The 144,179-nt window shown below is 43.2% G+C and overlaps 1 protein-coding gene and 2 long non-coding RNA genes across 5 annotated transcripts; all 3 read left to right on the forward strand.

The window, feature by feature from the left end:
• The first annotated feature begins 2,779 nt into the window (after positions 1–2,779).
• Positions 2,780–25,863, forward strand: GJD2 (gap junction protein delta 2). Of its 3 annotated transcripts, XM_064148114.1 has the most exons (6): positions 2,780–2,846; positions 12,253–12,334; positions 19,784–19,843; positions 20,166–20,390; positions 20,579–21,092; positions 21,668–25,863. In XM_064148114.1, exons 5-6 carry the CDS (start codon positions 21,022–21,024, stop codon positions 22,509–22,511), a joined length of 915 nt encoding a protein of 304 aa, XP_064004184.1. In that variant the 5' UTR covers positions 2,780–2,846; positions 12,253–12,334; positions 19,784–19,843; positions 20,166–20,390; positions 20,579–21,021; the 3' UTR covers positions 22,512–25,863. The 3 variants fall into 3 exon arrangements, with proteins under 3 accessions (XP_064004184.1, XP_064004162.1, XP_064004171.1); XM_064148092.1 differs by having other exon boundaries at positions 20,166–21,092; XM_064148101.1 differs by lacking the exon at positions 20,166–20,390.
• Positions 25,864–52,320: 26,457 nt separating this feature from the next.
• LOC135180775 (uncharacterized) lies at positions 52,321–54,031 on the forward strand. The gene is made up of 3 exons (XR_010304557.1): positions 52,321–52,510; positions 53,237–53,290; positions 53,420–54,031. It is a non-coding gene; the product is annotated as an uncharacterized LOC135180775 (long non-coding RNA).
• Positions 54,032–59,146: 5,115 nt separating this feature from the next.
• Positions 59,147–118,558, forward strand: LOC135180781 (uncharacterized). Its single transcript, XR_010304559.1, has 3 exons — positions 59,147–59,353; positions 59,465–59,675; positions 117,491–118,558. It is a non-coding gene; the product is annotated as an uncharacterized LOC135180781 (long non-coding RNA).
• Positions 118,559–144,179: the final 25,621 nt, after the last annotated feature.

Below are 144,179 nucleotides of genomic sequence, written 5' to 3' on the forward strand. Positions count from 1 at the left end.
GGCCTTTACATCTTTATAACCATGAATACCGTCGCCCCTCAGGCTCCTCCACTCCAGCTCAAGAGCCTCAGCTCCCTCAGGCTCTCCTCATAAGCGAGAAGTTCCATTCCCTGCATCATTTTTGTGGCTCTGCCCAAGAGTCCCAGCTCCCTCAGGCTCTCCTCATAAGCGAGAAGTTCCATTCCCTGCATCATTTTTGTGGCTCTGCCCAAGAGTCCCAGCTCCCTCAGGCTCTCCTCATAAGCGAGAGGTTCCATTCCCTGCATCATTTTTGTGGCTCTGCCCAAGAGTCCCAGCTCCCTCAGGCTCTCCTCATAAGCGAGAAGTTCCATTCCCTGCATCATTTTTGTGGCTCTGCCCAAGAGTCCCAGCTCCCTCAGGCTCTCCTCATAAGCGAGAGGTTCCATTCCCTGCATCATTTTTGTGGCTCTGCCCAAGAGTCCCAGCTCCCTCAGGCTCTCCTCATAAGCGAGAGGTTCCATTCCCTTCATCATTTTTGTGGCTCTGCTCAAGAGTCCCAGCTCCCTCAGGCTCTCCTCATAAGCGAGAGGTTCCATTCCCTTCATCATTTTTGTGGCTCTGGGCTGGACTCTGTCAAGCAGTTCCCTGAGGTCATTCTTGAACGGAGGAGCCCAGAACTAGACACAATATTCTAGATGTGGCCTCACTGGGGTAGAGCAGATGAGGAGTAGAACCTCTCTCAACCTACTAACCACAGCCTAATCGACCCCAGAATGGCATTGGCCTTCCTGGCCACAAGAGCTCACTGCTGGCTCGTGGTCAACCTCCCATTCACTAGGACCCCCAGATCTTTTTCCCCTTCCAACAGGTTAGTCCCCAACCTATTCACTGGTGACTGGGGTTGTTCTTTCCCAGACTGCTTTCCTTGTAGATCAATGAGCATGTCAGCACTTAAAGGTATGGGATTGTGAGCAGAACAGAAAGCCTGTGATACCTACATTCTGTATGTGCTGAGAGTCTGGAAATCCAGTGATTCTGCTTTGAAAGATGGACTGTTTTTGAAACAGGAAATGAGGAGATGTTTCAGAAGTCACTTGTCAGGCCTGCAAGGCTCCTTTGGAAAAATTGGTAGGACAGTCATTATAAATTTGATAGAGTTGTCTACTTTGCACTAATCTTCTCTAAAAGGGCTGTTTTAGCCAACGTTAAAAAAGTCAGCCTTAGGCAAAGCACTAATATGAAAATTTTTAGCTTGAATAATTGAATTCTGTAGAGTGATAATTTTTTAATGTAGAGTAAGAGCATTTTATACTTTAAAACATTAGGTGATTCTAAATATATCTGACAGTCAGATTAATCTACAATAACAACCCAACAATAGGAAAACAAATAAAGAGAGGAGAACCTCTTTGCTCTTTGGATAAACTGAATGCAAGGCCCAGGCAGAGCCTGATGCTTTCTTCCAGTCTCACCCTGAAGCATCCTGTGACAGAAGCTTCTGTCATTATCAAGACACAAGAAAAAGGAAAAATAATATAATTTATAAAATTGAGTGATTAGTAAATTTTGCTCCTTACACTCAAGAAAGAAGAAATTAGTGAAATTAATATAGCACTTTTGCATTCTTTCTAGAGGATGACCATAGTTGCTGAAAACTTAGCAGGGAAAAGTATTCATTACTGTAAATTTTATTATGCTGAGCTGGAACATCTCTGCTATGAGTAGAGGCTGAAGGAGCTGGGGTTGGTCAGCCTGGAGAAAACTCTGAGGGGTCCTTAAAGCTGCCTTCTAATACATGAAGGGATCCTACAGGAGGCTGTAGAGGGGCTTTTGTGTTTCTAGCAATAGAATCAACCAGGTTGGAAGATACCTGCAAGATCATCCAGTCCAACCTATCCATCCAGCAGGTGGTGAGACTCTAGAATAGGTTGCCTTCTCCCTGTGAGTGTTCAAGGACAGATTGGATGAGGCCTTGAGCAGAGAGTGTAGTTGAGAGGCATCACTGGCCATGGAGGGGAAGCTGGAGTCGATCTCTGAGGTCACTTCCAAAGTAAGCCCTCCTATGATAATTAAAGGGTGGATATAATTTGTGATTAAATTCTATGAATTTTAGTTTTCAATTGTCCCATGTGAGTGATATTGGAAGAAATTATCTTGGCACACATGAGCAAAAATTAATATGCGTGGTGGCAATCCTTTTTTTGGTTTGTTTTTTTTTCATCCTAAGAAAATAGTTCATAAAACAGAAGATATCTGAGGTGTACCAATCTTAGAAGATATTAATTCTATTTTGGAAAAGTATTTTAACCAGATTTTATATATATATATATATATATATATATATATATATATATGCAGAGGAAAAAATGGATGTGCATTAGCATAAAGCTTTATTGACGTAACATGTAGATGATGTAGTAAGCCTGTGTAGACTTACTACCAGGTAGCAAGGCAGTAAGAAAGAGTTTAAAGACTGTTCTGAGTCTGTAAGCCCCTGAGGTTTACATCACTAGGAAGGCTATTGTCAATGATAAAGAGGACTACAAGAGCTTTCTTTCCAAAGAGTTTCAAATCTCACTGTGGCTTCTGGACATGCAAAAAGGCATTGATCAAAGAGAAACCCATCAAAGAGCTTCTGGTTGTTAGGGTCTTCTACAGAGAGTGGAAATGGGTGGCCACAGCAGCAGCAGCTGCTGCTGCTCACACTCTGAGTGCCTCCCCAACTCTCTGCAAATCGGTGTGTCCACTGCAGCTGAGATGGGAAAGCAAGCAGGTGATAAATCTAGCTTTAATTCGTTCTAAGGAAGAAAGAGTTAGCAAGGCACATATTGCTGTGCCAGGTCAGGAGCATCCTGAAGCTTGGGGATATAATATCTGCCATTAAGGTAAAAATACAAGTTTAGAGAATTAAAGCCAGATCCTCATGTTTATGTAATAGGTGAATTTGGACATTGAGTTTAATGTTAAGTCTTCTTGCTGTTGTTTTAATTATATAAGTTATTTTCGGGACACAGATTATTGTCTTCAAAAGCTGTCTCTATTTGATTAAAAAAAACCCAAAACCAAACCACAACCAACAAACAAAGCCAAACAGAATAAGGAACATTAATCTTAAGCACAAAAATTATATAAATTGTGTGTTGGTTTTTTGTGTTGGTGCTGTTGATTTTGGTTTTCTGGTGATTTTTTAGATATTCTTGCTTACTAAAAATGTTTTAGAGGTAGCAATTTGTGTATGTGTGTGTGCTTACAATGATTCTCTGGTGAGACAGTGGGTAGAATAATTCTTGTAGAAACAGGCATCTTTGGAGATGAGGTGGTAAGGAAAAAGTGAGGTTTACTTTGTTAGCATGAATTATGTCTCAAATTTAGCACCTAAACTAGGAGATCCTTCCTTGTCAAGAAACACCACCCACAAGGAAACGTTTTTTTTTGCTTCCACCAGTTAAATCAAGGTCATTCTGTGTCTGTAACTTTCCTTTGAGAAAAGATTTAAGGGAATGAACTCCTTCTCAGTCTTCTGTCACAACTCAACACAAAACACCTTTCTTGTGCTAAGTTTCTCATTTCTATTATTTTGGTGATTTGAGCAACCAATTATCCAAATTAATATGATTAAGCAATTGAGTTACTAATTTAGCAGTGGTGATGAATTCAACTTCATTACCATGTTGTTTCATTCACAATTTAAATACTGAACTCATAGCAGACAGCCTGTTTGGAGATGTAGGAATGTGGTTGTGAAAAATACAATCTGTGGGTTTATTCTTACAAATGTGGCGCAATTTGTTTGATGCATAATTAAAAAGCCCCTTCTATATTTTCAGGAATGATCATGGAGCAGGTATTTAATGTATTTTATAGCTTTCTAAATACCATAAACCATAATGAGATACAACAGCATTCCCAGATGTATTCTCAGATTATAATGTAGTGTATTGCAAAACCGGAAAGTTAATATGTGACAAAACCTTTAATCAAAGAGTCATAGGACCACAGAATGGCATAGGTTGGAAGAGACTTTAGAGATCATCTGCTCTGACATCCCCTCCATGGGCAGGGATACCTCTCAACTAGACTCAGCTGCTCAAGGCCTCATCCAGCCTGGCCTTAAATACTTTCAGGGAGGAGACATCCACAGCCTCCCTGGGCAGCCTATTACAGAGTCTCATCACCCTTGTACTGAAGATCTTCTTCCTAGGATCAAGTCTAACCCTGATCTTCCTCAACTTCAAATCATTCCTTCTTGTCCTATTGCTAGATGCCCTTCTGAAAGTCCCTCTGCAGCCTTGCAGTAGGATCCTTTCAAGTACTGGAAGGCAGCTATCAGATGCCCCCAGGAGTCTTCTCTTTTCTGTGCTTAACAACCTCAGCTCCCATAGCCTATCCTCATAGCAGAGCTGCTCTAGCCCTTGGATCATCTTTGTGGCCCTCTGAACCCACCCCAACAGTTCTTTGTCCCTCTTACGATGAGGACACCAGAGCTGGATGCAGTATTCGAGGTGGGTTTCCACAAGAGCAGACTAGTGGGTCAGAATCCTTTCTGTTGCCCTGCTGGCCACACTCTTGATGCAGCCCAGCACACAATTTTCCTTCTGGGCTGCATGAGTGCACTGCCAATTCATAGTAAGTTCTCATCAATCAACATCCCCAAGTCTCTTTCTTCCGAGCTACTCTCAGCCCACTCTGCACCCAGCCTGGGTTTATGCCTTTGTATGTGATGGATGGTTTGACAGAACGTGGTCTTAGGCTTTCCTTAGTCTTCCTGGTGTGGAAATGATTGTAGATTTAATTTTTAATTGAATTGGAGCTCTCTTGTGAAGCTCAGCACTGTGTGGCAGCCCGACAAACCGCAGTAATGCGGTAGCTTTTGATCTCTTGCCCATATGTTTTGGCACCTATATCGAAAGGACTTTGAAAGAGTCTTATGTGGAACTGATATCTTGACTGCACATAAGGAAATGAGTGATTGTATTTTTGCTGGTGATAGTCTCTCTCAAATTTGGAACTGGGTTCTCCAAAGTGTTTGCTGGAATAACATTTATATACATATATATTTATGCATATGTGTGTGTATACACATAGTAAAGTATATCATAGAATGGTTTAGGGTGGAAAGGACTTAGGAGATTATCTGCCCCCGCTATGGGCAGGGACACCTCTCAGCTAGACTTGGCTGCTCAAGGCCTCATCCAACCTGGCCTTGAAGTCCCCAAGGAGGAGGCAGCCACAGCCTCCCTGGGCAGCCTATTCCAGAGTCTCAACCTACTCTCTCTCAGCTTCAAAGCATTCCTTCTTGTCCTATTGCTAGACATCCATATGAAAAGTCCCTCTGCAGTCGTCCTGTAGGATCCCTTCAGACATTGGAAGGCAGCTCTAATGTCTTCCTGGAGTTTACTCCAGTACTTGAGCAACCCCAGTTCCCTCAACCTATCCTCACAGCAGATATGTCTGCATGTATATGCATACAAATACCTTCCCTATGTATTCTCCTTAATTTTGCAATGGAAGGGCAGCCTTGGGTTGGTTACAGATTTCAAACACCACATCTGTATCATGTAACATATGAGTCCACCTTGTCCCCCCACAAAATTAGCATTGTTGAAATTGAAAGGACAGGTACTTCATGTCAGAAACATCAGAGAGATACGTGGCTAAGGCACAGCTGTGTGTATTTTGTAGCCTGGATCCTGAGACAGAAGTTAGTTCTTTATTTTAGTTTTTTGGGGGTTTGGGGTTTTTTTGTTTGCTCAAGGGCAAAACTCTGGACTTTAGAGAAAAGATCAGAACTGAAATGCTTTTAGTGACCACGTGGAATACTCTTTCCTCCTTATAATGTGTAGTCAAAGTGCCACAGAGGTTTGCTCTTCAGATGTAGCCTGAAGACATCACAAGCTGCTGAAAGTGTAAGAAAAAGTGCCCGAGGGCATGTACAGAGTAAGTTTGCAATGTCTGGTGTCACATTCTGTATTTAATGGCTACTGCAGTAATCCTCCTGTAGACTTTTCCTTTCTGATCAATCACATCAGTCGTTGTCATCAACAGGGTGGACAAATCTTTCTCTGCTCTTTTACTTCAACTGAGACCATGACTTCTTCCCACTGTACTGACACCTAACGAAAGAGGAAACTACCTCCCGACTTCATTGTTGTAAACAAACAGCACATGAAATGATCAGGAATAGTAACCTGCAGGCTGTTCTATCTCCCAAATGGTTTCTTTGCTCATTCTGCTATTGTACAAAGCAAACATTGCCATTTCAAATGCTGAAAAGGCTTATTTATTTTGTAAGTAATAATACAGAGGTGGTGACTCTGCAATCTCCAAATAGGGTTGTGTGGTGACACAGAGAGAGTGGGTGCTATTAAAAGCTTGACATTTATCACTCACAGTGTTTAAATTTATCGTGGTATTTGTGGCATTTGACAATCTAAGTATAGAGAATGCCACAAATACCACAAAACAGATAAATATTGCTGTGAAAACCCCAAGAAACTGCCGGTGGATCTTTGCTAAGCCTGCAGTGCTCTGTTCTGTAAATACATTGCAGGAGCTGCTAGGTGGAAATTTCTTGGTATAGAAAAGGACAAAAATGTTTGTAACGCTTTATGATAGGCTGAGGGAGATGGAGTTGTTCAGCCTAGAGGACACTCTGGGAGGACCTTAGAGCTGCCTTCCACTACCTGGGGGAATCCCACAGGAAGGCTGCAGAGGGACTTTTCATAAGGGTGTCTAGTGAACGGACAAGGAGGATTGGGTTGAAGCTGAGGGAGAGTAGATTTCAACTGGATCTTAGGAAGCAGTTCTTCAGTAGGAGGGTGGTGAGACTCTGGAATAGGCTGTCCAGGGAGGTTGTGGATGCCTCCTTCTTGAGAGTGTTCAAGGCCAGGCTGGATGAGGCCTTGAGCAGCTGAGTCTAGTTGAGAGGTGTCCCTGGTCATGGAGTGGAGGTTGGACCAGATGATCTCTAAGGTCCTTTCCACCCTAAGCCATTCTGTGATTCTATGATTCTTTTTCTTGTCTAGTTAGTCTAAAAGGCCTTCTGCATAGGAAATATTTCTGCATGTCTCTCTGTAGCATCCAGAGCAATGGAGACCATATCAGACTTTGAGTGTCTTAGAGTTTATTAGCTTTAAACTAAATCATAGCATATCATTCACACAGATCAAATGGAGTCTGTCCAGTGCAAGAAGTTTAGGAAATTTCTTCCTTGGAAAACATGCCAGGTATCTTGTGACAACCCCTGTGCAAATATTGTTGGAAAAAAAGAGAATTTCAAGCAGGAAGTCATTCTCTAGGAGCTCTACAGCTTCATTTAAATCTTGAAGGACAAAATGAATATAATGAATAACATTGTGCACTTAAGAGACACAGAAAAAACATAGAATCATTGAACGGTTTGGGTTGGAAGGGACCGCCAAAGGTCATCTAGTCCGAGCCCTGTGCAGTCAGCAGGGACCAACTAGATCAGGTTACTCAAAGCTTTGTCATGCCTGACCTTGAACATGGCCAAGGATGGGGCCTCAATCACCAACCTGGGCAACCTGTTCAAGCGTTCCACCACCTTCATGGTAAAGCACTTGTTCCATGATTTTTCTCTGCAGGTAAGCCATGAAGATAACAAAGTGCGTAATGGAACTGTTTTTAATTCACATAATAAATCAGGTTTAATGGTGGTAGAGATGGTAAAGGCTTTGTCTTTGAACAAATGCAGCCATATCTGTGACCAAGATCTTCATCTCTGGTGATAGTGCAACTGATTCCTTAACAAGACTCTACTCTTGTTGGACAACTCTAAGCCAAGAGTTAGACTATTTCCCTGCCAAGGACTAATTGATACTGACTATTTGATTAGCTTTTAAGATTTTTGACTGCATCCGGTTACAGCAGATGGCACTGAAGAGTGTAGAATTAAATTCTTAGGCTATGGACAAAACTCATGTGTTAAAAGTCCTGCTGCAGGTCTTTGACAGGAACTCTTCACATGTATTTTGCATTCTCATGAATTTCCCAGCTCTTTCCACAAGCACAGTCTGCCTGACATGAACAGTGGAGGGATGGATGATAAGGAAAGAAGCTACCATATATGACTTCAGTCATTTCAGTAATGATTTAAAATTTGCCCAAATCACAGGAAAGTTCACCTCTGTAAAAATCTCTGGAAAGGTGGAATGTATTTTGCTTCAGTGAGTATCATTTTGGAAGACCAGAACTTCAGCTATAACTTGAATGTATGCCAAAACTGCTGCATTGAGTTGTAAGGGCCAAATTCTCAGGTCAGATAAATGAGAACACTGCTCTTGTTTTGAAGCCAGTGATGCTAGGAGGACTGTATAAAGTAGGAGAAGATATGTCTCTTTTCTTTAACAGTTGTTTTTTTTTTCCTTCCCATGCTATAAATCTCCAGTGCTTGTTTCTAATTAACCATTTAATGCAGGGTCTGAAAGGAGTCAAGTGGAGACACTCTCTAAACTTGGCTTTGTGAAAGGGTGCTTAATGAGGTGTACAGAAGGGCTGTGGTTAGGAGCTTGAGAGAGGTTCTCCTCCCCCTATACTTTGCCCTGGTGAGGCCACATCTCGAATATCGTGTCCAGTTCTGGCCTCCTCAGTTCAAGAAGGACCTCAGGGAACTATTTGAAAGAGTCTGGTGCAGTGCCACAAAGAATGATGAAGGAAGTGGAATATCTTCCTTATGAGGAAAGCCTGAGGGAGCTGGGGTTCTTGAGCTTGGAGAAGAGGAGACTGAGGGCTGCTCTCATTTATGTTTATAAATATGTAAAGGGTGAGTGCTAAGAGCTTGGAGCCAGGGTCTGCCCAGTGATGTCCCATGACAGGACAAGGGGCAGTGGGTGGAAGCTGAGGCATAGGAAGTTCTATCAATTTTTTTTTTTTCCCTGTGAGGATGCCAGAGCATTGGAACAGGCTACCTAGGGTGGCTGTGGAGTCTCCCTCTCTGGAGATATTCCAGCCCTGCCTGGATGTGTTCCTGTGTGATCTGGTCTAGGTGATCCTGCTCTGGCAGGGGAGTTGGACTGGATGAGCTTTCAAAATCCCTTCCAGCCCCTAATATTCTGTGAGTTCTCAAACTATATATCTTGGTCTAGATCCTAGCATGATCTGCTGCAGGTGTTGAGAGCTAACTTAAGTTCTGCTGTGTGCACTTTTTGAGTTTATCATGTTCACCAAAATGATGGGAGGGTTATGTGTTAACTGCACACTTCTGAATATAGTTCTTGATTTCTGAGAAAAATTATTTTCATAATAATATCAAACATAAGAAATCCTTTTATGTTCTCTGAAGTTAGAATACCATGCCATGCAGTCTTACAAACCCACTTGTAATTTGAGTCATGTATTGCTTTAATTTTGTCTTTTCTACCTGTATTGTGATTTAGATCTTCTATTTGTAGGTTCACTTAATTAAAAATGAAAATATTTTAACAAGCTCTGCGTGGCCACTCTAGCAGTGCACTTGATTTATTCCAAATGTGTCTGTCCTACCATCTATGAGAGCAATCACCACTGTCCTATGACACAGGTGTATGCCGCAGGCCAGTTACCATGGGTAATAGGGTAAGAGAAGGGGAGAAAGCTTGATACAAGTTCCAGTTTATTACACCCAAGCATGGGCTTATATACTTTCTATCAGAAGGCTACATAACAGGGTTACAAATTATGTTAGACTCTAATTGGTTACATACATTTGGGTTAGAACTACGTTAGGATTACACGCTAATTGCTAGGATACATTAGTTACTTATTTCTTATCTTCTAACAAGGCACAATAACTTTTCTTAGCAAAGTTATATTATCTTAGTCCTTCAGAGGCTATGTCAACTTAGAAGCATAGAATCAAGCAGGTTGGAAGAGACCTCCAAGATCATCCAGTCCAACCTATCCCCCAGCCCTAGCCAATCAACTACACTGTGGCACTAAGTGCCTCATCTAGTCTTTTGTTGAACACCTCCAGGGACGGTGCCTCCACCACCTCCCTGGGCAGCCCATTCCAATGGCAATCACTCTCTCTGGGAAGAACTTCCTCCTAACATCCAGCCTATACTTTCCCCGGCACAACTTGAGGCTGTGTGCCCATGTTCTGTTAATCCTAAGGAGACAGTTATGGCATCTAGGTAAGAAAACAGGCACCAAATTGTACCAAGCTGTGAAGGCCATAAAAAAATTAGATTAGATTCAAGGCCTCTTGTTTTACAAACCACATTTCTTTCAGAGGCACTTTGATCCTACACTTTCACCCAGCTCAGCAGCCTGCTTTCAAGCCCACAGCTTGTGCTTCAGCATACCAAATTCAGACATTTCTATAGAGTCACATGTAACATTACTATACCCAACTGGTGTATTTATGGATTCATAGAATGGTTTAGGTTGGAAGGGACCTTAGAGGTTATCTAAGTTCCAACCTCCCTGCCGTGGGCAGGAACACCTCTCATTAGACCAGAGTACTTAAGGCCTCATCCAACCAGGCCTTGAACATCTCCAGGAAGGAGCCATTCATGACCTTCATGAGTAATCTGTTCCATATTGGTGCTTACTAGCTCTGGAAAGATTGTTTTTCTCTTCTGCCAGAAAAAAGAACAACGAAAAATCTTTTATGCAATTATTTTGATATATATTGCTCTGAGCCACTTTCCCAGGGAAAAGAGAAAACAATATTCTGCTTTACACTATGCTTGGTTTTTGTTTTTTTTTTCCCCAAAGCCTTCTCAAAAACTGAAGAAATCCATGTTATTAGCAAAGGCTAATCAAGGAGGAGAGACCTATAAAAGGCGAAACTCCATCCCTTTTCTCTGCTTAAGGATATTATTGTCATGGCACCGGTAGGAGGCTTGCCACCCAATTTCCTTTAGCTTGCTGGTCACATTGTCTTTTGCAGTGAAATACGCTGTATTAAGTACATTTTCCACTCAAGAGCAACTCTGCCTACATGGTGTGTGTGACTCATCCACCTGTCTCATTGGTAATCTTTGGGTTAATTGATCTGTTTGAGCTCATGTTTTCTCTCATGCCTTGTTTGTCTTTATGGCAGTCATATTTGGATTTCACACATTCATTTGTTGCTATACACAGTGCCTGCAAGCCAAAGAAACGAGTTGCACTGACATTTCAGGTAGCATGACTCTGGACCTTGATAAAGAGCTAGTGCAATTAAACTAAATATGCTTCACAAATATTTATTAAAGCCTTGTGGAGACTTGACTATCATGCTTTTTTTCTCTCCTCCTCTGTGCTACCCTTCCTGTAAACCTCTTCTTTTCTATAACAGAACTTCTGCCCCAAAGCAGATCCTTTTAATCAAAGAAATGTATGAAATAATGAAATGTATTGAACACCACTAATGAAATAAATCAGATCAATAATTTATCCATGCCTTTTTGACGTGCTACTTATTTACACATATGTTTTTAAACAGGTAGTAGGATGTCCCTGCTGAATGCAGGTAGATTGAACTAGATGACCTTTGGACATCCTTTCCACCCCAGACCATTCTTTGATTCTATAATGCATGGTGAAATCAGGGCTGGAAAGCTACTAGGCTTTTATTCCTCAACTTCAGAAGAGGTCTGGTTTTGAGGAAACACTGGAGAACAGCATCTCAACATGAAGCCTTGAAAATCCTCTCTGCAAATGCGCTCTGTGCAACTTTCATCTATTTTAGCCATGCAAAAAATCTTCATTAAATCTAGATCTTAGGGGTCCTGGTTCTTCTGTTTAGCTGATTCACTGTAATCAGTTCTTCCTGTTAGGCAGATTTAACCTGCCAGGGGTGAGAAGAGTCCTCTGTAGACTCATAAGTTTCCACCAACAAGTCTGTATTCCATCTTGACTCTGTGCTGAAGAAGAAAAATCTGGATAGGGAAAGGGAAGTTTTCTGTCCTGTGTCAGGAGACGTGACCTCCTCATTAATTTCAACACAGCCTGAGTGCATCTGCCCCGAGGAATTTCTGTCCAAAATGGTGATATTTTGGAGGGGGTGACTGAAGAAAATAAAATTCTCTACTACTTTTATAGACAAGTAGAGATCTGCAGGTACATAGGCTTGTGTCATGTACAGATGGATACAGCAACAGATACATACAAATGCAAGAGATGTTTCAAAACCTGAAAAAAAACAAACCAAAAAACAACAGAAAATGTAGATAAAACACAGAGTAGTAGTTGAAGTAAAACTTAGTGACTGATGAAAAATAGCAGGTGATTAAAAATGTATGCATAAAATATTTGCTCATCTGCTGCTTAGTGCAAATGTATGACAGTGTTCTCATTCTCTTGTAGCCTTTGAAGTTCAACAGATAAGCGTTTTACATGGCAGACTCTACGTTTCAAGGTGTGTTTCAGATGCTCAGCCTGGCAGGAGGTGGGTAATTGAGACTTTCATTTTCCTTTGATCCTAAGCTTGGTGTAGAGTTAGGCAAGCACTAGTGGGAAAGGTACCCAGGGATGATCCAAGGCACTGTTTAGCGCTGTTAGTGCAAACCAGTCTACTGATATCCGCCCCGCAAGCCTCCTGATAATGTCAGAAAGAAGACGTGGATAAGGTAAAGAAAGTTACATCTTTGCACTCTACTTTACAGAATCACAGAATGTTAGGGATCAGAAGAGACCTCCAGAGATTGAGTCAAACCCCACCACCCCTCAAAGCAGGATCACTTGGGGCAGGTCACACAGAAATGCATCCATGTGGATTTTGAAAGTTTTCAGAGAAGTAAACTCTGCAGCCTCTCTGGGCAGCCTGTTCAGTGCTCCAGCACCCTCTCTTTCCCACCCAGCACCCTCACTTTCCCACTCACCAGGGCAGACACAGCTTTAGATTCTGAAAATCATGGAGGATGATACCATAAAACATTGATTATTGTTTTTTTTCCTTCCCTATAAATAATTCATTGTTTGGTTATGTTTCTTATGGGAAAGCAGTCCTCACATTTTTTTTAAACATGAACGTGTGAAAGAGGCAGAATTTGTGAATCTAAACCACAAAATAAATGTCTGATTAGAATGAGGACATATTTGCATAGGATGTGTATAAACCAATGAACCCTTCAGCAAATCTGACCCTATGTGAGAAATTATGTGGGTTTCACTGTTATCTAGTACTTCCAGTACCATAGCAACATTAGACATAAGGCTGATGTGTCTTTTTTTTTTCTTAAAGACAGAAAGAGACCTTGTGTAACTGTAGGTGAATCATTTGATTTATCTTTTTTTTCTCTTGTTGTGTCACAAATCCTTTCCTGCAGCCTAGTCAAATGTACAACATCTCTAAGAGACACTGGGAAATATGAATGGAATCACAGCTTAGGCCTTTTGATTCACAGAAAAAAAACCCTGATATTCCAGATTTGCTTTTGCTCCATTTTGGAACAGAAGCATTACAGAAATTTAACTAAATGTTCATCCTGGAAAACTTTTTGTTTAGGAAGGTTTAACAAATGGTGTTCTGAAAACAAAGCATGCTCCACAGCACCCAGCAGATGCTGTTTGCTGTAACAGTTGTGGAACTCTCAAAAATGCCAGTTTAAATCATCACTCGTGAAACTCCAGATATGCATTGATTGGGAAGGGGCTGAGAAACTATTCTGCCTCTAGGAATCACTATTTGCTGGTGAACCTCTGCAGACCTATAGAGTAGACTAACGATTTGAGACTAACAAATTGACACTTCTGAATGTTTGCAAGATTTAAATTCACTTGAAGACTATTTTTATTTAATTAAAAAGAAATATTCCATGATTTCTACAGAATGACTCTATAATCTTGATTCACACACACTAATGGCTCTGAAAAGAAAACTCAGTAGCACTTTCCTGCAGTCATACCTGGGGCAAACTCTAAAATCACATTGAATTTCTATATATTCTCCCCGGACAGGCCATTTGTAGCACCTTTATAATCTTATGGAAGAGGATTCTTAGAGAACTGGAGTTCCTATGGAATCCTCTATTAAGTATCATTTCATATTTATTTTTTCCTATGGATTTCTCTATTAAGTATTATTATTTTTTCCTATAGATTCCTCTGTTTAATATTATTTCATATTTCCCTTTTCCTCTGACTTTATTATATAGTATTTATTTTTTTTCCTATGGAATTATCTAGTAAGTATTATTTCATATTTCTTTTTTCCTAGGGATTTCTCCATTAAACTTTATTTCATATTTATTTTTTCCTAGGTATTTCTCTGTTAAATGTTGTTTCATATTTTTTCCTATAGATTTACCTGTTAAATATTAGTTCATATTTCTTTTTGCAGCCTGTCATGCAAAATAAATACTAATCACAACACATGCACAAATACATGTATTTCCACACATATGTGTGCACACATACCTTCATATATCTGTAATGCATTTAATGTCAAATATGTTTCACACACTTTTATTGAAGCTGTAGAATCTTTGCTCTTCTCATTGCATTCACTGATAGACTTTACTTTCAAATTCATCATTTGACTGCCATAGTTATTTTAAGGGATTGTTCAGCCTGGCTTCTGAAGGGATGCTTTAATGTAATGTGGATTCCCCTTTGAGACTGCTGAGATGAGGAGGGAGAGGATGAGAGTGAGGAGCACCAGGAACACTGAACACATATGGTGGTGTAACAGTCAAAACAAAGGAAATCAGCTGTGCTGTAAATCACATCACTGAACTGCAAGCAGCTGGGACTGTAGAGGTTCAGCACTTGGACGAAGACAAATGTAGACAAGGCAAAGCAAAACAGTAGGTCTGAAAAGGGAAGCTTGATGTAATGCATTCATACTGAAATACTGCAGCATGATTTATCCTTTTTCTCTCTCTCTCTTTTTTTTTTTTTCCTCCCCCCTCTGTGGAATAAAAGAGGCATCAAAATGCTGCTTGGAGTTCCCGCAGAGATGACTCCTATACTATTAGAATAGAAAAGATATAGAATCACAGACTGGCAGAGGTCAGAAGAGATTTGTCAATATCATAGAGTCCAACTCCCCCAGCCAGAGCAGGACCACCTAAAGCAGATCATGTAGGAACATGTCTAGACAGGCACAGAAATTATCGATCAAATAGGATCTATCTGACCATATTTTTTGATGGTTTGGATTTTCTGAAGCACTCATTAACTTCTCCATACCACAATGTAAGTTAATAATATGTAGTACTATAATTACATCTACTTGAGTTTATTCTGATTACAAAAAGAGGAAAATAAGGTTTGCCAAACTGAATCTCACCAACATTGGTTCTGGCATAGTGGCTCTTTGATTTGCTCTACTCATTTAAGCTTTATCACATGTATCTTTGAAAGTATAGACTCTATAAAATCACAATAATTTATCAGTGAAATAGCATTTTAATCCTATATTTAATTTATTGTTATGTTGGTACATAGCATATTTCTTTGTGTTGTTACAATGTGTACTAAGTCTGATTATGTGGGATCCTTCATACTCCAAGGTATTTTTTGAAAGCTCTGCTTTTAGAGAATGTGACTTTAAAGTACACTGTAATTGGAGTTGCATAACATTTGCTCAAAAATTTATGCTTAGAATCATAGAATGGTCTGGGTTAGAAGGGACCTCCAAAGGTTGTCTCGTCCAACCCCCTGTGCAGTCAGCAGAAACATCCTCCACTAGATCAGGTTGCCCAGCGCCCTGTCAAGCCTCACCTTGAATATCTGCATGGATGGGGCCTCAACTATCTCTCTGGATGAGCTGTTCTAATGTTCCACTTGTTTCTAACATCCAACCTAAATCTCCTTTTGTTTCAAACCATTGTCCCTCATCGTGTCTCTCCATCCTTCCTGTAACCCCCTTCAGGTACTGTTATTAGGTGTCCCTGGAGCCTTCACTTCTCCAGGCCAAACAATCTCAGCTCCCTAAACCTGTCCTCGTAGTGGAGGTGTTCCAGCCCCCTGATCATCACAGTCCACAATGCTGTGTTACTGGATATTTTAACACAGTGTGAGTGATCTTTTGAGACTTGTGAAAGGCAGGAGGGAAAACCAAGAGACTGGCAGCAGGTGATTTGGCCCCTGGAATACTTCTTTTATATTTCTTTCCAAAGCCTGTCAATTTGTAGGGATTTGATTCAGTGAAGTTCTCCTTCTAGCTGCAGCCTATCTGCAAATGAATCAGAGCTTACTGGCAGGAGTTTGCAAGAAGTGCAGACCCTCCTGTACTGGGAGCTGTATAGATGCTAGAACAATGTGCAATTCCTATTCACTATGTAGGCCCAAATTACTTCCAAGTATTAATTCATCTAGGAGATGGTCTTCCTGACAAGACATTGAGGAAACTTGAGAGATTTTGTCTGTCAGGAAATAAAATATTCTGTAACTAGAAAAGTGTGATGCTGAAATTTTGTTTTATAGTTGACAGGCATTTTAAAGTCTCTTAACTCAGAATATTGAGGAATATTTGCTGCATACCTGCCCTCTTCATGAATATTTCTCATACTGGCCCTCCTAGCAAGAATAGTTATGGAACAACATGACGTACTAGCACTCATTTTAAAAGCTTGTGAATATTCATGGATTTATTCTTTCTTTACTGACAACATTCATGGATTTTCTAAAGAATTTTTCGTTTATAGCTATCTTCAGTTGTAGATGTGGAGCCCTGGTGCAGAAGTCAGTCTTAATATGATTATTAGGATAACTGAGTGCTTTGTCTGTTCATGCATTACAGAAAGACCTGAATTCTGTGCACCTGACACCGTCCTATTTTCAAGTGTGTGTAAAAGCAGATTGTGTCCCATCCTTACAACAAGTAACACTAGTGGTTGCCCTGCTGTTGGCAGCTTGGGCACAAACATTGCTGATTAAATATGAAGAGTGTGCTACACATTTCTTTACAGCAAAAGCACTTCTTGAAATAGTTCTTTCTCTTAGGTAGGCCTGAGGTCATTAGTACAGCCAGACCTTGTACCTTTTGGGAAGTCTCTGCTTTTCTGTGGTGTGAAAGGCTGGAGTTGTCTTTGAAAGGATTTTCGTTTGAGAATCAAAAGCACAGAGAAGTATTTCTTATTAAGATGGACAGAGCAGCTGACTGCAGCTAGGATTGCACTCACACAGTGGGGGCAGAATGTATGCAGAAACACTCCTTTTAATGAGGACCCAAGTGTAGGTGGAAGCAGATGACCTAGATGATTTTATGAATAAAAGATATAATCTGATGCAATCATTTCATTAATACACACATGGCAGCAAATGAAAACAGAGCACAGCAGATGGCTCTGAGAGGTCTTAAAAAGGCATTTTCATTTTATAGCTAATGACTTAGATTTCATGGACTACACCAAATACTAGCAGAGAGGAAGCTCTTCTCATATCTGTCTTCCAAAGAAATCTCTACCACTTTAGGAAAGTGATGCTGAAAAAATGTCTGTTTTGTAACTTTAGCTAGAAAATGCCATCACAAAGCAGATGTCACAGAAACTTCTAAAAGAAAACCTCCTTATTTTCTTCAGTAATAACTCATACTTTTCAATTAAAAGCTTTTTGTTTGCTCCCAGTTTTCTACACTGAGTGAAAGCAGTGGTCAGCAATACAATAAGGAAATGCAGTTATTTGTTGTGCGGTTTTGGTGTTCAAGTAGGATGTTTATTTATTTGCTACAATCCAGTGGCAACAACTGGAGGTCATCAAGGTACTGAAAGTATGTGGCTTTATTTTAAGATAAAATCTTTGGAATAGATTTAGGATTAGTATAAAACTTTAAAAGAAAGCAGTACATTGAAAGGCTTGTGCAAGATCTGGACTATATTTTTACATTAGTAAACCTAATAACAAAGCAGGGGAATGCTGTTTTTAGCACACTGCCTGACAGCAGGTATGGCACTGCCATGTGGCTTCTTCATCCATATCTAGTTATGCCATCCATGTCCAGACGGCAGGCAAGCTGACAGGAGAGCTAAACATGCCATCTCTGCTTCTAGTCTGATCCACTCTTCACTTGAGGGCTATGCAGCCTATGACATCCGATGGCTCTCCCCAGCCCTTCACAAAGCCAGATCAGGGCAAAGGGGATGGAGTTCTTAGAGTGAATCAGGCCTACAGCTTCTTAGAGACAGATTAACGTCTGTTTGGTATCAGACTGAGGACACACACAGTCTTGTTCTTCAGACTTACTACAAGGTTAGCGTAGTCTATAGTATTTTATCAGGAACTAACATTGCACCAGCAGCATCTTTGAATGTGCAGGCTCTGAAGTTTTCTTTTTGCAAAGCTTCTTTCAGCTCCAAATAGGAACAGCAGAGTTCATACTAAATTTTGTCTGAAGAGGAACACACTCTTTTTAGATGCACAGCAAACAAAAATACACTCTCCCACTCAAAAACCTGTGCATGGAGTGGGAAGCTGACTTTGTTTGCTTCACATGCAACTAACAAAAATACTGAGTAAGACAGGCTTGGTCCTGTGCCAACTGGTATTGCTGCTTCTTTAGGAGATGGCTATCTGTAAGGTAGGGGACCTAACGCTTTGCTAATCCTGAGTGCTTGTGAATGAAATGTAGGCATGGTTTCCCAACACGAATGCCATACACTGTGCAATATAAATCCACAGCATTCTTGGCAGCCTGCTGCTCTGCAAATCCTGACTTTGCCATAGGCTGAAGCATTCAGGGAAATGGTGTAAAACCATTTAGAAGCTGAAATTCTTTCTTGCAATCATGAGTAGACATAGTCTGAGCACTCTGTGACTTACACTATTTGTCAGGTGAACCCACGGACGGGTTGCTGTTATGTGTGTAACAGACATTGGGAATGAAAACAATTACATTCTTCACACACCTTTCACTGTTAACACAAAACACTCAGAGAATTGAACATTGGTTCTCCTTATTCCTATTTGGACAATGTCAGGCCTCAAATGAAGGACAGCAGTTCATAGTTCCAGAAATTTTACATATAAGTTTGAGATATATCAAATTCCTCTGAGTTTTCCAGGCACTTAGAACATGTTAGCATCATGAAAGAGACTCCCAAACTGAAATGATTTTTTCCCTTCAAACTCACAAATGTCTGAAACTCAGTAAACTTTTGGAAGTCTAAGGCATGTGAATATTGTTTGGGTTAGGTTACTGTTAAAAGAACAGAGTTCAGCTATTGTGCAATGAGATGCATGTCCTGAAAGAGCAGGCCTGAATCCATATAATTTTATGCCACATTTAAAACAAAAGTAATTTCATAGCTATGCTTTATGATGGACAGTGGCACTGAGTGCACCCTGAGCAAGTTTGCTGATGACACCAAGCTGTGTGGTGCAGCAGACAATGCTGGAGGGAAGGGATGCCACCCAGAGGGACCTGGACAGGCTGGAGAATTGAATTGAATCAAATTGTTCTTCACAGACTCCTGATAGGGAGAGAAGAAAAATCTACCAGTGTCTGTGCAAACAGAGATGTACTCCCTGATCTTCTCTTATTTGATACTTAATTCAATGACCTGAGGATCCAGTCAGGCAGCTGATCAAGTATCATGTGAATCGGAGACCATCTGCACACTCCAAATGAAAAGACAACAAACCTTGAGGTGTCTAAACCACACAGACCTCCTCTACAAAGATGAGACACGGTCCCATCTATTCAGGAAGCATTTAACACCATTAATACCACATGAAACTGGTGCATGAGAGAGCTGCAAAGAACACAAAGGACTTTAGGATGGCCTGAGCAGTTCTGCTTTGCAAAGAGACTGATTTTACTGAGTTATGATCAGACTGGCCAGATTTTTTCTTAAGTTATTAATGAGGCTAGTTGAGCAAAAGCACTGCAGATATGAAGCAATACTTGATCTTTTTGGAAATAAACAGAATGTGTTTTATGTTTCTGCACCAGGGAATGGCCAGTTCCAGTAGGTGCCAATGCTTCCTGTGGAATTGTTCAGCAGTGTCTCAGGTACAGTTTCTAAAGGTATCTGTAGCATAAAAAGATTTTGAACATAATGCACTAAAATATACGGACTGATTACAATGCAGGGATTTATTCACGATACTTTGTTCTTGTGCTGTTTAGAGATGCTCCGTGTGAAGATTTGATGTTTTTCCTAGCATAAATCCAGTCTCAGTGTAGGAATTCTCTGATATGACAGGATAATATCTTTAATTTTTCCTTAGTGATTATTATCTCTGTAATCAGGGGAGAACAAAGATGCAGTTTTCAGTCCAGCATCTCCCAAGGGTAAGCAGTTGTAACAGGTGAGGTTACTGCTGTACGACAGGGTTGTTGTGTGCGCGGCAGAAGGGGGCCGGTCTCTGACAGAGAGGCAAAGCCCAGCAGCCCTCGGAAATCGTCGCGGCAGCCGGGCGGCCTTCTCTGGAGGGGTCACGGTGTCATAGGCACGCCTTTGACCATCTTTTCAAACCACCGTCAGGGGGGCAGAGTGCGTTCCCCCCACCCCGAGTTGCTCCGGCGGGGCAGGCCGGGCCGCGGCAGGCTTCGAAAGGTATGCCGGCGGGCGGGTGTCGCGGCGGCAGAGGGTGCCGGACCGAGGGGTTCCGGCAAGCAGGCACTAGGTAGCAAAATGAGCTTGGTGTCAGCTGGGGCATCTCTTCCTCCGCCCTCCCTCCTCCTCCTCATTTACTTATTTATTTTATTTTATGGCATTTATTTATTTATATTCACCGGAATAAGAAAAAATGAGAAAATCCGAGCGCTGCTTTTGGCTGCTCTCCACCAACCTGTCAGTGACGCAAGCGGAGACTACTTAAAGGCAGATTAGAGGCAGCAAGACATTAAAAGCCAACCCTCCTCCCGCCGCGCCACGAGCCGCGCGGCCCGGGCCGCTGGCCACCGCCGCGGAGCCCCGAGCCCAGCCGAGTCGAGCCTAGCCCAGCCCACCCGAGCCGAGCTGAGCCGAGCAGAGCCGAGCCGAAAGTCGTCTGCAGTGCTGCCGCCTCCAGCCGCCCTCCCGCCACCGGACTGCGGGAGGTGGAGAGGGATCGTTCTCTTGTTTGTTTTTCCTCCCGCTGAGAGAGAAAAAAAAGAAAAAAGAAAAGAGGAGGAGGGCAAAAGGGAAGGAAGAAGCGAAGAGAGCCTCTCCGCTTGCCAAAGTCTTTGTCTCCGGATGAACAGCGATGGGGGAATGGACTATTCTAGAGAGGCTACTGGAAGCTGCCGTGCAGCAGCATTCTACTATGATAGGGAGGTAAGGGCTACAGGGGAGCTATGGGGGGACGCGGAGGGGGCCCCGTCTGTCCAAGCGGGCCGGCCAGCGGCACACGCCGGCTTCCTGCGTGCGGGCCAGCCTGCACGCCCGGGTTTGCGGTCTGTGCTTTCAGTGCGTGTGTGCCGCACAAGTCACCGAGGCGCGGGGACACTGCGAGCGTCGCCGTCCTTGTCCCCGAGGAGCTAGGGGGCAATGGGCGGTCATCGGGCTGTCCGGCGGCCGGAGCAACGCCGCGCCGCTGCCTCTTCGTGATCCCGGCGGCCCTGACGGCCCGTGCGACCGCTTTGGATCCACGGGGAGGTCGGGGGCGGGGTGGGGGGAGCGCTGACCGCCGCCCGAGCTTTTTGGCGGCGGCAGATTCGCGTGGCCGCGCCGAGGCTGGGCGACCGCTGCGCGGGTGCGGGGCTTCAGCCGGTGCCCGGGGGTCGGTGGCGGCCGCCGGCGTCGCAGGCGGGAGCCGCTCTGGGGGCTGCGGCGGCCCCGGGGCCCGGTCAGCACTGGACAGCTCCCGGCCGCGCGGCAGCGGGGCGCACTGATGGGCTTCTCTGTTCCAGGATCCTGCTGACCGTGGTGGTGATCTTCAGGATACTCATTGTGGCCATTGTAGGGGAGACGGTGTACGATGACGAGCAAACTATGTTTGTCTGTAACACGCTGCAGCCAGGCTGCAACCAGGCTTGTTACGACCAGGCTTTCCCTATTTCTCATATAAGGTACTGGGTGTTCCAGATCATCATGGTGTGCACTCCCAGCCTTTGCTTCATAACGTACTCTGTTCACCAGTCTGCTAAGCAGAGGGAACGGAGGTACTCCACTGTCTTCCTCACCTTGGAGAGGGACCAGGATTCAATGAAGCGTGAGGAGAGTAAGAAAATCAAGAACACAATTGTCAATGGGGTGCTGCAGAACACTGAGAACTCCACCAAAGAGGCAGAACCAGACTGCTTAGAAGTGAAGGAAATCCCCAATCCTGCTATCAGAACTACAAAGTCAAAGATGAGGAGGCAAGAAGGCATTTCTCGATTTTATATCATCCAAGTGGTCTTTCGAAATGCCCTAGAGATCGGATTCTTAGTGGGACAGTATTTTCTGTATGGATTCAATGTCCCTTCCATGTATGAATGTGACAGATACCCTTGCATTAAAGAAGTAGAGTGCTATGTCTCTAGACCCACTGAGAAGACTGTGTTCTTGGTGTTCATGTTTGCTGTCAGTGGGATTTGTGTGGTGCTAAATTTGGCAGAACTGAACCACTTGGGCTGGAGAAAGATCAAAATGGCAGTGAGAGGAGTACAGGCAAAAAGGAAATCCATATACGAAATCAGAAATAAGGACCTGCCAAGAATGAGCATGCCTAACTTTGGCAGGACTCAGTCAAGTGACTCAGCTTATGTGTGAGGCTGTGACAGAACTGAAACACTGTGCCAGGTGGAACAGACCCAGATACCATTAGAGAAAGGTACATTGCTTAGGCAAGCATTTTATCAAACCACCAAGAAAGCCATTAAGGTATTGGATCTGCACTTACTGAACTAGCTGCAAAACGCAGTGCTATGTAAAAGACTGAAAAACCAGCTCTAAAAACCATGCTTGATCTAGCCTTACAGCACAGCTACTATTATTCCTACTTTTCCTTCAAATGATTGGGTGTTATCTGTCGGTGGAGCGGCTTTTCGGTCGTCGTTAGGATGGGTTTGCAGTCTGGACTGTCTGACTAATCGTTGTAAACGTCTAGAATGTTGATATTAAAAACTTGAGAGGATGCTCTCTGTGGGGTGGGGTAGGGAAAACTGTTGTAGCCTGCAGTTGTCAGCATGTTTTCAAAGGAGGTTACGTGCACCATAAGGAACCTGACCACAGCTCAATCAGGATATCTGAGTTCACCTATCTCACAGATGTCTTATCTTATTTTGCTTGTCTGAATCACAGAGTTTATTCCTGGTGTGTATTAATAGCTATTTTCTATCAGAGTTTGTGCACCAATTAGTTATGCTAAACAATAAATGCTGAATATAATTTTGCCATTTTTTTGGTTTGCCTGTCCACACACACACAGACACACAGACACCCACACACCAGAGACCTTAATTATCTTCATTAGTTGTGATCTACAAAATATATCAGGATGTTTCTGTTCTTTCTCTAATAAGTACATGAATAAGATGGAGTTGGCTCATACCAACCTAGTTAAGTATCTAGCTACAATCACCTATGATGACACACATACCAAAGGAACAGAGTTCATTGCTTTTAACTGTGAATATATCACCTTTCCTCTGCTCTTATTTATATAAGTGCCATACTTGAAACATCTAACTCTGTACTTAGTTGAAAGGTTGTCTTGGGATACCAGCTGGAATAAAGCAATTTTATACTCTCCTTTGTTTATTTTATGCTATTTGTTTAGTCATTGCAATGGTATATATATATAGAGATATATATAAGCAGCTCAAATCTCTGTTGGTAAATAAAGTACTTGCCTTTTTTTTCTCCTTCTACCTTTATTTTATTTATTTTAAGCCAGAGAGGTTTATTCTTTATTATTGTATACAATGTAGAAGTGTACAGGGTCAAAATAATTGACTTACAATTGCTCTTCAGGGTTTAAAGTGTCTTGTTGATATTCTAAACTCTTAAGTGACAAAACCTGTGAAATCAAGACTATTTGTTATGTCTGTTTTCCTCCTTAAGCAAGCTTCTTCTGTCTTTAAAGCCTGATCCAAAGCCCACTGACACCAACAGCCTTCTTTCTGCTGACACTAAGGGCAGCACAGTTGGCTGCCAAGGTCACTCTGGGAATAGCCAGAATACATTTACCTATAAATGAAACAATTGTAGCTTTTTGACAAGGAATCCATAGAGTAACTTCCTCTTTCCTGCCTACAGCTGCTTGAAGAAATAAACTGATCATGTCCCGTCAATTTACTGATAAGCCACTGGGGCAGTCATAAATAAATCTCTGCTAACAGCAAACATTTTAGTACAGGATACTAAGTTATATATAAGGCGCTTTTAAAAATTATTATTATTATTATCCCCACTGAATTAAACAGAAAATATCCCACTGGCAACAGTGGGAGTTGGATCAGGACTAAAAGAAACCAAAAACCATACAAGTGCATTCCTAACTAAATAGTATCTGCCCTTTAAATGAAAGGGCCAAAATGGTGCTGAAAAATTTAGAGGTACTTTATAACACAAGGAGGAGATGGGCTCAGAGTCACAAATGGCCTTTGATTGTATTTTATTTCAGTCTTGAACATGGCTTTTATTGTCTTTTGGCTTGGAGATAATGCATATAAGTCTTTTCCTCTTGGCTTACAGTAAATACCTTAAAGTTCCATTCCTGTGGTTTGCCAGCATTGGCACTTTAAAGAAAATGTTGATTAATTCTTAGATGGTCTCTTCGTTATCAGTTTCATCTGTGGTTCTTTTGTTGTTGCTGTTGTTGTTATTTTGTTTCCCATCCGCTGCGAAACACAAAAGGACTTTGAGATTGTGTCGTGTTTTTAAAGATTTTAAACAGTACTTTTTTTCTCTTACGTGTGTAAAATGATCAGGTTTTCCAATTTCATTATGCAGACCTCTACAGACGGGTTTCTCAAACGGTTCTTTGTGATATAAATGCACACTGATATTGCTAGTTGACTGCATGCTCACTGGAAAACTGCATGTTATTTTTAGAAGGACAACATGGCAGCTAAAAATCTCCATCTGCAATATAACAAGCTTCTGAAAATTGTTATTTCACACACACACACACACAAAATCCAATTCTGATTTTAATGTTGCAGAATCCTGGGATGGTTAAAAAATAAATCTCCTTTTGAGTAGGTATGGAAAGAAAAAATGTTGTTTGACAGTCATAAGCCTTGCTTTGATGCTGAAGAAATGAGAGATTGTTTGCAAAGGGCTTGATCTGGTGCCAATTAAAGTTGAAGGAAAAACCTCACACTGAATTCACTGGGCTTTGGTTCAGGTTCAGCATAATTTCCTGCTAGGCAGAAGCCCTAATGCATGTTATTTCCAGTGGCTGCATAGTAGTGTTCTGTCAAACTCTAGTGTATGTGCATGTTTTGAAAGCTGTAAGGTTTTAATACCTTAAAAATTCTTTAGGTAAGCCCAAGAAAGTATCTGTTTATAATAGTCGATGTCAGTTCACGCATTTATTTTTACACAGTTGCACAGTTCGTTACTCCAGTAGGATGGGATTCTTCAACATTCCCCTCAGAGAAATACAGCAGGAAACTCAAATGTTAATTTATGCAACAGGGTCAGTGATAAAGTAGGCAAAGACTCCTACTCTGATCAACAAAACTCCCAGTCTCCACATCTACACTAAATAGAATATGGCTTTTCACATTTCAGAAGAGAAATGAATTGGTGTCAAGAAATCAGTTGGTTTTAATCTTCCTTTTACAACTGCTGTTTTAAATTTCTTACCACTTGCTCCTTTGTAACGGACAAGAGAAGCATTGCTGACACTTCTTTTGCCAATGTGTAACCTGAGAGTCAAATGACTGATGCTAATGGACTGTTTGCATGGAAGCTGACTGTTCATTTACAGAATAAATGCTTTAACGTGGTCACGGCGGTGGGAAAAAAAGTGTGTTAAATGGACAGAACTGTGTGAACACAAAGCTGAAGGGCACATTACTGGCCACTTAAGGTCTTGCTTCTGGCTCAGTGAAATAAATTAGTCTTGCCATTGACATCTGTGGAAGAACCAGATATTAAATTGGAAAATCGAGTTGATGTTTGCTTTATTCATTGTATAACCTGTTTTGTACCGGATGGATGGTCGGTGTTATGCCATCATACGTGCAAGCATAAAATTGCTGTTCCCTAAGCTCTTCTGGAAAACTGCAGTAGAATTTAATGCACTCTGTTGGTTCCCTTGGAATTTTTAAATTTGCATAAAAGAATTCTCTTGTTTAGTTTTTACAGAGGCTTGATCTTGTGCTTCTCAAACCCGTGTGAGTTTCAAAAAGTATTTTACATAAGGTTTTTGAACCATTTCACTAGGAATGGATGGATGAATTGAAAGGAGATTCTGGAATGAGTTGTTGGTTTTTGGGTTTGGTTTGCTTTTTAATAAGCTCCTTTTTTTTTTAATGATGAAAACTTGCTACGTTTTTAGGTGGGAAATCCAAATTGACTGTTCCCATAAATAATCCCATTCTAGAAACTGTTGATTTTCAAGAAATCCAAGGGGTTTCATTTTTCTTAAGCAAAACCTGAAGGAGATGATCAGCTGAGATTCTGTGAATGAATCACTGAGGCTGTGCAATGGGTTTTAGTTTCTTTTATGCTACAGAAGCCAAAAGCACTCAGAAGCTCCAAAGATGGCTCAGTGCTTGTGCTGTGTTCCGTCTGACAGGGTAACTGCTGCCATGTAGAGCCACAGGAAAAGGTGCACATCAAACGTTAAGGTTAAAAGTGAGGAAGAATTATTTTCATCCACATCTTAAAGAATACATTTCTTGTAGCGCAAGAGGATGGACCGAGTGGACATTTGCCTTTCACCCTTCTGGCTTCATTGTCATTGAATATTTATGTTCCACCTTAACTCCTTCAGTGAGACAGGTTAGAAGGTTTGGTTTGGCATAGATGTGTAGAAATGGAAAAATGAAAACACATGAGGAGAAAATGGACTTAGGTTTTCCTCATTTAGAGTCTGCTCTTGCTCTTCCCGAGTTCAAAGATAAGACTGGTTTTGGTGGGATCATTCAACTCCTACCTGGGGGAAAAACTCTATTCCATTATTTCATGAGATAAATGGGAGAGTTTACACCATGTCTGTATTGCACACCCATACCTGGGCATCTTGGGATACTTTTGCCAGAAACAGTGTTTTACTGCAAGCTTTCCTAAGACATGCTAGGCTAGCATCCACTGCTAATGCCAGATTGTGAACCCCACTGTCCTCCCAATGAAATGCTAGTAATAGCTCTGCAAAGATAAAAAACACTTCGTGTTATGTGTATTCAAATGCACTGAGAAGCCAGAGGTCAGCAGTTTGTGAACTAAGTGCAGATATGGAGAATTCTATGGCACTACATTAGCAATAAACTGTACATATATATATATGTATATATATATTTAAATAGATGCAAGATTGTTGAAAGATTGTTTTATTCTGAAAAAGAGAAGGCTGAGGAGAGACCTCATGGCTGTCTACAGCTACCTGAAAGGTTGTGGAGAGGTTGGTGCTGGTCTCTTCTCACAGGTAATTAGTGACAGAATAAGAGGGAGTGGCCTCAAGTTGCAACTGGGTAGGTTTAGACAGGATATTAGGAAATGTTTTTCCCAGCAAGAGTGAAATGGGCTGCCCAGGGAGGTGGTTGAGTCACCAACGTTGGATTCGTATAAGAGTCATTTGGATGTGGTGCCTGGGGATATGGTTTAGAGTGCAACTTGTAGAGTAGGGATATTGGTTGGACTTGGTGATCCTGAGGGGCTTTTCCAACCTGAAAATTTCTGTGATTCTGTGGTTCTGTGAAGGACTCTTACCTAAATGATACTACTGTGCTACAGGCTGAACTTCAGAGATAGATACAGGGGAAGACAGTTAAAAACTATTCAGGTAATACACAGGCACGTACTTTTGCAGTCACCTTGCCAGGTATTTAACATGCTTAAACTCCAACAATTACCTTTTTCCTCTGAAATTCTGAGACTATGGGCTGTAATAATTACTTTAGCAAGTTTAACTGAGCAGATCCATGTATCCATATATCAGCTCCATAGGACATGGACCTCACAGAGTGGTCAGAAAAATGATCAAGGGGCTGGAACACCTCTGCTATGAGGACAGGCTGTGGGAGCTGGGGTTGTTCAGCCTGGAGAAGATAAGGTTGTAGGGACACCTAATAGTAGCCTACCAGTACCTGAAGGAGGCTACAAGAAGACTGCAGAGGGACCTTTTGCAAAGACCTGCAGTGACAGGACATGAGAGAAACGGTTTGAAATGAGAGAACAGTTAGATTGGATGTTAGGAAAAGGTTCTTTGCCATGAGGAAGTGAGAGAGGTAATAGAGGCCTTATCCCCAGAGATATTCAAGGTCAGGCTTGGCAAGGCTCTGAGCAACCAGATCTGGTGGAAGATGCCCCTGCTGACTGCAGGGAGGTTGGACTGGATGGCCTTTGGAGGTCCCTTCCAATAGAAAGCATTCTATGATTCTATGAGTCTATGATTTAAAAGCTAAATAGAGGCTTCATTCATTGCATTGAACTCTATCATCTTTCTCCTAGTAGTAATTGAAACACAGGATGACTCGGATCTCTAGCTTGTGAGATCCCCACATATGACTCTCTGGTGTCCCCTCTCAGTGAAAATCTGTCCTGTATTCAACATAGCCTGAATGATGATTTTCCACTAATGTAGTATTATTTGTGTATGTAGTGTGACTAGAAAGTGCAAAGAAAGGTTACCAATACCTAGAGAATAATGAGTACATCCCAAAGGGATGAAGGAATTATGGACTTCTAGTTCCTTTCACTGGAAAAAAAAAATCATTTGCTGTGCATGAATGTTTTTCATGGTAGATAATTGAATGCAACTTTCATTTAAAAAATGTTTTGTGATGTTTCTGTTGCAATTATGAGCAATGTTGTAGTTTATTTTTTTCCCCCAGAATGAACTAGCCCAGTCTCTATTGTATAAAGAGTCGTTAATAGTTTAGCCTGGAAAAGAGGAGGCTCAGGAATGACCTCATTGCTGTCTACAACTACCTGAAGGGAGGTTGTAGCCAGGTGGGGGTTAGTCTCTTCTCCCAGACAAGCAGCAATAGGACAAGGGGACACAGTCTCAAGTTGTGCCAGGGGAGGTATAGGCTGGATGTTAGGAGGAAGTTCTTCCCAGAGAGAGTGATTTGGCTTTGGAATGGGCTGCCCAGGGAGGTGGTGGAGTTGTTGTACCTAGAGGTGTTCAGGAAAATTAGTGCCATGGTCTAGTTGATTGGCTAGGGCTGGGTAATAGGTTGGACTGGATGATCTTGGAGGTCCCTTCCAACCTGGTTGATTCTATGTTTCTATGATTCTAAATATATATTTTTTTTTGAGCGGAGCACTAAAGTAAGAAGTTAATTGCACCATTTAAGCTGCTTCTGGAAGAATAGGTTTCCTTTAAAATGATGACCAATGACAAGACAAGGGGCAATGGGTGGAAGCTGAGGCATAGAAAGTTTCATGGAAACACAATGAGGAATTTTTTCCCTGTGAGGATGACAGAACACTGGAACAGGCTTCCCAAGGGTGCTGTGGAGTCTCCCTCTCTGGGGATATTCAAGACCCATCTGGATGTGTTCCTGTGTGATCTGTTATGGGTGATCCTGCTCTAGCAGGGGGGTTGGACTGGATGAGCTTTTGAGGTCCCTTCCAGCCCCTGACATTCTGTGACTGTGTGATTCTGTGATTCTGTGACAAGCCTTATTTATCAAATCTGTATATTTTCTGAAGGAAAGTAACATCAAACAGGGATTTTATAAGAGAATTACAGATGATGAGATTAAAGAAGCACATATAGCAGAAAAACTGGGGAGGGGAGGAAAGGATTTGAAGGTATTAAGGAAAAACAGGTGGGCTATGGACTTGCTTTTCTCTACTTCGGAGATAAAAGTGTGTTCAGAACACATTTATGATCATATATACAAGATTCCTTGCATTATCTCTTACATAAGCCAAACAAGGATAGAAATTATTTACCAATATTTTCCAGCTTTCCACTGAGGAATCTAGGTGGTGCATTGCACCTTTCAGAGCTCCCACGGATATTGATGCCCCTGGATTCACCCCTAGCTTTAGTGAATTTAGTGTGTCTGGAGGTCTTTTGATTCTTTGTCACTGATCTTCAATGAAGACCATTTTGCCATCAGAAACCAGAAGGAGCTTGACATGGATATGTAGCTGACGTAAAGCTTTGCATTACGCCAGGTTGCATGAGGTCTTGGGCAGCCAAATCTAGTTGAGAGGTCTCCCTACCCATGGTAGGTAGATTGCAGTAGGTGATCTCTAAGGGCCCTTCCAACCTAAGCCATTCTAGGATTCTATGATTAAAGGGTGACTCGTGATGAATGTGTTTTATGATTGGAGTTACTGCATGGTCAGAAGAAGTGAAGTATAAAGGGGCCATTGCACTGCCTGTGATGTGCTAGAGATTCAGGCATTTTGAAGAAAGATAACAGTTGTAGTAATTACTTTACTTTCTCCTTTGAAATAAAACAAAATCTGCTCTAGCAATGTCCTTTGTGCAAGGACACATCCTTCTGGAAAGCAGCTCCATGGAGAAAGACCTTGGAGTCCTGGTGGACAGCAAGTTTTGCATGGAACAGGAATGAGCCCTTGTGGCCAAGAGAGCCAATGGCATCCTGGGGTGCATCAACAGAAGTGTGGCCAGCAGGTGTAGGGAGGTTCTTCTACCCCTCTACTCTGCCCTGGTGAGACCACACCTGGAATACTGTGTCAAATTTTTGGCTCTCCAATTCAAGAGAGGCTGAGACCTGCTGGAGAGGGTCCAGCAAAGAGTCAGGAGGATGATGAAGAAACTTAAATATCTCTCCTATGAAGAGAGACTGAGAGCTCTTGGACTGTTTAGTCTGGAGAAGAGAAGGCTGAGAGGGGATCTGATCCATGTTTATCAATATCTGAGGAGTGGGCATCAAGATGAACATTCCAGGCTCTTTTTGGTGGTGTCCAGTGATAGGACAAGGAACAATGGGTACAAGCCAGAACACAGAAGGTTCCACCTCAACACAATGAGGCACTTCTGTATGGTAAGGGTGATAGAGCCCTGGATCAGGCTGACCAGAGAGATTGTGGAGTCTCCTTCTCTGGAGACTTTCAAAGCCTGTCTGGATGCTCCCCTGGCAGGGAGGTTGGACTCAATGACCTCTGGAGGTCCCTTCCAACCCCTAACATTCTGTGCTTCTGTGAATGCATTTAGTTGGAGAGTCCACATCTGACATATTGTTAAATGACTACAAGTGAGTGTATCTGAGGATGTGGGCATGCAGTTTTTAAGAGCAAGGAAATAATTTGTTGTGTCTGCTATGTAGCTACACTCTCCAAAATCATATTTCATCTCATTAAACTGTTGAGATTTCTTTAGTTATATAAAGAGTGGAAACACCTTTCTGAAAATGATTTAACAGTTTTATAATAAGGTTTTTCTTCTCTTCCTTTTTTTTTTTTTTGTTGGTTGATTGGTTGGTTGGTTGCTTGGTTTTGTTTCCCTGTGTGGTGCCCATTTTCTTGATGCATCCTTCAATTCAATATCCCATTTATTATTTGTGGATTGTTTCTCCAGAGATGTTAATTCCCCCTCCCCCCCCATTTTTGTTTTTTAATTATCATTATTCACTGAGCTTCTGCACACGTTTCAAGCTATTGTAAGTCACCAAGAATGTCAGCTAATACAAGCTGCTTCTTCTGCTGTCTATGTGTGAGGCAGATGATTATGGACCATTGGAATTGTGGGGTTTGGCTAAAAAAAACCTCACCCGAAACAAAGCAAATCAGATAGTTCTTAATTATTGCTTCAACTATTACTCCCTCTCGAGAAATTATTCCTCCTGCATTTATTAATGTAATTTGTATCTAAGTGATGTGGTGAAGTGTTTTCTGACCTCAGCGACATGGTGTGCATCTCAGATTTTGTCTTACTTTTAGACCAGTGTATGAGCAGTCACAGAATCACAATGCCGAGTGGGACACATAGAGATAGAAGTGAGTTTCTGGTGAGGGGCCTGGAACACAAACCCTATGAGGAGAGGCTGAGGGAGCTGGGGGTGTTTAGCCTGGAGAAGAGGAGGCTCAGGGGTGACCTCATTGCTATCTACAACTACCTGAAGGGAGGTTGTAGCCAGGTGGGGGTTGGTCTCTTCTGCCAGGCAACCAGCAAGGGGACACAGTCTCAAGTTGTGCCGGGGAAAGTATAGGCTTGGTGTTAGGAGGAAGTTCTTCCCAGAGAGAGTGATTGGCATTGGAATGGGCTGCCCAGGGAGGTGGTGGAGTCACCGTCCCTGGAGGTGTTGAAGAAAAGACTGGATGAGGCACTCAGTGCCATGGTCTAGTTGACTGGATAGGGCTGGGGGATAGGTTGGACTGGATGATCTTGGAGGTCTCTTCCAACCTGCTTGATTCTATGTTTCTATGATTCTATGATTATTAATAACATATCCCAAATGAAACCAGCTTTTACCGTTCAAACACAGAAATTAATAGACATCATTATATATCACTTGCAGTCTTGCTGGCAGAAAAAGTGTTAGCTATTACTGAAAGATTTGTTTCAAAATCATCAATTTCAATGATTTTAGTTATAAACTGTCTCAGATTGTAGTTTCAAAAATGCCTTAGCATGGTGCAAAGGCTGGGATTGAGCTGTGGAGCTGGCCCACCTGCTGAAGTTACAAAAGCACACGTGATCAAGACTTCTCTGTTGGTAGAAGGATTCTTTGCTTGTATGAGTGCACTCTTCAGCTTTGCCTAGCTGGCAGCAAAGAGAGAAGAGGCTTTAATTGCACAATGTTTATTAGACTGCAGTCATAGAGAGAGAAAATATTTCTAGCCTAATTTTTAATTTGGCAACATGACTCCTATTAACACTAGCGGTGGTTGTACAGCTGGATCAGTGTGTTGAGCAGAAAAATGTTCATCCCTACTGCTTGCTCAACAACTTGACCTTTCTACTGTAGAGGAATTCAACGTATTGTAGTCACTTTCATGAAACTTTGAGGTCTTCCTATACTCTTTCATGAAAACACATACCAGGGAGAAGCTGGCTTGTCAGCACAAGCATATGGTTATCTAAATTTAGCCTGTTCTATCGAAAAGGTGTCAAATTCACTACATTGAGACTGTCGCACCACTGGAAGAGCAGCTTACACTTTGCAGCATTACAGGGTTTACAGTGATGCACTGTGCCAAAGAGCTATGCAGCAGTGGGTATTTGGTTCCACTCACTACTGTAAAACCTATTAATTCCTTCCCCATTGCTTCAGTGATCTTCTGCTTTGACTAAAAGAGAAAGAAGGGAAAAAAAGCATCGTGCCAATAGTGTGGTCAGGAGGTCTTGGCTATGCTGACTTCCCTGGCCGTGCTGTCTCCTTAGCAAATACATCAGCTTCAAAACAGAAGCAGAGAATTGGAGCTGTGTTTAGATTGTCAGTCCTAGTCAAACAGGACTTGTGCTCAGCAACTTCCCCTGCTGCTCTGCTGTAACACTATGACTGACACCATAGGGCTGTGGCAGCTATCCTAAGGCTGCTGCAAGCATTTGCTGTGTGCAGTTATTCAAATGTGAGTGGCCGCTAGCCAGGTGCCTGCCTTGAAGGTGTTGTGTGGCTTCCATACCTGTTACAAAGAGCTAAACCTCTATTTTTTGTGACTTTCTTTTTTGGTTGTTTTTGGTGGGGAGGGGAATGGTGGGGGCAGCATCACCCGATGAAACTACTCTCCACGAGGTAAAGCTCATTCAGACAACTGTGCTGTCAAAGTTTATCCTAGGACAGCGGATCGTATTCTCACAGGAACTACAAAACACAAAACTGGCTCCAGTCTGTTCAGCAGCATAAGCAAAACCACAGGGGAGAGAGAGGGAGGACAGGATGAGCTGGCTTTGCCAGTTTGCTGCCGCTAAGGAGAAGTGGGGAAGAAAAGCTGTGATTACTGCTTGTCCTTGCCTTCACCCCTGTCCTCACTTCTCACAGGCAGCTGTCACCTTGCGTATGCAGCCGTTCCCTGGCCCCAGCAGCTGCGGTGAGCTCTGTGGCTATGCCTCTTGTGTCCTTCCTGCCAGTGCCTTTCTAGAGACTGCAGCGGGCCCCCAAACTGAAAAGACCTTGGCAGTTGGCAGTTCTTGCTTGACCAGGGATGGCTTCTTTGTTCTTCAGCAAGACATCCAGCATTTTTCTTGTGCAAGACAGCTGTCTGTAATATTGTGCCCAGGGCAACTCTTGATAATTCATGTGTTCAACCCACAGTGCAACAACCCAAGCCTTTAATAAACACATTGTTAATGAAATTAAGGCTGCAGTTTCTCAGTTGCTAGGAGATGCACACAAAGACATTCTTTACATTGAATCACTTGCCCAGAAATGCTGACTCATTACACGAACAATGCATATTTCAAATGGAATTCAACCTAAGAAAATGAGAGAGCACTCCTCTGGTGAGGCCCCACCTCAAGCATTGTGCTCAGTTTTGGGCGCCTCAATATAAGAGGGATGTGGAGGTGCTGGAGCCAGTGCAGAGAAGGGCAACAGAGATGGGAAAGGGCCTGGAAAATAAACCTGGTGAGGAGTGACTGAAGGAGCTGAGGTTGGTTAGTTTGAAAAAAAGAAGGCTGAGGGGAGATCTTGTGGCTGTCTACAGCTGCCTGAAAGCACCTTGTGGAGAGGTTGGTGCTGGTCTCTTCTCACAGGTAATTAGTGACAGATTAAGAGAAGGCATGGCCTCAAGCCAAAGCTGGGTAGGTTTAGACTAGATATTAGGAAAAAAGTATTTTCCCAGCAAGAGTGGTCAGGCATCCAAATGATTTGCCCAGGGAGGTGGTTGAATCCCCAACCCCAGATGTGTTTACAATTCATTTGGATGTGGTGCTTGGGGATACGGTTTATGGTGCACCTTGTAGAGTAGGGATAATGACTGGACTTGGTGATCCTGAGGGGCTTTTCCAACCTGAATATTTCTGTGATTCTGTCACTGCTCCTTAGAAATTGCTGGATTTACCTGGAAAAGGACATAATGTCACATGCAAACTTGAATGAAGAGTATAAAAATATGGGCAGTATTTCTTACAAAAAAACCCCCTCTTGTTTTAAAATAAACCACCACCTTCAAAAAAGCTCTTCCTCCTTCACTTCTGATGAGGATAAGATGCAATCATCCCCTTGCTAATGAGTTTTAATACTTCTTATAACATCATCTTATGGTTCTCAGCACCTTCAGGATAATTCAAGCCTGAAGATGAACACAGTTAAATACATAGAAAAATCCTCAAGCGAAGGGAGATAAAGTTCAGGAAGTCTTCTAAAGAAGAAATGCATAGTTGAGTGCACTCTAGAAATACTTAGAACTGCTTTTACTTAAACAGAGTTTATAGCCATAGTTTTGAAACAAGTGCCAGGAGAGAGTAACTTTGAGTTTCTAAGGGACTGGGAGAGTGAGTTAAGATATTGACTAAAGCCTATTTAGCAGGTCGTTCGGTGAGTATTTCCACAAGCCTACAGCAGCTGTGTGGCAGTAATTGGGCAGGGTATTGTTTAAGTCCCTTTCCACCTGCCATTATTTCTTTTGTGGGTGTGCAAATGAGCTTCGACCACGTAAAAAGCTCTACCAGATACAGATTTGGCTGTTAGAAACTTTACTGTTCTTTTATCAGAGCTTGTAGAAGACAGAAGAGCCTCTGAAATTGCCTCAGCTGTGTCTGTGTGAGGTTCTGCATCTTATTTCAAGGAGTTTTAACCAAGATGGCAAGTGTTTGCTGTGCAAACGTGGAAGTGTTTTTTGCTTATTTTTCAAGGGTAGTACATTACTTTTTGCCTCTTTTTTTGTGCTTTCTTCAACTAAGTTAAAGTCTTCCACAGTCACCTGGGTGAAAGTTGACTTTGCATTTGTTAAGGAACTCAATCCCGGTGAGTTTCCTGCAGAGAAGGGGAACAGAGAGCTGGGGCCAGAGATTCTTTAAATGATCTCAGCTGTTTCTTCTGTCATACCTATCAGCACTTCAGATCCAGTTCTGTCAGCAAAGCACCTTCTGTCCTTCAGAGGCATGTGCTAAATTTCTTTCCTGAATTGAGATGTTAAGCTCTATGGGCAAATCAACAGGAAGAATGCTATGGAACATCTCTCTAATGAGGAGAGCCTGAGGGAGCTGGGGCTCTTGAGCCTGGAGAGGAGGAGACTGAGGGGAGACCTCATCGGTGTTTATAAAGATGTAAAGGGTGAGTGCCAAGAGGATGGAGCCAGGCTCTGTCAGTGATGCCCCATGACAGGACAAGGGGCAATTGGCAGACGTGGAGGCATAGGAAATTCCATGTAAACATGAGGAGGATTTTTTTCCCTGTGAGGGTGCCGGAACACTGGAACAGGCTGCCTAAGGGCGTTGTGGAGTCTCCCTCCCTGGAGATATTCAAGACCTGCCTGAGTGCATTCCTGTATGATCTGGTCTAGGTGATCCTGCTCTAGCAGGGGAGTTGGACTGGATGAGCTTTCGGAGTCCCTTCCAGCCCCTGACGTTTTGTGATTCTGTGGTAGTTGTGCTATTGATGGTATGCAGTGAAAACTTCAAATCTGGGCAATGTTGACTGCCTCTGATTTACACTGTCTTGAAAAACTGAAGGGATAGATCCAGCTTGTCTTGTTACTTTTATTCTGGTTTCATTGCTTTCATTAATCTGGTTAGTTCAATTGTCCTCCTGTTTCTCAGTCTTTATCCTTGTAACTCAGTCCTTACTTTTTTCAGCTTGGTGGTTGGTGACAGGCACAGAAGAAAGTACTTCAACACATATGAAATGCCTTTTGTAAAGGTTCTGTTAGGATCCCAGCAATCGTCTACTTGAATAATTTTACACTGTTTTATTACAGATGGCAGGTCTGTGTTTACTGTGGAACACACAGCAGCTCTTGCAAAGGCATTGCAGGAAGGGCAGCATGCACATGACAAATAGAACCCTGAATAAAAGAGAATAGGCAGAAATGTTTGCAGTAGAGTTTGTCCGTTGTGGTCTGGACACCATTCAACAGTGTGCAGGGGTAATACCTCTGTGGCGATTTGCAGGCTCAGTGCAGACTCACATTTTCACCATCTCAATTGAGGGTCAAGGCTGGCAGTCTTTTCACAAGTAAGCAATGTCATAAAGGTATAATTCTGATGAAATTTGTTCTGTTGTGCAGCTTTCTGCCCTGGCTTTAACAAGAGGACACAGTCTCAAGCTGCTCCAGGGCAGGTTTAGGCTGGATGTTAGGAGGAAGTTCTTCACAGAAAGAGTGACTGGCATTGGAATAGGCTGCCCAGGGAGATGGTGGAGTCACCATCACTGAGAGTGCTTAAAATGAGACTTGGTGTCATGTTTTAGTTGATGTTAGATGATAAGTAGGATTTGCTGGTCTTCAAGGTCTTTCCCAACCTGATTAGTTCTGTGATTCTGTGGATATGGCAACTGTCTTTTATGTTTTGGTCACCTTGCTAGTTCCCCACTAAACTCACATGTGAGGCAAAATGTGTGTATTGTGAGGACCTGTGGTTGCATTGATTGCCTCTGTGTTTAAGCTGTGCTTGAATCCTTACAAAAGGAAACACTACAAAAGATCCTGTTCATTGTACATGCATCTTAGGTCTTCTAGGTCTTCCCTTCCATGTTGACTGTGATGGTTTGAGTGTTACCCGCCCCCCTCCCCACCTTATGAAATCACCCAGACTAGACTCAGACAGCTGGAAGTTAAGGATTGAAGCTTTATATTTACAGCTTAGCACAATATACAAGCAGATATTCACACTATTTACAGCCATATACAGAAATATACAAGTTAAAAGTAATACAGCAAAACAGCACCCCTCCCAGAAATCAAAGTCCCCAAGAAGGGCTCCCAACCACCCTTCCACCTTCTTTCCACCCCTCTTCTTTGTCCCAGAGTATGCCTTGTGTACAAGGTGAGTTTGGAGGATTGGCAAGGGGGGGTTAGAAGCAGAAGGATTAGTTATACAGAATCCCAGGGAGAAAAGCACAGACGCACACACTCTGTCTTGTCTGTATTTGTCTTCTTGGTTTTGTACATCTCAGCAAGCCTAGGAGTGAAGTAGACAATTTTGTAGTTATTCTTTTCCACAGCTACTCCACTGACCTGACTGAGGAAAAGCATACATCTCTGTAAGCCCTGTCCTCTTTCTGCCCCTTGCTGTCACTTGCTCTGAGGAGTATTTCCATGCTGCAGTAGCACAGGTGTGCCCAGATGCTGTTATGAGCCCAACTGCGGTGCCAGGGAGCTCACCTTGCACTCTTAATGTCTGCTGAGCCACATCCTCCTGAGGCTACATGGTCTTGCTTTAAATGAACTTGGCTCACACTGCAGGAAGTGTAGGGATTTTTATCCTCTGTGATCTCTGGGTTTTCCTTCAATTTTTACGTTGTGCTGGAGCTACACTGTCCATAGAAGGGGAAATGATGAAGCAGAGCCCTTTTTTGTTTTTCAAGTTATTAAAAGCCTCTGATAAACCACAAGGTCTCAACTGAAGTTTTATGAAAACATACGTTGCATGTTACATTACAATGGAAACAGAAATAGCAATCTCAAATGTGCATGTCCCTTTACTGAAGCAACTTTTGGTTGCTTCTGGATTGTTCATTCTCTTGTTTCCTTCTTGATTGTGTGGAACTGTGCTTGCTTGATTTTTCAACTATTGCTTTTTTCATGAATTGTGTTTTGATATCTATAGGCAGCAGTCTTTGAATGACAGGTTGGGGGAGGAAAAAAAAAAAACCCAAAGCAACACAAAACCAGGAAAAAACCCAAAGATAATTGACACAACATCAGTAAAATCACTATCAGAGTCCAAAGTAAAGCATTCAGGGAACCCAAAATCTTAATAAGTAGCTGAAGAAGTCCGTATCACTTTGATTTCTAGCATTCTGGGTTCCCGGTTTTAATCATTAGGAAGCTATTCAAGCATCTTTTTGTAACATTTGTTAGCTGATAGAGCCACAAAGGTGCTAAAGGGAGCGGAACGTCTCCCTGCTGAGGAAAGGCTGAGGGAGCTGGGGCCCTTTACCTTGGAGAAGAGGAGCCTGAGGGCCGCCCTCATTCATGTTTATAAAGATGTGAAGGGCAGTGTTGGGAGGACGGAGCCAGGCTCTACTCAGGGATGCCCAATGATGGGATAAGGGGCAATGGGTGCAAGCATGAGCAGAGGAGGTTCTGCAGGGACATAAGGAAAAGCTTTTTCTCTGTGAGAGTGACAGAGCATTGGAACAGGCTACCCGGAGAGGTTGTAGAAATCTCCTTCTCTGGAGACATTCAGAACCTTCCTCTGTGACCTGCTCTATGTAGTCCTGCCCTGGCAGGTAATTTCAACAAAATGATCTTTCAAGGTCCCTTCCAACCCTTAACATTCTGTGATGTGTTACATAGACTGCATACCACATGTTTAGTCACCTACCTCCAGGTATTTTAAGTACCTGAACTTTGACAGGTTTATTGTTCTTCACTTCTGATTAGTAAATTGCCTCATTACTAAGTCACCTCAACGTAATTCAAACTCCTCTGTCTGGCATCCTTTTAACAAAGCACAATGACCAAAAGATTGCCCTTCCTGTCCCTGAGCAGCTGAGAGCTGCCTGAGAGAGATTCTTAGCTAATTGATCTGAAGGCTTCCTTAATGCTGTTCAGCAAGTTAAACTACTGTATTAAAAACATTTTCTCTGCATTAGTTTATTCAAGTTGATGAAATCTGTGACAGTTCTGCACAGAGCCAGTGCTTAGTGATGTTTAAAGTGTGACAGTCTGTGACCCAGAATTCAGTCAGAAGTGTGGCAGTTTACGTGTCTGGAGGATCTGACCACCATCTAAAACCCTTAACAGAAAGAAACATTTAGCATTTCAGTTTGTTATTTGACTCTAATCATTTAAATCCAGTCCAAGGAAGCTTATAAAACAGCAATATGTAACTCATCAGCTCTCCTGAGCGAAAACAGATTAATGGGAGTGAATCTCACTGTGCAAAAATCTTGAAGGTGAAAGAACTGAGATTGCCAAAAATATTCTCCTTATGTAGTGTGATGACACCTAATGAGAGTTGGGTTCAGGGTGGGGGAAAGTGAGATATGCATCTAATTGCAGCCTTCTGGCTTCTGCACAATTATATGGGTGGATGACCACTTAGCAACTCTGCAGGTCCACTTTTTCTGACCACCAAATACAGTTTTCATCTTGCTGAGGAATGGGTTGTAACCTTGAGCTTGCTGTCTTTATTCCCAGAAAATGTCTGTGTGCATAGGAGCTTGGACTGATTTCTTGTGAAAACACCAAACAACAGTTTTAGTAATAAGTGTGAAAAGAATCTGTAGTTTCCCAAAGTGATTACTCATGCAGTTCAGTGCAGTCTTTCCTTATAAGTTGTTTGTCCTCCTCCCCCAACTTTCTCCTCCTTCCCCTCCCTGTTCTCCTCCAAATAATACAAATTCTAGGTACTTCTTTAATTTTTCCAATCTGTTTGAAAGGAATTTCAGACTTCTTTAAACTGGTGAAAAAACCAACAAAACCCTCTTTAAGTCATTCCATCAGCCATTTTGCTTATTTTATCACTTTGCCTTTGAAAACAAAACCATTGTAGTAGATCTTTTTACTTACTTCCACTTAACTGAAAGAGATCATTGAATGGTGCCTTGGTACAAGGTTAATTTCACTGATCAGCTTTACAGATTCACAGGTTGCATTGGGTTGGAAAGGACTGTCAAAGATCATCCTGTCCAACCTCTCTGCAATCAGCAGGGACACTTCCAGCTAGATCAGGCTGCTCTGGCCTTGATATTGTGGTTTGAGACTTGGCAAATAGAGCGGTGAATGACTAACACCTTTAGTGATTTCTTGATTATTTATTAGGTAGGCATTGCACACAAACACAGCTCTGTGGTTAGCACTGCTCATTTCTGCTCTGATCTGTCCTGCTGCTGCGCTCTATACTTGTGAAGCAAATGTTTCTGTCTTGTCTAGATGACACAGAAATTCATAGCAGAATGTTGTTGTGACAGAATATCTCCTAGCGGTGTTTGCTACGTGTAACAGTTGTGCTTACTCTGTGTACTCTTAGTTGTTTATAGTGTTTTACCTCTATTACTGTAATGGTGATGGAGCACTGGAACAGGCTGCCCAGGGAGATTGTGGAGTCTCCTTTGGAGAATTTCAAGCCCTGTCTGGATGTGTTCTTGTGTGACCTGAGCTAGATTCTATAGTCCTGCTGTGCCAGGGCGGGTTGGATTTGTTCTGTGGAGGTCCTTTCCACCCCCTAACATCCTGTGGTCCCTCAGAGAGTGCCTGCCTGTAGAAGTCATGTTCTTTAAAATGCCTGACAACAAACAGTGCTGCCCTGTGAAAGAAACACAAGTGGCATAGGAACAGTGTAACTATTTCAGATGAGATGCTCTTGCTTGTAAAATAACCATGAGATGCTGTGGAGCTAGAATTTGGTGGAAGCTGCAAGCTTATTCATAGAGATTAACAGCTCTATGACACTGTGTTAAAGTACTCATTAATGCAGCTTCAGCTTCGTGGACTATGGTAATCAGGGGGTTGGAACACCTCAGCTATGAGGACAGGCTGAGGGAGCTGGGATTGTTCAGCCTGGAGAAAAGAAGGCTCTGGGGAAACCTAAGAACAGCTTTCTGGTACCTGAAGATGGAGACTGTTTGCAAAGGCCTCCAGGGATAGGACAAGGGACAATGGTTTGAAATGAGAGGAGATTTAGATTGGATGTTAAGAACAATTTCTTTACTGTGAGTGTAGTGGAATACTGGCACAGGTTGCCCAGGGAGGCAACTGAGGCCCCATTGCTGGACATATCCAAGGTCAGGCTTAACAAGGCTCTGAGCAGCTTAATCTGGTAGAGGATGTCCCTGCTGACTGCAGAAGGGGTTGGACTGGATGACCTTTGGATGTCCCTTCCAACTCAAACCATTCTATGAGCTCCCGAATCCAGATGAGGTAAAAAGTTTGTGGAAATCTTCCTTCTTGAGATGACTGATGACAATCATCTTTACCAGCAGACTTCTATGAATGGTCTTTGTAACTTGCTTGACAAAAACTTAACCTGGTTATAGAAATATCTGTTCTGTTCTGTCATTAACTGCAGCGAAGGAGAACAGAAACTGGGGGAGGGAAGAATGAACAAAGCAGGCCATGAAGCAATGATCCTAACAATAAACTATACTTTGAAAAAAAAAAACACTTAGTTTATTGATGCTGTCTGGAGCACTGTATGAATGGTTAATTAGTTTAAATTTTGACTAGTGTCAGAGACAAAAAAAATTGTTAGACCTGTGTTGCAGGTGAGAAGAGAGTGGTGAATGTAGATAGATATCATTAATATAAAACAGATTCTCATTTACTAATCAATTCCTATGAAGATAAAAATAGATACATAAAAGACAATGCTTTGCCATGTATAGAAGATACTTATCAAGCTCTTTACCATGAGGGTAGTGGAACACTGGAACAGATTGTCCAGGGATGTGGTTGAGATCCTGTCCCTAGAGATATTCAAGGTGAGGCTCTACAGAACTCTAGGCATACTGATCTAGTTGAGGATGTCCCTGCTGACTGCAGAGAGGGTTGGACTAGATGGCCCTTGAACATCCCTTCCATCCCAGACCATTCTATGATTCTATATTAAGCATAGCACTTATTCATATCTGATTATTCTGTGAATGTTTACACCCATTTACTTCCTTCTGGTTATGTTTCTGTACATTAAAGTAGAATTTGCTCCACTCCTTCATCTGCTACAACATGAAGTAATGAGATTATTTTGACAGCAAAATCCACAGGGAGAAAAATGCCTATATCTGTGTGAATTAATTCGGTTTAAGTACCCCAGGATGCAACTTAATGATTAAACACACTCAAGTTTTCTGGTAAAAAAACAGGTACCAGATGGTATGCAGAGCAAAATATCTTTGTACCTGTGGGTTTTGAAGAGAAATACAACCTTCCCAACATCTGCTGTACCGCTTTAGGACATCTGAAAGTGCACAAAGTGGACAGACGTTATCAGATTACTGAAGGCAATGCTGAGTACATTTATATCTGAATTCTCTATAGATAGTGGCATGAAATAGTTAGAACACCAACAGCATACCCCCAAAAAACCCAAACTCAACCAACCAAACCACAGTAAAGCAACCCAAACAAACCCCCATCACTTCCATGCAGTGTTTTCTATCTAATTTGTAGATTGCTGGCTGTGCAATACCAATGTTCTTAGAATAGCTACAAATGTCATATATAATTTATCCTGCAGTTTCCATTGCTAGACAGGGGGAAAAAATACACTGAGAGCTATCTACAAATGTGTTGACATGCTGGCTTATATAAATAATAAATACTTTTGTCCTGTCTCCTAAGGGAGCTGTCAGAGAACTCCAACGACCTATGGTATGTTTCCTTTTTCAGTAAGGTTGACATATACAACGTTATTGTTCCAGTCCAGCACAGGGCCTGTGTGCATCAGTAGCTCTAACAGAGTTATGGAGCTGAAGGTATAGATAAAGGTGTGTCTGAACTGCTGGGAAGGTCATGTTTGCAGTGCACAATGCAGTAGTAGGGAATACCACAGTGACTATAAGCCTGCCTTTCCCCTTGGGCTACTCACAGTGTCTAGCCTTCCCCTCAAACCTCAAGGTCGCCTCAGAGCTCTTTTAGAGTGTGGCTAACAGGTCAAGAGGGGGAATTTTACCCCTTCAACTCTGCGCTTGTGAGACTCCATCTCAGATACTGTGTCCAGTTGTGGTATCTCCAGCATAAAAACAACAGATCTGTTGGAGAGAGTCTAGAGGAGCTCCACAAAGGTTATCCAAGGGCTACAACACTTCTGCTATGAGGATAGGCTGAGGGAGCTGGGTTGTTCAGCTTAGAGAACAAAAGACTCTGGAGGGACCTTAGAGCTTCTTTTCAGTACCTGAACAGATCCTGCAGGAAGGCTGCAGAGGGACTTTTCATAAGGATGTCAAGTGATAGAGCAAGGGGGAATGGTTTGGAGCAGAGGCATCTTAGGAAGAAGTTCTTCAGTATGAGGGTGGTGAGACTCTGGAATAGGCTGCCCAGTGAAGTTTTGGCTACCTTCTCTCTGGGGGTGTTCAGTGCCAGACTGGACAAGGTCTTAAGCAGCCAAATTTAGTTGAGAATCATCCCTGCCCATGGCAAGGAGATTGGAGTAGATGATCTCCAAGGTCCTTTCCAACCTAAGCCATTCTATGACTTTTATTCCAGAACTACTCGGTTCTACAGGATATTGAGTGTCTGCTTTAAAGCTTCTAGAATGTCCAGATTTATGGCATATGGAATAACATGGCTCTAATCATGTGGTCGTATGAGTTGATAAATTTCATCCCTAAGCTGCCTGAAATCTGTGGGTTTTTCCCATTAAATTGAGTAAAGAATTTCTTCTGAATAAAGAGTGCAGAAAAAAAATCACTTTTCTTTTCTTGTATCTAAGCTGGTGTATTTGGCTGCCTGGTTAAATAGTCTGCAGCCAGAGGTGTCCAAGGAGTAAGCAGACTAATACCCATGCTGGATTGTCTTTGACTCCCTGTTTCAAATGGGCAGCCAAGGAGCCTGAAGCCAAGGCTTCATGGGCAGGAGGCAGTAACAGTTCTGCTGCCATGCTGAACAGCCCGGAGGAACTGGTGGAATCTCTTCATGCAGCTCTTGTTCCACATGTGTCCCAAAGGCTATTCAGGTGGCTGGTTGTAGTTTGATTACCCACAGAATCACAGAATTAACCGGGTTGGAAAAGAACTTTGAGATCAGAGTCCAACCTAACACCACCTAATCGACTAAAACATGGAACTGGATGGCCTTTGAAGGTTCCTTCCAGCTCGAAACATCCCCTGCTTATTGTGCTGGGTGTGACGTGGGGATGTTACTTAGGTGGAGATGAGGCACTCGGTACCATGGTCTGGTTGACTGGCTAGGGCTGGGGGATAGGTTGGACTGGATGATCTTGGAGGTCTCTTCCAACCTGGTTGATTCTATGATTCTATGGCACAAGTGCCACATCCAGTGTCTTTTTAAACACTCCCAGGGACAGTGTCTCCACCACCTCCCTGGGCAGCCCATTCCAATGCAAATCACTCTCTCTGTGAAGAACCTTAATATCCAGACCAAACCTGCCCTGGTGCAGCTTGATATGATGTCCTCTTGTTCTGTCACTGATTGTCTGAGAGAAGAGACCAACCCCCATCTTGCTACAACCTCCCTTCAGGTAGTTGTAGAGAGCAGTAAGGTCCCCCCTGAGCCTCCTGTTCTCCAGGCTAAACAGCTCCAGCTCCCTCAGCTGCTCCTTGTAGGGCTATGCTCCGTGACAGGGCATGACAGAGGTAACTGGCCAGGATTGATGCTTTTTTGGTCATATTAAAGCTCCTTAGGTGCTCTAGTGAAAACTGTCTGTGATAATGTCATGCTTTCAGGCAACGAAATCGATGTGGGAGAAATCTGAAGGAAAATCAACAGACTATGTGTAACTGAGGTTGATCAACTACTTAAATGAGCCTGAGCATGAATATTTTCCTAAAAGAGCATGGTTAAACATTTTGCCATACAGCAGCCTGTGAGTCTGAATATTTATTTAGGCAGTTTAATTAAGCCTAATAGAAACTGCAAGCTCTAGAGTATTTTGTTTGACAGTTTTGTTCAGTGGAAATTCTTTCAGCAACTTAATGGTATTTACAGGAATCTCTGCCTTAAGAAAACATTTTTCACAGAATGACAATGTCAGGGGCCAGAAGGAGCCTTGAAAGATCATCTATTCCAACCCCTGAGAACACCCTCAGCTTTAGGTATGTTATTTCTCAGAACCTTAAGCCTTGAGTATTACTCTCACAACCATATTGCACAGACTGATTGATGTATTAGACTGATTGGGTGTATTAGAAGGGCTGTGGTTAGTAGGAGGAGAGAAGTTCTCCTCCCTCTCTACTCTACCATGGTGAGGCTGAATCTGGAATATTGTGTCCAGTTCTGGGCCTCCCAGTTCAGGAAGCACCTCAGGGAACTGCTTGAAATAGTCCAGCACAGAGCCACAAAAATGGTGAAGGCAGTGGAATGTTTTCCTTACGAGGAGAGCCTGAGGGAGCTGGGGCTCTTGAGCCTGAAGATGAGGAGCCTGAGAGGAGACCTCATTCAGGTTTATAAAGATGTAAAGGGCGAGTGCCAAAAGAATGGAGCCAGGCTCTGCCGGGTCATGTTCAGTGACAGGACAAGGGGCAATGGGTGGGAGTTGAGGTGTTCCATGGAAACATGAGGAGGACTTTTTTCTCTGTGAGGGTGACAGAACACTGGACCAGGCTGCCCAGGGAAGTTGTGGAGTCTCCCTCTCTGGAGATATTCAAGACCCACCTGAATGTGTTCCTGTGTGACCTAGTCTAGGTGATCCTGCTCTGCAGGTGAGTTGGACTGAATGAGCTTTCAAGGTCCCTTCCAGTCCTTAACCTTCTATGATTCTGTGTTTCTCTACCACCAACGTTTGAAATTACATTCGATGAGAAACAGAACTGTGCTGGAGAAGGATTTTCCTTCTTTCTTTATTCTCAAGGACTGCCATTTGTACAGTTGTGTTGACACATCTGCTCCAGATGTTATAAAAGTATCTGCATTTCTAAGAATACACATCCAGCATTTGCAATGATCGAGTGTTGTGCCATTGAGAAATGAATCACAGCAGTTATGTTCAGTAGGTTCAGTACAGAACATAATCAATGCAGAGATAAACCTTGCATTCAGAAATGTTTGCCTTCCTTATTCCTTTCCTTTATACCAGTGGGTAAAACTGGGTAGCAGATGTTGGCTCTGCAAACACATCCAGCCTCTGTGCGGTATCCCAGACCTAGTATGTAGAACAGCTTGTAGGAGTTAGGACATTTTGGTGGCTAAATTCAAGGCTGTTCAGCCTGCAGCCTGGTTCTGCTGAGTGCAGCTATTTCCATTCCATTCTCGTAAAAGCAGAGGGAGTGACAGGAGCATTTTCTGCCCTCCACTGCAGCTGGGAGAATAGCCACTGTCAGTCACAACACAGCACCCACCTGGAAACCTGCCACTCTGCTGAAGAAGAGTTCTTGGCTGCTCTGACCTTGTTGCTTCTTGAGGAATGGTGGACTGGCAGGCTAGAGCACTGGCTTGCTGAATCATGCATGTTACTTCTCTGTGAGCCCTTTGAAAGGCTTTGGTTGAAAGCATTGCTTATTCCAGCAAGTTATGTAAATAATTAACCAACAAACAAACAAAAATGCAGGGGTGGATAAGGGCATGGGCAGGTCAGTAGACTGAGTTGTTTTGCTTTCTTGACAGGAAGCAAAAGCATAGCAGTAAACAGAGAGGCAGCCTGACTCTTACTCTGTGTTCCTCTTTGGAGCCTTCTATCTTCCTTTTCAGGAAGAGTTTGCTCTTTGGCTACCGGAGTGGGTTGCTTTTTTGAGACAATCTACATTGGACCCTCAAAGGCAATATTCTGAGCCTGGCCAGAGTGAAATTCTACTGCCTTGAGCCTTTCAAATTATTTTCTGTTTCTGCTTCCATTTGAAGAGTATGAAAGGTTCTAAGCTCATCTTACACTGAATTATAGAATGGTTTAGGTTGGAAGTGACCTCAAAGATCATCCAGTTCCAACCCCTTGCCATAGGCAGGGACACCTCCCACTAGAACGGGTCACTCAAGGCCTCATCTAACCTAGCCTTGAACACCTCCAGGGAGGGAGCATCCACAACCTCGCATTGCAACCTGTTCCAGTGTTTTACCACCCTCACTGTACAGCACTTCAAAACATCCCGTCTGAATCTCCCCTTTTCCAGTTTAAACCTGTTACCTCTCATCCTGTTGTTGCAAGACCTTGTAAATAGTCTCTCCTCAGCCTTCTTGTAGGCCCCCTTCAGATACTGGAAGGCTACTTCAAGGTCTCCTTGAAGCCTTCTCTTCTCCAGGCTGAAAAGCCCCAACTCTTGTAGCCTGTCCTCATAGCAGAGGTGCTTCAGCCCACTGATCATCTTTGTGGCCCCCCTCTGGACTCGTTCCAACAGTTTGATGTCCTTCTTGTGTTGGGAGCTCCAGAACCATACACAGTATTCCAGGTGGGGTCTGATGAGAGCAGAGTTAAGGGGGGGATTCCTCTCCCCTGCCCTGCTGGCCACACTTCTCTTGATGCAGCCCAGGACATTGCAAGTCATCCTGTTTCCTCTGAACTGTGGAAGACAATTGTGACTTTGCTGATATGCAACAAACTTGGCCTGCAGTTGAAGGAGGGCCACCAAAGAGGTCATAGCAGCCTCACCTGAAAAATACCCTTTCCACTGGGAAAATGTCTCTTTGGAGAAGAAAACGCTAACTGATTCTTTTTCCTTGCAACTGTGAGACCATAGGCTGGGATTCATAATGTCTGTGTTTTATTGTGATTTGGTGAAATACCATCAAAGAGTGATGGTATCTTCAACTTGCCTGTAGAAGAATACAGGACAGATGAAATTCAATGGGAAAAGAAGACAATAAAAACTCTGGCCTAGTTTTTGAGGACAACCCAATCTCTTCCCTTGTGCTTCATCTCAGTATAAACAACAGGGATGCTGTACTGAATACTTAAGTTGAAGTGATCATAATAGGCTGAAGATGGAAGGTATGACAGGCACATGTGGTAGTTTAGGCTTTCCATATCTCCTCAAAGAGAGAAATTTCTTATTGTTATCTTGATCCATTCTGGACAGACATAAAGTGGTGCCTCTGTGAGCAGTTAATAATTGATGGCACAAGTACATATTTACTGGGAAATTCCCACCTCATCCATAATCTACAAGACACAAAAATATCACCAAATAAGAGTGCACTAATGTAGATGTGGGGAAACTCTGCTTCTCTGTGACAAACAGAGCAAGGTCAAGTGCAGAGGTAAAGCTTTAGTCATTCTCATAAGGAGAGATACCCTCCCAACCTGTTTTAAGGCACTCGTTAGAAAGACTTGGATTGGAGGATAAGTTCTGCCACAATATTCTACTCCAACTGAACAACAGCAAACATTAACAAAAAGGTTATAGTGGAAGCAAAGCTGGAAGAATACTTGACAGTGAATGGTCTCATACATGAAGAATGACCTCATCAATTGAATGGCTCTGTTTGAATTGGATGATGGGAAAGGAGTATCTGGACTTTACTGCCTTTCTCAACTTTTCTTCTGTAATCCTTGAAAGTTCAGCTAGAAACAATTACCTAACTTTCCTTTTATGCCAGTTGTTCTTCCTATGGGAGAAGAAGAGGCATATACTGAAATTGAAGAACTTCTTTTGAACTCTAATGTGAGCATACAGCTTCATTAGAGAGTTGGGGCAGGACAGTCTGGAGAGGAGAAGGCTCCAAGGAGACATTATTGTAGTCTTCCAGTATCTGAAGTGGGTTACAAGAAAGCTGAGAAGGGACTTTTTAGAGTGTCAGGTAGTGATAGGACTGGGGGGAATGGAGCAAAACTAGAAGTGGGTAGATTCAGATTGGATATTAGGATGAAGTTCTTCACCATGAGGGTGGTGAGACACTGGAACAGGTTACATAGGGAGGTGGTGGAAGCCTCATCCTTGCAAGTTTTTAAGGCCATGCTGGATGTGGCTCTGGGCAACTTGTTGTAGTGTGAAGTGTCCCTGCCCATGGCATAGGGGTTGGAGCCAGATGATCCTTGAGGCCCCTTCCAGCTCTGATGATTCTGTGATTCTCTACACCCCACTGTTAATGGAGGTATTTCTTCTTTCTTTCAGATCTTCACAGACTGGTAGCCATTTTCTGTGTTTTCCAATCTCCTTTCCTGACCTGTAGGAGAGCCCTGCAGAGGGACCTGGACAGGCTGGATGGGTGGGCAGAGGCCAATGGGATGAGATTTAACAAGGCCAAGTGCAGGGTGCTGCACTTTGGCCACAACAACCCCAAGCAGCGCTACAGGCTGGGGACAGAGTGGCTGGAAAGGAGCCAGGAGGAAAGGGACCTGGGGGTACTGATAGATAGTAGCTGAAGATGAGCCAGCAGTGTGCCCAGGTGGGCAAGAGAGCCAATGGCATCCTGGCCTGCATCAGGAACAGTGTGGCCAGCAGGACAAGGGAGGTTATTCTTCCCCTGTACTCAGCACTGCTCAGGCCACACCTTGAGTACTGTGTCCAGTTCTGGGCCCCTCAATTCAAGAGAGATGTTGAGGTGCTGGAACATGTCCAGAGAAGGGCAACAAAGCTGGTGAGGGGCCTGGAGCACAAACCCTATGAGGAGAGGCTGAGGGAGCTGGGGTTGTTTAGCCTGGAGAAGAGGAGGCTCAGGGGGGACCTCATTGCTGTCTACAACTACCTGAAGGGACATTGTAGCCAGGTGGGGGTTGGTCTCTTCTCCCAGGCAACCAGCAACAGAACAAGGGGACACAGTCTCAAGCTGTGCCACGGGAGGTCTAGGCTGGATTTTAGGAGGAAGCTCTTCCCAGAGAGAGTGATTGGCATTGGAATGGGCTGCCCAGGGAGGTGGTGGAGTCACCGTCCCTGGAGGTGTTCAAGCAAAGCCTGGATGAGGCATTTGGTGCCATGGTCTAGATGATTGGCTAGGGCTGGGTGCTAGGCTGGACTGGGTGATCTTGGAGGTCTGTTCCAACCTGGTTGATTCTATGATTCTGCCGGGAAGAAAACAGGAAACCTGTTCACATGGGATAGGAAAAACGCTGAAGCAATGTCCCAGGTTGAGGCTAGAGGGTTAAAAAAAAACAATTCTGGGGACTACAAGATTGTTATTCAGTCCCATAATTGTGCTGTCTCTTTATAGACTCACAACAAGGTCAGTTCGTCCTCCTTTCCTCCTCCTCCTGCCCTGTGTGTATGGGGAACATGTAAGCAGGAGGCCTCCAGAGGCTTGCTTAGGCCTCTTCAGGTGGTAGAGGCATTGGCGGGGGCGGGAATGGAGCAGTGGGGCCTGTTAGTGGCTTCTTTGCCTCAGTCTTCTCTGACAAGAGCTCTAACCACACCAGCCAAGTTGAAAAAGGTAAAAGGAGGAACTGGGGGAATGAAAAACCTTACGTAAAGGTCTGTAAGTGAAGATCAACCAAAGAATCTGAAGGTGGCACAAGTTTGTGGCACCTGGCAAGACCCATCCCTGTGCCCTGAAGGAACTGGCAGATTTTCCATTACATCTGAAAATCTATGGCAGTCTGGTGATGGGAAAGGGCAAACCTAAGCCTCAGTTTCAAAAAGTGAAGAAAGGCAGAGCTGAGGAGCTACAGACCAGTCACTCTCACCTCGCTGCCTGGCAGGACCGCGGAACAGATGCTCCTGCAGGCAGATTGGTGTCAGTTCTCTGGTAGAACTGTGTAGAAATTACTTTCCCAGGCCACGTGGAAAATGTAAGTTTTCAAAGCAATCTGTCAGCATTCTGAATTTAGCATCCAGACTGAAAAACATGACAGCAAGCTCCTAATAAAGCTCCAGAGCTCAAGCAAATTGCTGGCTTCCAGAGGTTTCAGAGAGGATGCATACATAATAAAGCAGAAAGTAAACTGTTACAGATGCTTATTGTGACCATAAGACATTCCTGATATTGGAAATAAGGTGCCAGGTGTGATTTCATGACAGGTTGGAGGCAATCGTACAGGAAGGACATAGACCTGATGGAGCAGGTCAGGAGAATGGCCACAAACATAGTCAGGGGGCTGGAACACCTCTGCTGCGAGGACAGGATGAGGGTTGTTCAGATTGGCGAGAGGGCAGACCTAAGAGCAACCTGCCAGTACCTGAAGGGGGCTACAAGAAGGATGGGGAGAGACTATTTACAGAGGCCTGCAGTGATAGGATGTGTGGCAATGGTTCAAACTAGAGGAGGTTTAGACTGGATGTTAAGAACAAGTTCTTTACCATGAGAGTGGTGGAATACTGCACCAGATTGTCCAGGGAGGTGGACATGGGTCCCCATCCCTGGATACATTCAAAGTGAGGCTTGACAGGACTCTGGGCAGCCTGATCTAGTTGAAAGTGCCCCTGCTGACTGCAGAGAGATTTGGAGCGGATGACCTTTTGTGCTAGTTTGAAGCTAGCTAGAATGCTTTGGTGAGAAGCATTAGATCACAGGCTGTGAAAAGAAAAACAGAATGATGTCTACTTCACTCACAGGCTTGCTGAGCGGTATAAGAACAAGAATCCAAACATAGATAAGGTACTTCTTCTGTGGGAACTGACTGAGCTGTGTTTCTCTCTCTCTAGCCTCTCTGCCGTTTCTCTGGTTAATCCACTTTGCTTCCTCCACTCTTCATTGGAACTGGGGTAAGGTAGAAGGGAGGTTGAAAGCCCCTCCTGGGAACTCAGTTTTCTGGGAGGGATGTTGTGTTTCTGTATTACCTTGTACCTTGCATATTTCTGTATATATTGTATATTTCTGTGTATACTGTAAATATCTGCATGTGTATTCTGCTAAGCTGTAAATAATAAGCTTCATTCAAATTTCCAGAGCTGGCTGAGCCCAATCTGGGTTGATTTCCAAAGTGTGTGTGTGGGAGGGTGTGGGTAACACCCAAACCATCACACCTGTGGAGGCCCCTTTCAACCCAGACTGTTCTATGATTCTGAGTAACAATGGATTGCACCTCAGCAGCAGGCACACAGTGGGCCTCATCTTAGACAACTGAAACAAAGAGCAAGGAGAAGGTAGGAAATGGGTTTCATGTTCCTATGTGTGAGCCACGTTGACAGATTATGCAAAATCATGCAGGCAAATGCTCCTTAATCTTGGAGTAACCAAAACATGAAGAAACTGACGGCTGATGCAATACAACAAGAAACCTTAGAGGCAGAGTTTTTTGGGGTTTGGTTTTTTTTTTCCCTCTCCATAATATTTTGGTGGGAGAGCAAAATCCATACATTGGAATAGCTTTGCTGTGTTAGTTGTGCTGCAGTATCTAACACTGAGAAGTAAGAAGAGGCTAAAGTGAATACAGTAAATTAATCAGAAAGCGAAGGGGCACGAATGTATAAAATCCAGGCTCAGCATAATGGGTAGTCCAGGGCAAAAAGAGGATGGTATAAGCTTCTTAAAATCCCTGGATTACAAAATAAACTTTTTTTCTTCTTTCCTTTTTTTTTCCTTCTTTTTTTCTTTCTTCTCCCCCTTCCCCCTCCCTTTAAAAAATGCTGATTCACAAAAGCAAGAGCATAGGAAAAAAAATCTCTTCTATAATTTAAAATTATCTTCTGTGCTATTTGACAATTTCAACTAACTCCTGCAACCTCTTTATAAACCCCCCTGACTGAAACAGATGGATGTGTAATTCAAATAATGAGCTGGATCCTTTCCCTGTAGCAGTCAATTATACAGGTTGTTTTTTTTTCCCCCTGTGTAGTATTCAAGAGACTAAGATCTTTCTCTATATATAGATCACCTGAAATGACCTTGCTTATGCAGTATCAGAGCCAAAATGGAACAGCAGGGTATGTATCTTGCTGCATTTTTAAAAGCTCAGACTGAGAGTTTGAGAACTGTTTTATCTGACAACATTTGCACTTAAACTGCTCCCAGTACTTATCGTTCTGATCTTTCCATGTGATACTTTCTTGTAGGTGAACTGCCCAGAGATAGTTGCTGCCTGAACAGGAATGTTACCATGCAAATTTTGGGCTCCCCAATTCAAGAGAGACAGGGACCTGCTGGAAAGAGTTCAGCAGAGACCCATGAGGATGACTGGGGACTTGAGCATCTACCCTATGAGAGAGAGACTGAGAGCCCTGGGGCTGTTTAGTCTAGAGAAGAGAAGACTGAGAGGACATATGACTGATGTCTATCAATATCTGAGAGGTGGCTGGGGCCAATCTCTTTTTGATGGTCAGCAGCAATAAGATGAGGGACAATGAATACAATCTGGAACATAGAAGGTTTCACCTCAACATGAGGAGAACCTTCTTCACAGCCAAGGTGACAGAGCACTGAGGCAAGCTGCCCAGAAAGATTGCAGAGTCTCCTTCTCTGGAGGCTTTAAAAACTTGCCTGGATGCATTCCTGTGTGAACTGCCCTGGGGGATTCTGCTTGGCAAGGGGTTTGGACTGGGGATCCCTTCCAGCCTCTAAAGTTCTGTGTTTCTGTGAATAGCATACAAAGAACCCTTACCAGTGTTGCATTTTGCAGAGAGGGAAATAATGGCAGTGAGGGAATACAGCCTCATTTCATTAACAATAAATGACAGCCTGTAAATGGTGAGAACTCTGTGGTGAAGATTTAATTTGCATCCAGCACTGAATGTGATAGCATCTGAGGACCTGTCAAATGGTGTGTGTGCAGTGTTCAGCAAAGGTATTAGACAGGAACTTCCCTCCTCTGCTCTTGTCAACATGCATTCTGGACCAGGTAATACTTTAAGAAGCTTTGCTTGTAAAAACCTTTGACAGAATGCTGAGGAAATTTCCTTGGGTCCATAGTAAGGTATCAATGACAAAACTAGTGAACTGTGTTGTAGGATTTGGATACCTCATTAGCAAGTGAAGCAAACTTGCTAAGACTGGATAGGGGCCTCAGTGCTGTTCATACATATTAAACTCACCAGGAATCATCAAGAAAATAGAACTGCTGCTTCCCTTCGGCATTGCAAAGCTCTGTCAGGGGTGCAATTTCTGTAGCTTGTAGGGTAAAACCTAGAAAGCCTCCTAAGGCTGTGCAGTGGGCTGGATCTGCTGGTGAAACAGTTTGCCTAGTGCTCAAAATAAAAAAACCTCATGCCCATTGCAGAGCCCCTCAAGGATGAGAGGAAACAGCCTCAAGTTGTGCTAGGGGAGGTTTAGATGTCAGGGGCTGGAAGGAACCTCAAAAGCTTATCCAGTCCAACTTCCCCTGCCAGAGCAGGATCACCTATATCAGATCACACAGGAACACATCCATGCAGATCTTGAATATCTCCAGGGAGGGAGACTCCACAACCCTTCGAGGCAACCTGTTCCAGTGCTCAGTCACCCTCACAGGTTAAAAAGCCCTCCTCATGTTTAAATGAAACTTCTTATGCCTCAGCTTCCACCCATTGCCCCTTGTCCTGTCACTGTGCTTCATTGAATAGAGCCTGGCTCCATCCTCCTGTCACTCATGCTTTACATCTTTATAGACATGAATGAGGCCTCCCTTCAGGCTCCTCTCCAGGCTCAAGAGCCTCAGATCTCTCAGTCTCCCCTTGTAAGAGAGATATTCACATTTGTGCCTCTGTGCTGGACTTTCTCAAGCAGTTCTATGTCCCTCTTGAACTGAGGGGCCCAGAACTGGACACAAATCTCCAGACATGGCCTTACCAGGGCAGAGTAGAGGAGCAGGAGTACCTCTCTTGACCTACTAGTCATGGTCCTTCTACTTCAGAAGGGCATTTTCCCTCCTGGCCACCAGAGCACATTGATGGCTTATGGTCAACCTCCCATCAACTAGGACCCCCAGATCCTTTTCCCCTTCCAACAGGTAAGTCTCCAACCTATACTGATAGCTGGGGTTGTTCTTTCCCAAGAAAGGTTGTTGATTTTCCTCTCCCAGATGCAAGACTCTACACTTGCCCTTGTTGAATTTCATTAAATTTCTCCAGCCCAGTCTTCCAGCCTGTCCAAATCTCCAAGGTGGCATCACCATCCCCAGAGGTGTTAGAAGTATGTGTAGATGTGGCACTAATGGGCATATTTTAGTGGGCATGGTAGTGTTGGACTTGATGATATTTGAGGTCTTTTTCAACCTTAGTGATTCTGTGAAGGAGCACAGTCATTTCTGTTCTCTTGTGCCTGACCTCTTAGTATGTGAACGTAAGCATTAACTGTATGTGTCTGCAGTCAGAATGATGTGAAATTGAAGGAGGGGGAGCTGAGACATGGGTCTGCAATTAAAACCAGCTTTAAATAGCTCCTTTTGCAAAGAAATGGGACAAAGTGAGGTGGAATTAATCATCTTGTGAGTTTACATCTTTGTTTTTCTTCAGAAAGATACATGGAAAGTCTCTAGAATTCCTGCCTCATGTGATAACCATGAAATAACTGTTCAGATCACTTTCATACATGTTCAAGGGAGGATTTACTATAAATGGGAGAACAGAAGTATGACAAGTAGCATGGGAAATGTTTATACTCTCTTTTGGAATGAGGGGCATCACTTTCATTTTTGGCTTTACTTTTCCATTGCTTTACATTTCCTCTTGTTCTCCTAATATTTTTATATCTTCCAGGGCAATTACTGCTTCTAGAGCATTTTAAGTGTTCCAATTCAATGGGGTTGTGCTTCTCACTTCTTGGAGTGAGACCCAGGATATCTTAGAGCATTAAGAAATGGAAAACCAATCAGTATTTACCTTTGGATTTCTATCCCTTCTTACTCTTCCTGTCTGGAGAAGGATGGCTTCAGATCCTAGAACTATACTGCACTAGAAAGGCTCTCCATTGTAAGTAGTAGACGTGATCTACTGAAAATCACTTGAAGGAGATTTCTTCCACTCATCCCTCCACAGTGTCTGCTGTGGAGATGAGCAAGAAGTTTAATGTAGGAGAAAACAGGGAACTTGGTACATGCAAGGGGGTGTAAAAAGATGAGAGTTTGGAATGCCTCATCAGGAAGACACAAATTCATGCTCCTCATAGTCTTGAAGTACTTGTTCTGAAGAGTGGATTAACTGAGCACTAACTATCTGCTCTTAGCACTTATGGCAGCCAGTGGGAAAAATTAAACTTTGACTGTGATGTCTAATTTGGTCTGCATCAAAGTGGGCTACAACTTATTTCTGCTCTCTTTGGGTTCTGACAACCTGTTTATGTTTCCTAGAGAAGATAGACTTATCTACAGCATGAATCTTCTATAATCTCTACTGAAAGGAGACATTTATGCAGCAAGTATGTGAAGTGGAATCTAAGTGACTCACAGAATCAATCCAATTGCAAAAGATAGTAGAGATCATCAAGTCCAACCTATCACCCAACATTATCCCATCAACTAAATCATGGCACCAAGTGCCGCATCCAGTCTCTTTTTAAACACTTCCAGGGATGAGGATTCCACCACCTCTGTATTATAGATGTATTGCAAACTCTGTGTGTATCCATTTATCCAGAAATCCCGTGCCTAGAATAACTTAAACCTTGTTCACTTGCCATGAGGCTGAAACTGATTAAATACAAAGTGACAAAAGAATTCAATTTCTTCTTTTTAACCAACTTTTTTGAGAAGAATATAGTGTTGCAGGAGATGTACTAAATGAATGCATTCCCCATTTGATCAGCTGTGGAGCTTGCTTTCAGTTATTTGCATAGAATTGTCATGACCTCAAGGATCATCCACATCCAGTTCCAACCCCCCTGCCATGGGCAGGGACACCTCACACTAAGTCAGGTTGCCCAGAGCTGCATCCAGCCTGGCCTTAAAGACCTCCAGAGATAGAGCTTTTGCCACCTCCCTTGGCAACTGTTTCCAGTGTCTCACCACCCCCACGGTGAAGAACTTCTTTCCAAATCCAATCTGAATCTACCCACTTCTAGTTTCAGAGTCTCTGCTAATGCTCTGTGTTTCTCATGTGCTTATGGTGACATTTTCAGGTTCCTCTTAGTTTGAATGTGATGCATACCACAGCCAATGGTATGACACTTGATGATGTGCCACTCTCCTCTTGCAGTCGTACCACATAAATAGGACAACACATATGGATGGATGTTGTTGCCTTATGATAAGGTCTTTCGACTAACAACAGCAGCAGGTAAAACAAGAGTTTCATTGTCATAAGTGCTCATGCTCATTTATAGAAGGTGGTGGACCCTCAGGAAATTCTCTGATGATCCAAAACTGGAGAGGGGTGTGATGTTGTTGACACCAGTCAGGCTGTGCTCCCATCCAACCAGATCTGGACAGACTGAGTGTTGGATGAATGCTAACCGTGTGAAATTCAATAAGGATGACTGCAGAGTCTTTCATCTGGGGAGGAACAGCATCAGGCACCAGTACAGGTTAGGGGCTGTCCTGCTGGAAAGCAGGTCCATGGAGAAAGACCTTGGAGTCCTGGTGGACAGCAAGTTCTGCATGGGGCCAGCAATGTGCCCTTGTGGCCAAGAGAGCCAATGGCATACTGAGGTGCATTCAGAGAAGTGTCGCCAGCAGGTCTAGGGAAGTTCTTCTCCCCCTCTGCTCTGCCCTACTGAGACCACACCTGGAATACTGTGTCCAGTTTGGGGGTCTCTGATTAAAGAGAGCCTGGGACCTGCTGGAGAGAGTTCAGTGGAGAGCCATGAGATTGACTGAGGAACTTGAGCATCTCCCCTGTGAGAGAGAGACTGAGAGCCCTGGGGCTGTTTAGTTTGGAGAAGAGAAGGCTGAGAGGAGATTTGACCAATGTATATCAACATCTGAGGGGTGAGTGTCAAGTGGCTGGGGCCAATCTCTTTTTGGTGGTCAGCAGCAATAAGGCAAGGAGCAAGGGCTGCAAACTGGAACATAGGTTTCACCTCATCATGAGGAGAAATTTCTTTACAGTGAGGGTGACAGAGCATGGGAACAGGCTGCCCAAAGAGGTTGTGGAGTCTCCTTCTCTGGAGACTTTCAAGACCTACCTGGTTGTATTCCTATGCAGACTACCCTGGCGGATCCTGCTTTGGCAGGGGAGTTGGAGTCTATGATCTCTGGAGGTCCCTTCCAACCTCTACAGTTCTGTGATTCTGTAACTGAGGGGACTGTTGGGGACTGAGCTATCTGAATGTTGGATAAATCACAGTTCTTGAATGTTCCATACCTTTCAGCATCTTTGTGGCTCCACAATGGACTCTTTCAAGGAGTTCCCTGAGGCTTTTCTTGAACTGGGGGACCCAGGACTGGACACAGTACTGCAGATGCAGCCTCACCAGGGCAGAGTAGAGGGGGAGGAGAACCTCTCTTGATGTACTAACCACAGCCCTTCTAATACACCCCAGAATGGCAGTGGCCTTCCTGGCCACAAGAGCACACTGCTGGCTCACTATTTTTGGGACCCTACCTATATCCTGTTGGGGGGACAATGCAGGGTTCCTTTGATTCTGAGGTTTTTGTGCTGAGCATTCCTGTCCCTGTTCCAGTCTCAGGGAGGTCACAGAGTGTTTCCATATGTCTATTTCTCCAACTCCTTAATGTTCCTTAGCAAATCCACTTCTCTTAGCTCTACCACCAAGCTAAGCAAGTAGCTAGCCCACCTGCTCACATCTCACACAGGTGTCCCTAATTCCAACTGCTTTCAGGTGGGGACCGTGGCGCTCCCTGCAGAGCACTGGCCAGCTGTTTGCTCTTAAATTGATGCGTCCCCTGCAGCAAGTTCAGAGGAGGGTGTGTCCTTGCTCGAGTCAACACCCTGGTTAAGCTTCCCTGCTCCTGCTGCTTTTTGACCTAGCGCACAGACCTTAGCAATGCTGCTTCTGAGGTGTTGCCTTGACCACTCCTAAAGGGGTGACCAAAACTTTGACCGAATTTTGTAGTGACTTTCTGGTACCTGTTGAGGAGAGAAAGATAAAGATAGCGACACGAAGCTGGTCGATACAAGGTATGTGTCTCAGCCCTACACAGTGTAAACGACTCTGCAGAGTCAAAGCACAGCCTTGGCTTCTTCTGGCCCAGGGCTGTGACTTGAATGTGGATCTCTCTTGCTTTGAAGCACAGCACAAATTTGACAGCAGAAATGGAGTTCATGCTGCCTTCAAGAAAACTGGTGATTCTCAAACTGTGTCAGAGGGGCAACGTGTCTTTAAAAAGAAGCATGGATTATGTCTGACTCTATCATCAGTCCACCCAGCCTGCATGTGTCCTCTGCTCTTTATGGCTGAAAATCAGAAGAGTCTGGATTCCTCTCACTTCTTGGGTGGAAGGTAAGATGCCTTCAGTTCTGATGGTGACCTGTGGCATCATTCATTTCTATTTGCCATGTTAGTTTATCTTGTGCTTTTGTGCCAGTTCCTTCAGATTCCCTTTGAAGCTGTGGTACTTTTTGGCTCTGCTTGTATGAATGAATTAAACTCCTTAGAGCAGTAACTATCGATGTGCTCTTAAAAATAGGGTGGCTACATTCTAGGTGACTATTTGAAATGGTTCTTGGAAGGTTTAATTCATTGTGCTAATTTAAGGGTGATTGGAATATTCTAATGAGAGAAATTAGATTGTTGGTTGTAAAGAGATAATAATGATAAAGACTATATCATTCATTGGTTTGCTGAAAGAGATAAAAAGCCAAAGTATAAACAACTCTTCCCTCTTTGCTTCTGAGCACTGCATCTTTTTGCTTCTCTCTCTAGTCTCTTCCACTAACCTTGGCTAAGAGATCAGGTGTAAGCCTTGCTGATTGTTTTTAGTCTTGGGAGAGAGAGGGTGGCATTGTAGATCCCTTCTGGGCTTTCTTTGAGAGGAAAGTTTGGATTTCTGTATTGTTTCTAAATTGTATATAGTTGTGAATGCTTGTAAATATGTTGTGCATATATGCTTGTAAATTTAGCTTTGGTGTAGTTATAGCTTCATCTTACTGCCAAGCCATCTGAGCTAGTCTGGTAAACTTCAGCTGGGGGGGAGGGTGAGAACCTAACCCATTGCATTTGTAAAGAACCCCAGTTTAGTGGAATTTTAAGTGTACAGATGAGGGAAGAGTAGAATAGGATCATAGAATCACAGAGTGGTCTGAGTTGGAAGGGAACTCCCAAAGTCGTCTAGTCCAGCCCCCCTCTGCAGTCAGCAGGGACATCCTCAACTAGATTAGGCTGCCCAGAGACCTACCAAACCTCACCTTGAACATCTCCAGGGATAGGGACCCAGCCACCTCCCTGGGCAACCTGTTGCAGTGTTCCACCACCCTCATAGTAAAGAACTTGTTCCTAACATCCAATCTAAATCTGAAGCTATTGCCCTTGGTCCTAACACTACAGGCTTTTGTAAATAGGCTCCCTTCATCCTTTGTAGCCTTCTTAGCATGTCTTACCCTGGCTTGTTAAAGGCAACAGGCTCATGAAGTCAAGCTGTCTGTCTGTCTTTTGAGCTACCTATTCATCACCTAACAGTTTTTGAACTCAGAGTGATTTCAAATAACTCTGGAAAAAAGTCTGAAAACTAAAGTAAATCTCGAAGTGAATTAAGCTCCTAGAAGTTGTGAGAACGTCAGCACAGGGGAAGACCAAGTAAGAACTCTCCCTGAAGATGAGTTCAGCTGCATTACTCTGTTTAAGGATGATTCGGTGGCAAAAGAGTGCAAATGCAGCTGTTAACGAGCCATGATTCCTGCTGTCTCTTTCCTAGTAGAGGTTTCAAATGAGGACAGAAGGAGCTGCAATTACTGTAATGAGGTAAGCACCAGGTAAAGAGATTGGGATAAAAGGTTGGAAATCTACTGCTGCTCCTGGGGCAAATTATCTCCCTGCTCTTTAGACTCTTTTTTCTTTTATAAGAAGTGGATCGTTTCTGTGACTTGTTTCTGTCAGAGTTTCACAATTTGAGGTGTCAGGTTTTTAGCTGCCAGTGTCTATTTCACTCATCAGAGTTTTCAAGCAGACATTTTGTCCTGTTTTTCCTGACTGATAGCTCGAATATATCCACAGCTGTGAACAAGGGGAAACATTTGTATGATACCATGGCATAATAATCAGTGCAACCCTGGACTGCATGCAGCTGCTGTCACAATTCTTAGCTGTAAACAAATGACACTGTTTCTTGAGGACACAAGATGGTGTCTTAAGTTGTTTTTGTTTGTTGCTTTAAAGCAAATCGTTGAGAAGCAGCAAGGTGTTTTTGAGTGTAAAGTGGACATGCTGCAGGTAATGCAGTAAATGAATGAGAATGGAAATAAATAAAGGTGTTCAATCTGGTTTATAAAAGAGCAGAAACTAATGGTTTTAAATCCATTCAGTAGGGAATTTCCTCAGGCTAAAGAAAAAATACAGAAAGAAGCACAGGAGCAAATATTGCAGAATATACAAAAGGACAGCTGCTAAATAATTACTAATAACGTTGTTATTAGTAATTATTCATAGTTACAATAATGTAGCACTAATGAGTCCTTACTAGGAGTGGGACCTAAGGTTCTACATCATGTTGAATCACAGGGAATGAAGTCTGTTTCAGTGGAAGTGGAAAGCAGCACAGGGATGCTGAGGGTATGTGAGGTAGGAACCCCAGCAAACCCCAGGAGTGACTGAACAATGTGCAAGGAGACTCCAGACACACAAGTGCCCAAGTGCTGGTTGATTCTGCAGTGCTGCCTCCTGCAGCCACCATGCCTGGCAACTGGGAAGCTACAGAACTGCGCTGCCTTTTCTGCTTTGATATTTTAGGTCATCTCTGGTTTAATTTTATGATGGTGAACAAAGATAGTTGCAAAGGGCAACAGCAAGTTCTAGAGGATGAAGGGCTACTTATTTACTGTTTCTTCGCTGTATGCAGGGGAAATCAGACAGTCATCCTCTTGGAGTTATAACAAGGGAATATGACTGTGAAGTGCACAAAGATTTGCAAGCATTGTCTGCCTTCAGATATAGAAAAGGGTGATCTCAGTCTTATCAACTCACCCATTTTTCCAAATGAGGTTGAAGAGCTGATTGTCTGGATAGAAAGAGCTTTGAGTCATGATGGTTATACTTGATATACCTCTCTGATTTCTGTAGGTAACACATCACTGTGGAAAAACGCTTGGCTAAGATGGCAAATGTCCACTTTCACATTTTATATTCTGTATTAGTTGTAATTACAGAATCACAGAATTGTCAGGATTGGAAGGCACCTCAAGGATCATCTAGTTCTAACTCCTCTGCCATGGGCAGGGACACTTTCCACTAGATCAGGTTGTCCAGAGCCACAGACAGCCTGGGCTTAGAAATTTTCAGGAAGGAGGCTTCCACCACCTCCCTGGGCAACCTGTCCTCGTGTGTCACCACCCTCATGCTGAAGAACTTCTTTTTAATATCTGATCTGAATCTACCCACTTCTAGTTTTGCTCTCTTCCCCCCAGTCCTACCACTACTTGACACCCTAAAAAGTCTCTCACCAGCTTTCTTGTAGACCTCATTAAGATCTTATTTTCAGGAATACAAATCCATAAAATCCAAGACAATTTTAGTTGTCAGAAAAACTGCTTGTAGTCATGGTCAGAGGCAGCATCTTGTGGTCACTGCCGTTCATTGTCCGCGTGGATCATGGAGAGAAAGCAAGAACTTGGCTGTGCAGTTGTATAACATGAGCAGAGGTTTAGTTCAAGAAATGGCTCAACACCAAACTGCTTTTATAAAGAGCACATATAACAGGGTTTTTTTAAAGCATATGTAACAGTTTCTGTGATGATTAGTAAATATACTTCTCTCCATCTGCTCCGAGGGAATGGTCAGCATGGTATTTTTGGTGCACTTTGCCACTCAAACCCACAGGAGCAGCTGAAAGCTGCGAATCTTGGCTGCCTTTAAGCAATCCACTGGAATTCATGTTGAGTTTTGGAATTATTTATTTTGGTTTTTTTAGCTACCTCAGGCAGCTTGGCCTGGTGTATTGATAGCAGGTTGAAAATTAATTTCTGTTTTCTCATTTCTGAACATGAGAGAGGAAAAAAGAATACAAAGTGCCCTTATGCTTTTATTTTAAAAGATTGCATTTAAAAGAAGTTGAAAAAACAAGAACAAGATAGATTTCAGCTCCTAGATAATGTGTCAAAATAATGCAAGCTGTGGCCAAAAATATTGGGCTGCTAGGATTTCTGTCTCTGTTTAGCAAGGGCAATCTTCCCACCCACACAATGAAATTTTGTGTATTTTAAACGACTTTGCAGCTGCTGTCATCATGAGGATCACTTACTTGCTATTCAAAATCAGATTTGCTGATAACCACATTGAAAGAGGAGGGGCAGTGCTAGACTCCTGGGGGAGACTAAGGAGAAGGAAAGGAATTGGGCTTCTCCCTCCCCTTCACACTCACACGCTGAATGGCTTGAATTTCTTCGTAACTTAACCCAGTGGGATGCAGCCATGGACTGGGCTTGGGGCTCAGACTGGCTGCTTTTCTTTCCAGCACCTGCTCTGCCCAAGAAGATACTTCTCTTTTCATTATCACCAGATAGTAAGATTAGAATGGCATGACAGCTGGATTTATTTAGTGGGCATTTGTGGCCCAGGTTCTGATTTGAAACACAAACAGAATCTGAGCACAGGCTATTGAGTTTGCCTGATCTTGACTCTGATTTGATGACTTAGCTTGGCTTTGGTGAATGGTTTGTTAAACTACAAGCCTCTTGCGCTGAGGTCTTAATTTGTAAGCCCACACCTTTGAAAGAAATTAGTGAATGGAATTGCCCTCCTCTAGTTGAGGATGCCCCTGTTTTCTGCAGAGGGGTTTGGACTAGATGACCTTTGGAGGTCCCTTCCAACCTAGAGCATTCTATGATAACACAAGGAATGTGATGTGTATCTGTCTTAAGCCTTACAAAATATTGCAGGTGATCTCCTTAGTGGGAGAAGAATCTGCCACACAGAAAAGTAGAAGAATTTTGGGCAGTAAACCAGCAACACAATAAGGCAACTTCTACCAGATTTCAAGTTGTGAATTCATGGAATCACAGAGTGGTCAAGGTTGGAAGGGACCTCAAGGATCATCTAGTTCCAACCCTCCTGCCATGGGCAGGGGCACTTCACACTAGGTCAGGTTGACCAGAGTCACATACAGCCTGGCCTTAAAAACATCCAGCAATACTGATTCCACCTCCTCCCTGGACAACATATTCCAATGTCTTACCACTTTCGTGGTGAAGAACTTCTTCCTAAGGTCTAATGTAAATCTACCCTCCTTCAGCTTGGATCCATCCCCCTTAGTCTTGTCACTACCCGACACCCTAAAAAGTCACAGAATGCAGTAGAATCTTTAGAATAAATTAACAGATGGTAATTAAGAGAGTCTTATCAAGTCTGTTTGCTGCCTTATGTCAAAGACACACATGAGTGCAATCCAGCTATGAATCATGCCATGCTATTCCAGGAGTGCATTTTCTATTCTCACTGATGAATTAAGATATTGTCTCTGTTCTAAAACTAGATGAATGTGTCAGCTCTGTCTTTGTCACTGCATGGCTCAGCTGTAGATCTCATGTGTTTGAGCATTTCTCTGTAGCAGACAGTTGTAGTCTAGGATCACATTGACAGAAACATATGTGGAATATGTTAATGTCAGCCATTAAAACCCTCAGTCAGAGTTTTCTGGCAGACACAGAAAAAAGTTGTTGCAGGCTTGCTGCATTCTTCATGGAACTGACTTCCAGTTTTGTACTGGACTAAGAGCACTGAGCGGCACACCACAGCCTGAGGGGAAAAAACAATCCCAACGACTTGGGCTTATAATACCTTTTTGAGATTTATATTGGCATTAAGTAGTTTTTCAGTCATGGCTATTTGTATTTAGAGAATTAAATCCCTCTGTTTGTTCAAACTGCAGAATCACAGAACTTTAGAGGTTGGAAGGGACATCCAGTCCAAACCCCCTGCCAAGCAGGATCCCCTAGGGTAGTCTGAACAGGGATGCATCCAGCTGGGTTTTGAAAGTTTCCAGAGAAGGAGACTCCACAACCTCTCTGGGCAGCCTGCTCCAGGGCTCTGTCACCCTCACTGTAAAGAAGTTTCTTCTTATGTTGAGGTGAAACCACCTACATTCTAGTTTGTAGCCCTTTCTCCTTGTCTTATTACTGCTGAACACCAAAAAGACATTCAAAGAGAGATTTTTCATCCTGAATCATGTGCTAGCTAAATACAGAACCTACTTAAAGCTTTACACCTACACTTGCACCTCCTAATAGTATTTCTGAGAGTCCTAAGGGATAGAGGCCTCTTGACAACCCCAAAAAATCATTAAGTATCATCATTACATAGTGACTTTGCTTTAAAAAAGGACTTTGCATTCCTGCCTCTCACTTAAATGGCCAACACATATTTCTGGTGGCCTTATTTGGTTTGGTAGGGTGATCTTGGCCAATGACATCAACATGATGCTATTTAATCATTTGATCAAGTTAGATCCATCAGGTAACTGAATACAAGCCAAGTACTTTGTGTGAGCTAATGAAGTCTATTTCTTTGTGGAGTGATCCGTAGTATCTGCGAGCAGTTTTGCGCTATGAGACCACACTTGGAATATTGTGTCCAGTTTTGGGCTCCCCAGTTCAGGAGAGACAGGACTCTGGAGAGAGTCTAGCAGAGAGCCACAAGGATGATTAGGGGACTTGAGCATCCCCCCTACAAAGAGAGACTGAGAGCCCTGGGGTTGTTTAGTCTGGAGAAGAGAAGACTGAGAGTGGGGATGACCAACATGTGCAAATATCTGAGGGGTGGGTGTCAAATGAAAGGGGTCAATCTCTTTTCAGTGGTGTATAGTAATAAGACAAAGAGCAACAGCTACAAACTGGACCAGAAGAGGTTTCACCTCAAAGTGAGGACAAACTTCTCTACAATGAGGGTGACATAATCCTTTGGAGCTTGCCCAAAGAGGTTGTGGAGTCTCCTTCTCTGGAGACTTTCCAAACCCACCTAGATTAATTCCTGTGCAGACTACCCTAGGGGATCCTGCTTTGGCAGTGGGGCTGGACTCTACGATCTCTGGAGGTCCCTTTCTACTTCTAAGGTTCTGTGATTCTGTTATGTAGAAATACAAGTGTTCAGCCAGATTAGGAAGCTGGGTGGTTATTACCAGCACACAAGACCAAGTACAGAATAGCTTGCTCTTGAAAACTCAAGGCTGAACCATGGATCAGAAATGCAGAGCTTCCTTCAGAACTGTTTGGTAGAAAGACAGCTGGATTTACATTGTAGGGAAGGTTTTGAGTGCTGCTGCAGAGGAAGGTCACTTGGTGTGTACTTGACTCTTCATTTTCATCCATTCTGCAAATGCAAAAAACTAAGCAAGGATGTTTTTGGGGTACTGGCAGCTGAGCACTGGGGCCGATTTCCCTAAGGCGATCCTGGCGTTGAAGTTAAATGAAACGGGAAGAGGCTGGTAAATGGATGGTACTTCGATTAATGAATGTTATGTATTCTCAGAGTGATAATGAGATGGCAAAGTAACATCTTGAAGTAGAAGGGCTTCTTGGTAAATCAGAAAGGAGAATCTAGGTCTTGCTGTATATTTATCACCAGGTAGCCTGCTGGTAATGCCAGTTACAAAGCAGAACAGACAATGTGGTTTGTTTCTTTTTTTTGGTCTAGAGTATTTGATTGGCTTCCATTTGTGATGAATGGCAGCATTCAGAACTGGGCACCCTTCATATAAACAAACCAGTATGCACTGGTTTAGGCAACTGCTTCAAGGGAAATGTTTATTTTTTTATGTGAGAGGGGAACTCACTGTACTGCAGACAACAGATGGCTTTTAAAAGCTTCGGCCTTCCCCATATTTTTTTAATTAGGATGTCTTTAAACACTTCTACTCAGTCTCCAGACCAGCTATTCAAATAGGAAGAACTTTGAACAGTGTGCCATGTCAGTCATATCAAAACAGAGAAGCAAAAGAAGGCTCCAAGCCAACCAGTTGCTGCTGCAGTTGGTCTGGCAACTGGCTGTTGAGTGAAAATTAATTCAGCAGAGAGGAGGCAGTCCAGGAGATTTCTAGAGTGCATGGAGGACAGCTTCATGACCCAGCTGTTAAGTGAGCCTACTAGGAGTCAAGCTCAGCTTGACCTGCTGCTCTCCAACAGAGAAGGGCTGGTAGGAGATGTGGCAGTGGGAGGCTGCCTGGGGTGTAGTGATCACGAGATAGTGGAGTTTTCAATATGCAGGGAGATAGGGAGGCACTACAACAAAACCTACACCTTGGACTTTCGGAGGGCGAACTTCAATTTGCTTAAGAAACTTATTTCCAAAGTACCCTGGGCAGCAGCCCTTAAAAACAAGGGGGTCCAGGATGGTTGGACCTACTTTAAACAGGAGCTCTTGAAGGCACAGGAGCTGGCAGTTCCTATGTGCTGAAAGATGAGCCGCAGGGGGAGGCGACCAGCCTGGATGAGCAAACAGCTCCTGAAGGAATTGGGGGAAAAAAAGAGGGTGTATCACCTCTGGAAGGAGGGGAAGGCTTCTCCTGACGTGTTTAAGGAGATAGCCAGATTATGCAGGAGAAAAATTAGAGAGGCTAAGGCCCAGCTAGAACTTAGGCTGGCCACTTCCATGAAAGATAACAAAAAGCACTTTTATAAATTTATCAATGCTAAAAGGAAGGGCAAGATGAGCCTCCACTCCTTACTGGACTAGGCAGGGAACACTATAATTGATGATGAAGAAAAGGCTGAGGTCCTGAATGCCTTCTTCACCTCAGTTTTCAACAGCAAGGAGGGAGGAGGAGGCAAGTGGCCTCTTGAACTGGGGGATGGGATCGGGGAGCGGTGTGTTCCCCTGGAAATTCATGAAGAATTAGTTCAGGACCTGCTGAGCCACCTGGACACCCACAAGTCCATGGGACCAGATGGGATCCATCCCAGGGTGCTGAGAGAGCTGGCAGCTGAGCTGGCCAAGCCGCTCTCCATCATTTTCCAGCAGTCCTGGCTCACCGGAGAGGTCCCAGGAGACTGGAAAATGGCCAACGTGGTCCCCATCCACAAGAAGGGTCGGATGGAGGAACCTGGGAACTACAGATCTGTCAGCCTGACCTCAGTGCCAGGGAAACTGATGGAACAGGTTATCTTGGGGGTGATAAGAGCGCACCTAAGGGATGGCAAAGGGCTCAGGTCCAGCCAGCATGGGTTTAGGAAGGGCAGATCCTGCCTTTCTAACCTGATCTCCTTCTATGATCAGGTGACCCGCTTGGTGGATGTGGGGAGGCCTGTGGATGTGGTCTATCTGGACTTCAGCAAGGCCTTTGACACTGTCCCCCACAGCAAACTGCTGGCTAAGTTGTCAGCCCATGGCTTGGATGGCAACACTCTGTGCTGGGTTAGGAACTGGCTGGAGGGCCGGACCCAGAGAGTGGTGGTGAATGGTGCCACATCCAGCTGGCGGCCAGTCACTAGTGGTGTCCCTCAGGGATCTGTGCTGGGCCCCATCCTCTTTAACATCTTCATAGATGACCTGGATGAGGGCATGGAGTCAGTCATCAGCAAGTTTGCAGATGACACCAAGCTGGGGGCAGATGTGACTGAGTTGGAAGGCAGAAGGGCTCTGCAGCGGGACCTTGACCGCCTGGACAGATGGGCAGAGTCCAATGGGATGGCATTCAATAGCTCCAAGTGCAGGGTGCTGCACTTTGGCCACAACAACCCCATGTAGAGATACAGGCTGGGGTCGGAGTGGCTGGAGAGCAGCCAAACAGAGAGGGATCTGGGGGTGCTGATTGATACCCGCCTGAACATGAGCCAGCAGTGTGCCCAGGTGGCCAAGAGAGCCAGTGGCATCCTGGCCTGCATCAGGAATGGTGTGGTCAGCAGGAGCAGGGAGGTCATTCTGCCCCTGTACTCTGCACTGGTTAGACCACACCTTGAGTCCTGTGTTCAGTTCTGGGCCCCCCAGTTTAGGAGGGACACTGAGATGCTTGAGCGTGTCCAGAGAAGGGCGACGAGGCTGGTGAAAGGCCTTGAGCACAGCCCTACAAGGAGAGGCTGAGGGAGCTGGGGTTGTTTAGCCTGGAGAAGAGGAGGCTCAGGGGTGACCTTATTGCTGTCTACAACTACCTGAGGGGTGGTTGTGGCCAGGAGGAGGTTGCTCTCTTCTCTCAGGTGGCCAGCACCAGAACAAGAGGACACAGCCTCAAGCTGCGCCAGGGGAGATTTAGGCTGGAGGTGAGGAGAAAGTTCTTCACTGAGAGAGTCATTGGACACTGGAATGGGCTGCCCGGGGAGGTGGTGGAGTCGCCGTCCCTGGGGCAGTTCAAGGCAAGGTTGGACGTGGCACTTGGTGCCATGGTGTAGCCTTGAGCTCTGTGGTAAAGGGTTGGACTTGTGAGGTCTCTTCCAACCCTGATAATACTGTGGCACTGTGAAAAGAGAAGTTAAAAACAGGGCTGGGGCTCAACTTTCTGTCCACAAGTTCAATCTTGTTTTCGTGCTAAAATTTATTCTGACAATGCAGATTGCTGTTGAGATGCTGTGATATTCTGGACTTACTTTTAAGATAACAGCAATTCTGCATTTTACATGTCTGCAGTGTTAATGTAATTAACTAGCTTTCTTCTGCTTTGCTTTCTGTGTAGTCAGACTACTGTGTCGCTGGATATATGCAGATATTTCTCATGGGTCATGTTTTGAATAGGGGAATATAAATGCATGCACACTGACTCTGAAATGAAATAGAATTTAGTGGACCAAATTTCCCTTTGTCTCACTTCAGAGTGCATATTTATTTTTCTTTTGCAGAAGTCAAGTTAGGTCTTTTATTCCAACAGGGATTTTATTCCAACAGAAGAGTCTGTGCCTATGGCTCTGGTTCAGAAAAGTACATGGTCAAAACTGCCCCTTTTCATCCAAACCTGTCTTTAAGTATCACTGATGCCAACATAGCTTTATCTGGGCCAATGTCTGATCCACTGTTTCTAGCTGAGCAAGAAAAGGAATAATAGGTCACCAGATTGCAATACCTCGTGATGCGTGATCCTCCCGAGGTCTGATGGCTTTGTACACAGCATCACTATCCCAGCACCTGTCTCTTTAGAATCTAAATAGTCACAACTGCACAGAAAGCTGCCATATTTGTGTTCTGGTTCTGAGAGCTAAACATGAGCTTTATTCCTTCATCCTCTGTTTCATTAAGGCGGGATTCAGATTTCATTTAAGTATGGGATACAAGTTTTTTTTAATTGAGTAAAGTTGTCATGAAAGGGAACACCTAGAGCATGACTCAACACAAGACAAGTGCCCAGATGAGGTAAAGTACACAAACAGTATCTACACTTTTATAAATATTCTGATTCCATGGGGCTGAGAATGTAATAGCATCATGGGATATCATAGTACAGGCTGCCCAGAGTGGTGGTGAGGTCTTCATCACTGGAGACATTCAGAACAGGCCTGAATGTGTTCCTGTGTGACCTTCTCTGGGTGAACCTGTCTTGGTAGGAGTTTTGATCTCACAGAACCATAGAACCTTAGAGATTGGAAGAGATTATCCAATCCAAACCCTTTGCCAAGCAGAATCCCCTAGGGTAGTTCACACAGGATTGCATCCAAGCAGGTTTTGAAAGTCTCCAGAGAAGGAGACTGCACGACCTCTTTGGGCAGCCTGTTCCAGTGCTCTGTCACCCTCACTGTAAAGAAGTTCCTCCTCAGTGTTGTGTTTCCAATCAAGGTCAAGATCAGAGTTTGTGTCAACCCAAGAAATCTTAGCAGCTTGGTCTGCCTGCTGGTTGTGTTGGTGTTCCTCAGTAGCTCTGTTCTCAGGCATGTGTGCATCTACGTGCCGCACCTTCACTGGAGTTCTCTCCAGCCATGCATCAATGTCCTGCCATAGATCAGCACACCAAATAGGCTTTCCTTTCCTCTGCCAACCATTCTTCTTCCAGTCCTTCAGCCAACCCCATAGAGCATTGGCTACCATCCATGAGTCAGTGTAGAGGTAAAGGATAGGCCAATTCTCACGTTCAGCCACACCAAGAGCAAGTTGAACAGCTTTTACCTCAGTGAACTGACTGGATTCTCCTTCTCCATCTTTCGTTTCGGTAACTCTCCTGGTTGGACTCCAAACCGCTGACTTCCATCTTCGCTTGTTCCCAACAAGACGACAGGAACCATCTGTGAACAAAGCATAGTTCTTTTCCTGATCAGAGAGATCACCATAGGGAGGAGCTTCCTCAGTACGAGTTATTTTCTCCTCTGGAGGTTTGGAACAGTCTGTGCCTTCTGGCCAGTTGGTGATCACCTCCACCAGACCAGGTCAATCAAGATTACCCATTTGTGCCCGTTGAGTTATCAAAGCCATCCATTTAGACCAGGTTGCATCTGTGGCATGATGCGGTGATGAACCTTTGCCTTTCAATATCCAGTTTAGAACTGGCAGTCTAGGAGCTAAAAGCAATTGTGACTCAGTTCCAATCACTTCAGAAGCTGCTTTCACTCCCTCATAGGCTGCTCGTATCATTTTTTAGCTTTGAGGTGGTGTAATTTGCCTCTGAACCTCTGTAGCTACAACCCCAGAAACCAAGTGGATGACCACATGTCTCATTTAGAGCTCTCTGACAGAGGCTCCAAGTTGGACCATTGTCACTGGCAGCCATGTACAGAATGTTTTTAAAGTCTGGACCAGTTTGAACAGGTCCCAAGCCCACTGCATGGACTACTTTTTGATTTATCTGATCAAAGGCTGCTTGTTGTGCAGGTCCCCACTCAAAATTGTTCCTTTTATGAATCACATCATGCAGAGGTTTGACAATTTGAAACCAGGAATGTGTAGTCTCCACAGCACCCAAGAAAGACAGAGTGTCCTTCTTATTGGTGGGAACTGCCATGGTGGAGACTTTGTTGATCACATCCTGTGGAGTGTGACGGCGACCATCCTGCCACTGCAGTCCCAGAAACTGAATTTCTCTGGCAGGTCCTTTGACCTTGACTCTCTTAATGGCAAAACCTGCTTGCAACAGAATGTCAATGATTTTGTTACCTTTCTCAAAGACTTCCTCAGCAGTTTGGCCCCACACAATGATGTCATCGATGAATTGGATGTGCTCTGGAGCTTTACCTTTCTGCAGTGCATTGTGGATGACTGAGTGACAGATGGTTGAGCTGTGTTTCCACCCCTGAGGCAAATGGTTTGAATTGGTTGTGGCAATTAATGGGGCAGGAATTATAAAATCTGTAGTTAATTTTATTTCCAGAAAGGCCCACCCACAACTATACACAAATTTGTTAAATTTGGGTTCTAATTCAGTTGGGAAAAGCTTATGGATTTTTATGGATGCTTATGGACAATTCATTCATTTAGGAGAATCAGAAAATTGGGAAAGTTTAGCCCCAAAAATGCCTTTGCCCCACTTACAAATAGGTAGCCTGGAGCCCAAGGAAAAGCCTGTTCTACTCACTGCAGTGGAGGAGAACTTTCAAGATAGTCACTGGCTCCTTTGTGGCAGTGTTGGAACTGCTCATACGTTGAGAGGCTTCTAGATCTTCCCAGGATGCTGGGAAAGAGGCAGCTGATCTTTGACCTGATCCTGGTTCCTCTTGGCATGGAGGTTTGCAGAGGTGCGTAGAGCACAATGTCAGTGGCATTTCTTGCCACATCATGAGGCACTTAAATGCCTTCTCGTGGGAAACTTGAGGCACTTAAGTTTCCAGGTAGTTTAAGCCCAAAATATTAGGGCTAAGCTTGTCCAAATCATGAGGCAGAGCAAAAGATGTTGTCCAAGAGTTGTGAGGCAGAGGCAGCAGGGCAGAAGCAGCACACACTGAAGTGAAGCAGTGAGGCAGAAGCATCAAGGCAGAGGCAGCCCAACTGCTTGCATCTTAGCTCAATATTATTTGCCTGAGAGTAGTGGCTCCTTTGGCCACAGAGATTCACCAATCAAAATGACAAATGCAAAACTGTCCTTATTAGGTGAAACCAGGGCTTGCTCACCCTTATCTTAGGCAAGACACCAACAAGTACCTAAATACCTGTGGGTACCTTTAAATCATTCTTTGTCAGATGTTTGGTCTTAGATTGCACCTTTGCAGGAGCAAGAAAGATGGTAGAAGTACCTTCTAGTGGGTCTGAATCACTGAGGGTCTGACCTGATGCCTGTGAGTTTGAATTTGATTTAGTGTTAGAAGCCTGAGGATTTGAACTAGCTGCAGAATTACGAACAGCTGAAACCTGGCCAGCTTGGGCAGAAGAAGCCCTCTGGCTGTCTGCCATGTTATTGGTAGATAACGTACTCTTGGTCTAATTCCCAGAATCTGCTGTGGCTGTGTCCCTTTCTTCTCCCCCTGTAGGAATTTTAGAACCATTGTTTATAGAACACAAAACAGATTGTTTTCCTTCTATATCAGGAGCTTGTGAACTGTTAGAAATCTGCCTCTTTCATTTTCTTAAGGCAGCCATGTGTGAATTTTTCATACACAAAGATACCGTTAGTGCGAAACCCAGAATTATTCGGGTGCTATTCATACATGATAAATGTGCCACTGTATTATGTGTGTAGAACTCAATACAGGGATCTGGGAGTTCAGTTTTAGGCCAGACAACATGCATTAAAGCTGTGGGAGGAGGAAGAGGAGTTGCAATATTTCCTGACTTATTAAAAGCAAAGTTGATAGTAATTTCAGTAATATTAAAGCCAACCCATCTGAGAACATAATCTCTAAATTCCAGGAACATCTCTTTAAGCTGTCTCTATATCATATAAAAAAATCAGTGAGCTAATTTTCACTGTCAAACAATAGTAGAAAAAACATATCCCTAATGGATAAAGAATAGAAAATAAAATGTAAAATAACTTCATCTTAACTTCCAGACTTAAATAGCAACCAATCAAATTGAGCTAGCCCCATGTTGAAGCAGCAAAATTAAGATGTGATGGTTTGGGAGTTACCCACCCATCCCACACTTAAAAAAAATCACCCAGACTAGACTCAGCCAGCTGGAAGTTAAGGAATGAAGCTATATTTACAGCTTAGCACAATTTACAAGCATGCATATATATACACAGTTATATGCAAGTTAAAAGTAATACAGAAACACAATACTCCTCCCAGAAATCAGATCGCCAGGAGCACTCCCAACCCAAGCCTCATTGCCCCTTCCTTTTCCTCCTTCCCTCCCTTCAGAAATAACCAGATCAACCCGTGTTTGTCTCACATGATAAACCTGGAGAGATCTGAGGTGAGATGTCAAAAAGACAACAAGTAGGTTAGAGGAAAAGTGTTAGGTCAAAGAGTTAAGGCGGAGGCAACTGCTGATACCAGACCACCAGAAAGAAGGAATAGAACTGAGAGCTGAGCAGTGTGTGAGAAGTGTCCTATCTATATTTTGACTAGTTGTGTTTCTCAGCAGAAAAATGAGAGCTATAGGGTACTGCTGGGTTTTTTTCTTCTCACAGCTAAGGATTTAATTTCTCTCAGTAAGATATTCCAATTAGCCTCAAACCAGCACACTCCATCCATTTGACACCCACCTGTCAGATCTCCAGGCAGGTCCCTTCCAACCCCTACCATACTGTGATAGTAGCAAACTTGATGTTAGCTTCTAGCTATAGAAGGCCACTATCACAAAACAACCCAGCCCTCCCTTACCTAATTTGATCATTCTAAACCATGTACCACACAAGAAGACCCCAGGGTCACAGAAGTCCCTTTGGAACATAAACAGGGGCTTCTGAGCTCTAGAAATCAGCTTCCTCTAAACTGTTCATCACATTACTATTTCCTATGCTCCTGCTCTGGCAGGGGAGTTGGACTCGATGATCTATGGAGGTCCCTTCCAGTCCCTAACACCCTGTGATCATTCAGAATCCAAAGCTCACTCTTGCATATCATGCTGAGCTGCCAGCACTGCTGACACGCTGACTTCCGTATGCATGCTGGAGTGATGACTGGAAAATAGCTAAGACCCTGCTCTTGAGTCAAGCTGTGTGTGCATGGACCCCTGAGCTTGTGGTGCACAGCTCCATGCATGCTGTGCCACTAAGGGATCTCCAAGTCAGGAAACAAAATATTAGCTTTTAAACATGTACTTCTTGCTTTCTCTTACTGTAGACATGTGAAATGCATTTTTGCTCAGATCCAGAGAATGTTTTCCTGTGTGTTACTGACCATTGATTCCCTGAGCACTGAATGTCAAATTCATTAGCACGGTCTTGTCCACTGCAAATGGGTGAGGAGGAGGAAATATTCTCTCCCTAATAGAATTAGTAACTACACAGTGGTTTGCAACATGACCTCAGAATGCATGATGCTGCTGTTTGGCCTAATCTTTCAGGACATGGCAAGTTCCAGGGTATTGATCATTTCAGATTAAATTTAGTTCCTAAATTTGAATTGGTCCCTCTAGCTCTGCTGTCAGATTAATAGTGGCAACAAGAAAGATATCTTCCCTGCTTAGGTATAAAACATTCAGGCAGAGGTTTGGCCCATCCCCCAGTCACAGCACTTTCACAGCATTAACTGCTTGTTGACCATGGGTAAAATGATATTTGAATGGCTATGAGGTTTATGCTGGCCATTTCCATTTCATTTTGCAAATCAAATCTCCGTAGCTGGGATCCAACATCTTGGCTGATGGGATTAAAAGATGAGTCATTTAGATGAGGGAAATAGATTATGCACATTCTCAGATCTGAAAAATGCCCAACTGTTCCATTTCAACTGTATTCAAGCATGCCTGAGAGCAGCTTTCGGCCCACATTTGCAAGCTTTTAATGTTGTTACCACTCCTCTGTGCATGACTTTCTACAAAGTCATACACCTAAATTACAACACTGCCTGTGGCAAACAGTCCCCTCAGTACAAGAAGAGGTTTGTGTGACTGACCCAACATGGGTCTCTATGCACATACTCACCTGCAGGCTCGCATCTGGGGCAGGGAGGGCAGTAATGGTGTGAGAAGGCTGCAGAGGTGCCCATCTCTAGAAGCCTCTTCCAACCCCTAATATTCTGTGAAACTCAGCAGATGTACTCTTTCTGCTGATGCACAGAACAGAAGGGACTCCTGCTGTTTGCTGAGTGCTCAATCCACCCTGTTCTGACCAGACACTTACACAGAGTTTTGATATTTAATACAGACAGAATGACTGCCAAGTTTCACTGCTTGTTAGTTAACCTATCATCAGGGAAACAATCTGTCTACTGGATACCTCCTTAGGTGAAGCTAACTGAGGCATGCTGCTTGCAAATACTGTAGTGGTGTAGGTGTTTGCTACTGAAATGGGTGACTTAGAAACAGTATTTACTCTGTAAGGGAATAAAGTAGCAAACTAGTTATAGAGGTGGGCATTGTTCCAAAAGCACAGGCTGCTGACTGAGAACAAGGTAACTATGGCATGCAGAGAATAAAGTATAATAAAACTCATTTTCTGCTGTTGTCTCTACTCCCTCTTTCCCAGCTGTAAATGTGGCCCCATATCCTATCCCCCAAATTCCTTCACTGCCACACCAATGACACATCTTCATTTCTGGTGGCAGTGCTTCCAAAGCCTTGGCCCCTACAGGAGAAAGACAACATGGTCACTTCACTGGCACACTGCAAAGCCAGTGCTTTACACACCCCAGAGAGAAGGAAATTGGATCAGGAGAGTATTTATAGGTTATTCTGTTGGAATTTCTGATTGCTTTGGAAAAAATCAACAACTAGGAATTACACATGAAACAGTTGTGCCTTTCTCCCTCCTCTGAAAGAGATTTACATGGCAAAAAGAGACATTCAGCATTCAAAATTTTAGGCTGTCAGAACAAAAGTTGCCTGCACATTTTTAATTCTCTTCCTCTGTGCTTATGAATTATGAAAGAAGAATTCTTTCTGAGCTGTTCCCATGGCCTGCTCCTCTAAAGGTTGTCAGACTAGATGATCTAGATAGGTCCTTCTAGTTTTGTAACCTCTGGAGCCCTGATTTAAACCGACATGATCACACACCGTTTCCCTCTCAGCCATGCCTACTCCAGAGCACCAGGTAGACCTGCACCCTGGCTGAGTTAGTTTGCTGCTTCTGGGCTAACTGTTCCATTTGTGAGAAATATAGGGTGGAATGGGGAAGCTTTAGAAAGGATAACTGAAAAAGGACAGTCACTCTAGGGAGCTGGATTCTCATCCTTGACTCTGTTGCTGTGTAGTGTAAATTTAGACTGGGTTTCCACGTGCAGCTCTTCACTTGAGAAAATATAAGTTGAGTTAGTGATCACTTTATTGGATTGATTGAGCATTTAAAATTGCAACTGAAAGCAAAATGATCTGTGTTTTGTACACAGATGCTAGCACTGAAGGGTAACTGAAAGGAGGATGGTGCTGGTCTTTTCTGCCAAGTAACCAGCAACAGGATGAGAGAGAATTGGTTGAAGTTGTGCCAGGTGAGGCTTAGATTGGACATTAGGAAAAACTTCTTCACTGAGAGAGTGGTGAGGGATTGGAACAGGCTGCCCATCCATTATATCACAGTATCACCAAGCTTTTTCCCACAGTGATGTGTTACCTACAGAAACCGGAGAGATATATCAAATGTAGCTATTGTGACTCAAAGCTCTTCTTAGACAGACTTGATCTGGTAAAACAGTCCTTAAAGTCCCTTCCAGTCCTTATAATTCTATGATTACTAAATATAATGGCTCAAACCTACACATACACCTTTCACAGAAGCATTTTCCAGTGTCTGTATCAGATGCATGAGTTCTAATGCAAGGACTAGCTTAGGGTTCTTTGGGGAGTAAAGTCACTTGTAACAATGGCCTTTAGTAAAGAAAGGAAACGTTCGATTATCTACCAAACTTAGATTCACTGCTCCTCACCTTCTGAGGTGACAAGAGGTCTCTGAATCTTCCTACACTGGGAGAATTTTTCTGTTAAGATGTAGGTTTGTTTTTTAAACTGTGTCACTAAAGAAAGGTTTTTAGAAGCTGCATCTGATTTACCAGTTTATTATGCTGATAGCAATTTGGCAGGCATGACGATGCATTGACACAATCCTATGACCTTAAGAGAAATTATAATAGCTTTCATCAAGCAGCAACTGCAGTGGCATATTGCACAGAGCTCAGTGTGTTCAGTCACTAGGCATTTGTGCCCATTGCCTAAAATAGAATGTCTTCCTGTCATGGGTTAATCCCTCTTTGGCTCTGATCCCGACTAGATTACTAGTTACAGCATGCTATGAAAGACTGCTGTGTAAGGCAGCTATTTCACTTAAGTCACTACGTTCTCTGCCCACTAAAAGGTTCTTGGGCATCTGTTATCAATGTGGGAGATAATTTCATTGTCTTTGATGAAGCTTGCAATATAAATGTTAATAATTATTCTTTATTATGTATTAGAACGTTCTTCATCTTCAGTACATTTTGAATACTAGGGAAGGAAATGGGTCTTGATTTTTGCCTGGGAGTTCCAATCAGTGTGTGTTCATAATTAGAGCACAAAATGTGTTCAGGCAGCTTGTGTCACCTTTTTTTTTTTTCTTTCTTTTTAAAAAATTCTCAGAGTCCAAACTTCGTGACAGGACTGCAGCAATAGCTGTGGTCTGCTTCACGCTCACCTGAAGGTCAGTAAATACCAGCACTTGGCAAAGGGAAAGGCATACTCAAACCTTTCCCTGTAAGAAAAATGAGTTCAGTTCACTCAAGTTTATGTCCCTATTTGAAGGAACCTTTCGCTGACACTCAATTAATTGAATTTTCCTGAAATGAATGTGTGTAGAAGCCAAGTCATAACCTTTAGAAGGTTCTTCTGTCCCTTGGTTTTAGTGCCAAGCAGGGATACACTTAGAGTGCTTGGCTTTTAAGATTTACTAAACACTGATCTTTATCAAACCAGCTCATTTTGAAATGCTCCAGCTTCATGTTGAAATCCCTGTCCTTGTGTGCAAGTCAGCACAATTGTGTAGATTGGAAGTGTTTAAGCTGCCAGATCTTGGTGAAAGGCCTGGAACACAAACTCTATGAAGAGAGGCTGAGGGAGCTGGGGTTGTTTAGCCTGGAGAAGACGAGGGTCAGGGGTGACCTCATTGCTGTCTACAACTACCCGAAGGGAGGTTGTAGCCAGGTGGGGGTTGGTCTCTTCTCCCAGGCAACCAGCAATAGAACAAGGGGACACAGTCTTAAGTTGTGCTGGGGGAAGTATAGGCTGGATGTTAGGAGGAAGTTCTTTCCAGAGAGTGATTTGGCATTGAAATGGGCTGCCCAGGCAGGTGGTGGAGTCACTGTCCCTGGAGGTGTTCAAGAAAAGATTGGATGGAGCATTTAGTGCCATGGTCTCATTGACTGGCTAGGGCTGGGTGCTAGGTTGGCCTGGATGATCTTGGAGGTCTCTTTCAACCTGGTTGATTCTATGAATGGAAATGGCATTGTATGATGACCAGAAGTTAACCAGATGTGGGAGCTTCATGGGCAAATTCTGAAACATTCAAACTATTAAACATTGCTCAATGGGGATGAAAATGTTACCCCAAAGGTCCTGAGTTCACTATGATTAGAGATAATTTTTGAGGAGATTAATTTGTTAACGTCAATGAACAAAAGGGAGAAAAGCCTATGAATACAAACTGCTATCACTTGCAATAAAGATAGATAAATTAAAGGAGGTGGAAGTGGGATTTTTGTTTTGCTTTTGTTGGTTTGATTTGGGGGTTTTATTTGTTTTTCAAATTTGAACCCTATTGTTATGATTCCCCTCCCCACTTTATTCTGTTTTGGGGTTAAGCACAAAATAGGGATGGACTGATCAAGAATGTTGCAAAATTGCATAACAAAAATGCAAAACCACAATGAGAACCCAAATCCCTCTGTAAATCTGAGCTGGTTTGTCAATGTGTGTCTTTTGTACATCAACCCAAGCTCACCGTGCCAGAAAAGTCAGATAAAAGTGAGCTTTGACCCTAAACATATGTGATCCTGCAAGAGTAAGTCCTGCTGACAGATGAGGCATAGAGCTTGCAGAGGTCTCAGACTGAACAGGCTCATATGGAAGCAGCTGAGACTTTGGGTGTGGTATAAATCACTAAAGCAGTGCTCAATTTTTATCCACTTATCCTTGAGTTTTGCTCTTTTTTTGGTGGATGTTTAACTGTTGCAATCCCCAGGTCCCTCAGAGACATCAGAAAAGGGTCATAAAGCCAGGCAGTCTGTGAAAGTTTGTGTCAGTTATTCTGGGGAAGATGTAATAAAAAATGCCAATGAGATAATAAAATCAGGTAAATCAGAGACTTTTGTTTTTATATTGAGCAGAAGGAATATGGTTCCGTTTCTCAAAGAAGAGAAGGTTCAGTATTAGGGCCGCAATAGTGAATGGTGACATCTGAGCTTTCAAGGTCGACTGGAGTCGACCTGCCAAAATCAACAATGCTGTGTCACACCTGTCAGAGCCTACAACACCATAATGGCCCTGAAGTAAGCCATGTTAACATCCAAGTACTCAACAAACCGAACAACGAGGTCTCTGCTCTCCCTGCCCATCGTTGCAGTCATTTGTTCAATTAGTTGGTTTGCCTCGGTTCTAGTTAAAGTGACTTAGAAGCGCTTAATGCGCACTGGAAGGATGAAGGAGAGAAGTGGTTCTGCTGAGGGTCTGGGCAGTTGTCCGAAATTTCTGTCTCTTGTAACAGACAAAATTGGGTCTGACTCACAGGAAAAAGCGCAGGATTACAGGGAGAGCTGCTGCTAGCTGGCATGGAAACAACAAACTACTTTTTTTCTAGAGCACGGTAGTAAATGCTTCTGTTAACAGTTTCAGCCATTGCTGACTGTGCAGATGTGTTTGTGTGAGCAAAGATGTCACTTTCAGCAGCCTATTTTGCAGCATGTATTTCTAAATCAATTAGAAAAATACATCCTAACCTCAGTGTGGTTTTAACAGTAAAGAGGCAAATTTTCGTGGTATGCACTTGGTTACTTTTAAGTTCATCCAATATCCAGGTGATGACTTAGGTTTTCTGAACAGCAGATGTTCAAAAGTTGGAAGGCAAAAGCTGACTAAGAAAGCTGCCTTGGTAGCAGTGCAGGTTATAAATTCAGCATAGACAATCTGTTCTCCAAAACAGAGCTAAAGTGATTTAAAAGGTTCATCAAGGTCACTGAAGAATACTGTGCAGGACTGCTCCAAAGCACCAGCTGTCCAGACTGTCGACTCTTGCTAATGAACTGTGGAATCTGTAGAAAGCAAAACTAATGCTGGTTGAAGTCTGAGGAGCTTGGAACCCCAGTGGGTGGCAGCTATTAATTTATTTCCTATGATAATATCATCTCTGCAGTATGGGACAGTGCCTGCCTGTCTACAGCAGTGACTGATAAGTTGCTGATGCCATTCGTACAAATATCTGACAGATCTGAAGCCCTCTTCATGAGCAAAGTAGTTGTTAGAGCTTTCATGTTTGTTTACTCTAGTAAATCCTGTGGTTTAGCTACAAACAAAGCGTGCAGACTGTTCCTGAGTCCAAGAGGAATTAGGACGTTGTCTTTGGGCTAGTGTGGGTTTGAATAATCTCAGAATTTAAGTAATCTCCTCCACAACCAGAGGGTGTGCTTTGGGGGGAAGAGAAGGAAGTCTTTTTGTAAAAGAAAATGCTACCTGACACTGTATTTTATAAGGAGCCTAGCACCAGTTTTGTCTTAGCTGTGTGAAAGGATGCTGACAGAATCAAGTTCCTCCCTGAAGACAAAGGAGAAATGCAGAAGTTCTAGAGCTTTGGGGAATTTAGATTTGAGCTGAGTGCTAAGCTTCCTGTCCTTATAAAGACCAAGGATTTGTAATTACAGAACCACAGAATGTTAGATGTTGGAAGTGACCTGCAGAAATCATTGGGTCCAACCCCTCTGCCAAAGTATGATCACCTAGGGCAAGCTGCAGCAGAAGACATCCAGTAACACATGCACATCTCCAGAGAAGGAGAATGCAGACACTGAACGCAGAGCATAGACTGTCCTTAAGCATTATAAGGTAGGCAAATGTTGTCTACATTGCAAGTGCTGTCTACAGGCAGCAGCAGCTGAACTGGGGCTTTGGAGAAATGCAGTGTATTTCCCCATAAGCAACTATTTGAAGTGGTAGTAGATTGGCTGGATGGTCTTTGAGGTCTTTTCCAACCAGATAAACTCTGTGATTCTGCAGTAGATGCTAGGGCAAGAAACAATAGTCACTATAGAGATCTGCTTTGCAGTGGCTGTAGAAAGCCACTCAATTATTCAAGCATGGAGCTGTGAAATATGTCTCTCAAGAAGGGCATACAAGCATTAATGATTCTCCTCAGTTCCTTCCTGATAACGGAGAATTCAGAACAAATAACATCCAGCCTGCACGGACGAATAGGGAAGGGTGTTTCTGGACAAACAGCTCTTCTGTCTTATGCAGGACTTTAAGTGTGATCATTTTAGGGAAATAGAGAAGAAATACTAATTTCTCAGCCAAACAGTTTCCCACCACAGGCAATAAACACTGGCAGCAACTCCTGTATCTTTTGTCTTTTCACTTGAGAAGAAAGGTCTTAAAAGCTGCAGTGTTATTTAGGATGTTTTGAAAGAGCTTACCTGAAAAAAACAGTGGAGGTGACACTTTTCATTTACAATACTTTAGAATCTGTCAAACACCATAAGTGTGCATCTAGAGCAGAAAAAAGCAATAACATCTAAGACCTCTCTAACACAGCAGCAGAAAGATGCTCAACTTGTCTGGAGCTCAAGAGTGTGTCACTTGAATATCTGGGTAAAGAAATAAATTAAAAAAACCAAACGTTCCAGTGGACTACAAATTAGAGTGAAAATGTTACCATTTTAATGACTAATGGATTCCTAATACTTCATCAATGATTTAAAGATCATTTAACAGTCATTTCATGAGAAGTCTTTGTTTTGTAAGACATTACTGCTTCTATAGCAAGTTACCCTCCTAAGCTGAAACGTATTTGAGGTTTGGAGTTTTTTTCGTGTTAAAACTTCAGAAATGATCTGGTTGGCTTAAGATCTCCTATTTAACTTGGGAAATTTTACCCATAATTTCAATAATTTGAAAATATCACTCCAGTGATTTTTCAGGACTCTGAGCACCATCATGATAGAATTTAACTATCAGCAAGTTTCATTCTCACTAATGGGTTCCTAGCTTTAGATGAAGCCGTTGCAGAAAGGATGAAGGTTACTAGTAATGTCTTTTACAGGGTAACACATACTCTAACTTCTCCCTGTCCATAGGATCCATAATTATAAATCTCTTACCACTAATTTAATCAGGAGCAAACCCTGAAGGGACTGCAGTGAACTACTGACAAAATCGTTGTAACTCATACTCTAAAAACTGTTGATGGTTAGAATAGTAAAAAACAAAAAAGTGCAGTAAGAATAGTTGTTAGAAATGGTAGGACAAGGGGCAATGAGTATAAACTACAGCACAGGAAGTTCCACCTCAACATGAGGAAGAACTTCTTGACTGTAAGTGACATAGAGCACTGGAACAGGCTGCCCAGAGAGATTGTGGAGCTGCCTTCAGGAGACTTTCAAGACCTATCCGGATGCATTCCTGTGTGACCTGTGCTAGATCCTAGTCTTATTCTGGCAGAGAGGTTGGACTTGATGATCTCCAGAGGTCCCTTCCAACCTCTAACATCCTGTGATGCTGTGAAATATTTGTCTAGGTAATAATGAGCAGACAAACCTCAAAGGTGGAATTAGGTTGATTGTCACATGAGACACGATGTCGCTGCAGCCCATGTTAGAAGGAGAAAGGAAATAAAGGAGTCAGTCTCTCTTATTATTTAGATTTACCGATTCTTCATTTAATGAAGCACTAGGTCTGAACTGGATGGGTTACAGTTATTACTGGTGTTGTACAGATAGAAAATCTGTCAGCATCATTAGGCATCAAACTTTTGTCTCAAGACTGTGAATCATTCCGTGTTTTGTTGCTTTTCTTCACTTTTGCATGTCTGGGCTTGCATTTATTTTAGCAGAGTTATTTCAGCAGAGGTGAGCTTGCTAGAGTCCCCATTGAGCAAGACAGCTGCATGGCATTTGATTTCATTTGTGATGCTAAAATTCCCAGACTTCAGCTCTGATGGACAACAGATAATGTTCCCTAGAGAAGGACTTGGAGCATTCTTAGTGTAGAGGCTTCAGACCAGAGAATAGTGTGCACTGGAACAGACTGCCCCAAGGGGGTGGTGGAGTCTCCTTCTGTGGAGTGTCTCCTTCTGTGGAGTCATTTGAAACCCTCCTCGATGCATTCCTGGGTGGACTACCCTAGGTGATCCTGCTTTTGGCAGGGGAGTTGGACTCCATCTCTGGAAGTCCCTATCAATCTCTAACATTCTGTGATTCAGTGATTTGTAAGTCTGAGAGCTTTGGTAGTCCTTGTGTTAATGAAAACCTGAATTTTACCTTGTCTCCACTCTTGCTTATGTGCCCTGTAAGCAGCTGAAAAAGATGCTTAAACGTTAAGTTTTTATTTCTTTATTCAAAACAGAGATTGCAGTAAATTGCATATTAAAGAGGAAAAAAAAAAAAAGTGTTTGCTATTTCTGTCTCCCCAGAAGGCACTGAACAACCCTTGGATTTATTTTTGCATTGGTAGCAGTTATAGAAGCAACAAAGAAATTACAGCAGCGCTTACTAGACATGGATATATTTTCATCTTCAGTTTCTCATTTGGAAAAGCTTTTGCTTTCTGAAATGATTTCATTAGTAGGGATTCCTCAAAATCACACTCTTCCTTCAATTAAGGGATGAATTCCTCAGCCTCTGTTCAAAGATGTGTATATTTCCAACAGCATAAAATAATTAATTAAAAAAAGGAGTGTTGCTCTTTGGTATGCTACTTGTACATCACTAACATGACAATACAGAAATATCTGTCAGATAAAATCCCTCCTGATACATAATTTTGTGCTTCTTATAGAATCATAGTATGGTCTGGGTTGAAAGGACCTCCAAAAGTCATCTAGTCCAACCCCTTCTGTGGTCAGCAGGGACATCCTCAATTAGATTGCCCAGAGCCTTGTTGAGCCTCATCTTGAATATCTTGCTTGAGGATGTGGCTTAGGGTGCACCTTGTAGAGTAGGGATATCAGTTGGACTTGGTGATCCTGAGGGGCTTTTCCAACCAGAATGTTTCTGTGATTCATCTCCAGGGATGTGGCCTCAGCTACCTGCTTGGGCAATCTATTCTGGTGTCCTCATGGTTCTTAGCATCCAGCCTAAATCTGCTCTTCTTTCATTTCAAACCATTGCTCATCCTGCCACTACAGGCTTTTGCAAGCAGTCCCTCTGCAGCCTTCTTGTAGCCCCTTTCGGGTGCTGGAATGTCATTATTAGGTCTCTCCTAAAAATTAGTAACAAAGGTATTAGAATTACAAATTCCTGCTCCATAAGAGCTGTAACTACAGTTCTCTGCTTTTCTAGGCTCTGCTGCCTAGATTTCTGCTTTCTGAGTGTGCTACAGAAGATGAGGAGGAGGGAGGACATAAGGGAAATGAAAGAATTACAGTTTAAAAGAGTGACTTTGAAACACACATGCTAGCCTGTAGGCATTTGTTAAGAATGAGAACATCAGTGCATTATTTAATGGGTTTTACACTTAGAGAGTTGTCTTTAAACCCATTGTGTCAAAGGTGTTTTTTAATTATCTTTTTTTTTCCCAGTTGCATGATTTTTCATCAGCTTCTTACTGGTGCATAGTAAAAAATAAAAAAAACTACTGTGTGTCCTAGATCCACCAATCCTCAGGGTGACTGTGCTCTTGCAGCCATGATCTTGTAGAGAAGAGATCCTTACAAACCACCCACCTGCTGTCTGTGCTCTGACAGCTGCCTTAATGCAACCAGCCAAGAAGGAACTTAACATGCGCAGCTTAGAGCTGCAGGCTCTGCCCCAGCGTTGTCTAAAGCTGGTTGCCCAGAAGCCAACACGTGTTCTCCTCTCAGGTGTCTGAGCAAGGGTAAAAGAAAGAAAATACAAAGAAATATGGATGGAAAAAAACTAAATTATCCTTTCTCTCTCCTCCTCAAAAAAAAAAAAAAAAAAAAAAAAAAAAGAGAGTGGTGATGAAAATGAGTTTAAATAATAAAGAAAAAAAGAAAGATCCTAAGGTGGGGAAGGTGCCTGGGAAAAACAGGGTGTAGGCTAGTTCTGAATAATTTAGATGTCAAAAGTCTAAAATTTAGAAGCCAGATGTCTGCTCTAGAGAGACCACACCTGGAATACTGTGTGCATTTTGGGGCTCTCCAGTTCAAGAGAGACTGGGACCTGCTGGAGACAGTTCAGTGGAGAGCCCTGAGGATGACTGGGGGACTTGAGCATCTCTCTTACAAAGAGAGACTGAGAGCTCTGGGTCTTTTAGTTTGGAGAAGTGAAGACTGAGAGGAGATCTATCAATGTCTACAAATATCTGAGGGTTGGATGTCAAGTGGCTGGGGCCAATCTCTTTTTGGTGGTCAGCAGCAATAAGGCAAGGAGCAAGGGCTGCAAACAGGAACATAGAAGTTTTCACCTCATCATGAGGAGAAACCTCTTTACAGTGAGGGTGGCAGAGCCCTGGTGCAGGCTGCCCAGAGAGGTTGTGGAGTCTCCTTCTCTGGATACTTTCAAAACCCTGCTGGATGCCTTCCTGCACAGATCGTAAGGGGTCCTGCTTTGGCAGTGGGGTTGGACTGGATGATTTCCAATGGTCCCTTCCAACCTCTAAAGTTCTGTGATTGCATGCAAAGTCAGGAGCAGAAGCCTAGTTCCATCAGCAAAATTCATGTCAAACTGCTAATGTTCTGAGATATTTACCTGAGGAATCACAGGATCCAAATTACAACTGTGATTATGTGTGGAATATTGGATGATTACCTATGAAAACCCTTCATCATTTGACAGCTGACTGGGATATGCTCAGTGATTGCGTAGAGACCATCAACAGAACTTACTAGTAAGGATCTAAAGGAAATATGAGGAATGACACAGTGCTCAATGTCCCATATTTCTTTTGTTAATTGCCCATATCCCTTTTTAATGCAGGGAAGTAAATCCATGAGGCAGCTCAGAGTTAATTGTAGCTACTCAGTTTATGTCTTTGCTGTGTTTCCATCATCTGCTTCCTTCATTTATTTTTTTCCTTAATAGTTTTAGAGTGGTGTAGTAAAATCTCACACGGACACTCAAGTGGTAAACATTGTAAGACTGACTAAGTGTTTTGTTAGGGAAAATGAGCTTGCTTGCCACTGCAGCGATGTGTGACACGAGGCGGTGGTGGGAAAAAGTGGATTACATCTGTGATATCTGAAAGCTGCAGAGGGAGTTTTGGTTGTGCTTTCGTTAGGTGTGTGGCAAGAAAAATTACTTCAGGTGCTGCCTTGGTGACAGTCTTCCTCTGATCTCCAGGCTTGAAATCACAGAATGTTAGAGGACAGAAAGGACCTCCAGAGATTGTTGAGTCCAATCCCTCTGCCAGAGGAGAATCACCTAGGGAAGGCTGTAGTGGGTTTTAAAAGTCTCCAGAGAAGGAGATTCCACAACTTCTCTGGGCAACCTGTTCCAGTGCTCTGTCACCAAGTCATCTCCTGAAGGAGATCCCTTACGAGAAGATGCTGAGTGACCTGGGGCTTTTTGGGATCTCAGCAATGTTTATAAATATCTGAGGGCTGGGGTTCAAGAGGGAGGGGGCAAACTCTTCTCAGTTGTGCTTTATGACAGGACGAGGGGCAATGGATGGAAATTACAGTGCAGGAAGTTCCACTTCAGCATGAGGAAGAACTTCTTTACTGTAAGGGTCCCAGAGCACTGGAACAGGCTGCTCAGAGAGGCTGTGGAGTCTCCTCTGGAGACTGTCTAGATGTGTTCCTGTTGTAGATTCTATGGTCCTGCTGTGGCAGAAGGGTTGGACTCTATGATCTATGTAGGTCCCTTCCAGTCCCGAACATCCTGTGATCCTGGAGTGAATCTTGTAACTTGCTGTGCTTAAACCACACACTTTGACATGAATTACACTGCTCCACGAACTGGAGTAACCTCATAAATAATCCTCAGTCCCTCTTCATCACATCCTCTAGTGTTCTCTCCCATGCAGATTAGCACTCATTGGGTAAAAAACCAAAGGAGCTGCAGCCAATAAATGATGCTCTCTCTTTGTCAAAGGTGACAACAGTGACATTTCTTATACTACAGGCTGGAGAAGTCGAGCTGAATTATACATTACACATTAGCCATTCTGCAATGCCTGTGTTGAAAGCCATTATCTTCAGTCCTTTGGGAACTGCAAAGAACTAGAGACATGGAAGCTTAGAAGAAGGGGAAAAAAGAACTGAAACTCTTCACTTTTATTTTTTTTTTGCTAGAAGCAAATTTTAGTTTATTATTCAGCTCAGCTCCACTGTGCTCCACTTTCAGAGTTTCACTGCCTGTGTTCCACTTACAAAGCAAATGATAGCATGAGAAAGAAAGAGTCCTTTAAAGTAGTATTTCTTCAGGGGGACAGGTAAGTCCTCTGAACTTTAGACTAACTGTAAAGGAGCTGAATTTGCCAAAATAGTTTAGATGACTTTGCTTACCTTCTGTTTTTTTTTATTGTATTTTTTATTTCTACCTCTGAAACAAGCTTAATTGACCAAAACTTGATAGCCATTAATGTTGACAAGTACCAGTTGGGTCTACACTTGGAAGCTACTTATTTTGGACTCATTACACCATGAATTAAGTTAGGAATATAGTTCAGGTCACTCTGCGAGTTTACCTGTACTATTTTTCATATATGATTTGGGTTGGAAGGGACCTCCAAAGGTCATTCAGTCCAACTTCTTTGTAGTCAGCAGAGATATCCTCCACTAGATCAGGTTGCTCAGTGTCTTGTCCAGTCTGATCTTGGATATGTCCAGGGATGGGGCCTCAATTACCTCCCTGGGCAACCTCTTCCAGTGTTCCACAAACTTCATGGTGCAGAACTTGTTCCTAACATCCAAGCTAAATCTCCTCTTCTCTCATTTCAAACCTTTGTCCCTCATCCTGTCCCTGCAGGCCTTTGCAAACAGTCCATCTGCAGCCTTCTTGTAGCCCCTTCAGGAACTGGTGAGGGTGCTCTTCTCTGGTAGGCCTTCTCTTCTTCAGGTTGAACAACCCCAGATGGGGGAAGCAAATGGAGAACAGTTCAAGGTCAAGGCAGCAAATGATCTCCTTCCTTGCCCGCCTCCTCTTCCTCCCTCTTCCCCAACTGACACTGTGCAGCAGGTCTGAGGCTCTGCTTGGGGAAGATCGATCAAATAAAAACATTGCTGATGGGCAAAGGACAACAGAAATATGTCCAAGCTGAAAAAAGCCTGCCATCTCTATCAGAATGTCATCCATAAGGCAAAAAAGACAGGTTGTTAGGCATAGGTAGATGGCATGTAGGTGCTTTTGGAGCTACATCTCAGAATTTCAATCTGAGTCATTCCATCAACCCAAGTTTCTTCCATCAAACCAAGGATTTTCATTGTGGGGAGCAAATTGTAAGCATTCTACCATCTAAATGTTAGATATTTTAACTTGGAATTAGTCATAAAACAGCAATAAAAGTCTGACCATAGAGAATTGAAGTTTTGCCACTTCACACTCCAGTGGAATAATACCTTGAGAAAATGGTTGACTGGAAACAGATGCTAGCTGTTGGGATAAAATGCCTGTGGCAAGTTTAAGCAGACTCAAATCTATCTCATCTAAGCCTGTGCCTGACAGCAAAAGTAGAAACCCCCCCCCCCCCCCAGCCTTTCTGTTGCTTACACAGGTAGCATACGTTTTCTGATTAACTTTTGGCGGGGTAGGAGCTGCTGCAAGCTGAGAGGCTGCTCAGTATTATGGCAAGCAAGGGAGGGCATAATTGAGGCAAAAAATCTGATGAAATATGGCATATTTATTGTCACTGACAGAACATACTGTAGGGTTTGTGTGAATTGAAGGGAAGCACATATTGGCATTACCAGCTCTTAAGACCTCTGTTCAGGTGTTGGATATCTGTCACAAGTGATAAGGATTACCTGTCATCAGGAAAAAATAAAGCAAGCCTGGCAACAACAAGCAATGCCTTACATGGGAAAGTACAGGGTGCAGAACCAAATTCTTCACTCAAGGGTGGCAAGACTCTGGAATGGATTGTTCAGAGAGGTTGTGGATGCCCCATCCCTGGAGATGTTCAAGGCCAGGCTGGATGGAGCCTTGAGTAAACTGGACTAGTTGAGACCTCTGTGGCAGGGAGATTGGGTTAGATGATCTCTAAGGTCTCTTCCAGCCTAGGCCATTCTATGAAATGTCTTCACCTTGAGGAATTTAACAAATCTTTGCTTCACTAAATTACATGTTTAAGAAAACCAGAAATACTCATAAATGCATTCTAAAAGTAGAACAAAGGACCCCCTCGATACTGGAAATGAAGACTTGCCTTCCTGTCCTCTGTACTCAAAAGGTTTGTGAAAGTTAGCAGAGAACAATCAACACCAACCATGAATAAATCTAAAACAAACTCAGTCTTGCATCAAGTAGAACTTTGGTGTTGATTGCCACTTATCCAACCTCCTCAATTCACTTAGGTTCACCTCCATTTGCTGCAGCAGCCGTAAATAAACTGTGGTCCAGCTCAACTGTAGGCTGACTCTTTGAGTCTCAGTGTTTGCTGGCATCCTCGAGACACCAGCTGTTGTATTTCTTTAGAGGATTCATATCTTTTGAGCATGCCAAGGAGGAGATTATATAACCTCTTGCCAGAGACCTTCACTGCAACTCTAGGAAGTCGTCCCACTTCTGAGAAGGCAAAACCTTTCACTCAGATTCCTGTTACAAGAGACCCACTGAGAATCAACCTCAGTTAAATACAAATGAAGGAAAGAAATACATATTTTTTTTAACAGATTTAAATCACACAATGGATTTTCCTTATAGAATCATAGACTCAGTCAGGGTTGGAAGGGACCACAAGGATCATCTAGTTCCAAACCCCTGCCAACCCTACCTTGGATCAGCCTGGCCTTAAATACCTCCAGGACAGGGTCTCAATCACCTCCCCAGGCAACCCATTCCAGGCTCTCACCGCTCTCATGCTCAACAACTTCCTCCTCACATCCAGCCTGAACCTACCCATCTCCAGCTTTGCTCCATTCCCCCTAGTCCTGTCACTCCCTGATGTCCTGAAAAGTCCCTCCCCAGCTTTTTTGGAGGCCCCCTTCAGATACTGAAAGGCCACAATAAAGTCACCTGGGAGCCTCCTCTTCTCCAGACTGAACAGCCCCAACTCTTTCAGTCCGTCCTCACAGCAGAGCTGCTGCAGCCCTCTGATCAACCCAGTGGCCCTTCTCTGGATACGCTCCAGCAGGTCCCCATCCTTCTTGTAATGGATGCTCCAGAACTGGATGCAGTACTTCCTTCTATATAAGTTTAGCAAAACTATATTGTTTCTTCAGCCCCTGGGTTTTACCAGGAGTCTTCCCCAATATCCTTCAATAGGTAAGAGCAAACTTTCTTTGATGCAGACTTTGTCACCTATTAAATTCACCCAGAGTGTACACACCCAGGCAAACTCCTGACCTCTCGAAACAAAATCATCCTCTTCCAGTGCATCAGATTTAAAATGGTTTTACAAATTGGGATAAGCTCAATTTATCCTAGTTTTCCAGATTAAATATTATGAAAATCCTCCTTTTTGTTTGGTTGATTGGGTTTGTTTTTTTTTTTTTCTTACTTTTTGGAGTCACCTTCCTGTAGCTTCCCTTTCTTGTTGTCCTTGAGAGAATTATCACCATTTGTTTAGCTTTGGGGCATTAAGAAACACTGAACAATCACTATTAAAAAAGGAAAGGACAAACCCTGTTATGCTTTGATATTTGCTGACACCATTTTAATTTTCAAAGTTCTTTAATCTGTCTTTGTTTTGGCAACAGTGAAATGAGGATTGTTTTCTCGCTGGCTGGAATTGCCCTTTGGCAAACTATTTTTGGTGAAAGCATCTTGTTGTTTTGTGAGTGGCAAAACAAAAGCAATATTTTGGGAGAAGGATTTTGGAATGCTGTTTCTTAGAACTTGGTATAATTTCAATGACTCTGGAGATCAGGAGTTGAAGTAGCACAGAATAATTTACAAATTGCAGCTTGTTATACAGAAGCTTTCATCTCCTGTTCTGAGATGTATTTTATCTCTGAGGTCAGGTCAAAACCTATGGCAAATGCTCATCAAACATGCATTAGATAGCCTCCTGAACCATAGAAGCCTTTCACACCACATCCCACAATGTTGTGTGATCCAAAAGCTTCAGTAGTGACACAGATATCACATTCTTGAAATTACTTGGGTTTTATTTGCTGGAACACTTCTACTATGAGGATAGGCTGAGGGAACTAGGATTGTTCAGCCTAGAGAAGAGAAGACTCTGAGGGGACCTTACAGAGGTCTTCCAGTACCTGAAGGGATCCTACAGAAAGGCTAGAGAAAGACTTTTCATAAGGGTGCACAGAAACAGGACAAGGGGGAATAGTTTGAAGCTGAGGAGGAATAGATTTAGGCTGGACCTTGGGAAGAAGCTCTCCAGTACAAGGGTGGTGAGACTCTGATATAGGCTGCCCAGGGAGGTTGTGGCTGCTTCCTGCCTGGGGATGTTCAAGGTCAGGCTGGATGAGGCCTTGAGCAGCTGAGTCTGGTGAGAGGTGTCCCTGCTCGTGGCAAGGGAGGTTGAGTAGATGATAGAATGACTTAGGCTGGAAGGGACCTCAGCTATGACTCTGTGAAGTTTTCCTAAGTAAACAATAACTCCTTAAGATAAGATCTTTTCATTATAGTAAAAGTAGATTTGACTGTTAAAGAATGGTATCAGGTACTTTTTAATAGCCATACAAAAAACTTTCAGGTATGTTAGAAGTCACATGTTGAGGTCAAGCCAGGTGAAAATCAAAATTGTTCTAAATGGATCCACAGACCAACTGTTGCTTTCTGAAGGGATTGTTCTTTTTGTCTGTTCTTAAATCCAGGACAATCACAGCTACCTTGAACTACATGATAATAGAAAAGCCTTTGGAAAGGCTTTGCAGTACAGCATAAATGTCAGACCTTTGTACTCCTTCAGAAAACTTACATCTCTATATCTCTATAAATTAATCATGATATTCAAGCTGGTGACAAGCAGTTTGTTTTCAGTTTTGCATAATTGAAAGCTTTCATATGTTTGCAAACTCAGAGGGTCAAACATTTGTTAAAAAGATTACTTACACTGGAACAAAATTCTAGTAGATATTAGAGTAAGACATATAGGGACATATTTAATTGCTGTGTGGCTTCCTCTGTCACACACACTCACACACATCATGTCAACGTGGACCCTGAGAAGTCTTACTTATCGTCAGTTTCTTTGGCTCACACAATATGAATTTTTTCCTATACCTCAGCAGATCTAAGGAATGCCTCTGGTTGGAATAGACCTCAAAGCTCATCCAGTCCAGCCCTCGACCCAGCACTGAAAGGTCAACACTAAACCATGTGCCTAAGAGTCAGGTCCACAGGCTGCTTAAATACCTCCAGGGACAGTGATTCCACCAGTGCCCTGGGCAGACCATTCCACTGTTTGAGAACTCTTTCAGTGAAGAAATATTTCCTAATATCCAGCTCAGCCTTCTCTGGTGCAGCTCGAAGCCACTTCCTCTGGTCCTGTCTCTTGACTGTTTAGCTGAGACTGAAGGATTTTACATTTTAAGTAACATCAGAATAAGTAACTGCCCATTTCAGAAAGAATAATTACAGAGGTATGACCAAATCAACCCTACCAACTCTCCTTTATGCTGGAGTCATTATGGACTCACAGGGATGCTCTGAATGACTCCTAGTGAAATTATCTGTGAATCTATGACATATTTTAATTTACTTACATCATTTCCCCCCCAACTTCTAATTATTTCTGATAATTTTAGAAGTTTATTGTTCAGAATTACATTAAAATCTTTGTACTAGAGGATTATATTGAATCTCTGCTGAGATGTGAGAGTAGTATCTTCAGTGTCTAAAACCGATCCGATATCCATAACGAAAATGGAAGTCAGTGGAGCCCAGTGGAATTATTTTTGCTTTGACATCACCAGTACTGTTCACTGGTTTTCTGCATGAAGAGAAAGAAGTCTCAGACCATCTTAGTTTAGTCTTCAACAAAGCTGATTTCTTATGCCTCTAAAGTCTTCACACTTGCTCTGCTGGTGTCCTTCCTGTGTCTCGTGCTTCCTTTGGAACAGAGCTTCACCATGTTCTTTGTCCCCCTGTCCTTTCAGTTCCTGTTTTTTACTCCTTTGATATCCCTTTATGCTGCATCTGAGCCCTGGTTTGAAAGTTTTTGACCAAATCCATTTTCTTCATGTCAGTTTTTTTTTTACCCTCTTATATAATGTTCCTTGAAGTGAAAAAGTGTTTGTGAATTGAAGTAAAAAATAGTTGTCCTTAAAATATGAAGTAGTATCAACTGTAGTGTTGTCCAAAGCAAGGAAATTAATTGATTTGGGGAAATTAAATATTGATACTATGCTCTCAGGGCCAGCACAAAAGCAGGAAATTCTGCACATTTTTCAGGGCCCCATGAGAGCTGATGTGAAAAGATACTAAAGTATAAGTAGGACAAGTGGCTTAAAGAGAGGAGCTTGTAGATGCTACACCAGGATTCTAAACTATGGGTTCTTGTGAACATTCTTTCACAGCTCCATAGGATGTAAAATGATTAAAAGCCTCATCTTCCAAGGAGAGACTGAGGGAGCTGAGGCTCTGGTGCTTGCAGAGGAGGAGCCTGAGAGGAGACCTCATTCATGTCTATAAAGATGTAAGGACTGAGTGCCTGGAGGATGGAGCCAGGCTCTGCTGGGTGTTGCCCAATGACAGGGCAAGGGGCAACAGGTGGAAGTTGAGGCATTGGAAGTTCCATGGAAACATGAGGAGGAATTTTTTACTTGTGAGAGTGCCAGAACACTGGAACAGGCTGCTCAGGGGAGTTGTGGAGTCTCCCTCTCTGGAGATACTCAAGACCTGCCTGGATGTGTTCCTGTGTGATCTGCTCTAGGTGGTCCTGCACTGGAAGGGGAGTTGGTCTGGATGAGCTTCTGAGGTCCCTTTCAACCCCTAACCTTCTGTGATTCTGTGATTTTTATTCATCCAGAAAGACCAATCACTTGATTGCCTCTGGGCACATACAGTTGTACCTACATGAAGCAAATAAAGGAACTGAATGAGAGTTTCATTTAAAGGTGTCCCTCAACTTGAGTCAGACCAAAGGAGTTCCTTTCAAAAATTACATAAATAGCTAAAGGGTACAAAATTCTGGGTCAGGATCAGTCAGAGAAAACACTTTTATGAACAGTTTTGTTTTCTTCTACAGTATAATGCTGAATGGTAGTTTCCATACTAGCAATACTTCTTTACTTGGAGTTATGAAAGAATAAAATGAAAGGAACTATAAAAGTTTATTTTAAAGGTACTTTTCAGTTTATTGACTATGAATATTGTGTCCAGTTCTGGATCCCTCAGTTCAAGAAGGATCTCAGGAAACCGCTTGAGACAGTCCAGTGCAGAGCCTCAGAGAATCAACCAGGTTGGAAGAGATCTCCAAGAGATGATTGAGTGGAACATTCTCCTTTATGAGGAGAGACAGAGAGCTGGGGCTCTTGTGCTTGGAGCAGAGGAGCCTGAGAGGTGACCCCATTCATGTTTATAAAGAAGCGAAGGGCAGTGTTCAGGAGAATGGAGCCAGGCTCTGCTCAGTGATGTCCAATGATAGGACAAGGAGCAATGGGTGCAAGCTGGAGAAGATGAGGCTCCATGTCAACATAAGGAAAAGCTTATTCACTTTGAAGGTATCAAAGTCCTGGAAGATGCTGCCCAGAGAGGTTGTGGAGTCCTCTTCTCTGGAGACATTCAAGATCTGCCTGGATTCACTCCTGTGTGACTCGCTGTAGGTGATCCTGGTGGGTGTGGCAGGGGGTTGCACTGGATGATCGTTCTCAGTCCCTTCCAACCCCTAACAACCTGTGTGATTCCATGTGATTTAACTGGGCACTAGCTTTTATCTTACTTCAGTGGCTGGGGTTTTGTCAGGTGAAAAAAAATATGTCTGCTTTCCCTCTTGTGCTTTTGAAGAGCACTTAGGGCAGTTAAACATAATCTCTGCACAACACTAAAAATGTGTCCACTCTGTTTATGTCTGCACACATGCATGCTCAGAAATAGACAGGTCAGGAAGCTCTTACAGTCTAGACATTCTTATTATGAAAGGACACGTTGAAAAGCAGGCTATAAGCTGATCATTCAAGGTCATAGTTTGGACCAGCCTTGGCAGCAGTTCATGATGCTCTGTCTGCAAGGCTGCTTTTCTTAATCTTTGTTTTGTGTCAAAATCACAGGGGTGCTTTCGCCTCATGCTAGTGAGAGCGTTATTTATTCCCCAAACTGGACTGATGAGAATGAGAAAAACTGGTTTTAGCTAGCTACAAAATCACAGAATGTCAGGGGTTGGAAGGGACCTCGAAAGCTCATCCAGTCCAAACCCCATGCTGAGCAGGATCACCTAGAGCAGATCACATAGGAACACATCCAGGCAGGTTTTGAGTATCTCCAGAGAAAGAGACTCCACAACCCCCCTGGGCAGTTCTGTCAACCTCACAGGCAAAAAACTTCTCCTTGTATTTCCACGAAACTTCCTATGCCTCAGCTTCCACCCATTGCCCCTTGTCCTGTCATTGGGCATCACTGAGCAGAGCCTGGCTCCATCCTCCAGGCACTCAGTCCTTACGTCTTTATAGACATGCATGAGGCCTCCTTTCAGGCGCCTCCTCTCCAGGCTCAAGAGCCTCATCTCCCTCAGTCTCTCCGTGTAAGAGAGATGTTCCATTCCCATCATAATCTTTGTGGCTTTGCACAGGACTCTCTCAAGCAGTTCTATGAGGTCCTTCTTGAACTGGCATCCCAGAACTGGACACAGTACGTCATATGCAGCCTCACCAGGAGAGTGAGGTGGGAGGAGAACCTCTCCCTACCTCCTAACCACACCCCTTTTAATACACCCCAGAATGGCAGGGGCCTTCTTGACCACAAGAGCACATTGCTGGCTCATGGTTATCCTTCCATTCACTAAGGTCCCCAGATCCTTTCCCCCCTTCATTGCAAGGTTCCTTTCCTTTCTAAAGGCTGTAATGAACCAACTTAACTAGCCCAGTAATTTAACATCAATATTGACTTTGCACAATTTGAGAACAGAAAAATTCTCAGCTGTTCTTCTTCTGCACCCTAACTTTCTTTTCCTTCATTTACATCTTTCCATGAGCAAAACTCATCTGCACAGTGGTGTGAAAGAGGCAATATGTTACAATAACAGAGGAGAATAGAAGTTCCTGTAATTCTCAGTTTGGTTCTGTACTCTGAAAGAGATGCACTCTGAAGAAAACCCATCACCTTTTACAACTGAATTTTTGATTGCTGAATAAGCTTTGTCTTTCAGAAGCTTAAATTGATCAGTTAAAAATTGTTCAAAATCAAGATAGTAATCTAAAAGAGGAAAAAAAACCATAACAAATCAGAAGCTGAAGTTGTAAATATGTTTTAGGTCTCATTTCTCCTCCTCTTCAATCTTCTGTGAATACCAAAGTATGAACTTTAGTTCAACCTCACTTAATGCCTTTTTACTAGTATTTTTGTATTATTAATTCTACATTATCATTCTCTGTTAACTTTCTCTATTCTCTTCAAGCTGACCCCTGGCTTCTTACTGACTATAGAATAAGTTCAGGAAATGCATCATTTTTGGGAACTGGTGGAGACACCATTCCTGGAGGTGTTCAAGAAAGGGCTGGGTGAGGCACTTAGTGCCATGGTCTAGTTGATTGGACAGGGCTGGGTGCTAGGTTGGACTGGATGATCTTGGAGGTCTCCTCCAACCTGGTTGATTCTATGATTCTGTGATTTATTGGTCCTACTTCTAGTCAGCTACTAGTTCTTGAGCCTTTCATTGTTATTTGCTTTAAAACGTCTATTCTGATGCCATGAATATGTACTGAAGCACTCTCTGTAGCTCAAATTGCAACACAGCTTTTCATTCTCTTTGCTTTACAGTTCTTAAATCTTCCTCCCCAGACACTCTCTATATTTTTTTTTCATTTTTAAAAGCCTTCTGTTTATTGCTTCCACTAATCTTTAGATCTCTACTTAACCTCATTGCCCACTATTGCCCTTTTCTCCATTTAGATTTAACCAGCATGTCAGTTACAGTCTCTCCAGTTTCTCAATCTCTCCTCCCCACAACTCCCTCCCTCTCCCCCCAAAAAAAGAAAAAAAATACAAGCAAGATTTTAATGGTATTTCTGACATCACAGCTTCCCTCATGTTTTGTCTATACTTCCCCTGTAGGTAGGTAGGTAGGTAGGTATAGGCTGGATGTTAGGAGGAAGTTCTTCACGGAGAGAGTGATTTCCCATTGGAATGGGCTGCCCAGGGAGGTGGTGGAGGCAGCGTCCCTGGAGGTGTTCAAGAAAAGCCAGGAGGAGGCACTTAGTGCCATGGTCTAGTTGACTGGATGATCCTGAAGGTCACTTCCAACCTGGTTGATTCTATGATTCCATGTTTCTGTAGAAACCTCCAATTCAGCTGGGGGAAAGACAGGAGATATTTTGGCATGCTTTCGGAGAACGCCCCTCCCTTTAAACTAAAGTCATGAAACTCTCAGCATATCCCCTACATCTCCATAACCTTCTTTTGGGTAGACAGCCATGAGATCTATCCTCAGCCTCCTCTTTTTCAAGCTAACCATCCCCAGCTCCTTCAGTTGCTTCTTATAAGATATATTCCCCAGGCCCTTACCCAGCTTAGTTTTTCTCTGCACTGGCTCCAGCACCTGAACACCTCTCTTGTAATGAGGTACCCAAAACTGGACACAATACCAGAGCAGAGTACAAGGGGGCAGTCACAGTATCACACACAGGTCATCAAGTCCAACCCTCTACCACAGAGCTCAAGGCTAGACCATGGCACCAAGTGCCACGTCCAATCCTGCCTTGAACAGCCCCAGGGACGGCGACTCCACCACCTCCCCGGGCAGCCCATTCCAGTGTCCAATGACTCTCTCAGTGAAGAACTTTCTCCTCACCTCCAGCCTAAACCTCCCCTGGCGCAGCCTGAGGCTGTGTCCTCTTGTTCTGGCGCTGGCCACCTGAGAGAAGAGAGCAACCTCCTCCTGGCCACAACCACCCCTCAGGTAGTTGTAGACAGCAATAAGGTCACCCCTGAGCCTCCTCTTCTCCAGGCTAACCAATCCCAGCTCCCTCAGCCTCTCCTCGTAGGGCTGTGCTCAAGGCCTCTAACCAGCCTCGTCGCCCTTCTCTGGACATGCTCAAGCATCTCAATGTTCTAGTCCAAGCCAGGATGCCATTGGCTTTCCTTGCCACCTGGGCACACTGCTTGCTTGTCTTCAGCTGCTTGTTGATTAGAACCCCCAGGTCCTTTTCTGCTAGATAGCTTTCCAGCCACATTGTCCCAAGCCTGTAGCTGTATCCCCAGGGATGGGACCCCAGCCACCTCCTTGAGCAACCTGTTCAAATATAAATCAATCCTCAAGTTTGAGACTAGGACTGTCTTCTGAGTGTTGCTTGTTGCTGGAGTTACAGCTTTTAGTAGTGTTAAAATCTCATATGCTAGGAAGCCTTTAATGCTTTTAGTAAATCCATCTTCTTTCTTTAAATTACCTACACTTAGCCATGGATTTTAACTTCTGGCATTGACTAAAAGCAAGCAGAAAGCATTTGCTGGGGGTTTTGTTGACTCTTTAAGTGTGAATCTGATAAGAAATATTGACATCAGCATTCTGGAGTGTCTCTTTGAATCTCACCTATACTAACATTAAGTTTTGTGGCAGATATTCCAGATACTCCCAAGCCTTTCAGAGTGTATTGTGAAGTTTGTCTGAGGTATCATTGCTGTATCATATAGTGGTGGCTCAAATGTATCCCCCTTCACTTATGCAGAAGGAAACTTTCAACCCTAATGTCTGTTTAACAGCTTTGTTGATGACCTTGATGAAGGCAGAGAGAGTGTTTTCAGTAAGTTTGCAGATGACACCAAATTGAGTGGCAGTGTTGATCTGCAGGCGGGTAGGGAGGTTCTGCAGAGGGACTTGAGTAGATTGGATCCATAGGCCAATGTCCATGACATTAGCTTCAATAAGGGCAAATGCCAGGTCCTGCACCTGGGCCACAACAACCCCAAGCAAAGCTACAGGCTTGGGGCAGTGTGGCTGGAAAGTGCCAGGCTGAAAAGGACCTAGGGGTTGTAATCAACAGGCAACTCAATACGAGCAAGCAGTGTGCCCAGGTGGCAAAGAGAGCCAATGGCATCATCCTGGATTGGGTTAGAAATGCTGTGCCCAGCAGGAGCAGGGAGGTGATTGTCCCCTTGTACTGTGCTCTGCGGAGGCCACATCTCATGTGTTGCGTTCATTTTGGGCACCTCATTGCAAGAGGGATGCAGAGGTGCTGGAGCAAGTGCAGAGGAGGGCAACGATGTTAGGGAAGGGCCTGGAGAGTAAATATTTTAAGGAGCAATTGAGGGAGCTGGGGATGGTTAGTTTAAAGAGGAGGAGGCTGAGGGGAGACCTCATGGCTGTCTACAACTTGTGGGTAGGTTGGTGCTGGTCTCTTCTCACAGGTAAATAGTGATAGAACAAGAGGGAATGGCCTCTTTGGCAGTGCAAACTTCCCAAATGCTTGGATCATGATGTATAATCTCGAAATGGTGCCTTCCTTTCTTTAACCACCTCCTTTACCTTGCTGGCAGGCATGACAAAGATCTTTAATTAAGCATCAATAATTTACTTTTTGTAGCCTGAATGTTTTTTCTTTGATTACCACAAAGGAACAACAGTTTGTATTGACAGTGCTGAGATGTGCTGGAACTTATTAGTCAGTATTGCTAATTTTGTGTGCTAGAAGAAATACATTTCACAGGGAGGTACTTGTGTCTCTGGATGTGTTTAAAAGTCGTTTGGATGTGGTGCTTGTGTATATGGTTTAGAGTGTACCTTGAAGAGCAGGTGTATGGGTTGGACTTGGTGATCCTGAGGGGTTTTTCCAACTGGAATGTTTCTGTGGTTCCGTCATTTTCAAGCCTGGAGTTTGCAAGCTCTTAGTGCCCTGTTTGATCATTTCTGTCCCATGGATCATGATGTATAATCTCAAAATGGTGCCTTCCTTTCTTTAACCACCTCCTTTACCTTGCTGGCAGGCATGACAAATGTCTTTAAGCGTCAGTAATTTACTTTTTGTAGCCTGAATGGCTTTTTTTGATTACCACAAAGGAACAACCGTTTGTATTGACAGTGCAGAGATGTGCTGGGATTTATTAGTCAGTATTACTAATTTTGTGTGTAAGAAGAAATAAGTTTCACAGCTCTTTGGCAGTGCAAACTTTCCAAACAGCCAAATTGGTGTAGCTCAGCTAGAAAGAGAAGTGGAAATTTACATTTGAAGCAGGAGGATGTGGACCTGTTCATTGATAGCTGGAGCTAGTCCTCTTCCAAATTGCAGGAAGACTGCTATGAGCAGATGGTGCTATAGCTGCATTTGGGTAATAAACCACAGAGCTACATAACCCTTCTTTGTCCTTATGCTTTGAGCAACCATTTTCACTACCCTTGTGAGTCATCCCAGATGAAAGTTTCCTGAGCCCCTGTATTTCATCAGTGATTTTCTGGCCTGCTTCCTTCAGCCTACCTCATTTTCTAATTTGCTCAGGTCACTTACTTGAGTTCTTTTGTTAGGCAATCATAGGGAAAAAAAACTTCAGAGGGATTAGTAATTACTCTTAAGGTTGTGCCAAGGGAGCTTATGGTAAAGGGATTTCTTAAGCATCCCATAGTGAAAGTGATTGTCTAAAAAAGTGTACACTTTCTACCTCATCCAGTAAGCAGAGTTGTTTCTCTGGCATCTATAAAGCAAGAAGATGAAGTTTTCAGTTCTAATGCACTGCAAGATAGAAAGACATTAGAAATAAGAGAAAGAATTCCCCCTCACATCCTTCTGCTGTTAACAACGTGAGAGTTGCATCTAAGGATGGCTGAGTGTTGTTTGGGTACTCCTACTTCTGAGAGGATGTATCCCACTGAAGTACCATGGTGCTGCAGGTGCTGTTGTGGCAGGCTTTGTTCACATCATCTGCATGCTTGTCTTCTTTATTTAATCCATGTTCATGACACAAAAGCAAACTGAGGGTGATTTTATGTACCTTGTCAATAGTCACCTATTAGTGTATTAATGCATTGTACTTCCTTGATACATGAAAACATTGAATAATTACAAAAGCTGCAGAAACCCAAAGACTCAAAACTGAGATTTAGCTCCTGACATGTGTAATGGGTCTCAGAGAACACAGCTATTCCACCCCTTGGCTTGAGAGTCTTCACCTGTGCAGCACAAAACACATCTTGTGATAAATAACATCACACCCTTGGATAATTTCTACATGCCAGCAGCCAGGATTCCCACATCTGGCTTTAGAAAGGGAGGAGTAAGTGTTTACAACTGCCAGTCACTCTGAGTGAAGGACTGAAAGCATCAGGGTTATGATTGCTAGCAGCTTGATTAAACAAACTGATGTTTCTCTCTCTCCTCTTTCTTTTTGCACCTCTGAGGAGTAGCCATTAACATTTTCCAGTTGTGACAGCTTGCCACTGTCAAACACAATGTCTGGTTTGCCTTCTTTGTTCTTCCACAGTGATATTGTTGATCTGTTGTAGAAGATTTAGACCATCTCACCCAGGAAGTAAAATAATATGAAAAAGTTAACAAAGGAAAAGAGTTTTGTTTCTTACATCACAATGTTGTCTTTTGCTCTGCTTAAATAACAGCAATTCAACTATCCAGCAAGAGTTTTGCAATTAATTGTGCTTTTTAAATACAGGGCAATAATGAGAGTAGAGGCACATCCTCAACACAGCTAGAGACATTTCTTCCCCATGCTGCTGTATGTAATCATCAGGTGAGACTGGGCCTCAGTTCTGCTTATCCCTGTGTAACCAAGACCTTGAGCATTCAAATCCCCCTTAAGCCCCTTAAACTACTTAAAGCAGAACTTTGTTAGGAGGAAGTTCCTCCCAGAGAGAGTGATTTGGCATTGGAATGGGCTGCCCAGGGAGGTGGTGGAGCCTGCATCCCTGGAGGTGTTCAAGAAAAGCCTGGATGAGGCACTTAGTGCCATGGTCTAGTTGACTGGCTAGGGCTGGGGGATAGGTTGGACTGGATGATCTTGGAGGGTTCTTCCAACCTGGTTGATTCTGATTCAAAGGAGACACACAGCAACAGTTGGCAAAGAACTGTTTAAAAGTTGTAAGAAGCAAAAGTAATTTCTAGGCATGCATGAAAAATGATGAAGCTGCGAATAAAGCTGGTCACAAAGATGGGAAGAGAGAGAATGAGGCTGAAGTTTTGAAACAGAGACCAGAGAGATTAAAAAATGTCTGTCAAATCTGTTCAGGTCCACCCAAACCTATTCTGCTTGGAATGAAGAGCTAAGAATTTTGAAGTTGAGAGAAAGCTTTATCTGTTTTGTACAGATATATCACGGGGTTATGGTGGGCTTTGAGTAATCTCACAGTTCAGATCAAGCAGTGTCCTAACACCTTAACTTTGAAAGATATCTCTTGGGTTGTTCATTGTTCAATGTGCTCTTGTGGCTGGGAAGGCCAATGCCATTCTGGCTTGTATTAGCAGAGTATGGTTAGAAGGTCAAGAGATGTTCTCCTCTCCCTCTACCCTGGTGAGGCTGCATCTGGAAATATGTGTCCAGTTCTGAGCCCTTTGGTTCAAGAAGCACCTCAGGAAAGTGCTTGAAAGAGTCCAGTGCAAAGCCACAAAGATGATGATGGGAATGGAATATCTCTCTTACACAGAGAGCCTGAGGGAGCTGTGGCTCTTGAGCTTGGAGAAGTGGAGCCTGAGGGGTGACCTCATTCATGCCTATAAAGATGTAAAGAGTGAGTGCCAGGGTCTGCTTGGTGATGCCTGATGACAGGACAAGGAGCAATGATGGAAGCTGAGTCATAGGAAGTTTCATGTAAGCACAAGGAAGAATTTTTTGCCTGTCAGGATGATCGATCCCTGGAACAGGCTGCCCAGGGGGGTTGCGGAGTCTCCTTCTCTGGAGATACTCAAGACCTGCCTGGATGTGTTCCTATGTGATCTGGTCTAGGTGATCCTGCTCAGCAGGAGGTTGGACTGGATGAGCTTTCAAGGTCTCTTCCAGCCCCTGACATTCCGTGGTTCTGTGATCATTCTAGATCTGAGAAGGTGTCCATTAAGCCCTGCAGTTTTCTCCAGTATAACAATTATTTCCTGCAAAAACTCTTTTCACCATGCACTTGATGACTTTTTGTAGATACAGACCTACGTGGAGAGGAGGAGTGCAGGTTAGAAAAAACCCAAAACAACAAAAAGAAACCCAAACCACTCCTGGAAAGGGTCTTTACAAGTTATCCATGGGACAGCAATGTGCCCTTGTGGCCAAGAAGGATCCTGGGGTGTATTAAGAAAAGTGTATCCAGCAGATCAAGGGAAGTTCTCCTCTCCATCTACTCTCCCCAGTGAGACCTCACATTGAATACTGTGTTCAGTTTTGGGCTCCCCACTTGAAGAGGGACAGGAATCTGCTGGAGAGGGTCCAGCAGAGGATACAACGATGATTAGAGGACAGGGGTACGGCATTAGAGGAGAGGCTGAGGCACCTGGGGCTTTTTAGTCTGGAGAAGACTGAGAGGGGATTTCATAAATGTCTATAAATATCTGAGGACTGGGTGTCAGGAGGTGAGGGACAGACTCTGCTCACTTGCTCCCTGGGATAGGACAAGGAGCAATGGATGTAAGTCACAGCACAGGAGGTTCCACCACAACACAAGGGGGAAATTCTTTACTGTAAGGGCCACAGAGCTCTGGAACAGGCTCCCCAGGGAAGCTGTGGAGTCTCCTTCTCTGGAGACATTCAAGGCCTGTCTGGATGCATTCCTCTGTGACCTGAGCAGGAGGGATTGGACTCAATGATCTCTTTGGCTCCCTTCCAGCACCTGCAACCCTGTGACCTAATAGTGGCTTTCCAGTACCTGAAGGGGACCTACAAGAAGGAGGGAGAGAGATTGTTTGCAAAGCCTTGGAATGATAACACAAGAGCCAATGGCTTCAAACTAGAGAAGAGCAGATTTAGATTGGATGTTAGGGACAGGTTCTTTGCTGTGAGGGTGGTGGAACACTGGAACAGGTTGCCCAGGGAGGTGCTTGGGGACCCATGCCTGGAAATATTCAGAGTGAGGCTTAACAGGGCTCTGGGCAACCTGATCTAGTGGAGGATGCCCCTGCTGACTGCAGGGAGGGCTGAACCTTCAGAGGTCCTTTCCAGCCCAGCCCATTCTATGATTCTAGAGTCAGTTGCTTTCCCTATCTTGATATTATGATTGCAGTAGTGAGCCCAGTCTAAGCCCCCAAATAAATCACAAATTTGAATCCAGAGCCTGTTTAAAGTCACAGCCCCAGCTGTGGCAACAGCTGAACAATAAATAGGAGGTACTGATTGGGGTAAAAAAAATTCTCTCTTGTGAGACTATAAATAAAATGTGGCCTTATGGTCAAATGATTTATTCAGCACTAGTGTATTATTTAGATCATTGGGAGTTGTTACTTGAATTATTGAGAAATGGGAGGATTTTGTTAGGTGATGAGGAGCATTTTTTTCAACAGATTGCTTCCTAGATAGAAGTAGTAGCCTTTATTCACAAAAGTAAAGGCTGCCACTGCAGTATCTCAGGTGAAAACCTTTCTAGGGAGCTTCAGTTCTGGTGAGAAGCCAGGAGTTTGCTGGCTTTTTTTTTTTTGCTTTGAGTGCAGAAATGTTCCCACAGCTCTGATATTCTGCAAGAGACTTAGACAAGATACCAGGAAACATTAACTTACAAAATGAATTGTCACAGCTGCAGTTGTCTTTTAAAAACATGGCAGCAGTGAACAACTTGATCTGATCCAGAAAGAGCCCAAGACTCTGCAAACATTTGGATGCTGCTTGTTTAAAATAGCACTACCACAAAAAAAAAAGAAAGTCCTGTAGATGCTAGTGGTAGAAGAATATTTTTCTTCTTGGCTTCATTGCACCAAAAACCAGCTTGAATTCTCTCTATCCCTATAAAGGTAGGTGTCAACTCTCCCTCTCCCTATTCTACTGTAGTTTTATTGTTTAACTGTACACCTCCACATTATAAACAGATTAGCACAGGATGCCAGAGGTTGGAAGGGACCTCCATGGATCACCAAGTCCAACTCCCCTGACAGAGCAGGACCATAGAATAGATTCTGTGTTCACACAGGAACGCATCTAGACAGGCTGGGAAGGCTTCAGAGAAGGAGACTCCACAACCAATCTGGGGAGCCTGTTTCAGTGCTCTGTGACCCTTACAGTGAAGAAGTTCCTCCTTGTGTTGAGGTGGAACTCCCTGTGCTGTAGTTTACATCCATCATCCCTTGTCCTGTCACAGGGTGCAACTGAGAAGAGTTTGTCCTCTCTCTCTTGACCCCTCGGTCCTCCAATATTTACAAACATTGATTAGATCCCCTCTAATTCTTCTCTTCACCAGACCAAACAGCTCAGGTCCCTCAGTCTCTCCTCACAGGGCTGTGCTCCAGCCCCTTCAGCATCTTTGTCACCCTCCCTTGGACTCTTTCAAGCAGATCCCTGTCCCTCTTGAACTGGGGACCCCAAAACTGGATTCAATATTTCTGATGAGCTGTCACCAGGGCAGAGTAGGAGGGGAGGAGAACCGTCCTTGATCTGCTGGACGCACACGTTACCCCAGGTAATGATTTCAACCAGTTTCCTGTTTCTAGTGCTCTTCACACAGCATTCCTAACTTTGCAGAAGCTAGCTGCATTGACTCCTGTGATAAACAACATGCAAAAAGCAGCTGGAAGGTACCTAAGGATCAACCCTCTCTGAATCAAATGGTTTGCTTGTCTCTCTAATATTCCATGATCATCTCTTTGAATCACACTAAGCGCTGCAAGACTCTTTATTTGCACCTATATGGCACTATTTGCTATTTCTTTAATGAGGCCAAGTGCCAGGTCCTGCAATTGGGTCACAACAACCCCAAACAAGGCTACAGTCTTGGGCCAGTGTGGCTGGAAAATTGCTAGCAGAAATTCAGTATGAGCGAGAAGTGTGCCCAGGCGGCAAGGAAAGCCAATGTGCCCAGCAGGAGCAGGGAGGTGATTGTCCCCTTGTACTGTGCTCTGCGGAGGCCACATCTCAAGTGTTGTGTTCATTTTGGGCACCTCATTGCAGGAGGGATGCAGAGGTGCTGGAGTAAGTGCAGAGGAGGGCAACGATGTTGGGGAAGGACCTGGAGAGTAAGTATTATAAGGAGCAATTGAGGGAGCTGGGGATGGTTAGTTTGAAGAGGAGGAGGCTGAGGGGAGACCTCATGGCTGTCTACAACTGCCTGAAAGAACCTTGTGGAAAGGTTGATGCTGATCTCTTCTCACAGGTCATTAGTGATAGAAGAGGGAATGGCCTCAAGTTGCCACTGGGTAGATTTAGACTGGACATTAGGAAACATTTTTTCCCATCAGGAGTGGTCAGGGATTGGAATGGGCTGCCCAAGGAGGTGGTTGAGTCCTCAACCCTGGATGTGTTTAAAAGTCATTTGGATGTGGTTCTTGGGGGTATGGTTTAGAGTGCACCTTGTAGAGTAGGGACATTGGTTGGACTTGGGGATCCCAAGGGGATTTTCCAACCAGAACGTTTCTGTGATTCTGCATGAAACTGCCATCATAAGCTCAGGTTTCACGCTGCTGTTCTGAGCTTCTGAAAATAAGAAGAGAGATTGAGATCCCTAGGGATGTTTAGTCTTGAGAAGTGAAGACTGAGAGGATATCTGATCAAGGTCTGTGGGTGTCAAGCAGCTGGGGCCAATCTCTTTTCGATGGTCTGCAGCAATAAGACAAGGAACAGCAGGTACAAACTGGAAGGGACATAGAAGGTTTCACCTCAACATGAGGAGAAACTTCTTTACAGTGAGAGTAAAGGAGCCCTGGAGCAGGCTGCCCAGAGAGCTTGTGAAGTCTCCTTCTCTGAAGACTTTCAAAACCCACCTGGATGCATTCCTAAGGGCAGGTGGTGCTGCTTTTGGCAGGGAGGTTGTACTCAATGATCTCTGGAGGCCTTTTCTAACCTCTAACATTGTGTGATTCTGTGAAGAGCTGAGTTTAGAAAGTAGAAAGCTGAAGATACAAATGATCAAAAATGTGGTGGTTTGCAAGCAATTCGATAGCAGACTTGTCCTAGGTTGAGACTTCTGTCATTAAGAACCATGGAGTATGTTGTCCCTGAAGGATTTTCTAACTCTATGGTTCTTAAACCTATAACAAAACTGTATACAGTCTTCTTTTGAGAACTGAGTTATTCTGAACACTCCCTGACAAATAATGGAATCAGGAAAAGCTGGAGAATCACAAAGAGCAAAATGAAAAGAGTTGATGTATGTCCTGCTTTACCTTCAACCCACCTAATCACCCCCATCATACTGAGAGACATGGGAACAAATGAACAACACCAGGTGTCAGTACTCATCTGCTGGAGTTATTTCAAGGCATCCCAGTCATTTACAGTAACAGAGGCACTGGTAGAGGTCCCAAGCATCTCTGAGTACTGCTATGTCACCACTCTCCTGAGAATTTCAGTTCCTTTATTAAGGCAATGTCATTACCATGACCTGCTCACATGCTTGAGTGAAATCTCTCTAACGATGCACAGTGCTGCAGGCAGGAGCATGTTAACCAGGCTCACCTCAGCTTTTTCCAGGGCATTAGCTGAGAAAGGGAGATTTGAATGTAGGCTGAAATCTAAGAGAATGCTTAAAGGAAATGAAAACTTACAAACACTAGAACAGGCTGCCCAGAGAGGTTGTGGAGTTTCCTTCTCTGGAGACTTCCAAGCCCTGCCTGGATGTGTTCCTGAGCGACCTGTGCTACAGTTCATGGTCCTGCTCTGGCAGGGGGTTGGAATCAATGATCTCCAGTGGTCCCTTCCAATGCCCAATATCCTCTGATCCTGTAATCCTGCCAACTCTACAGTAATTATTCTTACACAAACTGTATGAGCTAAGGTAAAAAAAGAGCATCAACAGAGGCTGGGGAAGGTGCAGCACATTGCACCATTCACAGCACTTGCACTTAAGGATCAGAACCACCACTACAAGTTGTATGCTGGGCTTTCTCAGGTGTCTATGTAGCCTGGAAATAAAACATGAGGCCACCCATTGGGATTTTTTCCACTTATTAAAGGGCATGAATTCTTCTGTAGGGCAAAGCTAGTACATTTACTCAGACTCCTACGTAAATTGTCCCAGGATCCTAATTTGATGTACTCCCATGGAAAGTGATTAGGGTCAGAGGACTTAAGCTGTATTCTAACACATATTAGATTTAAATAATCCTGTCTTATCTCTTCTGGCTCCCATCCAGCTCATTTTAACCTGTTTCACTGAGTGAGTTGGCTCGTAAGGTATAACCAAGTTTTAACAGCATCTAGTTCTATTTTGCTAGCAAGCAGGCAAACCCCACCAAGCCAGGCTCCAAAGTGCATCAAGTGATTTTTCTAAGGTTTCACAGCAGGCTGAATTTCCCAGAGGGAACTACAGAAACAAGGTTTGTCAGACTAGGTGTCTTAGGCTTTCATACTTTAAGTATGTCTGGGCTGTCATAGCTCCCTGTAGAGGCTGTCTTGCATTTACTGTGCAGCAGCTCTCAATGGCAGCTAGTGCCAAGCAAGAAATTTGCACAATGCTTATTAAAAATACACCACATAAGTGTTGCAATCCATCCTTTTTCACTGTGAGGGTGATGGAACACTGGAACAGGCTAGATTTCTGTATATTGGTTAGATTAGAAGATAATAAACTAGAAGAATGTGTGAAGAGAGAGACCACACAGACCTGATGGAACAGAGGATGGTCCACCAAGATGGCCAGGGGGTTGGAACACCTTTCCTATGAGGACAGGCTGAGGGAGCTGGGGTTGTTCAGCCTGGAGAAGAGGCTAAAAGAAGGGTGGAGAAAGACTGCAAAGGCCTGCAGATATAGTATGAGGGACAGTGGTCTGAAGTGAGAGAAGAGCAGATTTAGATTGCATGTTAGGAACAAGTACTTTAGCATGAGGGTGATGGGACACTGGGAGAGGTTGCTCAGGGGAGGTAGTTGAGGCCACATCTCTGCAGACTCAACAAGCCTGTGAGCAACCTATCTATTGGAGGATGTCCCTGCTGACTGCAGGGGGTTGGACTATGTGACTTTTGGAGGTCTCTTCCAACTCAAGCCATTCTATGACATAATCTGTTTTCAACTATCAGTTTAATGAAAAAAAAACCCTCCAACCAGCTGTGAAAAAAACCAAACCAACAACCTGGCATCACACTTTAAAAAGTGGAACTCTGGAAATACTGGATTCTGTTTTAGCCCTTCATTTCACAGCTCTTCATTCCTATTCTCGAAACTCATCCCAGGCCATTTCATATGAATGAGCTTGCAAAGGACTTGAAAACCCTTACTCAGAACTTCAGACAATGCAACAGAAACTTCAGCAGCATTTCATACTACTAATCCTTGCCACAGAAGGTGGGCCCTGGTTTAGACACTGTAAACTCTAATCACCTTCAGGCACTGCAAAATAATTTTATCAAGTGATATTCCAGAGTTCATGAGCAATCAGTGCTCCTACTTGTTTCTTAATATGGTACTATATAGAAATAATATCTTTGGAAGAGGTGGAATTATTTCTCCATTCCAAAGGGAAAATGCATTGGAATGTTAATGGAAGGCAAAAGTGCACTCTGCAACAGAATTTGTGTATCAGTGAAGAAGAGCTTAAAGAATTGACTGGCACAGACTGGCAAAAGGCAAACCAGACTGGAGCTACACATTTTTGAGGAGCTTAACTGGCAGCTAAGGTCTGTTGGCACAACTCAGAATCACAAACAGTGGTCAGGGGAAGGCACATTTTGTGTTGGCTTAAATGCCTCTTCTGCTCACGGCATTAGGTAGGAAACTAGCAAAATGAAAGTTTTGTTGCTTAAGTATTGAAAGCTTAAAGGAGTCCTACACTCAGATGTTCTGAACAACTCCTTATTTGTTCCACAGGGCATGCAGTTTAAAGTCATTCAGATCCATGTACACATTAATCCCAATGCCTAGAATTCAACACCATTCTGAAACTAGTAGTTTGTCAGAAATACTTACCTTTACCACTGTTTGGAGTGGTATTTTGACAGATCAAGATAAGGAATGCAAGACTGTTTCCTTCTAATAGTAACAGGGATGTTCACGAAGGGCAAAAGGGGAGATTGAGAGGCTGAGTGAACTAGCCTGGAAAAGAGGAGGCTCAAGGGATGACCTCATTGCTGTCTACAACTACCTGAAAGGAGGTCGTGGCCAAGTGGGGGGTCAGTCTCTTCTCCCAGGCAATCAGGGACTAAACAAGAGGACACAGTCTCAAGTTGTGCCAGGGGAGGTATGGGCTTGACATTAGGAGGAAGTTCTTCCCAGAGAGAGTGATTTGCCATTGGAATGGGCTGCCCAGGGAGGTGGTGGAGTCACCATCCCTGGAGGTGTTCAGGAAAAGACTGAATAAGGCACTTAGTGCCATGGTCTAGTTGACTGGATAGGGCTGGGGGATAGGTTGGACTGGATGATCTTGGAGGGCTCTTTCAACTTGGTTGATTCTATGATTAAGATGGGAAGCCACTAAGTGCAGACTTCTTGAACAGTGAGCTGACCCTGTAGATGGGGACAACAGGGAATTCATGAGGTTATGCTTCTTTGCATCTGCAAATAAACAGATATTTAAAAGAAAATATGTTTAATGCTTTTAAAATATGATTCAGCAAAGAAGGGCAGTGCAGCGAGATAAAAAGATGATTTATCCCATGACCAGTGTGCTTCAAATTGACCAGAGAAAGTAATCTAATCAGACTTTATTAAACTGATTCTGCAGTACATCCTCAATGCCTGGAAGCATTGTCTGAGCTGGTCTGTGGTCTAATCCTACTTTAGGAGCCTTGCCAACTATTTAGCCTTTTTGAAGTAGAAACACTGACACATACAATTTAATTATTGCAAACTGTTTTAATTGGGGAGGGGGGGGGAGGAGTGGACTTTTGTCGATGCTTGATTTCTGAGAGAGGCTGCATTCATGGCAGCACTATTCAAATAATTCTGACCAAACACATCCAATTTATTCTGAGCAGGTTATAGCAGATATTGTAGGATCACAAACCAGCCTAAAGAGGTCCTGCCAGGTTATATAATCTTTGAGCTCTCATCCAAGGCAGCCCTGAAGGCAAGCAGAGAGGAGAACTGCTAAAGGGTTGGTTTTGTTTCAGCCACTACCTCTACTGCCTGACAAGCCGGCAGTATGGACAGTGAAAGTTTCAGACTCTTCCCCATATCAGTGAGGAAGCTCCACCAATGCAACAAGGAGCTCCCCAAACATTGTCAAAGCCACCCACTTGAAAAAGTAATGGCAGAGTATTGTCAGCCAGTGGTTGAGTCACCAACCCTGGGTGTGTTTGAAAGTTGGATGTGGTGCTTGGGTATATGATTTAGGGTGTGCCTTGTAGAGGAGGATATTGGTTTGACTTGGTGACCCTGAGGGTCTTTTCCAACCTGAGTGTTTCTGTGTTTCTGTGATTCAGTCTTTGCTTGCATAAGCAGATGTTTCTTTGCTCTCTTCATCCTTTTTTTTTTTCTTGGCCTGGCTAAATCTCAGTAAGTTCCCATGACTTCTGGTAAAAAAGAGAATCCTTTTCCACAGAGCTGAGGCAGCACAAAGAAAAGAACTGAAGCATATTAAGTGAGGACATGAAGTCATTACATTGCATGCACCTTAGTTTATTTCCTTGGTGAACTGATTTTGGCTGGGGTAGAGTTTATTTCCTTCACAGCAGCTGGCATAGTGCTGTGGTTTGGATTTGTGATCCAATAGCATGTTAGCTATTGATGAACAGTGCTTAAAAGGCATCAAGACCTTCTCTGTTTCTTATGGGAGCAAGCAATATGACTGGTGGTGTACAAGCTGGAAGAGGGCACAGCCAGGACAGCTGACCCCAACTCATCTAAGAACTATCTCATACCATGAGATGTTGCACTCAGCAACAAAAAGCAGAGAAAGGAGGAGGAAAGGAGGGAGTTCAAAGCCATGGTGTTTGTCTTCCCAAGAAACTGTTACGTGTGATGAAGCCTTGGAGATGGCTGAGCAGCTGCCTGCCAGTGGGGAGCAGTGAATTAGTTCCTGACTTGACTTTGCTTGCGTGTGCAGCTTCTGCATTCCCCACTGGACTGTCTATCTTAATGAGCAAGTTTTCACTTTCACCTCTCCAATTCTCTCCCCCATCCTGCTGGGGTTAGTGAGCAAGTGGCTCTCTGAGTGTAGTAGGGGGGCTGAGGTGCTACTGGGATTAGTTTCACTGAGGATGGTGCAACTGTGCTCTCTGTTGTCCTCCCTGACACAAGATTAACATAGCACTTTTCAAGTTAGAAAGTCTGATAAAAAACACAACTTGCTGATCACACTGTTCAAGAGATTGCTCTCTCCCTTGGATTTTGCCTGCAGTAATGCCATTGTGCAATACTACAAGTCCTACTTAACTAATCAGTTCTGCACTCTAATCTGCCAACACACATGACTCCTCCTGTAGTGTCCCCCTAACTGAGTGTTCTCTCACCCTCTCCTTTTGTATTTCCAGCTTGATAAATGCTTCTGCAGAGTCTTGAATCTACCTGTTTCTCTCCTGGTGAAGAAATACTACTTGTACAATTCCTCTGAAGTGTGTCCCTGTCTTGAATTGCTGACTGTGTTTTCTATCCTCCTCCCACATCCATTTTCTATTTATTCATGACCTTCTCCCCTTCAAGGAACCAGCCAGCCATACTTGTAGGTGGAACTGTCAAAAGTGGTTAGGACTCAAACACTGGATTCCTACTGAGCTTCAATCAGGCAGGTCTTGTTAGATATGTGATTGTGGAAACACCCTTACCTTCAGTTCTCAGAGTACAGGTGATGTAGAATTCTTGTAGAGGGAAGGATCATAATCATGGAATGGTTCAGGTTGGAAAGGATCTTAAAAATCATCCAGTTCCACACTCCCTGCCATGGGCAGGCACACCCTCCACTAGCCCAAGTTGCTCAAGGTCTCATCCAGTCACTGAGCACCTCAGCTGCCTTGCAGTCATTGAGCACTTCAGCCTCCTTTTAAAGCATTCATTGAGCACTTCAGCCTCCTTTTAAAGCAGTCACTGAGCAGCTCAGCCTCCTTTTAAAGCAGTCACTGAGCAGCTCAGCCTCCTTTAAAGCAGTCACTGAGCAGCTCAGCCTCCTTTTAAAGCAGTCACTGAGCAGCTCAGCCTCCTTTTAGAGCAGTCATTGAGCAGCTCAGCCTCCTTTTAAAGCAGTCACTGAGCACCTCAGCCTCCTTTCAAAGCAGTCACTGAGCACCTCAGCCTCCTTCTAAAGCAGTTATTGAGTACCTCAGCCTTCTCTATATCCCTTGTGATGGGAGCTTTCTAGTTCCCGAAATTCATGGTGAATCCTGACTATTTCACATGCTTTTAAAAAAGAAAAGCCTCAAAAGGTGGTTCTTGGAGATCTCTAGCATTTTGCTGTCAGGCTTTGTCTGCTCTCTGACCTTTCAAACTGCAAGCCATGCAAACCTCACATTTCTCACCTGTTCCTTTAACATTCTTGTGCTTTGTATGTGCTGTGCCAACCCAGTTGTGTTATTTATTTATTTAGCTTCTGTGACGGCCTTGCATTTGGAAGGCTGCCTGAGGAAAGACGCCTCAAGGAAGAGAGGGAACCCAGAGAGCTGTAAAAATATCTTGCACTTCTTTCCCAGTGTAAAATGCATGGGCATGATGGCAACCCTCTTGCCTTTCAGTGCTGGAGATGTATACAGTGAAGGAGACCACATCACTATTGCCTTTGTGAGATGCAGACAGTGCCAGGCTGTGATATTTGCAGTACTGTGCACTGTGTTTAGTGGGTGATCTGCTAACAACAGCACATCTATTCCTAGCCTTAGAGAGTGGAATTCTGCCTACTCATTCTTTCCTCTCTGTGCACTCTCTTCCTCCTGTCATGTACATAACACCCAGACCTTTCATATTAAGTAGAGCCCAACCAAAAAAACAACTTTAAATCTGTGTGCTTTCAGATTTTTAATTGTGGGGTAGATTTGAATTCCCAGATTGGAAGAAACCCTTCTGATTTTAGTATTGGGCTGAATCCAGAAGCATATGGGCTGCATTTACATGCAGCCAAGAACTCACAGCCAGTCTGAAGAAACCTGGGACAAGCTGACAGAAATAGTATTATAGAGAGAACAGTAATGAAAGATTTACACCAAAGAGGGCAGAAACCTCAAAAGCTTTGATCAACGTAGTCTGGTACGGTGTTACAAGAGTTCAGAAAAATGGAAACTTATTCTACTTTTTTTTTCCTATATAAATAATTTAACCTACTGAAAATTAAGTGTACAATATGAAGTAGTTTTTCCTGCTTCCTTTGATGAAGAGAAATAGAAGGGCAATGAATTCTGCAAGCCTTAAACAGTGGACTTTTAAACGTGCAATGAATGGCTGCTGGAGACTCTTTTCTCTCTCCATGAACTGCAGACAGCTGCTTCAGCCCAGACTTAGGATGTTCATGCACCTCCATGTTTTCATACAACTCAACATCCTCAGCCTTCTTGTAGCTTCTGTATGCAAAAATAAAAATACAGAGCAGGGTGTATTTATGAACCTCAGGTGGCACATTTTTTTGCAGGATTTTTCACTGCCTGGAGAGATTAAGGCAAAGACCAAATTTAGGTTGTAATTTTTACTATTTCCCTAAAAAGCAGGTTTTAAAAGATTGCAGAATAAACAGAAATTGGCTGAAGTGTACTGATTCATAGTGAAAATAACTGGTTAATTTTTTTTCATTGCATTGCTTATTCAAAGGCTAAAATACTCTCTACTAAACAAACAAAACCCAACTGAGCTTTAAGTCTTTGAATGAATGTAAATTAAAACTAGTGCTTGCTGTGAACAAGTGGAAGAGACAAATTTAAACTAACATGAAAAGATAAAAATAAAATCCATCCTGCTCACTCCTCCAGCTGTGCTCTTTGTCCAGTTTTGGGGTCCTCAATTCAAGACAGAGAGTCCAATGGAGAGCCACAAGGATGACTGGGGGACTTGAGCATCTCTCCTACAAAGACAGACTGAGAGCCCTGAGGCTGTTTAGTCTGGAGAAGACTGAGAGGAGATCTGATCAATGTGTGCAAATATCTAAGGGGTGGATGTCAAGTGGATGGGGCAAATCTCTTTTCAGTGGTCAGCAGCAATGAGACAAGGAGCAACAGCTACAAACTGGAACACAGGTAGATTTCACCTCAACATGAGGAGAAACTTCTTTACAGTGAGGATGACAGAGCCCTGGAGCAGGCTGCCAAGAGAGGTTGTGGAGTCTCCTTCTCTGGAGACTTTCAAAACTCTCTTGCATGCATTCCTGTGCAGACTACCCTAGAGGATCCTGCCTTGGCAGGTGGGTTGCACTGGGTGATCTCTGGAGGTCCCTTCCAACCTCTAACATTCTGTGAAACAATGTCTTTGTTACACAGGAAAGGATAAATGCACTGTAATCTTGAGTTACAACTGGTCAAAAAACCCAACCAAACAAGCAAAAAAAGTCCATTGGAGTCCATGGCAAATTTTTCATGTTTTTATCTCTCACTGTGCTGCAAAAATCCCTCCACAGCTACCTATGGGGAAAAAAAAAACCTTAAGTTAATCTGATTAAACTGAAATGACATCAAATGCATAAAGAGCTACGCTGCATTGTTTTGTTTTAAATCCTACACGAAGATGACAGAGCCCTGGAGCAGGCTGCCCAGAGAGCTTGTGGAGTCTCCTTCTCTGGAGACTCTCAAAACCCTCTTGGGTGCTTTCCTGTGTGGACTACCCTAGGGCATTCTCCCTTGGCAGGGTGGTTAGACTCAATGATCTCTGGAGGTCCCTTCCAACTTCTAACATTCTGTGATGTTGTCATTCTTCTCACTCTCCAGATCAGTCATATGACCAGCACTAATCACCCCCAAGGCAGCAGTGCGTTTACTGCACATGTAGCACTCCTGAAGGAACATTTGGTCCTCCTGAGCCAAGATGAAAGCTTGATCCAACAAATCCTTCTTGAAATATTGGGAAGAGTTGGGAACCTTCTTTCCCAGCAGCTTCCCCAAAATACCAGCATAGAAAGCATCTCTAAAATTCCTGTAGTAGCAACCAGCATCACCATTAAAATTTCAGCATGTCTGAAGAAAATGAAGTGCACAATTGGCAGTCTTCATGCAAAGCAGCTTTTAGCTACGAGGAGCTTCCATTACCACCTTCTCCCCTTGCACAAGGCATGAGGATACAACACATTTGTGGCAGAGCAACATGAGCACTCCCTCCCTCTGCATGGCATAGATGGCTGAGCCCATCATCACTCACACACAAGTGTATGCAGCTGGGGAAAACTGAGCCTGGACACTTCAGTCATTGGAGGCATTGGAATGAGACATTCTCAGCTTATATACTTCTTTTCAAGCCTGAGAAACTTCTCGCTCGAGGTATTGAAATCCTAGGATGTGTGGTGTATGAACTGTTGTCAGAAGGCTTCCTAGCTAATGTTTGTGTCCAATTTCTGGTGTAGAAGTGAGAAATCAACACATGAGATTGTCAAAATCCTAAACATGTCAATAGCATTCACAGAATACTGAACATTTGCATAGGTATTTTTGCAGCTGGCCCCAGGGTAAGATCCAGTTTTGTTCTGAGTATCCCTTGAATGCATCAAAAATGTCAAATCCTCTGGACTAAAAAGACAGCTTAGAAAATATTGCTTCCTTCTCTGCTGTCACTGACCACACACTGAATTTTAACTTATTTTCACAGTGTTCTGCTTTGTGTGCCCCTTTACAGTGTATTAACCTCCCTGTCACACCAACATACTTCATTGTCTAGCTACACTCAGCAGTCAGCCTCACCCTGCTTCAGGGAGCTGTTACCCTTCATCTAACCAATGTGTCCCAAAACCTAGAAGTCTCTCCTTGATACTTTATTCTGCCAGGATGATAGGATTCCTGAATGGCCTGGTCCTTTTACAGCATCTGACCTTGAAGTTCAGCAGGCTTGGTATGACGCCCTTCTAGAAACTACACAAGAACAGAGTATTTAATGAAACACTTTGAATCACAGAACCCTAGAGGTTGGAAGGAACCTCCAGAGATCATCAAGTCCACCCCCCCGCCAAGGCAGGACCTCCTAGGGTAGTTTACACAGGAATGCATCCAGGCAGGTTTTGAGTCTCCAGAGAAGGAGACTCCACAACCTCCCTGGGGAGCCTGTTCCGGTGCTCCGTTACCCTCACTGTAAAGAAGTTTCTCCTCATGCTGAGGTGAAATCTTCTGTGTTCCAGTTTGTACCTGCTGTTACTTGTCTTGTTGCTACTGACCACCAAAAAGAGATTGGTCCCAACCACTTGACACCCACTTCTCAGATATCTGTACACACTGATCAGATCCCCTCTCAGTCTTCTCCTCTCCAGACTTAAACAGTCCCAGGTTTCTCAGTCTCTCTTTGTACAGGAGATGCTCAAAACCATGTCCTGAAGCAATGAGGGAACTTCCATTCCACTCCATTACCCTCACCATAGAGAAGTTTCTCCTCATATTGAGGTGGAACCTTCTATGTTCCAACGTTCTATGTTCCAGCCTGCAAGTGGTATTAACCAGGAGCTAACAACTGCACCCACAGGAAGTTCTGTCTGCAACTACCTGAAAGGACCTTATTGAGAGGTTCGTGCTGGTCTCTTCTCACAGGTCATTAGTGATAGATAGTGATTTGGATGGGTAGGGTTAGACTGGACGTTAGGAAACATCTTTTTCTGGCAAGAGTGGTCAGGCTTTGGAATGAGCTGCCCAGGGAAATGATTGAGTCCCCAACCCTGGATGTCTTTAAAAGTCATTTAGATGTGGTGCTTGGGGATATGGTTTAGGGTGTACCTTGCAGAGTAGGGACATCAGTTGGACTTGGTGATCCTGAAGGGGTTTTCCAACATGAATGTTTCTGCGATTCTGATGGATCGGAAGATGCTGGATGCAGGAGTTACACCTGGATGCTCTCCAAGGCAGCCCTGAATTTCAGCTAATTGGAGAATCCTGAGAAAGTACAGAGAAAGTTTTGTTATAAGAAATTTCTTCACTGAGGAAGGGGTTTATCAACCCCTGGAATATGCTCCCATCCCTGGAGGTGCTTAAAATCTGCACAAGGGTACTGCTAAGGGCCATGGTTTTGCACCAGACTTCGTAGAGTTAGATAATGGTTGGACTTGAGGATCTTAAAGGTCTTTTCCAACTGAAGTGCTTCTATAGGTCTAAGTGTCAATCACCTTTTATAACTATCAAGAAGCATCTATCAGCCATGAACTGCAAACAGTGGAGTAAATTATGCTCTGCTCAGTCTGTTTATCTCTTTGTACTCAAGTTTCAAACCAGCTGAAAGAGATTCCACGTAGTCAGATCTTTCTGCCTTGCTTATTTCGCGTATGTGCATGTATTAGATGCCATCCTGCTTCCTGGCATCACCAGCTGCTGTCCTACTCTTTACAAGCTGACAGAATAAATGTGTGCCTTTTTTAAAGCACTGATAACTAAGATATCACTATCTTAGAGAGTCAATTATTCTGTTCCCAAGCTCGCTACATACTTCAATGTCAACTGAACTTCTAGTAAGTGATTTCAGTGTTTCTATTAAAAATAATGGTGGCATAATTCAAAGACTCACAGAATCATAGAGAATCTGGATTAGAAGGGATGTCCAAAGATCATCTAGCCCAACACCCTGCAGTCAGTGGGGATATCCTCAACCAGATCAGGCTGCCCAGAGCCCTGTTGAGTCTCATCTTGAATATCCCCAGGGATGGGGCCCCAGCCACCTCCCTGGGAAACCCATTGCAGTGATCCACCACCCTCATAATGCAGAACTTGTTCCTAACACTCAATCTAAATCTGCTCTTCTTTCATTTCAAACCATTGCCCCCAATCCTGTCCGTGCAGGCCTCTGAAACAGTTCCTCTGCATTCTTCTTGTAGTTCTCTTCAGGCACTGGCAGGCTGCTATTAGGTCTCCCCAGAGCCTCTTCTTTTCTGTCTGGAAAGGTGAAGCAACTAAGGCACAAAACATAGGCAAATTGCAAGTTATTCTGCAAAATCTAGCAGCCTTTTGACTAAAAAGGTGCATACAAGTTGGTATTTGATACTGTCTGGGTACAGAAGTGCTTATCTTGTCAACATCATACTATGCTAGGAGGTGTTTATGATTCACACCAACAGCATCCCCTCTGCTCTGGGTAACCATGTCACTTAAGATAACAGACTACTGTGTGCACAGGGGTTCTGGGTGGTGAGCCTGCATGTAGATGGCAGCATGACTGGCTACCTCTACAGCTCTGCTCCCCAGCTGGATTAATTACACTGCTGGCTTTTTCCCCTCTGAAGCTTCAGATTTCATTTTAAAGGAGGGAAATGATGGGTGAGGGCATGGAGTGCATTCAGGTAGCACTCTGTTCTAGATCCATTTGTCACCTGGTTGAGATGCAGTCATTGGTCTGGCTGTGAACACACTGAAGGGAACAACTTACCTGAAGGATGGACTCACACCAGACATTTCCAAACACTCTTGAGCAGCTCTAAGGCAACTCAGCAGAGGATGATGGCCTTAGCTTCCTGTGGAAACGTGACTGAGTAACAAATGATCCCGCAGATACCTACAGGCTCCATAGGATTCCTATATTTAGCCATAAAGAAGGGCAGTAGAGGAACATACTGTATTCTCCTTCTGCTCCAGTTAGTGTTAAGTGTTATAAACAGCTACAGACTGCTACATTCCTTGCACCAAAGTCTTTGAGGAATGTGACATCCCCATGTGCCTTGTAACTGCTGAGACCTTTTTTTTCCTCCCTCCCTGTGTACTTTGTTTCTAAATAAAGAACAACAATTTTACCCAACCTCCATTTTGTCTCTGTTTTCTAATGCTGTGATATTAATAAGGAGTGACATGTTTAAAGCCTTTATTTATACTGGTGGAGAATATTTTTGCAAGATATATATAGTGTGGTGCTCCCAGATCAGGAGGTTTTTTAGAGTGGTTTTGTAGTGTAAGGCAAGAGAAGGTTTTCCTCACACACAAAAAATCATTAGCCAAAGCAATAGATCATTGTGGTAAACTAAGAAAGATAAATTCTTCTAGTAGTTATTCCAAGAAACCTAATGTCTATGACTACCCTCTGCTAAAAGAGCTGTGATAAACTCTGCCTGATCATGCACTATTTACTCTGGCCAGCCTGTAGGATTAGGTTCAGCCTCAAAGTGGGAGTAAGGAATGAAAATGGGTTTGGTCTGAAAGCAACAGCTGTTGCAGTGTAATAATGAGCTGCAATGCTGCTTGCTTCACCTCTCCCTTTCCTTCAGATTCTCTGCAGTCTGAGAGTCAGGAAATTCCTTAAGTATTCAGGAAAGATTCCCCAAGGCCTCTTATGCACATTAGAGGCTGCTGATTATTAGTGGGGGTGGCACAAGACCATAATCTTGCTCTACAGTGCTGTAACAGATGGAGAATTGTACTCATGGAATCATAGAATCATGGACTCATAGAACATAGACTCACATAATGGTTTGGTTTGAAGTGATCTCCAAAGGTCATCTAGTCCAATCCCCTTGCAGTCAGCAGGGACATCTTCCCCTAGATCAGGTTGCTCAGAGCCCTGCTGAGCCTCATCTTGAATATCTCCAGGGATGGAGCCTCAACTACCTCCCTGGACAACCTCTTCCAGTGTTCCACTACCCTCATGATAGAATCATGCATAATTGTCCCTTTCTCTGTAAGGCAGGTTGCTTTTGAGCACCTCCATGATTCCCAGAAGTAAATTTCTACCATTTCTTTCCTCCAATTTCATCAAGTGAGAAGCTGCACAGACAGTTTGGTGCAAGACAAGAAACAAACAAGTCAAATTATTGTGCAGTAAATGCAGTAACTATCCACACAAGTGATAAGTCTGATTTGCTTTTGGGTCCTCTGTGCTAGAAGAAAAAAAAACTAAATGCTTTTTGGAGTGAAAATAGGAGACAAAAACTATATACCTTTCTAAAACCTGCTCTAATCCAAAAATTTGGGGTGTATATTTAGTAATGAGCAGATGTTGTTGCCCTAAAGAAAGGTGAAAGGCCTTGCACATAAGAATCTTGTTTTGCACTTCCTGGATTTATTTCTCTAGGACACAACTGCAGCCTCTGTAACCACACTTTTGGTTTAAAAACGAAGCCATATTAAGACTTCCATCTCCACCTCATTAGTAATAAGTTTTTCATGGAATCATTAAGGCCAGAAAAGAGCTCTAAGATCATTAAATCCAATCACTAATCCAACACCACCATCCCCACTCAAATGTGCCCTGAACTGATTATGTGGAAAAGAACATCACAGAATGTGAGGGGTTGGAAGGGATCTCAAATAATCATCCAGTCTAACCCCCCCTGCCAGAGCAGGATCATTTATATCAGATCACACATGAAAGCATCCAGGTGTTTTTTTTTTAATATCTCCAGAGAGGGAGACTCCACAAATTCCCTGGGCAGCCTGTTTCAGTGTTCTGGCACCCTCACAGGGAAAAAAAATCTCTTCCACGTGTTTCCATGGAACTTCCTATGCCTCAATTTCCACTCATTGCCTCTTGTCCTGTCATTGGGCATAACTGAGCAGAGCCTGGCTCCATCCTCTGGGCACTCACCCTTCACATCTGTAAAAACATTCATGAGGCCTCCCCTCAGGCTCCTCTTCTCCAATCTGAAGAGCCCCAGCTCCCTCAGGCTCTCCTTGTTAGAGAGCTGTTCTACTGCCTTAATAATTTTGGTGCCTCTGTGCTGGACTCTTTCAAGCAGTTTGCTGAAGTGCTTCTTGAACTGAGAAGCCCAGGATGATAAGGTAAAGCTTGCTGAAGATGCTAAGTGTGCTAATTCAGATGCATTTCAATACTGATTTTTAAGATGGGGCTCTACTCACAGTCTGAGCCATGAGGAGGTTTCATCTAAGCAGCAGGATCATTTGTCACTTCTGAACATCCCAGTCCTCCTCATGGTTATAGTCACGCGCAGGATGCTGGGCTGCCATTTCCAGCAAGGCCACTTGTCATATTCTGATGCTGCAATGGGATTTAGCTGGGTTTGAAGGCATCAGCAATGACTCCAGATCTAGCATTAATACTGTGTAGGATAAAACAAGAAGCAAAGGAGAAAATAAGCATAAACTCTTACTATGCTTCCAGTAAGGGAAAAGAGGTTTTGGAAGACAGAAAAAATTGAGTCATCAGAAGTTCCTTTTTTTTTGGTATGGCATTAGGGTATACCAAGAAGCTTGGATTTCTGGTTTGGTTTGGTTTGTTCCCCCCCCCCCCCCCCCCCCAAATTTATTGCCATTAGGCACTTTAGGAATGAAGAGTCTCTACTTACAGAGCGATAAATTATATAACATTATGTATAGGGAAGATCCTGACCATTAATTGAAGACAGAGAATAGCTCTTAGCAACAACCAAATAAACATTTGAACCAGCCTTAATAAACATATTTTTCTCAGCTTTCTCTCTCTTATCATTCATTAACTTGGCCTCCTGCTATCCCTAAACTGCTCTGGCACTGGCAGGACCTGAAGTAGCTACCTATGTTTCTGCAGCACATCTTACTCTCAGATATGATGGCATGATAGTATAAAATGTGTCTATGTGCTGTTTGCAATAAAAATGTTTATAAAGGCTTATTGAAGGAAATGTGATTGATTCCTGAAATGTCCATCTCACTTCTCCCCCTTAGATATCAGACACATTTACATTAGAGGAACATGAACAGCAAGAAGTGACAGAGGAAGAAGAAATATTTATGCTTGGTGTGCAACACTGTCAAATCATCTGCTTGGTGCCCTTTTAATAACCTCTTTTTTTTTTAACATCTGCTAAAAATACCTCAAAAGCCCTCGGTGAAGTTATAATTTAACAAAATTCAATATCCTGCAAGAAACAACAGGTTTACAAGTCCTCAATCCTGCCCTAGAAAAGCCCAAAGTACATGAACAATCTACTTTTGTTTGTTTGTTTGTTTGTTTTTCTAGGAAAAGACCATGTCATAATCCTTTGCCAGTCAGAATCAGCAGAGATTGAAAATCTTCCGGAAATGTTAACCCTGCAACTGACACATCTCAGGAGAGAACCTTTGGGCACTTGTCAGTGACCTTAAGAACAGCTCAAGCATTGTTTTTCTCTGCAAGTGAATAACCCTCTTCAGATACTGGAAAGCCACTACAAGGTCTCCTCGAAGTCTTCTCTGCTCCAGGCTGCAGGAGCCCCAACTCTCATAGCCTGTCCTCATAGCAGAGCTGCTGCAGCCCTCTGAGCATCATTTTGGCCCTCCTCTGGACTCTCTCCAACAGTTTGATGTCCTTCTTGTGCTGGGGGATCCAGAACTGCACACAGTACTCCAGGTGAGGTCTCACAAAAGCAGAGTAAAGGAGGAGAATCACTTCCCTTGTCCTGCTGGCCACACTTCTATTGATGCAGCCCAGGACATGGTTGCTGGCTGGGGTGCACACACACATTGCCAACTCATCTTGAGCTTTTCATCAACCAAGACCCCTTTGTTCTTTAATTCTTCCACTACGGGTACTTGAAAACTGATGGAAGACTCATAGAATTGCCAGGGCTGGAAGTGATTTCAAGGATCATTCAGTTCCAACCCCCCCCTGCCATGGGCAGGGACACCTCACACTACACCAGGTTGCTCAGAGCCACATCCAGCCTGGTCTTAAAGACCTCCAGGGATGAGGCTTCCATCACCTCCCTGGGCAACCTGTTTCAGTGTCTCACCACCCTCACGATGAGGAACTTCTTCCTAACATCCAATCTGAATCTATCCAGTTCTATCTTTTGCTCTGTCCCCCTAAGTCCCATCACTACCTGACATCCTAAAAAGTACCGCACCAGCTTTTTTGTAGGCCCCCTTAAGATATTGGAAAGCCACAATAAGTTCTCCTCAGAGCCAAAGTGAACAACCCCAACTCTCTCAGTCTATCTCCACAGGAAAGGAGCTCCAGCCCTCTGATCATGCTTATGACCCTTCTCTGGACATCCTCCAGCATGTCCATATCTTTCTTGTAACAAGGGCTAGAGAACTCGATGCAGTACTCCAGGTGGGGTCTCACCAGTGTGGAGTAGAGGGGAAGAATCATCTCCTTTGCCCTCCTGGCCACAGCCCTCTTGATGGAGCCCAGTATACAAATCATCCAATGGCAGATTGAAATAGAATAATGAGCAGCATGTGGTAAGGCAGAGGGCAAAGGGTCAAGTCGGGATTCTTATCTTTGTTCATACCTCTTGGTCTTACTGCAGAATACAGTCCACACATAGCCCTTGAATTGTAATTACTGGTGCCATGGCAGGGCAATAAAAGAGTCCACTTACACTTGTGCAGGATTTACAACAAAACAATGCAGTGTAGCTCTTTATGCATTTGATGTCATTTCAGTTTAATCAGATTAACTTAAGGGCTTTTTCCCCCCACAGGTAGCTGTGGAGGGATTTTTGCAGCACAGTGAGAGATAAAAACATGAAAAATTTGCCATGGACCCCAATGGAATTGGTTTTTTTTGCTTGTTTGGTTGGGTTTTTTGACCAGTTGTAACTCAAGATTACAGTGCAATTATCCTTTCCTATGTAACAAAGACATTGTTTCACAGAATGTTAGAGGTTGGAAGGGACCTCCAGAGATCACCCAGTGCAACCCACCTGCCAAGGCAGGATCCCCTAGGGTAGTCTGCACAGGAATGTATGCAAGAGAGTTTTGAAAGTCTCCAGAGAAGGAGACTCCACAACCTCTCTGGGCAGCCTGCTCTAGGGCTCTGTCATCCTCACTGTAAAGAAATTTCTCCTCATGTTCAGGTGAAACCTTCTATGGTTAAGTTTGTGTCCATTGTTTCTTGTCTTATTGCTGCTGACCACTGAAAAGAGATTGGCCCCAGCCACTTGACACCCAACCCTCAGATATTTGCACACATGAATCAGATCTCTCAGCCTTCTCTCCTGACTAAACAGCCCCAGGGCTCTATGTCTCTCTTTGTAGGGGAGATGTTCAAATCCCCCATTTATCCTCGTGGACTCTCTCTCTCTAGCAGATCTCTGTCTGTCTGTGCCACAGATCACAATTCTCTGAACTCACATGAGATGTAAAGCTTACTATAACCTTGGGTTTTGACAGCAGTGCCTAGAGTGATTTTCAAGATAGCTTTGCCAGGACAAATATTAAAAGGATAGAATGCTCAACAGCATATCTGTTTCACTCATTTAATCTCTCAGAAGAAATGTTCAAATCACAGCTATCCCAACTATTTAATCTATAGCTTGATTAATGTAGATCCATTTCTTTTCCTTCTCTTCTTCCCTGGTGTCAGCAGTAAGCCAAAGAGCTCTGTGCTTCCTGGAGGTACAGCCAAGTAGCACAGGGGCTGGTCCATTAACTCCAAGGATGCAAATCAGCATGGTGGAAGCATACAGGTGCCCTTTCAAGACCACTCACACTTGCTTTGATGCTGCTTAACCACTTAGCAGCTTACTCTTCTAAACTCTATCCTTGCTAAACCCAGTTTCATCCTATTTTTCATGCCTGCAGTCCTTCCTTCAAAAACTTGCCTGAAACATAACCTTTACACAATGTAGACTGGTCACATAGCTGCCTAAACTGCTTTATGCTTAGTAGTTATTTGTTAGTCATTCCCCTTAACTCCTACCAACGAGCCAGAGGAGGCTCAGGGAGGATCTTAGCACTGTCTACAACAACCTGAAAGGAGGTTGTGGCCAGGTGGGGGTTAGTTTCTTCTCCCAGGTGACCAGTGACAGAAGGAGGGGACACAGTCTCAAGCTGCAGCAGGGCAGGTTTGGGCTGGACTTTTGGAAGAAGTTCTTCACAGAAGGAGTGATTTGTACTGGAATGGGCTGCTCAGGGAGGTGGTGGAAGTGTTTAAAAAAAGACTGGGTGTGGCACTTGGGTGTCCTGGTTTAGCTGATTACAGAATCACAGAATTAACCAGGTTGGGGAAAACCTTTCAGTTCAACCTATCACCTTCTAATTAACTAAACCATGACATCATCCAGTCTCACCCAGTCTCCTTGTAAACACCTACAGGGTAGATGTCTCCACCACCTCCCTGGGCCGCCCATTCCAATGCTAATCACTCTTTCTGTGAAGAACTTCTTCCAAAAGTTCAGCCTAAAATTAGGTAACATTGAGTGATAGGTTGGACTCAATGATCTTGAAGGTCATTTCCAACCTGATTGATTCTGTGTGATTCTGTGACTGTTATTTCCTGGTAATACACAGAATGTCAGAACAGACACTTTGCATTTTCAACTTTCCACATCATACCTGGCCCTGTGGCTGGTACTCACTAATCTGCAAACGCTCTAATTCCAAAACACATGCCGGATCTTAGGCTCTGGGCTACTGAAGCCTAAACCTGTCATGGACGTGACGTACACAGCAACCAGAGGCAGAGTGTTGTGAATATTCAGTAACACTGGAGCACACTGTATGAGCTATGTGCTCCAGACATTATTTATAGTTCACTTGTGAGTCAATTGTTTGCAGCACTTTGCTGGAGGTAAGCAGGGTTTTCAAACCTTAAAAATAGACCTTAACAGCAGGCATGAATATTATCTTGCAGGCTTATCTCTGCAGAGCACATCTAGTGAGCCATCCAAACAGCAATGAAGAGCTGCATCAGCACCCTCCTGGTGAGCTGTTTGGGCCTGTTTCAAAAGTGCAGTTGGACATGAGGTTGCACTGCTTGTCGAAGTTGTGCCTGTGGTACAGTTGTAAGGCTATGCTTGGTTTTCACAGAATCACAGAATCAACCAGGTTGGAAAAGAACTTTGAGGTTACTGAGTCCAACCTATCACCTAACACCTTCTGATTAACTAAACCAAGGCACGAAGTGTCTCATCCAGCCTCCTTTTAAACACCTCCAGAGATGGTGACTCCACCACCTCCCTGGGCAGCCCATTCCAATACCAATCAGTCTGTGAAGAACTTCTTCCTAACATCCAGCCTAAACCTGCCCTGATGCAACTTGAGACTGTATCCTCTCATTCTGTCACTGATTGCCTGGGAGAAGAGACCAACTCCCACTTGGCTACAACCTCCATTCAGGTAGTTGTAGAGACTAATAATGTCTCCCCTGAGCCTCCTCTTCTCCAAGGCTATTTTTCCACAGAATTCAAGTTTAGGATAAACAGTTTTAGGGATTGGACACATAATAATAATAATAAGTTTATCTAATTCCATTGGCCTGCTGAATATCTTATATTCTGCAGTACAAGCTTGCTGTCTCTCTCTCTAGCTACCTCCTGCTTGGCTTCTGGCTGCTCTATCTCTGCTCCTGACCTTACGTGCAGGGAAACTGCATTCTCGTTTGGCTTTGTAACGTACAGAGGGGGTGGAAGGAAGACAGAGACAGTGTGCTGGCTGTACAGGGCAGGGAAAGAGGTGAAATATTGTACAAGGGGAGTATCATGTTGTTACTGAACTGTAAATATATATGTTTATTTCCATTTATATTTTCATAGTCTACTTTTGTAAATATAATTTCATTTAACTCCCAAAACTCTAAGTGTGGCAAATTTACTCTGGGGGATAAATTTCCAATCTGTTGGGTGGCAAATACAGACCACAACAGTCAGGTTGTGAGGTAGCACTGAATGCAACTCTGCCAGGCTATGGAGGACTGTCTTATTGTTACTTACCACTTGCAGTACTTTCCAGCCATCCAGACATGTACTGACGAAGGCACTGAAGGAGTATAACAGTTATCAAACCAGCCTTAGGTGTATAACAGTTGTTAAAGTGCTGTGGGAGGAGAAAGCTTGGTTTTGGCTGCATAGCCTTCTTTAGAAGCCATGCCAGAGAGTGGAAGCAATGAGATGTTCTGCATCCTTGTCTATTCTGGGTTCTGAAATGTCTGTAGCAAGTCTTCTTGTTCATTTACAAAGCAACAGTTTCTGCAGGCCACCCAGATTTATTTTGCTGCAAAGATAAAGAGTACAATCTGACAACTGTACCAAAGGCACAAACTGCAAAGCTGACAAAGTGACAGAAAAGAGGGGGTTAAAATTAGATTGATAAAGAGATTATGCACATATATAGGTGTAGAATAGTAGAAACATAGAAATAATTTTTGGTTGGAAAAGACATCTAAGACCACAGAGCTGAACCATCAACCTAATACTACCATGGCCACTAAATTGTGTCCTGAAATGCCTTGTCCAACCACTTCTAGAACATCTCCAGGGACAGCCACTCCACCACCTCCCTGGGCAACCTGTTCCAATGCCTGACCACTCTTTCCATATTTGTCACACTTGGAAATGGAATTGCTTTCACCATGCTGTTAACCACCTTAAAGGGAATTCCTTTTACCTATTTCCACTCTGCGTAACTTGAGGGCCCCAAAGTAGTTACCAGAGTTTCGTTCACAGTAAGACCTGCCAAACCTTCAACAAGTGGGGTTGAACTGTAAGTAGGTGTAAATTTGCCTTGTATATGTTTATTGCCTTGTGTACTTCTATATTTAGTCTACTTTTGTAAATATAATTTGATTAGACTCCCAATATTCTGAGTAAATGTGGTAAGTTTACTCTAGGGGGGTCAATTTCCAATTGGTTGGGTGGAAAGCCAAACTTTGTCACTACGTTCTTGGTTTTCAGCTCTGGCCAGCTAACGTAAAGCATGAAAAAAAACCCCAATAAATTATGAGGCTTAATTAAATACAAGCATGAGAAATGCTTGCTAGCCACCTAACTCATACCAACATGCTCATCTGTTCCTGTGGGACATTTCATGAGAGCAAGACATTTTTAAGGTTAATTTTGACATGAGGGCACATTTTTGGCTGCATATAGAAATGTCTAAGCTGGTTCTTTTTGTCACACTAAGTTATCTTCACAAAAGCACTCTAGGGAGAATAGATTCTAAATAACACAGCCTAAGTCTGGGCTAAAATCAGCACGCTCCCAATCAAAATATCCAGACAGAGACTAATTAGACATGAATGGGAATCATCCTCTTTTTCTGAAGAACCAAAATCTGACCCAGATTATGAATAATCAATACTAGTTGCAGTTTTACCCAACTTAATATTAGATGGTTGAAAATCTTTGGGTGGGAGACAACTGTGAGGTTGGGAGGCATATTAATTTTTGCCTTGTAATTTGTTGCAACAGATACTGAAATGACTTGGTTCAGCAACTCTCTCTGCCCAGATCCTCTTATTTCAGGAGAGCACTGGAATGCTGGAAGTGTCAGCACGGATAACACCTTCACATGTATGCTGCTCGCTGACCACAAACTACATGAATAAAAAGGTCAAGAGAAACTGTGGTGTAATAAGATGCAGTGCTTCAGTAAGGAATCCATGCTTGCTGTTCTCTGCTTTTGTACCACTCTGTTCAAAATTGAGGGATGGATTATTGTGGATTTGCTTTTCTTTCAGGAATTAGGGCTGGTCCTGGCTTAGCTTCAGTACTGCAGTGGTATTAACTGCAATGCATTTCTGTCTTACAGCTTCATCCCATTTAGCCATTGTGACTTTGGAGTGACTTCCAAAGCAATCCAATCAGAATGAGTTGGCAGATTAATGTTAACTTTCATGTCAGGACTGAAGGCGATGCAAAATAAAAAATGCTAGCAGAAGAGGCACTGCACTGGCCATACTGTAGCTAAAAATAAAACTGGGCTGTCTCATGGGAGCTAATGAGCCTTTGTTTAATCTACAAATGGGTAAAGCAGCAGGAAACTACCTTCCTGTGCGTTCATCATTCTCTCCGCTTAAATAACATTGACGCTAGAGCCTCTGGCCAGTATAGAATCATAGAATGGGTTGGGTTGGAAGGGATCTCCAAAGGTCACCTAACCCAACACCCCTGAACTAGATCAGGTTGCACAGAGTCTTGTTGAGCCTGACCCTGAAGATCTCCAGGAATGGGGTCTCAATTACATCCGTGGGTATCCTGCTTTCACCTTGTACCAACCTCACGGTAGAGAACTTGTTCCTAACATCCAAGCTAAATCTCCTCTCATTTCAAACCAGTGTCCCTTGTCCTATCACTGCAGGCGTTTGCAAACAGTCACTCTCCGTCCTTCTTGTAGGCTCCCTCCAGGTACTGGCAGGCTGCTATTAGGTCTCCTCTGAGCCTTCTCTTCTCCAGGCTGAACAACCCCAGCTCCCTCAGCCTGTCCTCATAGCAGAGGTGTTCCAGCCCACTGAACATTTCTGTGGCCCTCCCCTGAACCTGCTCCATCAGCTCCATGTGCTTTCTGTGTTGAGGGCTCCAGAGCTGGATGTAGTACTCCAGAGCAAAGTGGTGGAATCTCCTCTCTCAGTAGCCAAGGCCTGTCCTCTATTCATCTGAAATTTTGGACTACCACAGAAGTTTCCATCTTCCTTAGCCTTGGCTGCCACTGAGTTTGTGATACATTTTATGCTGCAGTTCCTTAGGAGCAGCATTGGCAAGAATAGAAGATTTACCACTTCACCTTTTGTTTGGGCAACAGTTCAAATGGTGCTTTCTTCCTTGCACTGAAGCAGTATGGAAAGTGCTGAGACACTGCAGGGATCAGAGGCCAAGGAGAGAATTTGAACCAGTAACTGTTAACACCCCCTTACAATTTGAATATTAATTGTAACCCAGGCATCAAAGATCAATCATCATTGCAGCTCTTTGGCAGAGCTGTGTGAGGACTACGAGGTGCCTGTACTGTGTGACTCAAGCCTCTAAGGCTAACACATTCTCTGCAGTTTGATGACTTAATTTCCATCCCAGTCTAAAAGTACTTCTTTCTTCTTACCTAGAGGTACTAGTTATGGAGATGGATACTCCTTGGTCTCACAACATTTGAGTGCTCTATGTGATTAAGCCTACTTTTGGCCACTCACGTTAGTAATTTCCGTTCTCTAGGAAAGCCCATAATACAAAATAATGATCAGGGGGCTGATCAGGACTGGCTGAGGTTGTTCAGCCTGCAGAAGAAAATTCTCAGGAGAAAAAATAATAGCAGCCTGTCAGTACCTGAAGGAAGCCTATGAGGATGGAGAGAGACTGTTTACAAAGGCCTGCAGTGATAGGACAAGAGACAATGATTTAAAATGAAAGGAGATCTAGCTTGGATGTGAGGAACAAGGTCTCTGCCATGAGGGTGCTGGAAGACTGGAAGCAGATTGCCCAGGGAGGAAGTTGAGCTAGATTTTATGGCCCTACTCTGGCAAAGGAGTTGGAGTCGATGATCTGTGGAGGTCCCTTCCAACCCCTAACATCCTGTGATCCTGTGAACAAGATATGGTACTCTTGGATTTCTAGCTGAACACTTTCTACTGACTGCCATTTGTCAGTCATGACAAACAGCATGCCTGAAATCTTTGGGGTTTTTCTCAGCCATAGTCTCTGGCTTTGGACAGGCATTTGTTCAGCAGACCTTGTAAAACCACAGAGTTCCACCTCGGCGTGATAGCTGCATCCACAAAATGCTTTCTAACCACATCAGCTTTGCCAGGATGTTCATCACACCAAGAAGATTTATGAACATTCCAATACTGATCAGCACTCTCCCAATTCTTAGCTTTACAAATCTGTAGGCAAAGCTGATGAGTTTCTGGCCATAGTGAACTAAAACTAAGTTTGCTGATTTGATTTTATCACTTCAGATATTTTCTTCCTGCCAGGATGAGTTGTTTTCTGGTTTATTGTTGTCCATTTTTCTATACGTTAGACCACAATGAAAAGAAAATCAATCTTACTGTCTTTCTCTGTACAGTTTATCCTCCTCTTGCTTTATAATGCAAATACACTTCTCTCAGTGCTGTGTTTATTCCAAGCTTCAAATATCTTCTGTCACTGACCCTGGAATGGAAGGCTTGATATGCAGTTTTGCCTGCCCACTTGTTTTGCTTCTTCTAAATTGGGAAGGGCATGACAGACAAACAAAAAAATCAATAGAAGCAGAGAATGGGACTTAGGACCAATTATTGCTCTGATAATGCCTCATATTCGCATAAGATGACACAGATGAATTCTTAAACACTAAATAGATTAATATTAACGTTTCTCTGAGATCTAACAGCTGACCTGTAACAGCAACCTTATAATAATGACACTAAAAAAAATGGAAAGAGAGAGACCTCCCCATACTTACCCTATGCAATTATTCTAATGAAAATCTTTCATACTAATAAAATTGTCAACAAAAAGCACTTGCAAAGTTATTGACATTTTCTAGAAGGTCAAAAACCTGAGGAAAAAAAAGTCAAATACAGAAGTGGTGGAATTAAAGCCAGCTACATTTTAAGGGGAAAAAAAAACCCTCACTGCATGCAATTCATTAAATATAAAACATCAAAGGCATTTGTCCCACTTCTGCTCTTGGCTGCTTTGATTCCTGCTTATTTTGCAGAGTGGACCTGTTTACTCTGGAGGTGTTTGCAGTTAGCTGTGGATTCAGATGGGATGTCAAGGTGGTGGAGAGCTCCTCCTGCAGCATTTTGGCTGATGCCAGCAGAACTCAGACAGGCAGAGTGATGCAGTTCTTATATAACACCTCAGGGTTCAAAGTTGGGTTCCCTCCCATTTCCAGCAGCACACAGCTTGCAATTCTCATTCTGCAGCATCACAGAGTGCTGGACATCAACCTTGACACTGCTGAAAGACCAAGTAACAGCCATTTGTTACTGTGGAACGTCAAATCTACTTAATCTCTAGGTAATACAAATTGAGAAAAGCATTTCCATCTCTGGAGTTTGTTTAAATTGATTTTTAAAAGAAATTATTATCTGAAATTCACCAGCTGTGCACAATGGTGATACCTATAGTGCAAAATTAACTTCTTCAGCTGTCATACTCCCCAAATGCTTTCACAACCCAGGTACTGCCAACACATGCCACTGATGTTTCACTTGTATAATGGACATCACTTATTAGAATACTTCACTTTCTTCAACATGAAATGTAAAATAATATGTAGTACATTCCCCACATGTCTACTATAATTTCATAATGCAGAGTAGTAAATTCCCTACAGAAATCTTCTATTTACCTTCAAGCTTTTTACAGAATCACAGAATTGCTGAGGCTGCAAAAGACCTCGCAGATCAAGTCCAGCCTTAGACCTAACACCACCACATCAGCTAAACCAAGCCACCAAGTGCCACATCCAATCTTTTCTTAACCACCTCCAGGGACGGTGATTCCACCACCTCCCTGGGTAGCCCATTCCAGTGTCAAATTGTGCAGCAAAGCCACTAAAATATTTCCCATAAGTTCTTTCTTGTAATTATTTAATCTTGAAATATGTTTTGCTTATTCTGTTGCAGTGAGAACTGAAAAGCAGTATGATAACACTGGTTCAGTTCATATCAGAACTTGCTAGACCTGTTTAAAAACAAATAACCAAGCCCAAGTATATAATTTCTGGTCTGAAACCAACCATATAAATTCAGAAAAATAACATATTAAAAAAATATAGATTGACTAAAAGATGAAATGTATAATGAAACCAGCTCAGCTATTCTCTTTGTTAGGAAGATGTGGTAAGATACCATCTTAAGTACTGTATCTAGCTCTGGAGCCCTTAACACAGGAGGGACATGGACCTGATGGAGCAGGTCCAGAGGCAGACGATGAAAATTATCAGGGGGCTGAAACACCTCTGCTATGAACTTTCAGCCTAGAGAAGAGAAGGCTCCAGGGAGACCTAATAGCAGCCTGCCAGTACCTGAAGGGGCTACAAGAAGGCTGCAGAGAGACTGTTTACAGAGGCCTGCAGTGACAGGACAAGAGGCAATGGCTTGAAGGAAATATAGATTGGATGTTAGGAACAAGTTTTTTATCATGAGGGTGGTGGAAGACTGGCAGGAAGGTAGCTGAAACTCCACCTCTGGAGGTATCCAAAGTCAGATTAGACAAGACTCTGAGCAGCCTGATCTAGTGAAGGATGTCCCTGCTCACTCCGGGAGGGTTGGAGTAGATGACCTTTGGAGGTCCCTTCCAACCCAAACCACTCTATGAGTCTGTGTTAGAGTTTAAATAAATAAGATTCCAGTGTGCTTTAAACACTGTAAAACACTAAATCCAAAAATTCTCCTTTTTCCCCCCCAAATATTGCTTAACTAAATTAGCTTCTAATAATGAGCTTCTAAATAATTACACTTGAAACACATTCATTGTTTCCTGCTGTGGGATAGTATTGTGCAAATATCTGATCACATCCACTTCATTTTCATCCACCTTAAGTGCACAGCTCAGGAACCCACAGCAGAAATGCTTACTTTTCTAAACTGTGGATGTGCCTTTGCAGATATGGAACTAAACCATGGACATTTTTCTCTGAAATTCATTATAAAATAGAAAATCTGCAAATTGCTGCAACACCTCTAAGGTTAATCAATAGATCTGTCTTTGTTTTATTCTTCTCTAGTTTCAGATGCTGTTGATTACAAAATTCTTCAGTGAGGTAACCTTTTCAGAGCACTGGTAAGTTGAAATCTCAGATGAGGCTAATCCTTGATTTGATAGTTTTACAAAGGTTATATAGTGGACTCCACTTTAACTGGATGCCAATTGTCCAGACAATCCTGACAAAAGCTGATTTTCCAGTCTAAATCTATTTTTGTATGGCATGTTAAGCTCAGTGGAGGTTTTTTTTGTTGTTGTTGTAGGGGGGTTTTGTTGTTGTTGTTTGTTTTTACATTAACTGTTTATGACCACTCCTAACAAACTCATTCTATGCTCTAATAATTTTCTTCATATATTGTTTGAAGTGCTGAAAGTGTGCATGAGATGTTTAATGCAGACGAAAGACTGAAAGAACTTTCAGCTCACAGATGAGGCTATGGCCTTGTAAACAGGTCTGCACCTATGCAGCTTTGTGACAAGTTCCTAACAAGTGTGATCCTGAACCACATCTGATTCTGTGCCATTTGAAAGAGAAAGAATTTGGAACTGAATTCAAACCGCAGAGGAGCAAACGTCCTGTCTGTTGCAGGGACTGGGTGCACTGCAGTGAGACAGTGAGAGGAGGCAGCAGTGTTCAGACACACAGGGCATGAAGCTATAAGAACTTAGATTTCCAAGTGGAATTAGCCTTAGCAGCACTGATTGGTAGGCACTTGTTCTCTAGTGAACTTGTCAGTCCAAATTTAGCAATTTCTGGCACAGGGAATGCATCAGGGTCCTAAGAATAGGAGACCTACAGAAGCACTAGGATAGTAAGAAGTCACTCAAGTCAGTGTGTGAGGAAGACCAATGAAGAAAAAGAAAAGGCTGCTGAATGGTCATGTTGCTCAAGTAGTTAAAATGGAATTTCTTCATTTAGCATAGGGGAATATGGGTTTATATTAGTCATGCCATCTTCTAATGGCATTTCTCTGAGAAAACAGGCAGAAATTGTGTTTCTCTTTTATATCACAACTCACTGAAAAGGTGCAGGCTTTTACCTTCCCTTGCATGCCTGATTTTGGAAGAGAAATTTCAAAGCAGAACTGCCCCATCCTGAAAAAAAAATGAACTAGAAGGGAATTGTTCAGAGATAACATAACATCCCATCCTCTGGCAACAGGATGGCTAAAATTTGATTGTTGACATTTAGTTTCAACAGACAAACCAAGTAGCAGAATGCCTAATTGGAGAGTCTGCCACACTCATGTTTTCAGCTGCTTGTCATCTTCAGGATGCACACAGGGTATCATTCAGCACCAGAACTCTGGGCACCTAGAAGAATTTATTGGTGGGAGTATTTTGGTGCTGAGATCATTGCAGTGCCTTTCAGGCTAAGTAGCAGCTAAGCAGGGCTTTCTGAGGGTCTCACAGCTGGATTTAGAGAACTGAAGTGGCAGTCTAAATTTAGAGAGCTAAAGTGCTGTCTAAATTCCTCTGTGAAGCTATGTGGGAGAGGTAGGAGCTAATCTTCTACTGGAAGAGGACAGCTATTTCCAAAGGCTTGGACTTTAAGAAAGCATGTGCCAAGGCAGTTACTGGGGCACTGAGACTTCAGTACTTGCTTCTGCTCCTTGCTGGCTTGAGCCTATGCTGAGCTAATCAAGCCAAGCAATTATGTTTCTTGTAAAGACAGACAGGGAAACTCTTGTAAGGAAGAACAGAGATGTAATCACTGCCAGTCCAAGGTCTGCCTAGCTGCTCTGAATCTCTTCCATACTTAAGCAGGTTCTCAGAACTAAGGTATTTGAACTTAGATACCTTAAGTAGGTGTTGTCTGTGTAGCCTGAAATAGATCACAAATGGGAGATATGGTTGCAGTCAGTTTAGTTTCTGAGTTTCTATACATCACTTTCTGCTTCCCAATCTCTTCTTCCTTTCCTTTAAAGGCATGTAGGAAACTAATGAGCAAGCTGCCACCTATACAAAACATGTCCTTCACCAGCCTTGTTGCCCTTCTCTGAACGTGATCCAGAACCTCAATGTCCTGCTTGTAGTGAATGAGCCAGAACTGAACACAAGACTCAAGGTGTGGCCCTACCAGTGCTGAGCACAGGTGGATGATCGCCTCCCAGTGCCTGCTGGCCACAGTGTTTCTAACATGAGCCAGGATGCATTGGCAGCTGCCAAACAGAACATAGGTACAGGTGATCCTGCTCTGGCACAGGGGTTGGACTAGATGATCTTTTGAGGTCCCTTCCACTTGCTAACCTTCTGTGATTCTGTGAAGCCTTAGGTCTCTCTCTGAGTCACAGCTTTCCAACCACACATACCCAACTCTGTAGCTTACCAAGGGATTGTTATCACCCAGGTGGAGGACCTTGCACTTGGCCTCATTAAACTTGATACAGTTACCCTTGGCTCACCAGTCTAACCTGTCCAGGTCCTGTTGCAAAGCCTCCCTCTAGCAGTTCAGCACAGCCAGCCAGCTTGGTGTCATCTGCAATAACTTGCTTGTTTGTTTCTTGTATCTCTCAGCAAAATTTATGCTACAACTCCCTTGCAGGAAAAAAGTACAGAAATACCAGAAACAGTGCTTATTTCTCCCCTTCATGCACGCCTGCTGTATCTAACGGTATTGCAGCAGTAGTAATTTCCTCAATAGTGGTTCATTACCAGCAGTTAGCTATCCCTTCTGGCAATTAGTTAATTACCTTGCCTTCATCTATGGTGAAAGGAAACGCCTAGCAAGGGCATTGTTTGCTCAATTAACCAAAAGCAATAGACACATGCTTAGTAAAAACTGTGGACGGAAATCCCTCCAACATGCACTCATCTTAGTTTTTCCTAGGAGCTGTGCAGTCTGAAATGATAAATTAAAGACATTTAGAAGAATTAACATGCTTTGGTTTGGGATTTTTCTTAACACAAGTATCAGGACAGCAACATTCTTCTGTAAAAGGCAAGCTCCTGAGCTCAGTCGAGGTTTGTGGTGTTCTGAGAGCTCAAACTAATGCAACCATGAGCAGCTCAGGGCAGGATAGCCTCCAGGATCCTGCGAGCTGGATGTAACCCAGGGGATGAATCTGCTTGGCCAGCTGCCTTTTCCTCTGAGGAGCTGCAACGGCTTCCTCCACGTGGGCAGAAAGATGGATGGATGGGGACATAAACCTCCTACAGAGGGCCCAGCAAAACCTCCATATGGCTCATGCAGAAAAGACAGGGCAAAGCTGGCATCTCTCCTCAGCAAAAGGACTGGCCGGTATCTCTCTCTCCTTTAAGCCCTTTAGGCTTCAGCTACTCTAATCTCTGTAATATCCACAGTAAAAAAGCACCCACCCAGCCACTTATAAACAGTTGCTGGCTAAAAATTCTTCAGTAAAAGATGCCCTGTTACAAAATGACTTTTTAACTAAAAGAGATGATGACTTTTATTCAAACAGCAGCTGATACAATTTATCATTTTTCTCCTTTTTGGAGAGGGCAAAAAAAAAATACTTCTTACTGCTCTTGATGCTGGATTGGTTACCTAACAGAAACCATGACTGGTACAGTCTAATGCTGGTCCTTACCTTTTCCCCTACATTCTTAATGCCTCCCAGCTCTTTCTGTGGTACCATCAGGACCTGAACTGACTCCATGTTTTTCCCTTACTTTTCCCCCCTACATTCTTAATGCCTCCCAGTGCTTTCTGTGGCACCATCAGGACCTGGGCTGACTCTCTATGTTTCCCTTACCTTTTCCCCTACATTCTTAATGCCTCCCAGTTCTTTCTGTTGCACCACCAAGGCCTGGGCTGGCTCCACATTTTGTCACACGACCAAAATGCCACTGCATGACGTGGTGCCTCCCCCCCTCCATTTCATCTCCCTGTGTGTTATAGTAATTGATTCACCTGTAAATGACTCCCAGCTCTTCACAAACATCTGAAAACTAGCACTGGCTTTTTCTCTCTTTGTTAGAGAGGACAGAAAAAAGCAAATTCTCCTTCTTCCCTGATCCTCCCACTCCAAAATCATGAACTACCATCATCCCCTGGTTGTGAGCAGAAACAGATTTTACAAGCCTTGAGGTATAAAATGTGACAATCTTTCTCATGGCTTTAGAAATAAACATAAGCATGTTAGAAATGTAGAATTCTGGTTATTTAAATAACAACTACAAAGCACCTCAGAAAAAAAAAAAGGCAGATCTATTTTCTTCCTCAGAAAGTGTCATTGGTGGCCATCCCATATAAATCTCCTCCTCATTTTCTTCTTTACCATTCCTCTAAACAAATGAATCCCACAGACCTTCACCTGCAGCTTCTAAATTCATCATGTTTCCCATAATCCTCTTTCATCTCTCCTAACCCTGCATGAACAGGCTTTACTTTACCTTTTGCTCTTTGTTTCCTCGAAGGAAATTCAAGGTGCAAAATATATGAAGGTGGAGATATCTTACATCTAATTCATATTATTAAAGCCTAACCTATTAAACAGGTTAATATCAACACCAAGAGCTACTATAAACAAAAGTAAGGAATAAACTGACAATAAAAATTGATCTGTACAATATTTCAGAATCAACAAATCCCATGCCTGGAAGACTACTCCAGCTCTTTGGTTAAACTCTATGTGATTAAAAGCAGATGGAAACAAATCCCTATGGGCTCACCATCCTTCATTCTTTGCTGTCTATCACTTCTTCAAACCTTGGAGAATTAAAGCAAATTTAAGTGACCAAAAAGTGTCTAGATTCCATGCAACAGTCATCCGAAACCTCTGCTATGACAATAGGTTGAGGGAGTTCGGGTTGTTCAGACTAGAGAAGAGAATTCTGACTCTAGGGGGACCTTAGAGCTGACTTCCAATGCCTGAAGAGATCCTACAGGAAGGTTGCAGAAGGCCTTCTCATCAGGATATCTAGCAATAGGACAAGGGGGAATGGTTCAAAGCTGAGGAAGAGTAGGTTTAGACTGGATCTTAGGAAGAAGTTCTTCAATATGAGGGTCGTGAGACTCTGGAATAGCATGCCCAGTTTGTGAATGTCTCTTCCCTGAGGATGTTCAAGGCCAGGCTGGATGAGGCCTTGAGTAGCTGAGTCTAGTTGAGAGGTGTTCCTGCCCATGGCAGTGAGGCTGGAGCAGATGATCTCTGAGGTCTCTTCCAACCTAAGCCATTCTAGGATTCTATGATTAACTTAGACATTTTGACTAGGAAATTTAATATTTTCAAGCACTGAAGTTCAAGATGATAAAAGAATTGTCAGAAGACAACGAAACTGTTTTAAAACAAACTATTTAGCCCAATGAATGCTGTTAGATATTTAGCTGAGAGAGGAGTGAGGATCTATACAGTCTGTCCATAATAAGCTCTACTCAAAGAACCCAAACAGCTTTTCATTGACTGAATTGAACTCTTTTGTACTTGCAGCAAGAAAGGAAGAGATTCTGTCTATGATTCTGGAATGGTGTGTTGTAAAAAAAAGGCATTTTCTCTGCACTCTCCCCATACTCTTGAATGAAAGATTGTGTTCCAGCTTAGCATGAAGACAGATCATGCCTAAAGTAATATGCCACTTTATACAGCAGATGGAGCCCAGTAACTCAGACTAGCTTGTGAAAATGACCACAAAAGAAGTCTTTTAACATGAAAGTGGAGCAACACAGCACAAAAGCAGAGATTTTTCTTCTTCACAGTATATTCTCAGCAAGCTTACTCCTTACTCAACTAAAAAAAAAATCTCATTGTCATAAATGTCTCTCTCTGCCACACTGCAACAGAGCAGACACACACCACTTAGAGATGTTCAGTAATATCTCTGCTACAACCCTTAGAAAGGGAACACTGGAGATTAATGGTTTAGGAATAGCTTTTTTTCCATCCTAAGGGATGCAATTCATCTGCTCACTCATCTGCAGAGTGCTGCTCTTTATACTGCCCTTGTAAGTTTCTCTGAAGCACATGATGGAGATTTTCAAAAGCATATTCCTGGTGGCCTCCCTTCCTTCCTGCTGCAGTCAAAGGGATAAGCCTCTTTGATTTTCAGTAGGACTGCACATTCTGGTTAAATTTTCTTCTATCTTTCTGACATCACAAAATCACAGAATCACAAATCACAGAAACATTCCAGTCGGAAAAGACCCCAGGATCAAGTCCAACTGCTATCCTTCAACCTCAAGTGCCACATCCAAGTGACTTTTAAACACATCCAGGGTTGGTGACTCAACCATCTCCTGGGCAGCCCACTCCAATCTTTAGTGTTTCTAAAAAAAAAAACCCCTACCTTGTCACCAGACAATCAACAAATCTCAAACAAAATAGTCTGCATATTACTTATCTTGTTATTTCCAAGTACAGAAGCTATAACCTTAAACATATTAACATATGATATTCACATATTATAAATTAAAACAATCAGCAGTGTTAATTAGGGGAGTGCTTTTTTTTGCATTTCCATGAAACTGGATTTGTGAGGCTGTGAGAATGAAGAGAGAAAGCATCTAAGCCATTTTGTAGGAGGCTTCCGAATGGCAGCATCCAGGCTGCAGAGAAAATGGCTGATTTCCACTAGAAACAACAACAAAAAAAGGCATTAGCTTTGCATAACAGCTCCAGGGCTGGTTTCAGCTGCATTATGTCACATAGGGATGAATGTGAGAATTGCAAGGTGATCTGGGGTGAAAAGCACAGTATGCTTCCTAAACTAGAAAACAGACAAGACCTATCGATGCATTCTGATGGCACCTCCAAAAGCATTCAGGAAATCAACACATCTCCTTAAAGGCCTTCATAAATCTCCAACACCTAGCAGAAAAATACCTGTGTCCTTAGCACTGAAGATGTGGTCTGGATTAGGACTCAGGAGATGTGCTTCTCAGTCTAAAACTGCAGCACCCTCTGTGTGTGTGTGCATGTACAAAAGGCAGCTTTTCACACTCGGCGCTCGCAGTGCTTGTCAGTTCCGTGGCTCTGGCTTGAGGCTCTCAGATAGTCATGAGACAATCTAAGGGAGTAGCCAGAGGTTTGAAGTTAACAAAAAGTGATTGAGTTTGTATCTTGGACTATGTTAAATAAGGTCAGGTCAGCTGGTTTAAGGAAGCACACTATTTATAGCTTGTGCTGTATCTGAAGTAAGAACTTTTCGTAGAAAAGCAGGTTAGAGCACTCAGTGTGTCACTCAACTTGTCCCTTAAGTCAAAGAGAAGTGTTTGTGAGAGGTCATGCAGAGCTATGGAGACTTTCAAGGCCTGTCTGGATGTGTTCTTCTGTGATCTGTGTTAGATAGTGTTGTCCTGCTCTGGCAGAAGGGTTGGACTCGATGATCCCCTTGGGTCCCTTCCAACCCCTAAGGATCCTGTGATCCTGTTGTGTTTTTTTTAACCTATTTGTCCTGTCTTAGCAGAGTCATTTTGCCAATGGAGGAGGAGACTAAAGTGTACGCAGAACTTTCTATGCCTCAACTTCCACCCATTGCCCCTTGTCCTGTTATTGGGCATCACTGAGCAGAACCTGGCTCCATCTTCAGGGCACTCATCCTTTATAAACATCAGTGAGGTCACCCCTTAGTCTCCCCTTCTCCAAGCTCAAGAGCCCCAGCTCCCTCAGTCTCTCCTTGTAAGCTGAAAACAAAACACAGAGAAAAATGATAGAAACTAACAATATTTGGTAAATGAATAATTATTTCACCATACTACATGCAGAGAGGCCTACAGAGAACTAAAATTAGTTAAATACATTTTTGAGCAAATTTTACCACTGACCAGTAAGTTGGGGAAGAGGTAGGGCCTGCACTGCAGGAATATTCCATTAACATTAAGTGGCCTGTCAATAAAGTTTTCAAGAATGTCATATTCTCTTTGTGTCAAGGTACTAGCAGAGATCTGTCCTCTAAGGGGCAGAGAATATCAACTCTGTGACAGACCAGGGGATTCCTGTGAAAGAAAACTTTAAATGGTAGCTGCTTGATACTGAATAGAAGGCTAAAAAAGAAAGAACAAGAGGTGCTGTTTCAAGCTCTCTGTTGCTGAATCACAGGTAGAGGAACTGAAGTGCCAACTCTGTGAGGTTTGTGCTTGGGCTGCCTTTAGTTAATATCTAGAGAGAATTTACTGAGAGCCTATCACCTAACCCTTCTAATTAACTAAACCATGGCACTAAGTGCCTCAATACAGTCTCTTTTTAAACACCCTCAGGGATGGTGACTTCACCACCTCCCCAGGC

Source organism: Pogoniulus pusillus, chromosome 1 (assembly GCF_015220805.1).
Source record: "Pogoniulus pusillus isolate bPogPus1 chromosome 1, bPogPus1.pri, whole genome shotgun sequence".
Taxonomy (NCBI): domain Eukaryota; kingdom Metazoa; phylum Chordata; class Aves; order Piciformes; family Lybiidae; genus Pogoniulus; species Pogoniulus pusillus.

Bases quoted from the DNA above. Each gene is read 5' to 3' on its own strand.
- GJD2 (XM_064148092.1), top strand. From the start codon at position 21,022: ATGGGGGAATGGACTATTCTAGAGAGGCTACTGGAAGCTGCCGTGCAG. The intron at 21,093-21,667 runs GTAAGGGCTACA...TCTCTGTTCCAG, and splicing joins CATTCTACTATGATAGGGAG to GATCCTGCTGACCGTGGTGG.